Below are 122,569 nucleotides of genomic sequence, written 5' to 3'. Positions count from 1 at the left end.
CTGAAAAATCTGCTACCTTCAGGCAAAAGAGAGACTGATTTTGCATTGTGTTTGCTTTTTATTTAATCAGTTTTCAGTTTCTGAGCCTTTTGTTTTGAGGTGAGAGGAGGGTTTTAAAAAAGGGCTGTTTATTTTTCTTCCCCTAATATAGACTTCTCTTAGTGCCTCATGCTTTTTTAACTCAGCAAGCAGGGCCTCATTAGGTTTCTACTTTCTGAACAAATGTAGATTTCTTAATTGAAAAAGCAGTATTAGAAAGTTCTGGGACTTTTTTAGGCAACTAAAGCGATGACAGGGTGAGCATGGCATGACCAGCTAAGTCTTCACAGTTGAGAAAAAATTACTTCATGAGCACATCGTTCAGTCCTTGCTCATTCAAAGTCTGGAGCAAGGACGAGGGCTGCTTGTACAAAAATTTTGTTGTTATGTGCTCTGTTTTCATTTTTGTTCTTTGGCCCCTCCTCCTCCAAACTGAGGACTGGTCATCAAATGTCACAGATGGCCAGGCCTTGCCATCTGGTTGGCTTCCTGCTGTTTGCTGAATGCCCTCCCTGGCCCCATCATGGTCTCCCGCCCTGTCCATGGCCACGTTTGAGAGTTCTCACAACGGGAGTGCAGCAGCCCCTTTGCCATCGTACACTACCCCTCCATATGTGGGACACGTGGTTCTAATTCGTGAAGCCTTGATGTGAGCTGGGAACTTGGTTTTGACTCTTCCCCCTCCCCCCCCCAGCTCTGTGGCAGCTTTTTAAAGACTTGATGATGTCAGTGTTATGAACTTGAGGTGGGGGAAAGTGGAGTTGTTGAGAGTTCAAGTTAAGCTTTTCATTACTTTGTGTAAATTGCGTGAACTTTTGAACTGAATTAATACACAAACTCATCTCTTACTCATGCCAAGCCATTCCCTCAAATAGTCATTAGAACAAGCAGTAACTCAGTAAATTACAAGCTCTGTATGCTTTTATGGGAAAAGATGAGACATCTACAATTTGGACAAGTTTTAAAGCATTTCTGCTGAAATGTTAGGAGATGTTTTTTTCAGAATCTCATTTGAAAAACCAGAATCTATTTCCCAGAGAATCTTCACCATAATTACTATGCAGTGTTTCTGGTAACCAGCTCCCAACACAGATTTAATGTATGCTGTTGCTATTCTGCAGTGCCAGCCTGTGTCACAGCATATTGACTCGAGGCATATCAGGAAACCCTGTTTTGTAAAAAAAATTGTCAGAGAGGTTTTCCTGGATGTGAAAAGTCTACCAGCCTAGATTTTAGCATGCTTGCCTTTGATTTGTGCTGGCATAGACGCCTTTATTTATACTGACATTCAATATTCCTGCTCAAGAGTAGAGCCCCCTCCTTCTGAAATGTTAAATAGGTGTGTAATTCATAGTATAGCCAATAAAAAGAAGGCGTTTGTGGTAGGCATATGATAAATTGGGTGTTTAAAAGAAATTTTAAGGAACATTATATGTTAATAACAAAAAAGAAAGGGAAAATAACCAAAAAACAGTCATTGAGTTTGCTGTTACCAAGGAACAATTAAAAGCAATAAAGACATTTCAAGGAAACTTATTGATTGCTTTCTGTGTGTCTTCAGGACAAATATATTGAGCTACCATGATGTTTGAGCTGGAAAATTTTGTTAGAATAAGGTACAGTAATACTTGGGTAAAATCTCTGTCTATGCTCTTCTAATGTAAACACCTAATTGTGGAGTTATTTTTTGCTTTTGCTGTTGCAGAATGGATATTGGTGGATGCCCTGTGCATGTTGGCTTTTCTGGATGAACTGCATTTCCCAAATAATCAACAGCAATAGAAATGTGTTTTATTTAGGGCTTTGATGGCATCATGTTGATAGCACCAAAGTGGCATTGTTAAAATCGCTTTCTTCTAGAAAGAAACATTGAGATGAAATATTGATATATTTCTGTCCAAAAGGAAAGGGTGTTTTCCACATAAAAGAAAATTTTAAATGCTCCAGAAGACTTCAAGAGTCCAGGACGAATTGAGCCTGGGGACCTGTTTTGTTTCTGAAATGTAAATTTGTTGTTATTGTTGTCCAGCCAATTACAAATCACATGTTGATTTAAGAGTCATATAGAATTAAAAATCAGAATCTGGGAAAACTTTCTGTGCATGCGTCCTCAACTCCTGCCACCCCCTTGCATACAGTGCATTTAGTTTCTAATTGCATAATTACCTAATTTTCAAATAAAACACATGCATGTGATTTCCCGTCCTTATCAATTGCCTGCAGTGGTTTATATGGTGGGGGCAAAAAACCCCAACAAGTTATGCAGTGTCTTTCAGACAACAACTTCAGGTTTTTCTCATGTGCTTACAAACAAAGATGGTGTCTTTTTACCTGAGGAACACAATTGTGGCTCCCTGTTGTTATGCACCTCTGAAATGCATCTTCCTGATGCTTCCAGCTCTGGTAGGTGAATGGGAAGTGGTGACCGTCAACAGTATCTCACACAAATGTGGCATTTCTGTTCTTTTCAAACATGACATGAAGGCTGAGGCATTACCCATGCAGAGCTGATTTCTTCATAGCAGCCACCTCTGGATCCTCCCAAAGCTGCTGTCACTGCAACAGCCACTGGTTCTGTTCATCTGTTTTCTTACATGGGTCTTTAAACCAGTAATAACTCCCATTGCTCTTTGAAATTACACCCATTTTGAATCAGCATGGAAATCAAGCTTTAGTTTTAAAAAACAAGGTCTTTCTTTCAGAGTGGGAATTTAAGGTCTCTAGGAGACAGCAGCACAAACTGTCACTTCAGCAGGAGCAGATGCAACTGTGGCTTCTTCCAAATAATTATTCCAAATATAAATATTCAAAAACAATTCTCATACAGAGATTTAGAGGAAGGGGGGGAAAAAGAAGTGACTGACCCAGGCTCTCAGCTGCTTAACATTGCAACCACATGCTTCACTTCATAGGGCTGTAGCCACTTGTCCTTGCACGTGTAACACCTGGCCAGGAGTTTGACAATTTGGGGCAAATTACATCTTCTCTCTGCCCTTACCTGACTGTCTCTCTCAGAGAGCCTTGCTGCTGGTAGCTGGACATGCAGGGCCCCAGCTCGCGGCCCTGCTGCAGCTGCACCACTCAGCCCTCTTCTTCTGCTGGCCGGCCAGTCCAGCACACCACATTGTCTGTGCTCACACACCCACTCAGACCAGAAAGAACACCCTGGTTTAAACCAGATAAAAATAGGTTTTAATGAGAATACAGAACAGATTGGAGTGATCAAGTACAGGCAGGGCTCAGGCAAGCACACTGACCTACCCTTTTTATACTCTTTTTCCCACACTTTCTCCTTTCCAATCCACCTCAATTCCTTCCTTTCTCCACTTTTAATCCATCCCCCAACATCCTGAACTAAGTCTTGTATGTTCCCACAGCCCTTGGAAAACATCCCAGAACAAGTTGTAGACAACTCCAAAAATGCTTTGTCCACCACATCCCTCAATGAGCTTTATTCCCATCATCTTGTTGTAAGTACCTCTCGGTGTTTCTCCATGACCCACAAGAAGGTCACATGCCTACTCTGCAGGGCCTCACACACCATTGACACTGAGGCCATGGAAGCCTAATGATCCTTTCCACTGCTTGGAGTTCGCTTTTTTCTGTTCAGCTGCTTTGTATCTCTTCTGTCAGGGCAATGAAGGGTTGGCCTGACCTAGAGGGACATCTGAGCTGTGTGAAAGCAAGCAAGCCAAGCTCCTACTGCTGCTTCCCAGTGCAGCACCACTTCCCATCTGATGCCCCAGAGCACCAGGTGATGGTAAATCAAAGTGGTCAGTTCCCATCCAGGGAGAAAAGGCATGATGGAAAAACAGCAACTTGAGGAAAAGGAGACCAGCTCGCTGCTGGAGTGTACAAAGCCTGTAGCCAGGGGGAAGCTGTCTAGAAGCCATCAAGGTGTTCCCATGGTTTCCAAGGTAACTTCCATCTTCTGCCATCCAGGCAAGGCTCAGCCTCTATCATCATGTGAGCAGAATACAAATAATGGGTCTGATGTGGAAAATAAAATGCACACAAAATGCCATGTGTTACCCCAGCTGCTCTGCTAGTGGTTTCTCACCTTCCACCCTTCCACATCAGCCCATTGAGGAAAAGTGCCAGGAACAAGGAATTCACCCAGTGCAGCTGAACCTTCATGACTCAATGCCAGATGGAAGTCAGCTAATTCAAAATTACCATAGGTGGCTTTTCAACCAGAGTCACGACACAAGAGCCCAGGAACCTCATCAATGCTCAGCTCTTTGGCACCCACACCACATGGATCTGACCTTCCCTGCGTGCTCACCTGGGAGGATCCATGAGTTCTCCAGCTGGCATCGGCACCAGCTAGGCTTGGCTGTTGCCTCAAAGCCATCCTGGGATCTTCTAGAGAAATAAAGGACTGAAGGCTTTCCAGACTTCATCTCTGTGGCAACCACAAGAAAACTGGGCTGCTGTCACAGAACCAGGTAGCACTTCTCGTATGGAGTCATACAGGTCAAGTGCTCTTCATTTCCACACCACCTGTGACAGAAGTCACTGGGTTTTATTTGCCTGTTCAAAACCAGCATGACAGAGGAAAAGAGGAGTGGGAGGATGTGCCCACAGTTACGTACTGAGTGCGATGCTTATGTCCTTTATGGATTATTGTCCACAAAGGGAGTTTCCAAGATCAGAGAAACTTCGGGTCATCACTGAAGACTGTGCAGTTCTTCCTGTCATTATCATTCTGTCCAATGGCAGGGAGCCCACAAACACCCACTTTCCACAGAGCTCATGGACACACTTGCAGGTTGTGACCCTGCTGCTCCCCCTGGTCCAGCATCTTCTCTCCAACACCTTTTGACAACAGAGACCTCGGCAGGGAGAGGGACACGAGTGCCAGGCTGAGCTGTTAGAGCAGAATCTAGCACAAGACCAGCACCACAGTGCTGAGGGTTAATGGGGGGATACTCTTGAGGAGGTTTGTGCTCAGTATTGATACTCTAGCAGGAACAAGTGCATGGCCAGGAACCAGAAGGGGATCTGCAATGATACTGAATGAAAACACTGCCTGAAAACCTCAGCAGCAGGAGGCCCTCCTTTCCAGGTATTTGCTGCTTTCCTTGAAGCTGACATTATCTTCTCCAGGTGTCAGCTCTGATTCACCCACAAGACTCTGTGTCACAAAATGTCACATTAATGTGACTTCTTTAAAGTATTTCAAAGCACAAACCCCAGCACTGCCAATATTGAAGAGTTCCTAGCACTGTGTGCTAAAAAGCTCTGGTTTGGAATATGGACTTAAATTTGGGAGAGGCAAATTTGGGACTCTTGCTAGCATAAGAAGTATTTTTTATTTTTTACCAAATATATGCCCAACTACAAGCCTTCAACTCTCTCAGGTCACAAATGCTAAGAAACGTGTTGGTGCCTGAGAAGCAGCTCCCTGAGACCTGCTCTGGCAATGCTGTACCCCAAAGCAAGGAGGCTGGCTGACGTCTGCTTCCCCACACAGGGGGTGCAGCAATGCCAGGGTGAATGGATCTGTGAGCAGGGAGTCTGTCCACAGGACCAGACTTCTCTATCTGTGTGGCTGAGCTGACCTGTAGGAGTCTTGTGGCCTGCTCTCTCAAAGGATGTGGAGAGATCCACTTTGCCTTGTCCCCTTCTGGGATGAAATTATGTCTCACCACCATCAGCTGAGGCAACCAGTGAAATTTCTGTTCCATACCTATTTGTCAAATCTTGCTCATCAGGGTCCTGGAAAACTGAGTGTGGAACGAGCTGCCTGGTCACCCACCAGTCAGTGGTGATTTTCTCTAGCACTCAGACATGGGCACAGCCCAACAAATTGATATTTCCTGGGACAGGGACAAGTGAACTTGTAACTTCTCATCTGGGTTTAAGCACACAGAAAAAGCAGGAATCCCTACTAACATCCAAATATCAATAGCAAGTGAGACGATACAGGCAGCCAAGGCACCATCTTATTTTGACTGCTGTACCCCCTCAATCAGCAATTGAGTCGTCTTGGTTACAAAGTCATATTAAAAACTCTTCACCAGGAGGGATTCTTGGTTTAGCAGCTAATATGAGACAGTGAAATCTGCCAAATGGTTGGGAATTTGAAATGCACTAGGCACAACTTTGCAAAGGCAAAAGAAATCTTCTTTCTCAGCCTGTCAAAAGATACAATCTTCAACTCTTCAAAAGAGTGTGCTGGGATGAAGTGCTTCCAACAAGCAATATATCTTACAGTGTAGTTGTTCCATTTCTGATCTTCCAGCCATGATTCTCAAAGAAAATCCTACAATATCTTTGTGAGGTAAATCTGGGAACTGCATCTCATTACTTTCCTGAATACTAATGTTTTAAAACACATTACCATCCTCCTCTCTGCACCTTTCCCAATTATCAACCTCTCAGTGCTCTACATCATGCTACTATTATTCTACAAATTACCTGCATCGTTTTTCCCCTTAGGATATAACCACCAGTATAGCAGTTATGTTTTTCAATATAACCACTATATTATATTTTCCACGGTGCTGTCAGATGTCTAGCTCTGACACAGGACTAATTAAACCCAGAGCAATTGTTCCTGAGATGCAGTTAGGTTTGAAATTCACCTCATCTTTCCTGAGGAGCGTACATGCCCCAAAACTCATCTTCTTTCTTCAGATATACTAGCTGGCTTCAGAAAAGCTATTACACCTACATAAAAATCTTTATCTTTAAACCTTTGGCTCTTACAATACTGGCATGCCAAAAGGCTTCACAGACTGCAAATAGGAGGCGCAGCATGTGACTGGGTCTGGTTTCTAAAAAATAGAGGTGTGACACTATGACATGTGTCAGAGGTGATCTTAAATTGTGTTTCACAGGCCACAGTGGGGTTTGTGCACTAGTTTAAAATAGGTGTTCGCCTTTGAGTAGCAACAATGATCCATGGCTACAAACTCCTGCAAAGCTCAGACTCCCCTTCACTCCTTCAGCCCCCGCCCGGAAGAAACACCTCTCTGCTCCTTCAGGAGGCTCCTCTCCATAAGGGAAGCAGCATCTGAGCTGCCCTTTCACCGAGCCCCAGTTTCCCATCTGTAGAACAAGGAGGTAATGGTCTTCCTCAGCTCTGGGAAGACAGGTTCAGGCTTAGCCACTCCAGGCTGTTGTCTCCCCCACTGCTTATCCATCGCTGCTTGTGTTTGCTCCTGACCATGGCCAGTGTCTCTCCAGACAGCCACCTGCACTGCTCTCCCCCAGGGGTTTGTACATTCACTGTCAACATACTGCATGAGAGCGACAGTGTCCTCCCAATGCCTTCCAGGGCAGCTGTATAATAACTCTCTATTGTACGTTTCCACAGTGGGAGAGGACTTGAATCTCTTCTCCTTGAAGCCAGGCATCCTGACTGGCAGCTTCAGAGATGGCTTACCATATGTTCGCAGAGCCCTGAGGCTACAGCAGCAGCTGGCGCAGAAGATCCCATTGAGAAGGAGCACTGCTCGTGGAAGGCAGCAAGCAGGGCAGAGGATGAGGGACTCCCCACAGTGTGGGCCAAGCCAACGCTGCAGCAATGCCCCCATGGGAAGTGCTGACAGTGTGGGATTGAGCTGTGCAGAAGAGCACAGGTGCCAGCAGGTACCCAGCCGGCAGGATGACCTTTTGAAAGGGAATCACCACAATATGTATTTATCCCATTTAGAGAACAGAGGAGGTAAACTTTGACTGTGGCCAAGGTTTTAATAAAGCATGAGACCAGCTGAGGCTTTTCTCATACCTGTAGCATTTTAAGCATTCTCCTCCCTCAGGTTGCTCCATTAGCTTCTAAGGGCTGGGTTTACACTGCTCTTGCTCTCTCTCACTGGATCTCTTGCAGGCACTTTTTCCTCAACTGGACCTCTAATTTCCATATACTTATGGCAGTATAATATCTTTAGACTTTGGTTGAAACTGGTGGATGGTTTCAAAAGCTAGGGAGGGAGACACTGCCAAGCAGACACCTACAGAGACAACATGACCCCAAAGGCCTCCTTCCCACAGAAAAACAAGCTAAATACTATGTAGTCATGACATTCAAGGCTCTACTATAATGCAGAAACATAGAAGTACAGAAATAATGGGGTGTGAGCAGCCTAAACTTTGTCCTCCTTTAATGTTTGGCTATTTGACTTTGCAATTTTAATGACTCTTTCAAGGAAGCATTTTTGTATTCAATGCAGTACTTTGTACAATGGCATGTTAACTTTGATGGACTCTGCTTAGGTGGGGGAAGATACCTTGTAATTTTTTCTGTTGATTTTCACCTTTTTTGCATTTTTCCCTTGCACACTCTCGCCCACTGAGAGTAGATTCCAAACACGTGCACAAATATACAGAGGATCAGCAATGCGAAAGCCATCCACATCCTTGTCCCCATGCCATGGATGATGGGAAGCCGATGAGTCTGATCCTCCAGCCTTGCACAGACAGGCTTATTGAACTTGACAGCACCACTTCTGTGCAGGGAGATGAATCACTTGAGCAGTGACTGTGGGATCTGCCCCTACTTGTTGAGCCACTTTCTTCATAGCAAATACTGGCTGTTCAAACAACAGTCACGTTTCTATTTTGGGTCACTGTTTACAAGTACACGCTAACAACAGTGGGAGAGTGGAAATCTGCTACCAGCCAGCACTCTCCTGGCACTCTCAAAAGCAGTTTACAGAAACTACATTACTGGAGAAGATCAGAACGGACAATTGCTCTAAATACCTCAAGAAGATGGTATTAGCTGCCAGAGACTTCACATCTCCTAAGAGGAAGGTGAATATATGGCACTTTCTCTAGCAGGTTAGAGGAGTAATTACTAGTGTGGAGACTTAAGACATTGACTCTTATCTTTGACAGGTTGTCAAGGATTTCTGAGACTAGTGAAGTATCACAATGTTTTCAAAATATCAGCAAGTTTTCTAATGAAGAGTTACATGGTTATGGGTGCTTGACTGAAGCACCTCTTAATGGCTGTCAGAGTAATTTGCACTGTCACTCAGCAGATGGTTTAATATCCAGGCCTTTTGTTCTGCACAGGCATCTCAGCTAAGTACATATCATACTCAAAGGAAATTGCTACCCATTCTTTGTACATTCGTTTCTCTTGGTGTGAAATCGCCTGCTACTCCAACAGGCCAGTTCAAAGTCGCTCATCAAAACCATAATTGTGGTTCCATCAATAGTGTTTTACAAGAGGGAAGATGACTTGACCACAAGTGCTCAAAACAGATGCCATGCCAAACTTACAAGTCATCAAGGTGCAAGGACACTCTGCATGACCTGCCTTGATTTTCAAGAGCTGAGTTTTATTGAGCAGTCATCTCAATGATTACGTGTTGTTCTCCTTTCTAATATAGCAGTGGGCTCCTTTCTATAAAGGATTCTCTATGCCTTGAACGTCCACAATGAGCTGGCAGGCACAAGTGACTTCTTATGTCTGGGATTTCTTCAGCAGAAGCATGATTGATATGTCACTGAGATCAGAAAAAAAGGGCAAGGAAAGCAAAACAAAGAAATTTAATCTCAGGTCTGCTACTCATCTCTCCACATGGTGAGAAAAGCCTTACATATTTCCCTTTTTTGGTTTCAACCCTCTACATGTTGAAAAGTATTATACAGCTGTTAACATTGTGTTAATACTTAAGATTAATGATGAGGGAAAAACCTATCTTAGCCAAAGTAAGGACTCAAAGTCAGTCAAATGAGATTCAAGTAGAAGAGAAATTAGACTTTGTTATTCCTAGCATTGTCAGAAAGATACCTTCTCTTTCACGCCCGAAGTTCTCCATGTGAACAAAGAAAGTCTGGGTGATTTAACCATCAGGCTGTTAGGGAGTTGTTATTGCCTAGATTAACATGCCAGCAAATCAGGACAAAGCCTATGGCTTCCTTCAAGTCATTGCTGTCTTCACTCCTGATCGAAAGGGTTAGGATCTTCAGTGGTAGTCAGTGCCATCAGAGGTGCTGGTGAGGAACACAGGAGTAGCAAGATAAGTGAGAAGCTCAGCTGTGGCCAGAGTTGTTCTTTGGTGGTTTTTTGTGAGATGGCTGAGTCAGAGTCAGCAATGATAGCAAATCTACAACAGAAAATCAGTAAATTAGAGGCAGAGATATTGAAGGTAGGAAAACATGTTGCGGCTCATATTGGGGTGTTCTTGAAAGGATTATGTTCCTTTTGCTCTCTAAGAAGTAACTAGGTAATATGTTGTGCAGGCCTGAACCAAATCCACAGGGCAAGGCAAGGCAGGCAGAGGGGGAATATACTTTCTTGAAGAGCTGTGCAGAAGAGCAAGACACTGCTGAGGGGCTCTGAGTCCCAGACTAGTGAAGGGCAGATTAGGCAAATGCTCCGATAATAGGAAACTGAAAGGATAACATTACATATGTTTAGGGTAGCACTGATGGTGCACAACAGAAAAGAAGAAGGGGTATGCATAAGAATAAGAACATGATGGTAAGGCCTTGAAAAAGCTGTAACAACCAGAAAGTGAAGTGAGGACAACTATGCACGGTAAAAAGGAGGGCAACTAAGTTCATGATAAAATGAAGCCCAACAGCTTGAATTCACAGAACAGCAACAAAAGCCACTGTAAGCCAGAGGGTAAAAGAAGGAAAGATCCTGTGAGCCGTAAGGGCAGGGAGAAGTAACAAGATGATGTTGACAATGCCTGAAAATATTGCAGGCTCTGAAAGGAAATCTCAGTGCAGTCAGAAATTTCCTATTATTTAAGTTTTTTTCTTCTGGTAACTGTAAGAAAGAGGTTAGCATTCAGCTTTGTTAGAAAAAGCTTCAGTGACTCATCCTCAAGAGTATGTGAAATGAAGAGTTGACCTGATCACATGGGAACTCTAGAAATGACAAGTGCGTGTGAAATGGGGGGTGAGCGATAAGTCTGCAGATTTCAGCAAGAAGCAGGCTATCAAGAAATGGCCTCTGATAATAAATAATCCTAGAATAATTGTATTTCTTTCCCCTAGCCCCATGTGTCATCTGCCAGAAGATAAAATGAAGCAACATGAGGCCATCAGGGCTGTGGTCTCTGCCCCTCTCACGACCATTTGGCCCCCTTGTTCTCACTGGATCTTCTTAATCTCACTGGCTTTATTTTCTGTTTCCCTTGGTTCCTTTTCTGCTTATTTTCCTCCCAGTGACTGAAATGTCATTTCTGTTCTTTTTTTTTTTTTCATGTTTAAGCCACAACGATTAGCTAGAAGGCAAAATCTCAGACCTTATTTTATCTCATCCCTCAATAGAAGTCCAGTAAAATGTGATCCAGTTGTAGGTCTGTAACACTATCTACTCATTCCAGTTTATTCATCTCAATTCAGTGGGAAAGCTGTTCTTTTTAGCAAAGAGAATGTATTTTGCTCTGGTCTGTAATAGTGTTGTTAGCTTATGCTGCAAGGAGACAAACCAACCTTGCATAATCATATTTATTATATCATTAGCACTGTGTTAGAGAAGTGCCAACAATCAGCACATAGGAAAAAAAGAGGACTGTCAGCAAAGGCCACTAGGTGGAAAAACTTTGGTGGGAACCTGCAGGCAGCACACAGCAGTAATGAAGCAGCCACGTCTGATGTTTCCAGTTAATTATCTCAGTGAGAGTTTGTTGTGAGGTGCTGCTGCAGCTGAGCTGCAGCTAGGTACGAGCGTGGGACACGAGGCTGGATGTAAATGCAGGTGGTTTGTTTCCTTTAATGATAGCACTCACACACCTGGCATTGAAGGGTCCCAGAGTGACCAGTTCTGAAGCAGTGACACCCACAAACTAGAGGTCTTTGTAGCACTTATATGTACATACAATCTCAAAATTATATACACCTGCCTATGCTTTCAGGCTGGCAGCCTTCCCAACAGATGTGTCCTGTTTTTCTTTAGGAGCCACGTAGATTTGTTCTTCTGGTCACTAATGTTGTTTTTGCTCCATTTAGTCACACAGCCTTCTCCTAGTCTCATTGGGAAGCTCCCTCTGCAAAACAATAGTTCATTAGGAGATAATTTATGCATCAATAACATACCTTGGTGACTGTGCATTGTCTATACCTACAAAGTAACGGGAATATCAGTGGCATAGAATCAAGTTTGTTTAATTATAACACAAGGGAAATAAATCCATTGAAACCAACTTTTTTGATAGCTGAACAGAAAATGCCTTGCTCTTCACCAACTCATTAGTGGAAAGCCCAGGAGATGAGTGACTGTAGATGCTGCTGACCTTTTGTGCTGAGGTAGTACATCACCAGAGAAGAGGATCAGAAAAAATGTCAAGGACTGCAGGAGAACAGGTAACACTCAGCTCTATGTAGCATTTTCCATACATCTACAATGAAAAGGCACTTTAGAAAGCAACAAGTTGCTGAGACCTTACACATTAGCTTTGTACTATTACTAGGTTGAAAAAGTTGCATGCTTAAAGCTCCTTCTTGAGAGACACTGATGAAAAATGCTAGATAATACTTTTTTTATGCTTGAGAGGCACAAAAAGTACCTTGAGTTAAAGAGATGATGCCAATTTTATGGTCATTTTAAAAGAAATTATTTTAAATTAGGTTCAAACCAGGTATCTGAAATTCTCTGACAAATGTTTTCTTCCTTTGAAAAAAAAATTTGCAGTTGCATCTTTCAATTCTCTCTTCCTCCTCTCCCACTCCTTCCTTGATGTGATGAAAATCCTAACAAGCAAGAGTCCAAGCTACCTACAGTCAAATTTGCTGCACACTGTTAATGTGGTGGAGGACATAGTATAGGTTGGAACTATAAGCAGAGATACAGTGCCACCACCCTGAAAACTAAGTGTTCTCCAACACATAGCATACATAAAAATGTGTGGCTGTAAATATATAGGAAGAATTAAAAGCAATTAATTAATGAATGAAGGCTGCCCTCTGTTCAGAACTGCTTTATTGTGTTGTGCTTTATGGCAGAAGTGCCATGTTGAAGATTTCATACTGCCTAGGATTGTACTGAAATAGGAGCTCAGCCCTGAGCTTGATGTTTTCCCACTCTCTGCAACAGAACAGCTTGGAGTAAACAAGTCTGTTATTAACATGTTGCTCAAAAGCAGTTTGAAAACACAAAGGCTCCAACATATATTTTTGCCTTAAAAAGACACACTGAGACTTCTTTGTTGCTTCAGGAAATAGATATGCAGCTTGATTGTCCACGGTCTGTTTTGGGAATAAGTTACACAGAATTTATTTTGTCTTATTCCAAATTAAATGATCATGATCAACCCAGATGTTCTTTCTGTCTTTGCAGAATACTTCTCTTCTTTCCATCTTACACAGACCAACTGCACCGCAAGCAAGAGAATGATGCATCACAGTTGAAGATGGCAAAAGTTTGCCTTCCTCTTACTCAAGCAGTCCAAGCATTAATGGTAGTTTTGAGATTTAACTCTTGCACCCTTGTGAGTCCATGAGGTCTTTGCTGGCTGAAAATTCAGGTATTCAGAATATAGAGAATATAGAGAATATATAGAATATAGAGATCCTTGCTGGCCGGCAGAGCTCTGATGATGCTGTGTTGAGTAGGACAAGCAACTCTGTAACAATCTCTCCATTAATTTTCCTCTTCCAACCTGAGTTCCCTGCTCACCTTACTTTGTTAGTGAGGAGGTTGACAGACAGAAATGAGTGAAGTTAGCACATCAGCTGTTGGTGGAATAGTCTTCCTGGCTCGATGCTCCCAAATCAAAATCAGGTTTTGCAGGAGTTTCCCTCTGTGCCTCGCACTGCTGCTCTCAGCTCTGGCTCTAGACCCAAATATTTTGACCCCAGGGAGGCCTAGCACAGCTCCAGTGTACACAGCTGAACTCAGGGACAGTCCAGATGTGGGCAGCACTCAGCTCCTCCAGCATGTGGAAACCTCTCTGATGGTGTCCATCACTTACGTCTTGTGGGACCACCAGCTCCCAGGAGCACACCTGCCCTGGTTCTTGTTGGCCTTTGAGGAAGGCACATGGGTTCCCAATGGCAAAACTCCCATCAGCTTCAACAAGGCAGCATCAGGCCTTTTGCATCTTCTGCTGCACTGGTTTTCACCCAGCACCTTCAGGCTGTATCGATTAGCCTGGTCCTAAAACGGGTGAAGAAAAACTTTGTGCGGCTCCTGATGACACTGACGACTCTTCATCTCACCTAGCTGGACAAGGGAAAAATAAAGAGAGAAAGGCTGTGCAAGTCTGAATTTGGCCATCTCTCTTCTCAGACACATCTGTTTCCATGCAAGCAAGAAGAAAACGGGTGACTAACACACAGCTCTGTGGCTCAGCAGCTGGCCCCTGGATCCTCCTCCATGGCATTAAATGTGTCCCTGGCAAACACAAGGCTGAGATTTTAAATGAGGAATTAATGAAAATGCACTCCTATTCCTGCTTGTTGTCCATTTAATTCAGTTTCCATGGAAACAGGTATGGAAAGGCTGCTTGGAGAAAGCCAGGAGAGATCTCTGCCTGGCCGCCTTCCCCTCTGGGTTGCCAGCTGAGCCACCCCAATTGTCAGGCTTTTACAGAGGTTTTTGCTATTGTCACTTACGCCTGGAATAAGAGCGATGACTCCTCGTGGATTCCCTCTCTAAGGAGTCCTGAGGTGGTCAGCCATGCTCCTGTTGCCTGCTGCTGGGCTGTTTGCAAGTGGAACTCCTCTCCTTCCATGGCCCATCCACTGGAGCACAGGCTCATCTGAGCCCCCATGATGCTGCTTTGCTGTAAATGTCACCCCTGTTAGAAACATCCATTCCACTGCTTTTTTCTTTTTGAAACATGGCGGTGATGTGATCTGAGTACACAGACGGAACTGGGAGTGGTGACAGAGAGAAGACTTTTTTGTTAATTCAATGTTTATCCTAGGGGAACATTTGAGATCCCTCCTGGAGTAATGCATCCAGCCCTGGAGTTCCCAGTGCAAGGCAGACACTGACCTGTTGGAGCAGATCCAGAGGAAAGAGACTGAAATGGTTAGAGGGCTGGAGCACCTCTCCTATGAAGACAGGCTGAGAGATTTGGGGATGTTCAGCCTGGAGAAGCAGAAGCCTCAGGGAGACCTTATTGTGGCCTGTCAGTACATTAAAGGGGCTTACAAGAAAGTTGGAGAGACACGTTTTATCCAGGACCTGTAGTGAAAGGACAAGGTGCAATGGTTTTAAACTTCAGGAAGGTGTGTTTAGATTGGACATCAGAAAGAAATGTTTCTAAATGAGGGTAGTGAAACATCGGACTTGTCCAGAGAAGTTCTGGAGGCCTTATCCCTGGAAGTGTTCAAGGCCATGTTGGATGGAACCCTCAGCACCCTAATCTAGTGGAAAGTGTTCGGAACTAAATGGTCTTTAAGGTTCCTTGCAACCCAAACTGTTCTATGATTCTACGAGCAGGATCCAAAGCAGATTGTAAGGTGATGACATTTGTCTGTGTAGATCCACCCTTTTTCCAGGTAAACAAAATCAAAGGGTCTTAGACCTACAATATTTGGGGCTGGCACAGTCCCAGAAAATGGGCTGGTCTTACAATTGTTGAAATGCATCCGTTTCCATTTTTATTAGCATTTGAGGAGCCTCTAGTGTGTCTGTGTAAGATTGTCTTAAAGAAAACTGAATTTTCAGTGGAAGTTGACTAACAATATAAGATCGATCCATCCTTCCAGCTGAGTTCTGCAGACAAATACTGTTCCAATATAAAAACAAAAGTAATTTTAAAATGTAATTTATTTTAAACTTAATTAATCCTAATCATCCTAATAGTTCAGTGTTAGCTGTTATTGCTTCAGATATGCATAAAAGCACTCCTTGGTTACCTAGATGCTTGCCTGTAACTAGAAGGACAGACTATCATCTCTGAGATGTAATACTGAGATCATTTTTTGCAAGTCAGATGAAGAATTTCTTGTATATTGTACCAGAAAAAACCCTCTGCTTGCTGCTGGTACAGTCTCAGATGGAGTATAACCTTCACTGTTGAGCAACCAGACTTCAAAGAGGATGTTAACTTGTACTGGGGGAAATTCAGAGAGCAATGGACATAACCAGAGGTCTAAAAAATAGACCTGTAAGACAGAATTGAACAAACTGAAGCTATTTAGTATAAGAGGAGGCAAATCAAAGGGCTATATCTCAGTAAAAGGATAAAGTAAAGAAGAGAGGAAGATTATAAAATGCTTTCCATGCCACAGAATCATAGAGTGGTTTGGACTGGAAAGGACTTTAAAGATCACCTAGTTCCAACCCCTCTGCCATGGGCAGGGACACCTTCCACTAGACCAGGTTGCTCAGAGCCCCATCCAGCCTGGCCTTGAGCACTGCCAGGGATGGGGCATCCACAACTTCTCTGGGCAACCTGTTCCAGTGTATCCAGCATGTCCATGTCTTTCTTGTGTCCACAATGGATAGAAGAGAAATAACAAGGCTAAACTGCAAAGGGGGAAAATTTCCCCAGGAATAGGGACAGTCATAAAATATGGACTTAGGTTTTTCTAAGACAAATACCCCCATCTCAAAGCAGGCGCTTTCTCTCTCCTGACATATGACATTTTCAGTGTCTGAGATGCAATCCTATCTTCGGACTAGCGTGTTCCAACACTTCCTCGTGAGATCCCTTTCTGGAAAGCTAAGCTTAATTCTGTACGTTTTATTCCCAGTAAATGATTCACCAGCTGTGTTTTCCTCACTTTTGTGGCCTTTGTGCATACTGTGATGCTCCGACCCCTTTCCCGGGAGCTGCTCCTCTACCCACTATTTCCCTCCCACACAGAAGAGCACTGTCATGGTAGTGTCGCCTCTCTCCAGGTTGCTCCTCCAGTTCCCCTGGATCATTTGCATGCTGCTGTCTTTCTTCAGCATGCCGGGATAACTCTTCTGGTACAGGGAGGGAATAACTTCCTGCTCTGGTCTGTGCTGGTGCTGCCTCACCTTGAGTCCTGTGTGCAGTTTTGGGTGCCACAATATAGAAAAGACATTAAGCTGTTAGAGAATGTTCTAAGGAGGGCAATGACGATGGTGAAGGGCCTTGAGGAGAAAGCGTATGAGGAGCAGCTGCGGCCACCTGGTCTGTTCAGCCTGGAGGGGACTGAAGAGGCCTCACTGCAGTTACAATTTCTTCTTGCGGGGAAGAGGAGGGGCAGTCACTGATCTCCTCTCTGTGGTGACCAGTGACAGGACCCGAGGAAATGGCCTGAAGTTGTGTCAGGGGAGGTTTAGGTTGGATATCAGGAAAAGCTTCTTCATCCAGAGGGTGGCTGGGTACTGGAACAGGCTCCCCAGGGAAGTGGTCACAGCACCAAGCCTGACAGAGACCAAGGAGCATTTGGACAATACTCTCAGGCACATAGTGTGACTCTTGGGGATGTCCTGTGCAGGGCCGGGAGCTGGACTCGACGATCCTTATGAGTGCCTTCGAACCCCGGATATTCTGTGATACCAGAACTTTTTGCGGCCGCCATCAACCCCCACCCCTTCCCACGGCCCCGCCGGGGCGGGGACCCGAACTTGCGGCGCCGACGCAGCGAAGGCCCGCCCCGCCGTGCAATGCGAGCGGAGGAGGTTTGTCCCTCACGGGCCGCCGTGTGCCGGGTGTGCTCCTCTGCCGCGCTCGCTGCTTGTTCGTCTCGTCCGTCGCCCGGCCCGGCCCGGCCGCTGCCCCGCCATGAGCGACAAGGGCGAGCTGGACCTCACCGGCGCCAAGCAGAACACGGGCATGTGGCTGGTGAAGGTGAGGAGCCGCAGCCGCGCCCCCGGGCCCGGCCCAGCGCGGCCTGTGGCAGCCGGGCCCCTCCGCACAAATGGGCACCGTGAGGCCGGGGGTGCCCGCGTCAGGCTCGCCCTGTGGCCCGGGACAGCTGCTGTGCCTGTTCCCCTTCTCGGGGACAGCGCGGGGCTAGGCCCGGATGCCTCCTGAGTAAAGGAGACAGCGCGGGGAAAGTTGGGCTACCGGGAGGTATCACAGAATCAGTGTTGAGGGGTTGGAACGAACCTTAAAGATCTTTCAGTCCCAACCCCCTTGCGGTGGGCAGGGACATCTCCCACTAGACCAGGTTGCTCAAGGCCTCATCCAGCCTGGCTTTGAACATTTCCAGGGATGAGGCATCGACAACCTCCCTGGGCAGCCTGTGCCAATGTCTCACCACCCTCACAGTAAAACATCTCCTTGTCCTCGCTAGTGGTTTGTGACAAGCAACAAACATGGCAGTATAACTTTTATTTCCCCAAAACTTTGAGAGCTGGGAAATGTTTTGAGTGTGCCCAGATTCACATCCTGATTAAAAAACCGTCCACATCCAACAAGGAAAGTGAACGCCAATGTCTTTACATTTACATTACAGCTCCCTTTGGTGCTAGTGAAATACAGCTGTAGTGGAGGGGCTGTGAAAAGGTAGCAAAGGTGTCAAATCAAACCTGTTTGGAGCAGGGCCACACTCCAGTCTGGTACCACCACTAACATGCTGGCGCTGCTCTGTTCCCTGGAGTGAGTGTCTTGCTGTCAAGACATTTTGCTGCCAACACCACACATTGTTTCAGAAGGAGGAGACTTGAAGCCGATGGGGGAGCATGTCCCCTCTGGGTGTGCTCCTCTTTTTCTAGACCTGTATTTATTCTGTCATGGGAGAAACAGTTGCTTCCTCCCCTTCCTCCTTTAGGAATAGGTTCAGACTATCGACTTGAAAAAACCTGTGGGGACAGGGCTTTACCCAAATACCAGTCCTGGGTGGTGAGAGGGTTGTAACACCATCATACTTCAACTACCAAAACTTACTGAGGCCCTTATAAATAACTGGGGATTCAGACTTGCTTTGCTGTGCAGAATTTTTGGTGGGCAGGTTGGTGCATCTGGCTTCCTCTTCTGTGCAGACACCTGAGTGTCTGGTGTGACGAAACCAGAATGAACACTGTGCAGTGCTCTAATTGTAGTAGCTTATCCAGGGCACTGTCAATGAATGCTGGCAGCAGAAAGCTGCAGAAGTAGATCATGACACACTGGGTGACAGGATGATAAAATGGCGGCTGAAATTAAGAGTTGAAAGGTCTAATCTGGCATGCATAGAGAAAAACTATCCTAATTATATGTACACAGCAGCTGGGTTTCTGCTGGTTGTTGTCATTCAGGAGGGGTTTTTTCAGTACATGGGGATAACCCTATAAGAACGTCATGTCAAGTGAGCAGAGTCAACATTGGACACGATTACAAAAGATACAGAAAACAAAAGAGAAAGTATTATTGTACCATCGTGTTGCCTCTGTCTGAAATGCTCTGTATAGCCGTGGTCTTGTCCCCCCTGCTGTGGAAAGCGTACAGTGGACCTGGGAGCAGTGCAGAGGAGAGCACCAGGTCTGGTCTTGGCAACAAGGAATGATGGCTGTGGAGGGAACTCCTAAATACATTATTGCCTCTTAGACTGGCAGAGATCTAAAGCAATGAGTAATGTCATGGGTGGGTAAGGAAGAAGTGGGTAGGCAAAGGTGAATAGGAAAGAGTCAGTTCAAACACAAGAGTTAAGAATGTGTCAGATTAATTCATTGATGGGGCTCAGTGCAAGCAAAGCAGGTACCATTTTGCACAATATGTAGTTAAATTTTGGAACTTCTTGCAATAAGAAGTTGTGAATGTCAAAACTTCACAGAAGCTCAAACACCTTTAGTCAAAGTCAGCAAGAAAATTGAACTGAGAGATTAAAAATCAATATGCTGCCGTGCCCCATGTCTGCTAAAACATCCTACAAATTAGAAGAGCATGCTGGGGAAATACATTTTCTTCCTACATTCTTCCTGAAGTAACTGCCATTGGCTGCATTTGGAGACAGGACACTGAACTTGCTTGTCCTTTAGTCTGATACAGTTTTCTGTTTCCTGAAGCAAGGAATTTTCAAGCACATGTGTGCTGACATTTGGTGCCACTCAGTTTAATGAGAAAACAGGACTGAAAGGAAAGTTTAAGTATTACACTTCCAAGTAAATGTTGATGTCATCCTTCATCACATGTTCAGAACTTATGTCTGTCTTCTTGTATATTAATGATAGTAAGTAAATATTGAAAAGATGCTAACACTGGTAGGCCATAACATGGGATATGCAGGATTTTATCCTTTGATTTCCTTCAGACTTGAACTTGGAAACAACCACCCCTGTTAGCAGGACTGCCAGCACACTCAGAGGCAAGACAGTGCATAGTACCTGTACTTTTTATCTTCACTAGCTAGGACAATGAGGCTGAATTTATCCTTCCTTTGAGGGAGAGAGTGTTAAGTTCTGATGGAATAAAAAACCTGGCTTATTTGATTTCCTTTTAGCATGCATTGTGCTAGCACAGGAAGTATTCCAGAGAGACTACTTAACAGGCAATAAGAAAATGTAGTGATGAGTATTTCAGAAGCATGAGCAGTAAAAGGAGGTACCATAAAGAGAGAGAGTTGCTCTAGTACAAATCCAGAAAGCAACTGGATTTTTATTTCTGTGTTTTCAGTGAAAGCTAAGGTAGAGAAATAATAAGAACATTTGGTTTTGTACTTGTGGTAAAGTGAAGCCCATTTGGTGTTAGCCATTAGAATTGTTAATTACTTGTTCCCTCTGTGTGTCGGTCAGGTTTTTTTATTTAATCTGCTGCATTGTTCTATATCTAGGAAGATATCTTTATTTGATTATTTTTTGTATGTTCAAAGAAGAGTTAAAACATAGAACCTGACATCAGCCTTAACTTCTATTGTGTGCACTGCATATGGATTCCTGTGTAGGGAAAGAGTTAATTTAATTTCTTACAGAAAAGTGGAAGTAGTTTGTTACACATAGGGGCTGCTCGTGTGTTCCCTTCTAAAGGTGGGTAGGAAGCTGTGCCTGAGCTGAAAGATGAGCGGAGCAAGGGCCCTCGTGTCCTGCACTGCCTGCAGGGTGCCTGTGTACTGCAGCCTGGGCGGTTGTGTGATGTGAGTAGCAAGAGGAGAACAGCAGTGGGAAGAGGTCTTAAAGTGATGCTCTGTAGTGCATCAGATTTGTTCTAGTGATTAAATTGTGTTTTTTCTCTTTTGGAGAGAAGAATGTTCTTACCTACAAATCCCAGAATAAAGGCCACTTGTCCTGAAAGGCTGTGTTCAGTAGCCTTTCAGTTGGGCAGGCACTCTGTCCGCAGGTCACTCTTTCTGTGGGTATGTATTTTTCAAAATCCTGCTGTGGGATCTTTGAAAATTCTGCCCTGTAAAGACACATTGCTCCTGTTTTCTGTGTGTTCTTTCAAGGAGTGTTGAGACTTTGCAAACTGACTGTTTTCCCTATGTTAATATTTTCTAATGCTAAAGTTAAAAGAAAGGTGCAAAATAGGATGTCTACAGCATTTAAGACTTTATTTAATCTTTCCTGATTGTTTATGTCATTAGCATGTGGGTTTGTGAATAGCACCTGGTTTTATCTGAAGTACCTGTGGATAGCTGGAAGTAATCCTTTGATCACAGCCCTTCATAACCCTTTGTCTTTCTTTGCATAGCTCTTGACTGCAGGTAGGCCAGCAGAAAGATGATTGAATGCACTCTTTGAGACTTTCCCATGCAACTGAAAAGAGTGTGATTGATCTGCAACCTCTTAATCTGACTGAATTCCCAGTCTGAATGTATTATATAGCTAGTCAGCGATTTTAACACCATGAGAGCCCTTCACTCCTTGTCCACTCACACTGAATGTGCATCTACCTTATTAGCTGGCAGTATAAATACAGATTTGGTGCAAGCACATAATAATACTTCTGTTGAGTCAGTGGAAGCATGTCATAGCATTTATCATGACTTTAAAAGAAAACTATATCTGATCTGGCATGGAATCTGCTGTAGAAAGTTGTCACTTTGAAAACTGAAAAAATATATATCAATAGACAGTGCCAATTCATGGCTTTCTGTGGTGCTTTTGTGGTATTTTTGACCAAAACTGAACTTTATGGAAACTTGGACTGCTATTTAGTTTGTCTGAGCAGTTGGAGGACATCTGGATTTTGCAGTTATCCCACATGTACTATGTGGGATGCTGTGAGTCTAAAGGTAAGTGCTAATAACTAAGCACCAGTTCCAAGAGATCTTCTGGAATTCTTGAAGAATAGATAAATGCAAAGTTAGTGTTAATTTAATTTGAGCTTTAGGAAGTTAGAGGGTTGCTCTTTGTCAGCAAGTTCTTGGAACAGGCCTAGCTCAGTGCATTTCTCTTTCTTACTGGCTGGGCCTCACACAGTTTTTCTACGTGGGCACAGATGTTTTCAGTAGCTGTGGGAATGTGTGAGCCAGGACAAAATTTGCTGTGCCAGTAAAGAACTGCAAAGTTCTGAAGAGTGCGCTGCTTCCCAGAGGCCTTTATTGTCCATTTTGAGCCCAGGTCACCCAGTGCTGCAGATACCCCAACCTTTGGAACTGAAGGAATTAGTGTGTAGGTGAGTTAACATCACTGCAGAACTTTTAATCCTCACATTATGCAGGTCTTGTTCCTGTCCCTGGACTAACCACTGCTTCATGCAGCTGTTCGGGAAAATGGGCTGGGGAGCTGCTTTGGTTTTTCCACCTGCTAAACACAAAATCAGCACAGCTAAAATGTAGAAGTCACCCATTCCTCCTAGCTAGATCAGTCTGCTCTTTATATATACTGAGCAGCTGCACAAAGACTTTCCCCAGTGCAGTGAAGAGCTGGGAATGAGTGATGGGAGGCAGATCTGCCTAGGGTGGTTCTGCTGTTGGAGGAGTGAACATCTGGTGGCAGTAGGCTGTGGTCTGCTGCTCAACATGTCTGAGGTTCCCAGGCTCTAAGCTTTCCCTTCACAGCACTTTTTGGTCTCTGATTTGAAATCACCTAACTTCTCATCACTGTGATTGGTTTGTTGATGTGGGTTTTTTTCCCAGAGAAATGATAATTTCTAATAAATACTTAAAAGTACAGTTTTACCTGTAAAATAGTGAGACTCCTTAGTTCAAGAATATGATGCTGATCTTTTTCTCCCTTTTATGATTGGATTAGTAGTATTTGAAATTGAAGTTATTTGAGACTCTATGTTGGTTTTATTTTTGTGCTACATTATTCTCTTTGCTCTCCCTAACAGAATGTATATGTATATGTATATGTATATGTATATGTATATGTATATGTATATGTATATAACAGCTCAAGAAGTGGACTCACATTAACTTCATGAAGTTCAACAAGGCCAAGCACAAGGTGCTGCACCTGGGTTGGGGTATCCCCCAGTATCAGTGCAAGGTGAGGGAGGAAAGGACTGAGAGCAGCTCTGAGGACAAGGACTTGCGAGCACAGATAGATGAGAGGCTGGACATGACCTGGCAATGTGCACTTGCAGCCCAGAAAGCCAATTCTGTCCAGGGCTGCAACAGTGTGGGCGTTATGTCAAGGGTGGGGATTCTGTCCCTCTGCTCTGCTTCTCTGGAGAGACCCTCCCTGGATTGCTGTGTCCTACTCTGGGGCCCCCAGCATAAGAAGGACATGGACCTGCTGCAGCAGGTGCAGAGGAGGCCATGAAGATCATTAGAGAGCTGGAGCACCTCTTCTCTGAAGCCAGATCAAGAGAGCTGGGTCTGCTCAGCCTGGAGAGGAAAAGGCTCCAGGGAGACCTTATAGATGCCTTCCAGTGCCTTAAGGGGGCTGATAAGAAAGATGGGGACAGACTTTTTAGCAGGGCCTATAGCAGTTGGACAAGGAGTAATGGTTTTAAGTGAAGGGAGGATGGATTTAGACTAGATGTAAGGAAGAAGTGTTTTATGGTGAGGGTGGTGAGGCACTGGCACAGATTGCCCAGACAAGTTGTGGATGTGGCATCCTTGGAAACATTCCAGGTCAGGTTGGATGGGGCTCTGAGCAGCCTGATCTAGTTGCAGATGTCCTTCGTCATTGCAGGGGGCTTGGACTAGATGACTTAAGGCTCCTTCCAACCAAAACCATCTATGGCTCTTTATTGTCTACTATATTTAGCTCATACTTTATTCTGAAGTGATCAGGGTAAAAGCATTTAAAGTATTTACACATGCACAATTTGTATAGAATTTTTAAATCTGCTTTTCTTGAAATCTGTTGTCTCTTCTTAGGTCCCCAAATACTTGTCACAACAGTGGAGTAAAGCTTCAGGAAGAGGTGAAGTGGGAAAACTAAGGATTGTCAAGTAAGCCTTTACTCTACATTTACTGGTTGCATTTCTTAGATGTTACCTGCAGTAAAATAAGAATATGTTGCACCTGTTACAAGACATAATCCTGTTTCTTCCCAACGGTGTGCCTATTTCTCTGGTATATGAACAGTATTTGCTTGTGTAGTGATTAGGAATATAAATTGTACAAAATTATACTGGGGAGTTGCTCTGTCCCATTACATGATGCTTGATTTTGTAGGTTTACGGAAACCTAACTGCAGAATTTTGTGTTATTTACATGTGTTGTTTTGCTGCTTCTGTTCTCACATGCTGACTTTTCCCATTTATTCTTGGGCATCAGCATGACAAAAAATTGAGCAGCTCAGGAGTGAAGATGAATAACAAAACTAGAATTTGAATTTGCTTTTTTTATCTGGAAAGCTAAACTGGAGGAATTACGTTATGGAAACTCTGTGAAATATTTTAAAATATTTATATATTTATTAAATATTAAATATTTTCTTTTTCAGAAATCAAGGAAGAACAGAAGTAAGTAATTGCTAAAGTTTATGTTTTGAATTCTAAAAATTGTTTAGAATGTGCTGGTTTCTAATGTCACATATTTTTTGTTATACTTCTAGTGAAACGTTGTACCACAGAATGAGGAGGAGAGAATTCTGTTAGTAGCTCTGCCCATAGATGCCTGTGGGACTTGCATCAGGTCTCTCTGTTCCCTCACTTTGTTTACCCATCTGAAAGCAGTAGTGACCTTCTCTTCAAACATTTTGAGATGTGTTAGTACAAAAGGCTAAGGAGGATGCACAGGAAAAGCACACAGTGCTGGTGTGAAGTATCCCTCTCCAAGTTCCTCGCTGTGGCCTGTGTATAGGGATTCTGGTTATCCAGTCCCCCCTTCCTTAGCTTCTGTATTGAGCATACAATATGAACATGGCAAAGGAGCTGTGTTTAAGCCTCTTCTGGGCTGTATGCAATTCGTGAGTCCCAGGCTAGTAACACTTGTTGTGGTACTTCAACTCTTTTTCTGGAACTCAGCTGGATGTGTAAAACAGTTTTAAGTGCTCATACTGAGCAATGGCTGAAAACCTATTATGCCTTATATTTTAATAAGTAAAATCAAATTGTTCTCTGACTTCAAGAGGAAGTAATTTACAACTTTTTAGAAGTCGAGTAAATTTTATTACATACATGAAAGCTTTGAATTCTGTATTTCAATGAGAGATCAGTGTGGAAGGACTCTTATATCATTCTTTATTTTTGAAATAGAAATGTTCTATGCTACTTGTGTTTTCTCTCTTTTTGTTTCCCCACAACTTGTGAAACAGTGTAATTGAGTCTGTTTAGTAACACTGTGGCAATTATGACTGTTAGGTGTCATTTACTTTGAATGAAGAGCTTGCAAACATCAATGATATTGGAGGAAAGCCTGCTTCAGTCAGTGCACCAAGGGAACATCCATTTCTTCTGCAAAGTGTGGGAGGACAGACCTTAACAGTGTTCACAGAAACTTCAGTAGGTAAGAATTAAAGTTGTTACAATTCCAGTATGTCTGGTTTCAATAAACTCAATGCTGTAAAAGACAGAAGACTCGGAAGTCAGGTTTTGGCTGTTTTGTTGTTTTCTGCATAGATAACGCTGCTGTAATTTTTTTGTGTCTGCCTGTTTATTTGGTGTGATTGAGCAGCTGATTTGAGTTCTTCAGGGTTATAATGGATGTTTCAGCTCTGTGTCTGCTGGGGAGAACAGAGGGAACATGGACTACAATACAGAGCGCAGTACATGATATATATTCTCCTTTAGGGTTTTCACTGAATAAGAGAGGGGTTTTGTTCCCATGCATTTTTTGTATGAACTAGTATTTGGTTTTTTCTCCTTGAATTGGTCTCTGCTGTGAATATAGTTTTATAAGAATGCTGATTTTTCCTCTGTCCATTTTTTTATTTAATCAATTAAAAATGTTGCATTTTTTAGCAACTAGAAAAAGTTATTTGAGGACCATGGATCTACTGAGTAGAAGTTATTATATTAACTGTGAGGAAAGGGTAGTTAGTGACATGAGAAATGATTGGAATTAAGCACTGAATGAGCATAGACCCTGTCAAAATTGTTTTTGCTTGAGATTAGCAAGCATAACATGCAGTCAATGAGTTTTCCTGAAACTGATTTAAATGCAAAATGGCTAAAATCTTTTGCAGTTGTGTTTAGTTGGTGTTGACAGTACAATCAAAAATGTACTTTATTGCGCTTTTCTTGCCTGACTTTTTTTATTGCTTTTAAAAATGAACGTGACACAAATATGCCAAATTCCAGTCAGATTCCTTACAGGCACCATGTTTCTGAGGTGACACTTGTGTGCTTAAATGTGTAGATATGTTTTGAGCTCTTTGTCCAATTTCAACAAATTTCAAAGTGAATTATGGCTAGTGTGAAAACTGGTGTCTGAAGAGTGGACTGTAGAGATGTCCCAGCTGAAAGAAAGGCTGCTACTCTGTTTGATGCCAGAAGATCCCCAAGGAAAAAGCACTGTATTTACCATGGAAAAACACTCAATAAAAACTTAATCTTTGCACATCAGTCAATCCCCAGTAAGGCAGTCATAGGACACTGAAATTCACTCATTCTTAGGTTCACAGACCAGTATTTGTCTTCATATTATAATTAGGATTTTTTTTCTGAAAAGCATCTTGTTCCTTTTCCTTTTTTTAAACTGCACCACGTAACACAAGCAGTATGTCAGTTTGAACCGTGGGGCAAAAATTAAGCTGGTATGGAACTGCAGGTGTCATGCATCTAGAAGGGTGCAACTGAGGAATTAGGCAAATGAAATATGGATAAAAAAGTGCTTCATGCACTATTGCTCTGAGTCAATACCCTTCTTGAAGATTGACTTAAATAAAATGGAACAAATGGCATAAAGCAGTTGGGTTTGTTTTGTACAGGGTGGGGTTTTTTTGATTGTGGGTTTGTGATTTGTTCCCTCTCTTCCCTTTTTTTTGAGCACATTGAATTCCCCAAGATCTATTCTCTGCGTAGTCCTTAACTCTGGGATCCTTATGCTGTAGTGACTGTCTTTTTGATGGCCTTTCTGAAATATGCTGTGGTCTTGGAAGATGCTGTAGGGAGTTTACATATTCTGGATAATTCAGCACTGCACATTGATTCATCAGGTCATTTAGAGCAAGAAAAAAGATGAAATTTGACAAGTAATTTAATATTTTCTCCATTATGTAATTTCTGGTCTTCTGAATGGATTCTCTGTGGGTTTTATTTTGCTTTGTCTTAACTGAACTTGCTTCTCCTACTTGTAGTATTGGAAGAAATCCTTTAGTTCTTTCATTGTAAACGTCTGCATCTCTGGTGGTCCCATATTAGTTAATGGACAGCAGTAGGCTCTTCTAAGGTGCAATTTATTGTGTCCAAAGTCTAATGAATTGCAGTTTCTTGCTCTTCTGCAGTGTGTATCTGAGCTAGTACAAAGCTGGGTAAAGTGGCTCACATCCCAGTACTGTTAAAAATCTGGCTTATGCTGGCTTTCACACATGCTGTATCTTTTGTTTGGATTACCTCTGGGATTTCTCCCATTTATTTTTTCTTTTCCTTTTTCTGTGTTTTGAAATAGCCCCAGTAAATAATACCAAGTACTCTGAAAGTAGTAGTTGCAAAGTATCTTCCTGCTTCCTTTGCAAGGCTGTTGCACGTGTGGACTTTGCGTTGTCTTCATTGCTGGGCAAATCACTGAGGCCTGTGGTGGCGCTCCTGAACAAAAGTGTAGCAAAGCATGGCTTCTGTCGTCTCTGCAGAGGGATCCAAAGCACACTTGTCTCTTGCTGTCTAGGTCTTGCTGTCTAGGCTGGTTTTGGTATTATTTCTGCATTAAATATGAACTACATTCTGTTCCATAAACATCACCATATGTACATCAACAGTTGCTATGCAACAATGCTATTTGTGCTTCCAGTCATTTTATCTTATCTTTGTCATCAGCTATCATAGCTGTAATTTTTTTGGCGGGTGAAAAGCAGAGGATTTTGCATATATTTTAATATGTCTTATAGAACAAAATGAATTTTTCTTACATGCATATAGCTAGAAACTATCTAGGGGCAATTCATGGGCCTGATACATAGGATATATTTGGTTAAAATTGTTTTCTGAGCTTCCCACCGGCAGACACTCTGATATAAGATAATGCTGTAATATAAGTTTCTTTCGTGGTTGAAGCAATGGGAAGACACTTTTGTTGAACATTTAACAGCAAACTTTTCTGATTGTTTCCCTTATTATTATTTCCCTTACTGCTGTAATTGCCCAATATTTAATTTTTCTGCCAGCAGGTAGTTTAGGTGTGCTGGATCTCAATATAAATAAAATTGCAGCTTTGTTAGAGATAATGATAGAAGTTTCTTACTGAACTGGTTTTTGGAAAAATATGCTACTAATATGACTTGTGAAAATGCAGACCTTGGCAGGCAATTGCATCCCAGACTGTAAAGAACTGATGGGTGGAGGAGAAGATGTTACACTGTAGAAACTAATAAAGTATAAGATATTCCTGTAAAGTTGGATGAGATGATTCATTTTATTTAAATTTTGAATATATCTTCACAACTCCCCCTTCACAAGTGGGATTGCCGTAACGTCTGTTTTTGCGTCTTTAAATTCTTTCATGCTCTTTCCATCTTACTGAAAGTAAAAAGTGTTCAGAGAATTCCATTGACAGAATACATACCAGAGCTTTGCTTCTGAGCAGCATTCATGCATGGATTGTCTCACCATTTCATGCTTCACAGAACATTGCTGGCTTTTAATACTTTGTTTTTCTTCAGTTTCCTGAGCCTTCTCTCCTTCAGAAATTCAATTAATAATACTCAATTTTTTTTTGTGTTCTCGTTCAATAATACATGTAACTCTGCCTATATACCCAAGAACAGCTCCTTTATTCCTACATTGCTTGAAAATTCTCCCATTGTTTTGAATTGTTGTTTTTTTTTACTTTATACAGCTTCTCATATATGAAAGGACCTTTTCTGAGTTTGTACATGAATCACACCTGCCATATAACATACGATGTGCAATTGTAGTGCAGTGAAAATGAATATTCAGAGGTTTTTATTCTGTATTTCATTCTGTATTGTATACATATATTCTTAAATATCATCTATATCCAGCCATTAAAGAAGTGTGAAGGGAACAAACCCTAATAAAAATCTTTCATTAAAGCAGTTACTTCTTTAATTACACTTAATTATTTTCAGTAAAATACAGTGTGCTCAGAATCTTGATGCCTTGTAATACTGTTTCCAATTCTCTTAGATAAATGTTTGAATTCTGAAATTGCTCATCAAATTGTTATTTAGGAAATAAACACCCTCACTGTTCCGCTGTCTTAGTGCAGCCTGCTGAGGAATATTGCCGTATACCTGCCTGCTTTAGCAGTAGTTTCCAGTTGTCTCTGTTTGGGCTGTCACTTACCCGCATATTCCAGTCTCCAGAAGGTTTTGAGATCTAACCTAATGCTTTTTTGTTCTGTTATGTGCTTCAGTCTCTTCTGGACTGTTAGCAGAAGCAGATAACCTATCAGCAGCCTCATGATCAAAAGAACTGAAAGCAACAGCAGCCATTCAAATCTATGGCATTTATGCAAATTTCCAAATATTTTTGAGTATCATAAAGATGAAACCCTTGATCAGAAAAGGATAATGTGTGACTCAAGCTAGTTTAATTACAGATACCATTTTGATGGCTCAAAATTGTGTGTGTATTATTGTGACATACAGTCCATTTAGAAAACAATTGCAGTTGCTTGTATCATACCCCTTCTCCATCTCAAATTAAATGGAAATTGTATTTATTTAATTACTACATATGCTTGTTGGTGGATTAAAAAAATACCAGGTTCAGCTGGCTGGCGGGGATAAGCTAATTTTATTTTCATTTCTGTTATTTGAACTACAGACTGTTAATTCCTGTACAAATTTTAAAAATTGAGGATATAACACACAGAATATATGGTCTGTTAGAATGGGCTTAGTGTGATGGAAATAGTCTTTTTGCATACTTCATGGATTTAAAATACCTTTTTTTACTGATCTCACTGATGTATGTGTAAAAAACCACCACCCCACCACGACCCCACTACCACAACAACAGCAAAAAACCCACTAACTACAAAAACCCCAACTAACCAACCCCAGTCTGTTGACGTTTATCAGACGTTTATCAATTCTTGCATGTTGTAGAGGAGGCTGAGCAGTCTGCATTAATGAAATATATTAAGTAGACATAGTACAACTTCCTTTACCTTCTTCATGATATTAGTACTGAGAAGATTTTTAAAGCAGAGACTTGTGACCCAATCATAACAAAACTGAGTTGTCTAACAGTGAGGAAGAAAAATGCCACTTTTTTGCAAGATGTAATTTTGTCTGGTTTTTTGTCTCCACTGTTGAGGGCAGATACAAACACACACACTTTCCTTGTAGACATGAGGTACATTTATTGCTTCTGGATTCAGAGATGCTCTTAGCAATGTTCAAGTGTGATGTCTTTGGCAATAGTTTCGGCGAGGTAGCTCTGGTGTTCCATTGAACTGAGTTGAAAATTGAACAGCTTTAAATCCAGTTGCATCTCACTTCTCAGTCCAGACAGGCATTTATATCTTTGTATGTTTGTATGTTCTTCATTACATCCTCTCTGCTTCTTGTGTGTTTCCGTCATTAAGTTACAGTTGAGTTAGGGTATTGGTTGGGCACTTATTTTACATTATGCTGTAAATGTGCCAAATATGCCCAAAAATAATGTCAACAAGAAAGTACTTGGTTTTCTGCAAACAGGCTATCCTGGATGTATGTCTGAAAGTTGGCAGGGGTCTTTACCCACTTTGCAAATACTCATAGCTGGGAAAGGGCCATATAATGATTGTTCTCATAGAGAAAGCAGGTGCATTCAGCTGCTAAGACTAATGACAGTCACCTGGTGTAAAGAAAGAAGTAATTCTAAGATACTGGTTTTTATGTTTGCATTTAGTCCTCAGGGTCTCAAGCCATCTCAATGAGAAAAGAGGGACAGAAGCCTTCAGAGCCAGCAAGAATCAGTGTCAAGAAAAGGGTTTTCTAAAATATTTCATGTTTTCAGTTCTATTAGTACCCAGCCTGTAAATGGCAGAAATTATCAACCTAACTGAAGTCGAAAATTACTCTCTGACTTAGAGCAGTAATTCACTCTTGCCTGTAAGTAAATAGCCTGTAATGACAGCTGTAACTTGCCTGAGTTGAAAGCAAAGGACAAGTATGTTTTACCATTTCTAACTGTGTTTCAGGGAAGTGAAAATGTTTTTTTTATTTTTTGCAGCAGAGGATGCATAAAAAGGAGAAATATAAGAGGAACAGTCAAATATAATACTGACAAATTAATGTAGGGGTTTCATTTTATAGGACTTGGTAAAGGTTACAACTCAAATTACCACAATGCATCTACTGGCAGCCATTTCTGGAAAAGTGGGATCGGAATTTCTTGCAGAAAGCTGTTTCTGAATCTGACTCTGTCATTCACTGGAGTGCTAATTTTTTTTGCAAGTCACTTTGCAACACTGTGTCTGTTCCTTTTCCATACATACTTAGGATTCTCTGCTACATGGAAGAGGAGATGTTTCTGATTCTATGTATTTGTTGTATTTGACAAGTACAAATACTTGACAAAAAAATACCAATGGACTATAGTACCATTTGAGGACAAATAATCAGACAGGAAAAAGCTTGAAGAAATAAATTCTTCCATGGCCTATATTAAGGGTAGAGAAGAGGTTGGTCAAAGCCAAAAATTTACCTAATGCCAATTAAGAACATTCTTTTGCAGAACCTTGATTATTTTTGTAATATAGAAAAATATTTGTTTGTCTAGACTGACCAGTGAGATAAATGAATAATGTATATTGCTTGAGCATAATCCTACTGATTTTGTATAAACATGTAGTTTGTTCTTGCAGAGCTCAGTCAGAGACGTAATAGAGTTCTCTCATTTAAGTTGTGAGTTTGGGGGCTAATGGAGTTTTTTTTTTGTTGCTCCTGGTAGGAAGTTATTCCTCAGAAGGTAAATTTATAAACATTAATCAAATCCATTGATTGTGATTTTAACATAATTTATCATTCTTTACTTTGCGACCCAAATTTTAGATGTAATTTCAAATAATCAACACAGAAACATTGTGATTCCTTTTCTGTTTTTTTTTTTTTCCAGAAAACCAATCAGAAGAAAAATCAGAAAGCGGCAGTGCTGGTGAGTACAGCCACTTTCCTTGAAGCACTTAAGAAGTTACTTATACTGCAGATTTTCAGTTTTGCTTCTTAAGAAATTGGTAGATTAAAAAAAAAGTGTCTTTTTTGTTATATTTAATAGAATATCATAACATTAAAAAATAACTTCATAAACTGTTTATCTGCTGTGACCAAAAGTTTAAATTATTAAATTTTTTTTATTTAAAAGGAGGGGAATAAAATTATGACGGAGAAGTTTAGAAATGTAATATTCTTTGGAATGTTGTTTTAGATTTTTTTATTTATTTCTTAAATTTTTTTTTCGTTTTGGTTCATTTTTTGTCTACTTTTAGTTTGAATTCTTTTCTTTTTGGTGGGAAAGTTTGTAACACATTTCCAGATCTTTTGGTATTTGATTCTCATTGCATAAACGAAGCAGTCATAAAAATAGCCCGTAAAAAGTAGGTTTATCCCTGATGCACACAGATAGTACTGCGACTGGAGTGGTACTTGTAAGTGGTAAAGGCACAGATAGGAGATGGCTCATGTGAAAGATGTGAAAGAGTTTCAAACTCCTACTTTTTTTTAAAGTGTTTCCTAAACGTAAGTCTAATGCTAGTGGGTGTTCAAAATGTCTTCTTGAAAGTACTTTTTGGATGCTTAAACATGGAGATGTCTGCTTTTTCTAATATCTGACTTCTTTGAATTGCATTTCAGCATCAAATATTGTCAAAAGTGTATAGTTTGTGTCTGGCTAGAAGTAGGGTTTGGGTTTTGTTTTATGTATACAGTATATGTATATGTATATAGTAGGGAATTCTTTTTAAAATGGAGATTCCTTCTATTACAGTGGCCTAAGCATGTCAGAAGACTGGTGTTAGGAATGTTATAGTCTGCAGACTTGTACTGAATCCATGGTGTGTTTTATAGCTTGCAATTCTTCTCAGTTAATTGGTAAAGCCTGTCTGCTCTGATTCTGTGTGATTCGTGGTGAAGTCTTAAAAGAAGGGCTGCTTCCTAGAGATCAGTGTTTTATACTTGAAAACTGAAACTCATTGCTGTGCAATGCCTCGTGGAAATTAGATGTTGAGATTTTAACTGCTAAATGAATCAGAATTTTGATACTTCCATTTAGTTGTTTTTTTGGTTGTAAGGGTTGGTTTTGCCTGGCTTTTGTGGTTTATTTTGTTTTGGTTTGTGTTTGAAGGGTTGAATTGTCTGCTCTTCATTCTTGGTGCCTCCTGCTTGTTCTGTGAATGTTGTGTAAGATGGTCACGTGTTTAGTTGTTTGTATTTTCGCTTTGGCCAGAAGAATGAATTACTGTATTCTGTGGGCTGCTTAAATATGCTGACCAGACTGAGTGCGTTTTAAACCCATTTGTTGGATAAAACTGGTTATGGATTCACCCTCTGAGTGATGGTAGTTGGTTACTCTGGGGCATATAAAGGAGGACTGTCAGCCATCAGTTACACTATTTGCTTATTCACTTTTTTCTCAAAATCACTGTGGAACTCAGGTGACTTTTTCCAAACTACCTCTCCAGTAATTCAGGTTATTTAGTCCTCAATTTTTCTGTTAATCTACTGTTTCTTGGCCTACAGCAAGTACTTTTGCAGCAAAGATGATGTCTTTTATGTATTTATTTAGCTTGTTAGTGTAGCAAGATCCTTTTGGGTATTACTTTTTTTATTACTCGGGTATTATTTATTTTAATGAAAATATGTAAGGTTTATTCATAGTTAGTAATTAAAGAAATTAAATGAGATACGACATTCAGAAACAGTTTGATTTACATCCTTTAAAAATTTTTACATTGGTAAGATGCTGTCAAACTTTAGAATTTGTTATATTGTAAATCATTAGTGTTATGTATGACCTTTTCAATCACATTTATTGTTGGGATAGTTGCAAACCACTTGGAAAAGCCATGATAGTACCGGTGTTGCTATTGTATGTGATGCTGTTTGAGAGAAACTGTGAGTGATGCTGGATCAGACCGAAGGTCATCTGGCTGGTGTCCTGTCCTCAGTGGTGCTCAATAGCAGATGCCTTGAGATGAGTGTAAGAACAGTGTAAGAGCACAATGGTATCTCTCCAAGATCCTTCTCACAGAATTATAGAACAGTTTGGTTTGAAAGGGGCCTTTAAAGTTTACCTAGTCCAACATCCCTGCAATGAGCAGGGCTGTCTTCAACCAAAACAGGTTGCTCAGACCCCTGTCCAACCTAACCTTGAGCATCTGCCTCCTCTCTGGGCAAGCTGTTCCAGCTTCTTCCAGCCTTTAATGATTCACAGCTCAGAGAGTTCCAGAACCAGAAGTGATGTTTTACTTAACAGCACCTCATGGATTTTCCTTCTATAAAGTGTCCCTGTTGGTTGAGACCATGTAAAATCTTTAGTATCCATAATATCTCAAATGATGGTTACAGTCAAAATATTCAGGAATCAAGACATATGTGTGACAAGTTTACTTAAACTAAATTTGAGTTCCTTTTGCATTTTATCATTTTAGATCAGTTTTTCCATACAGAAATCCTGTTTGTTTAGAGCTTGTGATAAACAGTGCTTGGTGATTCAACCAGTGTTGTTTAGTGCCTGAAGGCTGGTTTATGCTAAAAGTGAAAGGTGCATGGCAAATAACACACTCAGCTAAAGGAAAAGAGAAATGAGGATTGGCTTTGCTAGGTCCTATATGAGGATGAGCAAGCGATTTAAATCCAAATATGTGTATGTAGCTCTTGTTTGTTTATGGCGTTGCTTTCACCTACCTGTAAGTGCTGTCAGTGGTGACAGAAGCTGTGAAAACCAAGCATTTGTGCCAATATAAAGTGTGACCTGCTCCCCCCCAATAAAAATACTCAGAAGCTGCTGCTCTGAGCCTGTTGAGAGCCTGTAGTCTGCTGAGAGTGATGCAGTAAAGAAATGCATTCTCATGTAAGAGCAAATGCAATTAGGTGCTGTCCTTGTGAAAGTGCATTATATGGAAGTTGCATGAGCAGCAACTGAGTACATAATGTTGCTTAAGCTTTGAGCATGTAGACAGACAATGTAGGGTGAACTTGGTATTAAAATTTTACCAATTGTGAATGTATGTGTGTGACTGCAGGCACAAATATACAACATTTGAACTGTTTGTAGATACCACTTCCTTAATTTCTTGATACTACAGTAAAAAAAAAAGGATTCACATGTTGATTATACACGTGTTAGAGTATTTGAAATTTATTGTAAGCGTGATGATAACCACTGAACTCCATGTGATAAAATCAGCAATTTTTTGTTAAAGACTATTACAGCTGGTGGTGGGGTCCGTGGCTGTGACCCAGGAAGAGATGACCGGTCCAGGGAGATGGTCCCGAAAGGAATCGCCTGCCCGAGGTCCGGTGTCTTCCTCTCAGCTGCTGGCAGAGGAGCCCTTGCAGAATCTGTCAGCTCTTTAGTGATATCAGCTCGTGATTCCAGCTCAGCTCTGCAGGGCAGCCTCCAGGCCAAGCCAGACCGGAGAGAGAGACGAGAAGGCCCGTGTGGCTGGTTCCGCATGAAGGGAGCTTTATTGGGGGTTCCCTCCAGAGAAGGGAAGAGCCACGGATGAGCTCTCTCTTCTACAGAGGCGAACTGGTCTTTTATAGGGATACAGGGGATCAGCAAGGGGACCAATGGATTACAGAGGGTCTGGGATAGACCAATGGGTTACAGAATGATCTGCATAGGGTCTCCCAAAGGATTGTGGGTCTACTTTTCCTCACCATGACTCAAAAGTCCTTTCCAGGGAGTCCTGCTGGGCGATTGCGAAATCTTTTATCTCAGCAGACATCCCTCCAGGGCAGTGGCTGGGCATATCCCACAAAAGACAGAGAGTTCTTACAGTATAACATGGGACAGTATAAAGCTGCTAAATGTACATTTGATTTTATCCTCTTTCAAGCAGTTAACATATATTAATTACACTTCAAAAGCGAAACTCTAACTGAAAAATGATTGTCAGCAGGAATAAAAGAGTAATTTTTAATTTAAATACTAGCTTGCAACTTAGTGTAGAAGATAATTTAGATGCAGATTCTGCCATTTTCAAGCCACAGAAACAGGTTTTGTCTTGGAAATATAACTGGGTTTGTTGGCAGATAAATACAGCAGATAAATACAGCACAACTTAAAATACAAGCTTCCCAGTAGCTTCCCAGGTGCCGTAATCAGTGTGAGACTCCATTTGTAGCTGTTGAAACACACAAAGAAGCAATGATTCCTGCTTTAAGGTATATGTGGTCAAGGCCTATGGTACTGGTTATAATAAATATTGTGGAAGAACAGGGAAGGTGCAGTGGTAGCTTAGCAAAAGGATACAGACTTAATGTAGGTCAGCACTAACTGGAGTGAATTTTTTTTGAGAATTTGCATAAATGTCCTTGGTGTCCTTAGAATCTGGCTATTTATTTTAGTATATTGTATGAATAGTGGCATTTATGTCTGAGCAAACTAATGTATTTCTTGTCATACAGTTTCTCTCCTGAGAACAGAACCTGATACAAAACAGTGGGAGTTAATCCCATGACAATGTTTTGTCCTTCTGCGATGTCCATGTCCAGCTTGTTGAAGTACTGAACTAAGCAGAAGTGTGCTTTTGGCTTGTACCAGAGCTCTTGGTTTTCCTTATGACTCTTGAGGAATCCCAGGAATCTTAACCATGCCGGGCATTGCAGATCATGACTTCACAAATTGTGCTTGTCTTCTATGAGGTATTTTGCTGATTTTTGCAGTTCACCCACGTACCAGTATGATCACATTTGATGGGCTCAGACTTTCGGAGTATTGCAGATTCAGAGCCTTGAATGATGGATCAAAGGGGCAGAGGAAAATCAAATGTGTGCTGTCTTGACCAGTACAAGACTAACATGTAGCAGATGTAAGGCTTGCAGGAGTCAGTTTCAAAGTAAATAAAATGAGGTAGTTCTGCGCTCAGAATGTAATTGAATTCCTTGACAGAAGATGTGGATGTGAAGGTGGTATTTGCTAAAGGCTGACACAACCTTAGAGGAGACCAAAGGGATATGAAGGATCATAGAACGATAGAATAATTCGGGTTGCCTTAAAGGTTTTAAAGACTATCTGGCTCCAACCCCCCTGCCATGTGCAGGGACACCTTCCATTAGACCGTGCTGCTCAGGGCCCCATCCAGTCTGGCCTGGAACACTTCCAGGGATGGGGTATCCACAGCTTTTCTGTGCAGCTTGTTTCAGTGTCTCACCATCCTCACAGTAAAGAATTTCTTCCTAATATATAATCTAAATCTGCCCTTTTTCTCTTTAAAGCCTTTGTCCCTTGTCCTATCATTACATGCTCTTGTCTCTCCTGTAGCCCCCTTTAGGTACTGGAAGGTGCTCTAAGATCTCCCTGGAGCCTTCTCTGGGCTGAACAACCCCAACTCTCTCAGCCTGTCTGTGTAGGAGAGGTGCTCCAGCCCTCTGATCACCTTTGTGGCCCTTCTCTGGACCTATCCGACAGGTCTATGTCCTTCTTATGCTGGAGACCCCAGAGCTGGAAACAATATTCCACATGGGGTTTCAAGAGAGTGGAGAGGGGCAGAATCACCATCATTGATCTGCTGATCACTCCTCTTTTTATGCAGCTCAGGATACGATTAACTTTCTGGGCTGTGAGTTCATGTTTCTGGGTTATGTTGAGCTTCTCATCAACCAAAATCCACTTAAGGGGACTAAGACTGAGAGGACATCTGATTTGAGAGGCCTCAAACCACAAAAGCCATGTGGATGAGATGCATACCCAGTAGGAAAATCCAGTAGGAGAATCATACATGGCTGCGCTGTCCTTACGTTTCTTCTTAGATGTCCACTTGTGACCACTTTACTGGAGTCATGATGCTGAGCAAAGCAGACCTTTAGTCTGATCCAGTACTGTTACACTTAGGCCCTATCTGCCCCTTTCTCCTCCTTGCCTTTTTTTTTTTTTTCACCAGTTCTGTACTGTTGTTACACAGCTTCCACCAGGGATAGTTAGTTAAAGTTTCTTCTTTTTAACTACGGAGGTAACTTTTTGGGGGGGAAAGCAATTATAGCAAAGGCAAGAACAGCTCTTCCAAGGTTTGTGTGTAGTCCTTTATCTTTGCCTTTGATAACTGCAGCTACCAGAACACTGGAGGCAGTAGTGCAGTAGGAGGACCTGAGCTTTCTGTATGCTTGAGTCTGGAAACAGTCTAGCAAAGCTCATTTTGTGCTATTCCTGAGTTATCAGGCTTTTCCAGCCCCAGCATCTTGCCAATAGCAGTGGTGATACAGGAGCAGGAGCACTGTGTAGCTGTGCTACAGCATATTGTCCTACTCATGCAAGTTGTCTTAGGGATTTCTGTGCTGTACTCTGTGGGCAAACCCAGGAATTTTAATCTTAGTGTGGCAGAAAGGTTATGGAAGTGGACTTTTATCATCATATGGGAAGGCATAAGATAGCCTACATGTTAGATTTCTGCCCTGATGGGAAGGAACTTTTATTTGCTGTTCATTTTAGAAGATGTGTTGGAAATGTCACAAGACCTGGCAGTGCTGCAGGCCTTAGATAATGTTAGTATTGATAAGACTTCTAACCTGAGTACCTTTTCCTCTCTTTGGCTGATTCTTATCAACCTGGCTGGCAGGACCTTTAATTTGTCTCCTCTGAGAGTACCAGTTTCAGCCTTGAGAAAATGTACTGCTTTATCCCTAGTACTTGCCAAGGTAGTCGAGAGGCAATAAATGACTGGGTTTGGTGTTACAGTTGCTTGTTCTGTTTACATTTTTTCATGCTTAGCCTGTTCGCTGCTAGCTTGTTTGCTTATTTTTTCTTCCTAATTGAGAGAGTCTGTACCCACCTCTGACCTGTTCTTTTCTTTTTTTCACTTCACCTGTTCACTATGGTACAAAATCAAGAACCTCCTAGGAGCTAACAAATAGCTTTCTGTGGAGCTGCAGCAGATTTGTAGCTTGAAGTTTGCTATTAACAATTTTTTAAAAAGTTAATTCCTCTGACTTCTGCTACAATAGTTTCAGGATTATTAGACATTACTTGTAGAACCTCAGTGTAGCACTGTGTGGGCATCTGTCTTCACCACAAACCCAAGACCCTCAGCTGACACTGAGTGACACTGAGTCCCTTTCTTTTCGTCTCATAGTGCTCATAGCCTCTCTCACCACACTTCTCCCTCCCCATCCTCACAGCTGGGGGAGTCCAGCACTGCAAACTTCCCTAAGCATCAGACTCTAGACTCTAGCAAGCCCCTTGGAACTTCATTTTCCTGAGGCATTTCCCCAGCAAGCAGCCTTGGGTGTTTAAATCTGAATTCTCATCTCCTTCATGTGCTTCTGTGGCTGGTAAAGTGCCACCCCCTTTACACAGGATGCCAAATCTCTCTTCAGGAGCTGTGAGCAAGAAAACCTTGTGCTTCATTTTGAGCAAGATTTCCATACCTGGAACAAAGCTGCTGCTTAAAGTTTGGTAGTGTCAAAGGCAAAAAAAAAAAAAATGTATCCTGGAAAAGCATAGAGATCTAGCTTTTCACAAAACTGAAATAATTCTTAGGGTAGAACTAGTGGAATCCCCCTTTAATGCCCAGAAAGATGATGGCTTTCATGAACTGTCTGTAAATCAAGGTTATGTCCCCCAAAATTACACCACCAATGAACAAGGCAATATTGTGGTAATTTTTAGCATTATCAGAAGCTTACAGACATTCAGAATGACTCAATTTATAGGAGTCATCTTCTAACGACTTGATTTTGAAATCTTAGCATGTTGAGCTTGCATATCATCATGTCGTAATAGTGTTTTAAATGAGTAGCTGCTGTTTACAGCTATAATTATTGTACCAGCTTTTGAACAGCACAGATAGAAACAGCTTCTTGGGAGACTGTTGCATTTGCTCTGTGTGGTACTCCTACTACACATATTTTTGGGAAAAGAAATCAACTGTCTAGTTCTACAGAATATTACACAATTTCAGAAAGAAAGGCAACTGCAGTTTCTTTTTCCAAGTGCTTGCTCATCCATGTTCCTCAGGTGTCATACATCTTCCTCCTACCTTGCCCAGTCCTTGCCATGCTGCTTGTTTTCTGGCATTTTTTTGGGAATGATGATGATTTACAGAGCCAGTGTTTTGAGACAATATTTCTGTGATACACCAGTCCATTGGAGTTACAGAATGTCTATTCCAAAGTAAATAAAACCCATTTTTTCTGATCCTAAATTTCTTGTGCCTTACCTAGTGATTTTGTTTCAACCCACTATATATTATGCAAGCCTCTCTCTTCGTATAAAGATTCCTTCATTTCTTTAACTAGTTCTCACTTTCCTGTCAATCTGCCCTGTGTTGTAGGGCAGCAGACAAAGTTAGGTTTATGTAATAGTTATTTAGCAAAGATGATCTAGCCTAGGAAAATAGTAAATATGTTGTCATAGACCCAAGTTAACTTGTCCTCTTCATCCCCAATCCTGATTCATCAGTCAGCAGCATTAGGGCAACATGACCCTTCTACACAAATAAATGAATGGATTAGACACTGCTCTTATTAAATTGTATTATTTGTTGCCTGCCCTTATTCTGCTTGTATACTAATGAGGAGTGGAGGAAGAAAATAATTTTCTTAACCTGTTCTCATCTTACTGAGGGGAAACCTTGTAATGCTTTTAAAGGATGAAAATAACGATGCCACTGATTTTCTGCAAATGTTGATGTAATTTTTACCTACTGTAGAAAAGAAGCGACCTGTTGTCACTTGAACAGTTGTAATAGGTACAAATGCAAAAAATAAAAAATAAGACAGGAGTGTTTGAAAATATCAATAGTGCAATTATAATGCTGTGAAACACTGGTCAGTGGGTGAGTCAGTACTGAAGGTACAGAGCTGGAGCTGCAATTTGACTTTATTGTGCAGCCTATGTATTTCACGCCATCAAGACTACCTCCAGAAACCATATCTGACTCCAGAAGTCATTGGGCAGTAGGTGGTTAGAGGCTGAAAAAATACTTCGAGGGAGCATTGTGTATGTTGTTCCCAGTTATATGTTCTTTCCTAGGCATCCCTGACAAAGCCCCACAACTGGCTTGTGAAAGGAAGGAGTACAGTGAAACAAAAATGGAAAGTAGTTGTATGATGGGAGGAGAGAACAAGATAAGGGAAAGGATGTGAGGGTAAAAGGATTGAAAATGGGGATTCTCCCAGACATGCAAAGTCTCTGGGTTTAGAAACAGTTTGCAGTCACCGGGGAAAACTGGGCTGAAACAGGCCTTAGTCTGACATGGTGCAGCCACTTTTAAGTTTTGTTCTCGTATAGAAATCCGTATAGTTGGTACCTATGCCAGTGTACTTCCAAGTGTGCTAAAGAGTCCTTGGCTTCTCCCACCAAAGGGAAAAAGTGGGCATCCAAGTGTCAGTATTTCAGTCAATTTGGCAGCTATTTATATTTTTCCATGGGCAGTCATTCAAGAAATTAATAGGGGCAAGCATATTTTTTTGTAGTCTATGGAAGTTAGTCCTGCCTTCAGTTGCCTCTGTCATTTCTGCTTGGTGACCCCTTTTTTCACCTGAGAAAACAGGCAGGGAGGCAAGTGGAGCTGACCAAGCCTGGGAGCAGGTTAAGTGCCTCCTTGGGGAAAGGGGAGGAAGATCCTTCTTACTCCTACTGGAGCAGTTGAAGATCATCAGAGAAATTATGGTAATTGTAATTATTTCCTGATACTTGTAGGGCAGTTCTGATAAGTTTGTTGTGATCCAATTCTTAATGAGAGAAAGAAGAATAGAAATATTTTGCATGCACATTGTATACTAAGTAAGGTTGTTAGAACAACTGTGGGTATTTCTGACTCAAGCACTTGATTCTGCAGCTTTTGTATTGTCATAGTAGTTATTGAAAATGAAATTTCCAACCTTAAAGAAAAGACAAAAAAGGCAGCTGACATATAACTGGGTACTTTTTCTGGCGCATCCTACTGTGGTGGAACACAAGTATCTGACTGACTGAACACATGCAAAACATATTTACGTTATATTTAGTGGGTTTATGGAGTACAAAGGAAACATCATTCACAGTATTGAGGTTTTATGTGGTCTTTTTGTTCATATACCAAAGCAAGACACTCCCGCCCTGAAAAATTGCTCAAGTGTGCAACTAGTTTGAATGTCTAATTGTAGCTGATATGGCATGATTCAAGACAGTTGTGGATTTTAGTGTGAACAAGGAAGGGAATTAATTTTTTTACCTCTATGTTCTTTCTGCTGTGTAATTCAAAGAGCTGAGTGAGGTGCCTTCGATCAGAGGCAGCATGTAAAAATTTCAAACCCTGACACTTGCAGAAATGCATTACTGCTCATGAAAAAGGGAAAAGAAACAAGATTGAACTTAGTATTCCAGCAGATGACTTTACATGTATGCCATAGATGTCAGTGTTACTTACACAGAAATACATAAAAAAATCCAGTTAAAAATATGTAAGGTAATGAATCATTGAACTTTAAATGAACAAGCAAACCAACCCGCAATAAACCAACCAAACAACACAGATATTTATTTTAACAATGATTAGAGAGGTACATTTTTCACTTCAAAAAAGAAGATTTCAAGTTCTCTTTCATAGGTTGAGAGGGCAGTAGATACTCTGAACCAAAAGCCTGGCAAATAAATCTCTCATGAATAGCTATAGAATATTCTTAGAAGATGCTTCAGATGGTTTCTGTGTTACCTGTGATTATCAACTTATGAATAACTTATATTTTGAAATGATTTTTTACATTAAATGCAGACCCATCAAATTCTCTACTGATTTTTCATGAGTAAAAGTAATGCTCTGATAAAAAACTGGTGCTGCTTTCTGATAGGGAAGTGCTAACAATTGATTCCTTAGTGTTCGGCATCCTAAGAGCCCAACTGAAAGGTGACCAACCACAACATATTTTAATTAACAAATATTAATTGTTTGAAATAAAAATTGATTTTCGCTTTCCTTCTTTCCACCTGCAATGACATTTTAAATCTTAGTCAAAGATCCAGGGCAAATGAAGGTTATAACCAAAAGCATTTAAGTGCAAATGGATGATTTGACATCCTAGGAGCAACAGCCTCCTCCATACTTTGTGCTGATGCAGGCTGTGTATTTGACAGCACTGTGGGCATGCTGCTTTAAAACTTGTGCATTTGTTACGGAGCTTTTTTAGATTGTCTTGTCACTTTTTCTTGCTCATGTAGAGAATTGTGTCTACAAAGGGCTTTTCATGTAATTGTTCTGTGTGATTGAGTTTCAATTCTTGTCCTAGAAGATCAACAGGATTTTGTATTTCTTTTAGGGAAGCTTTCACATTTGCTTTTCACAGAAGTCCTACAGATTCTTATAAGCATCAGATTAGTGGTTAATGAGGATTTTTTTTAATACATCAATTTGAAAATAGCTTGGAGGGGGAGGATTAAAAATGACAAGTGCTGGTGGCATATGTAAATAATAGTATTTTACTATGTGTCTTTTGTATGTAGATAGTTAATGCATTTGGACAAATTCAGAGAAGTTTTGGGATATATGGGCAATTCTTCAGCTTGTATGCCTGCAATGTAAAGTGATCTGATTTTTAAACATTAGAGTCTGGAAAAGCTTGACTTAAAACCACATCTTTTATAGAACCACAAGTTTTATCAACTGTAAGTCTGCAACATGGGGACTAGATAGAAAACTTCATCATTTATAGACAGTGGATTCATTCTGATGGAGTATTCTGGAGAGGTTAAATTTCCCCACTTGATAAAATGGTACTGGAATATGTTTCAGTCACTTCTGCCTGGTCTGGATATGTAGCATCCCTGTATTAAGTCATCTCTAGCAAGGGACCTAGTTAACAACACCTGTTGTATGTTAAAACTGAAAAAGAGTTTAATGTTGAGGGATAAGTGGACCTTGCATTTGTATTCCCAGCCTTTGTTACTAAGGATTGATTTGTTCCCTCTAAAATCCAAACCACAACTATTCTCAGACTGTCTTGTGTTAGCTGTTTTCCTTGGTTATCACTTCTAGTATGGATTGTACTGCATTTTGTTGACATTATTTTTTTTCGTGTACAAAATCAATGTTTTGGGAGAACTACTTAGTTGGTTTTTTTTTCTTTTTTTATAAGCATTTTACTTGAATTTCGGGTTCATATCAGCTGTGAATGATGATTGATTTCAATGACAAACAAAGCTTAAACTTAGAGTTAGTGCAGCTTCTTTTTGCCTTTTATGATTATTTTTTAGTTCACTTTTGTGAAGTGACTGGTTTGTAATGCTTGTGGTTAAATTAGTTACAGTTGTTCTATAGAAACTATTCATTTAAAATGTAAATTAAAAGGTTTGGTAAATAGTGGAGATGAGGAGAATGAAGGTATAATTTATTCCATTATGTAGAGTGAATTGTCTTTAATGCCAGCAGGTGGTCTGTTCAGAACTGGTAGTAGTCATTGCATTTAGAAGCCACTGTGCAAAGCAAGGGCTGTGTTCACTCCCTGTCCTTATGAGCACAAATGATTGCTAGGAAATACTGACTGTAGCATTGTAGGATGCCATTACTGGAAACCTGTTACACTAAACTTTATGTCAAATACTTTTATTAGCTATTTGATATGTACGTACTATTAGGAAATTTAACATTCTGTGCATATTGAACTCGTTTCCTGTAATAAAACGCATCTCCCCCAGCATTATTTTGTTGGTTTACATGTTTCTGGCAATTGCTATTAGTGTAGCAACATGGTATAAATTTGGGGTTAAGTGAGTTGAGAAGTCAATTATCGTAAAAATCAAGTTGGTTAGTTTTAAACTCTCTTGCAATCTTGGTTTTTGCAAATTCAGTACAATAGATTACCATAAACACTAATGAACAGTCAAAATCATTTATTCCAGTTAAAATTCATTCTGAATTTGTTATAAGCAAAACATATTTTAAGCCTGCTTATTATGTGAAAATACTCTCATTGCTGTTCAGCAGAGCAGTTAGGTATATGCACGTTCATCACACAGGTACACAAAAATTCATCTAGACTCTCTGGTTGAAAGAAAGCATTGAGAAAACATATTACAAAGAGCATAAAGCATTCCATCTGTGTTTACAATGTTAGTAGATAGTTTTTGTTAAATTCAGGCATAAAATTTTCATTCAGCTTAGGTAAGCCAGAGATAGATGTCATTATGAGATTTACATACCATTAGCTCACATCAGTTGATTAGCAGCTGAGCTCTGTGGTACAGGGCTAGTTAGATGCATTATTTGTGATGCCAGGAGGCTGCAGCTCAAGGAGGTTTACTGGCTGCGTGCTCGTTTCCTTTGCCTTTGTGATTACTTGATAAAATGCAGTGCATCACTGTGAACAATCGACCCTCTTGAACAATCCAGACTGGTCAGCAGTCTAAACCCACATTTTAAAGCCGTCATTATAGCCTCAAATTTAAGAGTTTCCAGGGTGCAGACAAAGGTGTTGTCCTCCTTCAGTACCAATCGTGTACCATTTTCAGACTTTATGAAGTACTTGAATTGAATAATATTTGAAGATACTGAAAATTCCTCTGGAAATCCGTCCAGCCTGCTTTTGGACACCAGTACAATTCTGGATTTTATTTTTGCAATGAATTCAGGAGCATTACAAAAGATTCTAAGTCCTTGTGAACGGTCGTGGCTGTCAGTTATTTCCAGGAAAGTAGTCTCTCGAGATGCTAGCTGTTCCTTCTCCCACCTTGATTTCACTGCCTCTGAGAGTACTTTAAGCTGGAAAAATTCGGCTTCTTGTGCCAAAAGTTGATTTTCTCGAAACCCCTCTGGTAGAAGAAGTTCTCCGTTCCGTAGGAAGTTGAGGATGTGTCTGAAAAGGAGTCCATCTCTGTCTATGAAGTAATGACCATCTGCATCATATGGGCACATTATTCTTCCATTTATGATCCCCTCCAGAAAAGAATCTGGATACTTGGTTAGTGTCTGTTTTTGTGTGATATATAGATAACCACCGACATTCAGAGTAATCAGAGATGTTTTATAGTCCTTGTCTAGCTCGGAGCTTTCAGAGTTGCTGGTTTTTTCTTCGCATTCGTTTTCTCTTCTGCTTGCTTTTCTCTCCATTATTGATGCTGGGACAGAAAGCCAGCTATCCTGCTTTGCTCTTGTCAGCTTGCAAAGAGGATGTTTCTTATTAAAAAGCACCTTTATTCAGCTCCAGCTCGATGTTGGAATGGAAATGCTGCTCGCATTGCTCCGACTGTCAGTTGGGTTTGCAGTAGGTGGCGTATCAGCTGTGTGTGCAGGGAGATAGCAGGAATATGACTGTAAGGGAGAATTTGCATTTAACTGTGTAAGGGAAGAAGCGTCTAACAACTGTTTGTGTTGTTTCTTTCCTGTAAGTCTAAGTAGTTTGCATAGCTTAGGTGGTTCTGCACAGAAATACATACTGCTATACTAAATGGCAACTTATTTTTAATATGTGCAGATGTATTTGTAGTGTCAGCTGGCCAAATCATATTTAGCGCTTATGGTGTTAAACAGCTTCATTTATGTTTCAAGGATTTTTATTTTCACAAAGCCTGTTTTTTCACATTGTTTTTAGTACTGATTACAGTACCTGATGCATACAGCAGGACATCACAGGAAGGAAAGGTGTCCCTGTGTGTACAAGGGGGTTGTCATATGTGGAATGTGTGCACATGCATGTCACTCATTTATTGGGCACATGTGCAGCACTAAGATGTTTCCACAGAAGATACCCTGGAAGTGGTGCTAAGGACTTGTTGGTCTGACTGTTTTAAGTTTATGGCAAAAGCTTTTATTTGCAGTCAAAGGGAGTATCCTCACCAACACAAGAGCAGCAGCGTGATTAGGTTTCGCTTTTTGCCTTTCTGTGTGCCATAGACAAAAGACATAGACATAGCTGTTTTAGAGGGAGGATTTACCGTTTATATTGGTGATGGTTTTTCAGTCACCAAGACTGTCTAGCATCAGTTTGTTCTTTCTCGATAGAAAAACTCAGCTGTCCTGTGGAACAAAGGGCTTGTGTGCCTACAGATAGCTTTGAACATCACATAACACCATAGCTTAGCAACACTGGGGTACAGGGAGGCGGAAACATCGGCACAGCACACTGGAATCAAATGGCTGTCTTCTCTCCTGTGGTTTGGGCCTCCCAAAAAGATTTCTTCTTTAAACATTTGCAATTTGAAGCAGGAAAGGAAAAGCTCTCCACACATCTCTATGGGCATTTCCTTGGGGAGTGGACAGATGGGAGCCACTGCATGCATTCCCCAGCCCAGGTGGGAGCAAAGGCCTTCCTTGGGCTAGACCTGGAGAGGAGGAGGTTCTATCTTTTTCAAGATGTATTTTTCACTTTACAGGTAGATGTGTCCTGCTTTGCCTGACTAGCAGTGGAAAGGCAGATTATTTTCTGTAAATTCTTCTGCTCTGTTTCTAAATATCTTATTCCTGCTGCTCCCACTGTCTCTAAGGTTGTTTATTGATACCATGGAGTAATTGCTATAATATTTTATTATTTGATAACTGACTCCAGTGGAAATAAATGTTTTTCTCTCTCTCTTCTCCTTGCCAAGGTATCCTATCCCTAGCACTGATATGCTAAATTTTTCTGCTGCTGTATGCGATATATTAAGCAGGTATTATTAATTAGGTTTGATTTACCAGGAATTAGTAAGAGTTTTATTTTTAACTCCTTGATGCCATGGATGTGTCTAACATAACTTCAGTCAAAGAGATTTCAATCAGTTTCTAATTTTTAAACATTTGGACTTTTTTTCAAGATTAACTCATTTCATTAATTACTAAGTTATTCAAGTTCAAGCTATTGAATTAGTAATTGAGAAAATGAAAAAGCTAATTAGTTTCAAGTAAGATTTTTGTTTCCATTATAGGAGACATCCATTCACATTTAGTTTATTGTCAAGTGATGGAAAATTCACATAATGTGTTTAGATCGTGCATAGCTAAAATACTGAACCATTTTATTGTCTGTTAAACCTTAAGAGAATGATTGGTGGTGCTTCTGTCTCACACAGTGAACATGAAATACTTTGAAGCTGAACCAGAAGCATCCTGGTACAAGTGAGTAGGGATTTCCAAGGAGAGAAGGGATTTGTAAAAGATAAGAAATTTTCCATGTCCAGTTAAGCTGTCTGCATTTTAATAGACAGGATTTACAGAACAGTATGTGTTCACTTAAGTTTTCATCATCTCCTCAACATTCTAACACTTGCAGTTGCTATTTTCCACTTTTGTGAACAAGTAAGTATTCTTTGAAAGATCATGCAGAATCATTTTAGTGGTTTGTATGATAAAATATTCAAGATGGATTTGGTGTGGAAAATATACTCTGTGGAGTTCATGAATATTTACACTTAAACCTTTGAGACTTGAAAAATTTAGAGCTGCTGTAAAATTTTCATCCGCACAAAGCCATGTAGCTTTATTTCACTGCAGCTGACAGTCATTTGTAGCACAAAATTAAAGCCTGGCATTTCTTGGTGAAAGTTTTCCACTTTCTGTGCCATACTGCAAGTCTTTCCCAAAAAGCCCTCATTCTTCATGTGCACTTGATGATACATATGGTATTGTAGTGCATGTAATTTTAGTGGGGTGATTTCATTTAAAACACTGTTTTTTGAAGTTATAGGTATGCTGGATTTCCTTTTTTCTGTCCTTTTGTCCATGTACTGGAAGATCATCCAGAAGTTCATTTTGGCAAAGATACGGAAGTATTTCTTGCAGTCAAGTTAGAGACTTTGACCATTTTTGTGCTCTCAGAGTCTTTTGTGTTGTGTACCAATGTGTGATAGCTGAGATGTGCCAAGTGCTTCCCCGATCTTCGTGCTTCCCACTTGGATTGAGACAGAGTAACTTGCTGCTGGGTGCTTTCCTGTGTTGTAAGTGAACTGTTTCTGGCTTATCCAGCTGAATTGTTGTGCTTTCCAATGTGGGTAGGTAGCAATCCTGAAGTGACTGCTGCTTCACAAATTATTAGTGTCACCCTGTATGCTGGGGTTGCCATTGAAGTAAGGAATACTGCTGGAATCCAGCAATTGAAAGGATATTGTTTTGGTTTCAGATTAAGTCAGAAAATACACTGAGCATCCTTGTGCACGCTTAAGAGAGTGGCTATAGTAGTAGTACTCCCTTTCCAAGTTACTCACCCTTTGGGTTGCAACAGAAGGGCAATCCACAGAGGTTCTTGCTCAGAGAAGCTGTCCTGGAGACAGTGAAAATGCAGTCCTGGTGTCTGTCAGCTACACAGGAAAACAAAACTGAGGAGGAGGGGGCTAGGCATCTGCCCCTCATCCTGCCCTACATGTTTCCTTTTGGAAAATAACCTCACTCCCACGCAACTTCCACCCTCTTCCTGAATCTCCTGGTCTGGAAGCTTGAGCATGCCACAGAGCTGAGGATTCAGGACCAGAAAACACCATGGAAAAGTGCTTTACCACTGGTTCAGCTTACTTGCCTATCCAGAGAACATCAGCTTCACTGACAGTCTGCAATCAGTGAAAATAACCTGGGTTACAGAAACCAGCTACATTTTTTATTAGAGTACAAAACAATATGAGGAAAATTCTCAGCTATAAGAGGGAGAGAAATTTAGAAGTGTATTAGGAAGCCATGCTAATGTCATCTGTTAGCGTTATCGAGGCAGTTTGCTAGTCATTTAGTGTCATAACAGAAAATTGGCCAGGTTGTTGGACAGTTAGACCATTCAGTAGCTCCTGTCTCAGTGTTGGTAGCATAGAAATTCTCATTTCAATAATACCTCCAGATGTTGATTAACAGCTGTTGAAGACAAGCTTTCCATAGTAATTAAAATTAAAGATTTTCAGATCAGCAAGTCTGAACAATTTGCATTCAGGAATTTCTAAAGGGCTGTCTAAGAAACTATCAAAGTTGCTGTTGATATTTTTAATAATTTTTGAGCACTGCAATTCTGCAAGACTGGAAAAGCAAATGCTGTGCCAATATTTGAAGGATGAATTTGGATGAGCCAGGTATTTAAATATGAAAAACGATAAAATATATGACTTGGAAATCAATCGGTTAAAAATTAAGGGAGAGCAATATAATACTAATCAATGTGGGTGGAGAATAAATGGGTGTTGCCAACTATTTCTCCTTTTTTTAAAATTAGGATTTGTTCAGCAAAGCAGGTGTTGCTTTTTTCTGTTAAATCCTTCAGTAAGTTTCATTTGTCATTTAGTAGTACGATATTTACCATATTGGTTTCTCTGTCATTTAGCTATACAGAACTTATCTGCAGGCTTCAAACTGGCAAATGTTAAGCAGAGAATTGTCATTCAGATGTTGCTGTGATTTGGTTATTGGTGCTGTTTTTTCTAGTGAGGTTTTGGAGATGATACAGATAAGAGTACAGTCAGTAGGGCGATACATTGCTGATGCAGAACCATTTGGACAGTTGGTTAAGATAACATTTTATTATCACCAAATACAAAGTTTACATGCCCAGGAATACACTGTAGAGAGCTTGCAATACTTATGTTTGCAGGAGAGTTATTGCAGAGGCTCTGATCTATGTATAATACATCACTGACAGCTGAGCATGAGGTCATCGTTCTCTGCAGTGGGCAGTAAAACGAAGTTGGCTGTATCACTGGACGCCTAAATAAGGGAATGCCAAGTGAAGACCTGGTGATCCTGTTCTTAGCTGCACAGCTACCGGGGAAGAGTGGTCTGAGAAGGGTACCAGCTTTGAGGCAAGAGAGGTGCCAGAAAATGCCTTTGGTCTGTAAGAGTAGAGCTGAGGTCTAGTGAAGGAGGGGGCTGTACCTTGGCCAGCCAACACATGCAAAAAACTGGGAAGCTGCACAGCGGTTTGAATGAGCAGTGTGAGCTACCAGGGCTTCTGACTTGGATGCTGGTGTGCTGATTTTGACTGGGGTAGAGTTAACTTTCTTCACAGTGGCTGGTATGGGGCTGTGTTTTGGATTTGTGCTGAACACAGGGTTGATAATACAGAGATGATTTTGTTATTGCTGAGCAGAGATTACACAAAGCCAAGGCCTTTTCTTCTTTTTGTACTGCCACACTGGTGAGGAGGCTCAGGGTGCATGGGAGGTTGGGAAGAGACACAGACAGGACAGGTGACCCAAACTGACCAAAGGGACATTCCAGACCATGTGACAGCATGCTCAGTATGTAAAGTGGGGGAAAAAGGAGGAAGAGAGGGGACATTTGGAGTTGATGGCATTTGTCTTCCCAAGTGATTGGTATATGTGGTGGGGCCCTGTCTTTATCCCAACCCAAGAGTTTTCCAGTTTTTACCCTTCGATTCACTCCCTGATCCTGCTGGTGGGGCAGTGAGTGAGTGGCTGTGTGGGGCTTGTTCGCTGGCTGGTGTTAAACCATGACAGCTGGGAAGCAACAGCTCATCTTCTGACAGCTGAGGAGCTGGAGATATATGTGCCCACAGCCTGTCCTTACTGCACTTTCATCTTACTGCACTTTTCCCATCTGCTTGGGAACCATACATCCTGAGTGTGGTCTTCATCTCCTTTTTTCCTTGGCACCGCTTACAAGGTGGAGGAGTTGGTAAGCACGTGCTGTCAAGTCTGACTGTGAGAGACAATGTCTCAGGAGAGATATTCATGAGCTGGACTTTCTCAGGCCAATAAGAACGATTAAGAAGCTGAAAAATTGGCATAATGGAAGGCTCAAGAAAACATGGTTTATTTTTATTAGGCTTGATAAAGGTGGAGACCACCTAAGTGCTGGGATGGGCAGAAATGCTTTCCTAGCAGGCTCTTCAGCTTAGCAGTCAGTGGTCCAACAAGACAGTGGCTGGAAATTGAAGCTGCGTGCAGTCAGACTAGAAGATTAATCCATTAAAATCTCCAAGCCAGTCAATCTCTCTCTCTGAAAACTACAACAATCCAACCCCTATCAGACCATCTACTGCACAATTCCAGTAAATTTCTCTCCTGCCTGTTTATCAACATTGGCTTAAATGTTTCTGCCATATTCTATTCTTTGATAATGATTGTCAGCAGGATTCTAAGCCGTGTCTCCCCACCATATCTATTATCTCACTGAGAGAACAATTGAAATTACTTTATGAATTGGCACCAGGGCATTCAGGCAGGGAGGTCCGGGTGAGCATGCATTTGACAGCTAATGATGAAGCTATGGATTATGTAGATGAGCCTGTCCAGAGCTGCACTAAGAGGGTACTTTGTACCTGCCAACACATGTTGGCCAACTGAGTGTAAGACACTTGGGAAAATGTCTTATTTTCCCTTCTCATCACTGATCTTAGTTAGTCTTTCAGACCTATTTATTTATTTTTTACTATCTCTTTTGAGTAGGTGTTTTTAACAGGAAACTACCACTTTCATGCCTTATTCATCCATTACCTTCTAGGCCAATGGAAATACCAAGGCAGATATGTAACATTTTGGGTATCTTCTCATTGCATCTCTGGTCCTGCAACAAAGGCAGACCCAAATCTCTGAATTTGAGTTTGGTCAATGAGGTCTAATTAGGCTGCAAAGGGAATAAAAACTGTGTTCCCTCACTACAGTCTTGCATCCGGAGGTTTGCATATATCTTTGTGTATTCTGCTAGACTCTCAGGTTGTGTTAAAATCTTTAGGAGAGTCCAGGGGAAGTGGGGCATAAACCTTGGGTTTTGGACAGTGGATGTTCTTAGACAGCAAACAAGCTTAGCTGCAAGGCCGTGTTTGGGAGACTGTGCACAGCCTTGTACTGTGAAGCGATTGGAACATTTTGTCTGGATTTGACTGCAGAAGTCAAATCTGGATCAGTGGTAATTAAAAGAGGGTATTTAACCAAGGCATCAAAGATGAGATACCAGAGAAGCTGTGGATTCCCTAACCCTTACAGTGTTAAAGGCCAGGTTGGATGGGGCTTTGAGCAACCTGGTCTAATGGAAGGTGTTCCTGACCATGATGGGGGAGTTGGAACTGTGTGATTTTTAAGGTCCCTTCCAACCCAAACCATTGTGTGATTCTGTGGTGATATTAAGGATAAACATGTTTAATTGGCATGTTCATTTCCTAAATAGCTGGTGGGTGGGAACTCTATGCTTTACTGACCCTGATCCTTAAAAATAGTTTGAAAATTGTGCAAGGTGCAGGGAGATTGATAGTGACATTTCAGTGTTCAGGCAGCTGGGTTGGATGGTTCAGATAAATATAGGTTAGCTAGCCTTGAAACCTGTACCATAGAGGTGAGCAGAAAAATTGTTATGGAATTCAAGAGGTAGATAAGATTGGAAATGTAATGGTTGCTAGCAAACATGGCTTTATGTAAAGGTTTTCTGGTCAAACAAACTTAATTTTGAAGATTGTGAGTTTAAAGTAACAGCACATTTGCAACCTTCTTAGCGTTTCATATAGCACGTAGTCTAGATCCTTGTGATTTCTGATTTATGTCTAAGAAAAAAAGCAAGCACACAACAAGATTAAAAACTGACTGACAGTTGTATCAGAAACGAATTAGTAGTAGGAAGCCACTTGAGTTGTAGTTTGAAGGGCTGCCTCCAGGATTAGCAAGAAGGACAGTGGTGAGAATAACTGCTTATAAAATGTGTTGTGATTGACACAAATGCTGGTCAGACAGTGAATAACTATGACAGGACTGTCATGGTGTGACTGGGATTGCTTAATTCACAGAATCTGTTTTAAAGACAATGCATTTTCACCAAGCCAAAGGCAATTATACACCTAGGAACAGGCAATGCAGAGCACATAGATAAAATGTGAGGCTTAGAAAAGACTCAAAATAGTTGTGTTAGTAATACAATAGCCAGCCAACTCCACAAACCTCCAGAACTCGGTTTTTAGAGACAAATTGATCTTAACCCAGTTTTAGCCATCTAAACGTGAAGCAGTCATGGGACACAGACACCGTATGCCCCCTCCCCCAAAATAAACCCCACGACCAAAAACCACCAGAAAATCATTGAATTCTAAAGGAGATGGGACCATTTCTTTTTCGGACAGTCTCCCTTCCTCCCTCTCTCAGCTGAATTCAGAGATTCTGCTGAATAACCTTGAAATGGCTTAAGTGAGGTGAGAGAAATTCCAGCTCCTGTATCTGTTATTTTACCTCCATGTATGGTTTTCATAAAATCAGTACAATAATATTATGTCTGGTTTCTGGTCTCTGTAATCTTAAAACACCATTTCAAGATTGAACAGGATGCAAATAAGAAACCCCAAACTGATTTAAGTATGGCATAAATGTCTTGTGATGAGATAATGCATGAGCTTAAATTGGTTCATTTATTGCAAAGATGATTGAGAGCAACTTGATTACAATGTATAAGTACTTTCAAAGGGAGAAAACACGAGGTACTGAAAGGCTCTTTACTATAGTATAGAAAGTCATAAGAAGAACCAGCTGCTAGAAGCTGAAGCCAAATTCTTATTAGAAATTAAGCAGCAATATTAGTACCACTTCAGCCACAAATAAGTTACTAGGTTCTGTAAAGAAGAAAGACAATAAAATTTTTCTGTCTGTGATACACAGGACATTAAGCAAATTTGCCAAGTTGTCTCTTTTGACCTTTAGCGTGGGAATCTACAAAATCAGAAGTGTTTTAATACAAATTTTCTGTTTCATTCAAACCTATCTGAAAAAATAATGGCATTCTTACTGCTTTCAAGGATTTTGAATCAATCCAAGAAATTTTAGATTAAATAATTTTAAAATACATGATGTCAAAGTCATTGTTCCTGCCATTATTCAGAGCGAGCAGACTTAGATGTGCAGGTGTAGTAATATTTCAGTCTGTAAGGTGATAGGAAAACCAGAGGTGTCTCAGAGGGCCTTGGGTTGCTTGGACATCAGTATTTCTAAGCATTTCTGTCATCTTCTGTGACATTGCCAGCAGAAGGTGACAATGACAGTGTAGTGCCCTTGGAAGGACATTTTAACAGTGAGAGCTAATCAAGCCTTTAAAACTCATCCTTTCTTGTAATGCAAGGCTGTTCCAGAGGTGTTTGTTTAACACATAGTGCACTGGTTATGTCCAAAAGAGATGGATAAATTAACATGCACTCCTCCCAAATCCACACATTATGCACTAGAATATTGTAGTGGAACTGCAGGTGTTGGCCCACCATCACTTCTCTCTTCATTTCTGCATCAAGTTGCATTTAATTTTTTGGGTTTTACCTACCTTTATGGTGTAGGCTGATGCTGCTCTGTTAGTCATCATTGCTTTAGGCAAAAGGTGGTCACGTAGGGTAACAAAGTGGCTGCATCACAGGGGTGAATGTACAGAGAGGAGTATTACCCAAATACTTGTATGTAGTGTCCTAGATTACTAACTGAAAGCTTTTACTTCTTTTCCCTGAGTGCTACCATATGTTGTATTACTATTTTTTTGCATTGCGTTCCTTTAGTGAACTTTTTTTTAAATTGTAGCAAGAGGAAAATGTCGTACTCTTTTCCTGAGAATAAGAATAGAATTAGCTTTTGTTTTATCTTCCACTAATTTTGGATACTTTGGTTACTGGGTTCTCTCTGTAGATTTTTTTTCATAGTCACTGACTGTATTAATTACCCATTTAGAGAAAACGGTTCCTAGATAATCTTGAGTGTGACATCTAGAGAAAGGAGTTGCAATCTCTTATTTAAACTTTGATCTCTGTGTTTCATTCTTAATATGTAAAACATCTGAAGGCAAAACAAGGAAGTCTAGGGTATACCAGCTATGCAAACATGTTTTTCCTGCTTATTTCTTGGGTGTCTAAAGAGCAGAGATTTTAGAACTCGATTTGAGAACTTAGAATTATGTTATATTTAGTAAATTCTTGATTAGTGAAAAATAATTCAAATGTTGACCATCTTGGTGGATCTTACTTTAATGCCCAGTTTTGCTTTGTTTTCTTTTCATTCTAGATAAACTTGCCTTGGAAGGAATAGTGGTGCAACGTGCTGAATGCAGACCTGCAGCTAGTGAAAATTATATGAAACTGAAAAGGTAGGAGTATTTCATGACAAATTATATGTGATATCTGACTTCAATGCTTTTATTATTGCCTTATTAGGGAAGGATGATTTTAGTATTATCATGGTCTTACACCAGGTTGACACAGAATCAGAACTGATCTTGCTTTTGGGGTGGATTTACTGTAGGGAGGGAATGAAGGCTGCTGTGGGAGTTGGATCTCCCTCTGGTTTTGTCTGGTGGGATGATGCAGACTTCTGCATCCCATCATATGCAAAGCTCTTACTTGAGCACATGTACCTTTTCATATCTGAATATATGACTGTATTCAAATGCGATTGAAGCTGAATTTCCCAAGGACTTAAGGGATTACATTGGACTGCTCAGGACACACATCTTGAGTACGAGTTTCTGTGGATCGCCCAAGTTTAATTCCACTTAACACTGTAGCGTGTTAGACAAAAAGGAACTCTGAAAAGACATTTAAAATGTCCAAAATAGGAAAGAGTGTTTGGAGAAGTGCTGGACCTGAACTGGCATGCTTCTTAGAAAAGGTAGTGACTGAAAATACCATAAGTGGCATGGAAACCACAACACACACATTTAACAGGATCATTTAATGACTTCTGAAAATTTAAGTGAATACATCTAGAATTTACCATGTGATTCATGTATCTTATGGATAATTAACTTGATGATGTTCTCTAGTAATCAGATTTGGGATTGAATTGTGCCTTATATTGAGTGCATATTTTATATATATTTTAAGCATGTGTGTTTTCATTAAATCACCCTTTTGTACTGTGAGTTTGTTGTAAATAAAGAAATTCAAAGCAGGAAATGTCATGAAGAGAATCGTCCGTGACTGGTTTTAGAATTATCAAAAGAAACACAGAAAATGCAAAGTGACGTTTTTCTCCATTGCCTGATCTGGTTTCTATGTATGATATACATTTTCACTATCTTATATTTTATTAACCATCTCTTGTCATCTAAATTGCTCCAGTATTTCCTTACTGAGTTCATTCAGTTTTGACATTTTATGTTCTAGATGTTGGCAAATCAGTACCATAAGTTTGTTCCTGTACAGTGAACTGCTTCAGTTCAGATGGAGTTCTGTGATTGCTGTCATGGTTTTTGTCATCAGTGGGAAATGGAGTACGAGGCAAATGTAATGTTAGAGAAAAGGACTCATTTCAATCTGGCAATTTTAAATATACATGAATGTAAGATGTATTTGCTTCATAACTGGTCTAATCACAGGTTTCCTGATCCCAGTGCTTTTTTGCATTTTGTACATAGTTGATCAGATAAGCTTCTTCTGGTAAGGCCACAGCAGGAGACTGAAACAGAACTGATAGCTTTAATTAAGTACTACCCAAACTTTGAATTTTTCAGCATTCTACTTTCTGTCACGCATGCATGGATGTAGCCCCTCCTGGTCTTCAATTTTGTCATGTTCTACTCCTATAGGAGCAACTGAAGTACAAACACAAAAGCAGATTTTGTCTCTTAAAAACACTGACAGGTGAAAACAATGGTACCATTGCTTTTTCCTTCCCCTAGAAAAATTGTCAGGCTGTGTATTCCTACTTTCTAACTTTAAATGTTGTTAGAAATTTTTTGCCTTCTACCAAGAAGTCAAAAAAAATAGTCTGATCTGTTGGGAATCAGCATGAGATTTAACACATCTAGCAGTCACAGTCTTAGAAAAAATTGGTTTATGTCCAGATACTGTAGCTGGTATTTGAGTAGTAGGATCTAACTTTTCACTCCCCTTACGCTCTCCCACCCTCAAAGTGCTCCAGTCTGTATTTGTGCATAAAAAAAGGTGACAGCATTCAAGAGAAAACACATACATTATAGAGTTGTGTTATATTAAAACATTTTGTTCATTTTTCTATTTACTGTTGTGCTTTATATGAGAGAGACTCTTCGAAGTGGGAATTTATAACATTGATAAAACAGCAAGTCTATTGTGTAGGCTTTAAGAGCTATAGTGCTAAGTTGAGTTGGGAAGGAAGTAAAAGATAAATGCAGTTGCTTCAAACGTTTAAGATCTAGAAAATGAAGCTGCACACTCTGAAAAGTTGTAATCACTTTTTTCTGAGAGCTGTTAGTAACCAAAAGGGATTTTATACTTCCTGGCATTAAATGCAGATACGGATCCTGTCTATTTTACCATCTGCATCTGGGTCAAGGAGATTGGCTGATGGGTGCATGGCGTGGCATTGATTTCCCTGCTGCTCTGTAGAGTTTCAGTGTGAGGACAAAGCGATGGTCTTGTGATGTGCTTCCCAGCAGTTAAGTGGGAGATAAGCCTGACATACGGGTTTAAGGATGGATGGTGAAAGTACAGAAACTGGTGGCATGTGTGAGTGAAAGTGTTAACAAATGTAGTAGTCCTGAGGGTTTTTTCCCCAAGGAGAAGCTTTTGATTTGATTACAGAAAGGGTGGAGATGGCTGATGTTCACATGTTGAATACAAGGTACAAATGTGTGTCTAGGGATAACTACTCAGGTAAAACAGAGGTTGTATGACTTTCGCTTGGTATATTCTGTTTTGCAAGTTTTGTTGTTGGGAGATTTATTTAAATTTTTTCAGTTTTCCTGAACTTCACATCCTAGGAGGGAGACAACTACCATGAAACTCCTGCTATCCTGCACTAGTAAAGCTTTTTGCTATTGAACTTCCTACAATTTCTTATTAGCAGTGTATTTCTTCTTTGTAGCACCTTAATGATTGGCTGTACATTTGCAGTTATTGCAGCTAGCTGGAAAATAATATGTGGTTTCCAAGCACCTGTCATGATTTCTGTCTTGTGGGAGTGGATCTCATGATCCCATTTAAAAATATTTGGTCTGTGTGGGGGAAAAAAGTAGGCAGACCATTCCTAACTGCAGTCAGCTTTGCTGTGCAGTGGTCACAGAAAATACTGTGCCTACACTACTCTATGATAGTTCTCTTCCTGCCCCATGGAGCCTGTCAGACAATGGGAGCACATGTGAACTGTTGTAGCAGTGTGTGTGTCACAGGTGGGGTCACACACATGGCTCATTGTGCAGCACACTATTTGCACCAGGCTTGTGGCCCCACCATCCATGTCATCCAGGTAGGCTGCCTTCTGTCAGACTGCCTTATGCAGGCTCCACATCCTCCCTAGCCAGTCCCACACGAACTAGACTATTTTTGTACTGGAGTTAACTTTCCACCATGAAGATACATTATCTGTGCCTTAATTTTGTCTTTCTGAGGCTTAAGAGATTTTAATTTCATTATCCCAGTGTTTAACCACCTTGGGATTAATGACCCTGCCAAAGAGAGAGATCTTCCAAGGGGCTTGTCTGCAAACATGGGAAACATGGGGCACGGGAAGAGAGGAGTTCCCCAGACATTCAGGATCCCTTCAGGCTCCAGATGACTTGAAAAGAGATGAGAATAACATTTTGATACTCCTAATTTTCCTAAGGGAAAATGGAGGACTGGCATGCACCCCATCTCAGATTCTTTCTGCCAAATTACCTGTTTCCATCCTTGCACTGGTCCTCACGTGCATTCTCTTCATTCCTCTGATCATAGCAAACTCTCTTCCCCAATTCTTTCTCAGGCCCCCTTTCCCATTTCTGCTTCTCCATTTCCTCACAGAAAAAAAATATTTTCAAAATTATTTGGAACACATCATTATCTTATACATTTCATTTTAAGGTAACGTTAAGAAGAAAAAAAAATCTCTGAGAGCGACTTCTGCAAAGCTCTGATTCAGACTGACCTTGTCAAGTTGAGTGGCTACAGAAAGGTCTCCAGGACTGCTCAGGTCCTCTGCACTGGGCTGGCTGGGCACCAGTCTCGCAGTTCTCAGAGGGGGTTTTGAAGGTGCATGTGAAGGGCAGCTCAAGCAATTGATGAACTGTGTAAAGTGTTGGTAGCACTTCTACAACAGTGGAGAATGGCAGGCAAAAAGGGATAAATTCAGAGCCCTTGTTTCATTTTCAAATGTGATGCTGAAATGCTGATCGCTTTTCAAAATGGATTTTGGAAGACTCTGGTTTGGCTATACCTAATCTGAATTACTGAAGTCTCATAAACTGTATGCCAAGTGAAGAAAATAAAGGAGTCCTAGGATTACCAAAAGCCTAGGAGAGCCAACATTTAACAATGCAGCAAGGCTGGTAATCCCTATAGCTCTCTTAAGTAATTTAAAAATATGTCTTGAAGTATCATTAGTGAAAATTGTGATTGCCAGTATGACAGCTTGTAACAAGGCTGCAAGAATTTTGTGTATCTTCTTGTATTTTCTTATAAGAGTTTCCTACAGAGTATAATGAAAGTCCTTAGAAAAAGCTGCTGGAAGAAATGTGCATAATAGGCTTTCAGGAGTAATGGGTTGTAAAACATTCTAGAATAATTAATGAATTTCCACATTTGAAAAGTCACATTTCTTTACAACCATATTACGGAGGCCTTTAGAAGTCCTGAAGGTTGGTGGTCTGGGTCAAGCAAGTGAAATTAAATTAGTGCAGATGAATTGCTCACCTTTTCTAAAGTACTGAGAGAGTATTGACTGACTGACAGTTCAGTATATTGCTGAAAATGAGCATAATGCCAGGGGTTTGGGTTGGTTTTTTTTTGGTTGGTTGGGGTTTTTTTTTGGGTTTTTTTGGTTTTTTTTTTGGGGGGGGGGTTGTTGGGTTTTTTTTGCCCCCCTACAAATACTCCTTACTAGCAGAAGAAAATGAGTAATTTTGCCACCATGCCACTTCATATGTATTCTTGTAGATATGCTTAGTTGGCTAAGAATTCCTTTCCAAAATAAATACGTATGCATACATTTGTGCATTTTCCACAAAGGCTGACATGCTGCACAAATGCTGCTCAGTCTGTTTGAGGTGGGAAGCCAATTTTATGCAGTGCTGAGATTGCATCTGTGTGTCAGTCAATGCGACCTTGATTTTTCAAGTATTGAAGATCAATTTCTCTGGCTTGAAGTAAGATTCATCATAGTACAAAAATACATTCCCAAGATGTTTTGAGTTATTCATCAAGTACAAAAAAAATATTTTTTTTTCATATGCTAAAGTATTTCCAATCACAAGTTTTCCTGAGGAGTTATATAGTTTGTAGAAAATTAATGTTAATCATGTTCATATAGGTTAAGCTGTACTGTTCAGATATGTATTTATATTATTCTTGTGTTCCTGGACACCCACCAGTTTTTACAAATCAAGCAAGTAACACTCTAATTGTGAACAATTGGACTGCAAAGTAACAGGCACACTAGTACTTCAATATCTTTGTCCATTTTTGATCAATTTTTCACATTTTTTTAATGGAGTAGTGGAGAGAAGCAAGTAAGAAAAACAAGGTTTAAGTGAGATGAGCTCAGCAGCACAGAGGAGTTGTTATTCCTCATTGCAGAGGTTGGGATGTTGCTTTTGTTTGTTTGCTATATATTTTTTTGTGATCTTAGGATCTTTTCTCTGTCTCTTGTCCTTTTCATTTTGTCTGTCATTTTTTGTTGTTCTTACAAGTGCTGTTCTGAGACTGGATTTTAATAGGTCTTTTATATTACCATGCTTTTATGTTCAATGATATGAAAAAGGTTGCAATTTTGGTCGCTGTTTCCAGCCATTATAATAATGCTAATAAATAAGGCATAGCCTACTGTTGATAATGCAGCAGGTATTTTATTGTGTTTCTCTTAAATCTGAAGCTGGATGCAGAAGGTTAATATGTTCTTGTTACGCCATTGCTGTCTTCAGCTTCTAGCAGCCAAGTGTATATGGGCTAATCTGAGAGGGTTGTGTAGGGGGGGGGAAAGAGGCATAAAACATTCCTTTCTTCTTTTTTTTTAATACACTTTCTAGCATATGAATTATATTGGTTATGGAAACTGATACTTTCTTAAATTTGGGGAGACACCATTGATCTGGTCACTGGATCTCAGTTTCCTTTTTTTTGTAAATGCCTGGAGACAGAGGATAAAAAAAGTAGGCTTTGCTGGCTAACTTACGATTCTCTTTTTGTTTTACCTTAAAATGGCTTCATTACAGCATGACGTGAAATTTGCCTTATTTCTGTTTTTTTATTTTTATTATTTTTATTTTTTATTTCTGTTTTTATCATCATTTCCTGGTGAGAGTCACAGTATGGTTGAGGTGGGAAGGGACCTCTGGGTTCATCTGGTCCAAACACCCCTGCTCAATCAGGGCCACCTAGAGCTGGTTGCCCAAGATTGTGTCCAGATTCCCCTGCATTTCTCTGGAACTGAAATAGTTTCTGAATAGAGAGCACAATGAATGTATTCTGTGCCTTTTTAGAAAGGTATGTTGTTGATAGAAGCCTAGAATTTTCAGAAAGAAGAGAAATGCTTTGTGATTAATATTTAAGAAAAGTTTATGGCAAATACTCCGTGAATTTTTCCTTATACCTTGTGGAAGGCAATCAATAGTTGTAATTGTAGAGTTGTCATTCTCCTGGGTTTTTTTGACGCAAAGTTCATGAAACAGAAGCATTGCATTTAAGAACATACCTAGTTTGCCTTTATGGTAATTAGCAAAATAGCATCCATTTCCTTTCTATCTGCTGAAAGCAGTGAGGCTAAAAATAGTCATCCTGGAGTATGTTCAGGCTTCAGTCGTAGCCAGCTTCTTCAAGGCTGGAAAAAAGCCTCACTCAGTACCAGTGCTCAGCACCAGAAGTTCTGGATATTTATAATTCTAGTCCTTAATGTCAGCAGCACAGATTCCTTCTCTTGAAACCAGAGTCCTTGGTGTCGTACAATGCTGGAGGTCTTTTAACCTTACTGTTGACCAGGGCAACAATAATTACAAAGATTATAATTACAGCAGATTCTGCTGCGAAGGTGCTTTCCAGATTTCAGTGAGGGACTCGTTTAATACATAGGAACATCCTTCCTCTTCCCAGGGTAGGACATTCCTTTTCATCTTCTTTTCCATCTGTAATATGAAAGTCACACTATAGTGGGTGAAAAGCTGAGAGCTCAGTTTTAACTGCCATGACTGATCTGGTGTTACTGATGTAAGTAAAAAAGGTCATTTCCACATCAGTGTCATGATTTTCTCTACTACAGAGCAGAACTCACTGAAGTTCATGGATCTCTTCCTGACCACCATTCCAAATGCTGTAGTCATGTTGAGCGCTGCCGGTGTTCTGGGTTCTGCAAAACTGCTTTGGCAATACCAGGCTGACAAGCTCAAATTTTCACAATATGTAGAATGTCAGCACCATACCACATCTTCTATTTTTAAGCCACTTTGTTCACATACTACTGATGATATTTTGAGTTTGTAACAGATCAGTAGACTGGTATCATCCAACAGTTCCCTGCTGCCAAGGAGCTCCAAAAATTCTATGATATCATTGAGTGCTAAAAGTTACCTGGTGCAGAATCAAAGATTAGAATCATCAGGTGGCAAGTTCTGTTGCTGATGTATTGATTTCCTGGCTTATCAAAACATTCCTGAAATTCATGAAGCTACAAGAAGGCACTGAAACAACGGTCTGAAAGGAGGCAGGGTACATATGAGTCCCTCCAAATAGCACCTGTTACTTGGGATGTCACCAAGTTCAAGGAAATTCATAGATGACAAACCATCCATCCTCTGTTTCTGGTTCTTTTTTGAAGGAATGTCTGTCTGTAGGACTCCAGTGCTTCTCAAGTTGGGTTTCCCTGTGATCAGTGGGTGATTTAATTCCTGAAGACATGGCACTATTCCAGTGGGAGCTTAACTCCTAGAGTGCCATAGGACCAGCTACACCATGAGGGAAGGCAGTGAAGGTATCTCCTGTGCTTCTCAAAGCCTCTGTGGGTGGAAAAGATGCCAGCTTTAGAAATTAATCACAGCATTGCATTTTATGGAAGACTCATTCTCTAAATGCCTCAGATATTAATACAAGATACTGTAGCACTAAAACAATCAGTTAGTACTCAGGCACAATCCTGAAATGTTTTCCAAAAGAGAGGATATTTTGCAGCCACCTGCTAATGCTTGAGTCAGGGATGTTTTTAAAAGGCTAGGAGTTGAATTCAAATTAATGCCATAAAATGGAAAAGAATAGTAAATCACTTTCTTTTGCTTTAAATGAGAGATATAATGTAAAATTCTTTGAAATTCATTAATCTAGTCTATGTAAACTCATTTTTTTTTCTCTTGAAACATCTGGAGAGAAAAAAATGGGATTGCCAGTATTAGAAGCCAACAAATTATACTGAAGTTGCAAATAGAGTGAAGGAACTTTAAAATCATAGGGGGCTTACTTACATTTCAAATCAAGTGTGAATCATTTTCAGTAATATTTTTTACAAAAGCTCTTCTACAGACTGTTACTTCCCACAGCTTGAAAGAAGGAGAAATTAATACAAAGGACCACTGCCTGAAATATTTCTTAAATACATTTATGTGCATGCACAAATTTAACAATTTCATATAAAAACAATGGCTCTCAAATTCTTTGTTCTTTCCATGCCTTCATTTAAATAAAGATATATCTGTTTATGGCCTTAAGAAAAATATATGCTGCTTTTTTAATTCTGTTACCGTTGCAAGACTGACATGATTGTGAGAGAATGAGGTGGTTTCTCCTTTGAAATGGTGTTTTATCTACAGAATATGGCTTAAATGTCAGTTCTAGTGATGTGTAAATTGTGAAAATATTCCTTCCTTTCAAGTCTGTATTGAGTTTGAAATTTGCAAGCTGCTTTGTGCTTCTTCATGGAATACACATTTTAACTGAACCTTGTATACAATAATTGCACAATTCCTGAAGTCTGTTGTGATGTTTTTGCTAGACTGTTGCCTCCTTTGTTTGCCGTCAGTAGATTTGGCTGGGATTTAATCATTGTCATTTTGGTATCTGTGATACTTCACTGAAAATTTTGCACTGTACACTAAGCCAGTACCACCATTAGGACTCAACACAAATGCCTCTGCACTAGTAGAAAGAGTATTACAAATCAAATCTTGCTGTATGTTTGTTGAATAGTACAGTGAAACTGTTGTATGACTGATGTGTTTTATCCATACCTGAGATTGAAATGAGAAGTTTTTTCTGAGCTAACCTTGTACCTTGAATGCTGTGATGTACCCCAATAGGAAAACGTGAAGAGTGCTTATGGACTCTGCTGCTCAGTTCCTCCCCTGCTGGCCCTGGCAGAAAGCTGAAACTGAGGCAGCCTTGTGACAAATGCCTGTGACCATTAGGGTTTAGGATCATTATTACTTTAATTGATAATTTTGTAAAAGTTTGTTCTGTAGTATGTCTTACGTAGAACACATAGATGTATGATAATATGCAGGGTCCTGCACCTGGGGCAGGGCAATTCGTGGTATCAATGCAAAGTAGGTGATTGAGAGCAGTCTGGTAGAGAAGGACTTGAGAACATTGGTAGGTGAAAAACTGGACATGAGCTGGCAATGTGGGCTCACAGCCCAGAGAGCCTTTTACACAGGAGTTGTAAAGATCTGTTTTCCCTTGGAGTGCTATGTTCCAGGTGACTGCTCTGTGCTTTTCCAATGCCTCACAAGAAGCCTGAAATGTCCAAACACAAAATCAAAATAGATAGTGCCTCATCTGAGAGTTGGCAGCTTCTCCTGTTTCAGGTGCTTGCAAGCCACAAGTTTGAAAGCAAGGTAGTGAGATTTAGAGAGATTATGTGCTGGTATTTGAAATTAAAGTTTCCAACAGAGTGTAATTAATATAGCAAAACCACTAAATGGAAATGATTTAAAAAATGTGCCCATCTTCACCCAAGTTTCTGGCACACCACAAGGCTGATAATGTTCTGCACTAAAAGTGACTCTGCATGCCTGAATTAATATCCTACTGATATCCAAGTGTATTGTATATATGTCACCTGCTCTATCAAAATTCTTTAATTTTCTTCTCTTTGGGATCCATTGTCTCTGCTAGGGTGTTTTAACATAAGCTATCAAAAGCCATTTATAGTTGAGCCATCTCTGAACAGTTTAGAAACCAATGTGTGCAAAGACCAGAAGTTAGGTTTAGAAGGTGGAGGAGGGCAGTAGTGAAACCTGCAGCAGCAGACTGACTGAATTTGGGGTGTTTTGGAGGACAGACTGACTTTTTTTTCAGTTGATCACTGTGTATGTCTTCTTCCATCCCCTACCTTTCCTTCCCTTCTCTCATCCAGGGTACCTTTCTCCCTCAAACTTTAAGCGTGCTGGATGCTTCTGGTGTTGTCAAGCACTGTCAAATATTTGCTGGTAGAGGTTTAGGGTGGCCCTTTCTGACTCAGGTGAAGTTGAAAGTTTATCCAGGAGTTGTCTTCAGCAGCAGCTTAAAAATATAAAGAAATTTAAATCTGTGCTCAACTCATACAGTGTATTCTATTGATAATTTATGTTTGATTTTCCAAATGCCAAAGATAGCAAACCTCATGCTTTATTAATGTATTAGTCCATCCTGACAGACAGTTCACAGAATTAATTCTGCAAGTCCAAAAAGACCTGCTAGAAGTTAACTGGTACAGTACCATCCTGCAGGTCTTGGACACACTGAAACAGTAACTGAGAAAAGTGTGAACACACTGGGTCCTAACCAAAGTTAATGCCAATGACGTCTCTATGTTGGGTCTTTGAACAGGTCTGTATTTTTGCAGGAATATCTGACTAACCCTTTTCTTAATGATAGTGGCAGAATCAGGAGGAACTGTACCCTGCGACTTGTAACACAAGTGTGAATTACTGCCCTGCTGTTCCCTCAGACTGTGTGTGTGTGCTTGAGTGCTGACTGAGACCTTGCCAAGAAGGAAGATAAAGAAGTAGTAGTAATGAATTAGACAAAGAAACAGCTCACCAAAGAGCTTTCCTCTGTTCCTTCTGCTCTTGGATTGTATTCAGTTCTGAAGTTTTGTGCTGCATTCCCAATAATAGGCAGGGGGAAAGTGGGGATTTTACATTTCTGTTTATAACATAAGGTTCTGACTTCATTATTCCGGTCTGCAGAGTGTGGAGACACACAGGCTTCTGTTCTTCTTCAGAATTGGTTGAACAGTGTTAACTCAGGTTGACTCTAGTCAGTCAGGAGCGTGACAACACCTTTAAGGTGAAGCATCTAAATGTAAAAAAATAGCCTAGCACGAGTCCTTATCTTCCCAGGAACTCAGGCACTTGTTAATCCTTAGACAGTCATGACTATGACAATGCAAACACTTAAGATCTAAAACCAGAAGGAGGTGAAAAAATCACTTTCAAAATGGCTCAGATTTAAGAAAAAAGATGTTTAATTGGGCCTAGAAGTAATGAGACACACGTTCTGCCTGCTAAGCTAATTTTGAAAAGTTCCCGTGTCATATGTGAAAAGATCCTAGCTCTCCAGCAGTGTTAACTACAGCTGTTTCTGAGGTTAAAGAAAGCCCTGTGTTCAAAACGTGTTACAAGGTTGAACATTATCTGTATCACAGTTCATTCCATTTTTTTTCTAACTGGAAAACAGACAGGAGAAACAGGAGCACAAAAATATCCATGGCCAGATTTCTTTACGTAAAAAAAAGAGAAGAAAATCCCGGCATTCTGGGATATATTCTGAATTGTGAAGTCATCTTGAAAGAGAAATTTCACTGTGAGTGTAGGTGGGAGTATAAAAATATGTGATAAAAATAGCAGACTACGTGGAAATCAGCACTGTTATGTGGATGCATACCTGAGGATGTTAAATGATAATATCTGAGAGTTATGCTTTAGATCTGTATTTATATAATACATTTCAAACTAAAATTTAAAAAACCCTAACCAAACCACCCGTACATAATTTTCAAATTAGATTTCAAATAATTTCTTTATTTTGAATTCTAATTTCAACTCAGACACTGGCTTCTGTTTTGTCTTTGGGAACTGCTTAGAAAAATCAAGATTGTTTTAACTATTCTGCAGTTGGTGGCTCATGTTGACAAAGAACTTTTCAACAAAGTCCGTGAAAAGTACTCTTTTTCTGAAGTAAAATTCAGGGAATAAGTACTGCATACTGAAAGTATGAAACTATGATCAAAATGCTTAGAGCATTAAGAAATCACTGTATTGCAGAAAAGACTCAGTTATTAAGAGGTTAATTGATCAAAATGATGATTTTCAGAACAAGAGAATATTTTGTAGGCTCATATGAAGCACAGCTATGGGTACAGCAAATAGAATTTTTTCATATGCTTTGTTTATGGTATTGGAAGCAAAAGATATATTTTGTAGATTGACAAAACATAGAACTTCATGTGGTTAATTTGTGCTGTATAAAATAAACTGCCTTCTAAGTCAGTATGGTAAGGCAACGGAGAAAACCACTGACACTTATATTGAGCACTGTTTTTATATTCTCTTACTGTACCTAGAGTCATCAGAAAACCACACTTCAGATGTGCTCTTAAGTGTCAGTTGGTCTTTGTTACTATCAGCAGGAAGCAGGAGGAGCATATGTCTATGGGGATGCAATTTATGATAAAATACACCTAATTAAATCTCCTGAGGATTTATATTCACGCATGCTGTGAAACTGAATCATATTAATATTTCCCAATAAATTGTAGCAGAATTAAAGCATCTGTTTTAAATTTCTAACTGTGCACCTAAACTTCATTTCCCTGTCTTCATACCACAAATTTAAACTAACATGAAAGGCACTTTATTACAGCAATATCAACCATGAGAGGTACTCAGGACAACTTGGAAAGAAACACCTACAGCGTAGTTACGCTGCCACATATTGGAGTAGGAGTAATGGTGTAGGTTTTATAAATTGATGCTTAAATCACCCAACTGGAATAGATTATTAAAGCTGTTTTTATTGCTATTTCTTCTTTTAACTCTTTTTAGCCCATTTTCATACTAGAAGACAAATATCCAATGTAGTATCCACTCTGGGGGTAAAAAGTGCTTTCCACAATTTGTGGTATCCTAGCAAGGACAAAGCTAGCAAATAGATATGCCAGATTTAAGACATTTCATTGAAGTCTTACACAGTATTTTTTCCCTCTTCTCTGTCCTGAAGTCTTAGATTTGCGTGGTCTGGTACAGAAAGAATTATCAATTAATACATCCTTTTGATGCTTTAAAAAATAAAAAAACTAACTTTGAGTTGTCACTTGGATATTAGTTTGTACTCTGTGGAGGTAGTTTATTATATAGCCTTTAGATTTTTTTATTATTTCATTAAGCTGTATGTAAGTGAAGTGCTAGGTGAGTAAATGATACGTTAGCTACAGTGAGCATATAGACTTTTGTTCCTGACATGCCTAAGAGCCAATGCTTATGGAAAGTGAGCTATTGTTTTGTGTATTCAGTGAAATATATTAGCTGCCGTGTAGTCTGTACTTACATTATGCAACTTGGCAGAACATAGATTGGAATATGGCAGTTATTTGGTTTAATTGCCTTACAGGCTCTTAAAAATCTAAGAAGTTGTTTTTTGTTACACTCTACTTCACGTTTATAAGTGTGCATAGTACAGCTGAAAGAAATATTTCACATGCTTCAATTACTTAAGCACAGCATTTGTGGAAGTCTAGAAACTGGCTAAACAGAGGACAATAAATAGTATTGTACTTTTGTCTTCTGTGTATATCATGAGACTTCAGCTGTATGAAGGAAAGTAAGACTTTTGAAAGCTGCTTGAAAAGCAGCTGCTTGGTCTAAACAGGCACAGTCATTCATCTAAATTGATGAGAAATGAGCAAACAAATCATAAACTGATCTATTGTTACTATTTTCCAACAAAGATTTCAAACTGTCATTTCTTCTAATATAATTAAAAAAAAAAAACTTTAAAAGGAATCAGGTAAAGCATTACCAGCTTCAGTGAATCCAAGCTGTCATATTTTAGCTGTAGATACACAAGTTAGGAAGTAAAATGGCAAACATGCTTTATTAGTGGCTTTATTTCTCTGAAAAGGTCAGTAAATTGAAATGAGTTTATACACCTCAGGGACTTTCTGGTCCCTGAACATCTGGGTGATGAGCCTGGAACATGGCCTTTGAAAACCAAAACCTCACTTGTAGAGGAATAGAACCAAATGAAACGTATGTAATTAGTGATGTGTTCCAATCTGTACATGGGCAGCTGTATGGTTGGTGCTGTGTAAATACTGCAGCGATAAACATGAGTAATGAAAATCAGGAATTGCCTAATTATGCATGAAGTAATTTGAAGATTATGGGCAGATTCATTTCAGAAGCTAATGAGTGAAGCACAAGTATCCTATGTATCATCCAGAGAAGATGAAGAGGAGTTATAAGCGTATTTGCCCACATGTCACATGTGCCATGATTTTAATAAAAGAATAAACACAGAATTCAAGTCTAGGATTTAGGAAATATGGTGAGTGCAAAATAGAAGTAATACTTGGTACAGATATCTGAAACTTGCTAAAGCAAGTGCCAAGCTCTTACTAAGTTCAGAAAGACCAGTGTCCTTTTTGGAAGCAATGGAAGCATCGTGTTACATGGTCAGCTTTGATGTTGACAGGGGCCTTTGGATGTATTTTTGTGTCTGTATAAGAAGTGACTGATGCACAAGGCGTTTATTTAGCAAAATTTAAAAGGTAGAAATCAAACAATGTTGTGAATTCATGTCATGATACGCCAACCAAGTAGTTACTAGGAGCTTTTAGGGCCTGATCCCTAAATCCTGTCAAATTGAGGAAGACTTCCACCAGGTGCAGCAGTTATTAAATCACCCCATGAATGGTGGTGCAGAATCCCATGTGTTAGCTGTATTTTGTGATCATTTAGTACTTGGTTTGCTTTTGCAGTTCTTTTTTCCTCTTCTCACGGGACTGCTTCTACTGTGTAAGCAAAAGACGATACTGCCTTAATAGTGAGGGGTTTTTCCCTGAAATAAAATGAAAGGTGGAGGTCACCCATTCTGCAGTGCTGCCTTCAGAATGATTAAGTGTTGTTCTGTCTCCCAAGTGCTCTTCAGATAACCTGGCTTCTCACACTGGCTTGACAGTTACATCTCTTCTCTTTATTAATTACTATGAACACAAGCAAGTGCCCTGGACTAAGTTAATGTCAGAATAAAATAAATTGAACCTGGCTTTCACTTCAGTTTCGTGTGTGAATTGAAAGTCCCCTGTGAAAAGTGAAAGGAATTGAGGCTAAAAAGAGTCATCTGCTCTGAGCTCTCAGGGACCAGGCATTTAGTGCACCCTGCTTTTTTGCTTTCTGATAAGATAAATCAGAGTATAGGCATCTTCCTTTACTTTTTAAAACATAATGTTTTGTTTTGGTTTTGTTCAAAATTTTTCTAAAGTTAAAGAAAAAAGTTGTTGAAGTTTTGGCAAAATGTAGAAGTACTTTTAGGTCATTGCAATATTAATAAAGAACAGAAAGAAAAATCAGTTTTAGAGGATTTAAAAGCTAGATGACAAAATAATTCTTGTTCAGATACAGCTTCTTGCTGAAGCAAATAGGAGCTTTTTAGAAGCAACTCTGTCAAAGTAAGTGACTCAAACCAAGCAGCTAGTAGCCCATCTTCAAGGAATATGATGCTCTAGACATTATAAAAAATCTACAAAAAACCACAAAACACCCCTCAAGATTACAAGAAAGAAATACTTGAATCCATCCAGTTTCTATTCCTCATTGAAATATCCTTAAGGATGCCCTATTTTGACTTCTGGATGGAGATTAGATGCAATAGTAGTTTCACTGTGTCCACCTACAAATGAATGTATTTATCTAAGAACCCCAAGTAGATAAAACCCCAAGATCTGATGTCCCTCTCCCCTAAGTAGAGAAAATTAATATCTTAGGAAGGCTGTTCATGGGCCTCTCCTTTTTATTTGTTGGTTATTTTTTTTCCTCACTGTTGTGCCTTTATTTCTTTTTGAAGAAATCCTTTTTTATTTGTATAATTGTGACTTCTCAATAACTCAAAAAACTCTTCCAAAACCCTTCCAATTATCTGTCATGTGTTTCTGTCTATATTTTCATTCTTCATTTTCTCTAGCTTTAGGAGGTGGGCCTATCTGAATGTCTGTATGGATGCATAGGTTCCCTGCTTGAGACTGTCCTCAAGTCATGACTATGTTACTTCATTCTAAATAATACATTAATGCACAATTTTATTTTTTTTTTTACTCTCTTTTTATTCTTGTAGTTCTTTTCTGTCATGGGTGTAAATATCCATCTTTGTCATGTATGTCCATCTTGAAGAAGTAATTCGATTTCTCTGCAGTTTCATTGGCCAGCAGGAATAAATGTTTCACTTTTTTCCTCTTCTGTCTGGTTTTGGCTTAACTGTTTAGCTTATATGTGAATATGTGAATAAACACAGCACCTCTGTGTTTATTCACATGGTCATGGCACAGCCTACTGGGGTTTTTTAACACTCTGTGTAATATGCCTGTATCCAAGGGTCATAAAAGCCTTTGCATTTTGGGTGGTCGATTCTATGCTGTGACTTAGAGTGGGGAAATAGATGTATGAAAGAGCTGACTAGTCCTGCTTTTGCAAGTGAACTGATGGTGCTCTTCTGCATGTCCTGACAGAAATTCTGTAGCATGGTCACTTACCAGTTTCAGGCAAAGACCAGGTTCATCTTATTTTCCTTTGTCTGTATAGGTCATATGAGATGCTTCTTCCCCTGCAGGACTCTGAAGTCAAAAGTCTTGGTTTTGAAATAATACTTTGTCAACCCAGAAAGTCTCCCTTTCAGTTTTCTTCTGTATCTTAGACTTACTTCCACCAATGGGATTGCAGCAATATATGTCTTTGTGTCCTTGTATTGGATCCCATCCTTCTCTTAAGAGGTAGCTTGGAGCAGAAGCTAATTAAATCTACACACATTTAGCATGACATTAAAATTATTTTTTTTCTTATCTGCAGTAGCTGTTTATGAAACATTATTACTGTCCCAGTAATTAATATTTCTCAGACTGTCATTTCAAGTGAGTGAGAAAAAATCACAACAGTGTCTGATGTGTTTTTCTTCCTGGAGTCTCAATTTTATTGAGCTGGAGTGAGTGCTTGGCACATCCAAATCTTCAGACCTGCATAGAGCTGTGCTTAGTGACACAGTGGAGATTGCGACTGCTCTCTTTGGATACTGGCAGGAGGGCACGGCTCGGCCTCGCTCTGCTCAAGGGAAGGAGGGAATGCTTGTCTCCTCAGTTTTCCTGCTAAATCCAGCACACTCTGCTTGTCCTGTGATGCACATAATGTTATATTTGATGCATATAACATGTTTAATGTCTGAAATTAAGATTGTGTGTCAGGACAGGACAAAAATGGTCTTGCTAATTGTTACAAAGTGTTACCAGTAATGGCTTAGAGAAGGCTTTTGGAACAGGGCAGGTGAAACATAGATTTGGAAGAAACATAATGATTTTAGTTATAGGCTAGTTGTGTTGAAATTAGTTAGAATAGGAAGGAATTTGGGCCCAGCTAGAGTTAATTAAAATAGTTAAGAGAGCTGGACCTGAAATGGATTTTAAGATGTTAGTAACTGATTACCAAATAACCGATGATCGGTCATTTGTATGTTTGCTTAGCTGTGCTTAGAACGAGGAATAGAAACATTGATAAGTTGGTGTAGGGAACAAGGACAATTACCAATTTCCTCCCTTGGTGGGAACCCATTCAAAAGTCTTGCAAGAGGAAACTTAGAGGTCATTAAAGTAATTAAGATTGTTAAAGTTCAGAAAGGCAAAAAGGTCAAAATGAGGAAGATGAGTATACTTCATCTTTTTAAGACCACTGGCCCAATTCAAGACCACTGACTCAATTCAGAACACACACTGCGCATGCTTAATGACATTTAAGCTCATTTCCATATCAAGTGGAGAATGGGAGGTGTTAATGTTATGAATATGCATTTGTATTTTGGATATTCATAGTTTTTGTAAATAAAAGCTTTTTGTTTGCTTGGATCGGGCCCTGCGTCTTAGGGAGCTATCCCACGCAGTGCCTGGCACCAAATAAAACATGCTCTTTCTAACTCTAAACTGTTAGAGAGTTTTTGTCTGTCTCAGTTGGATATCGATATTAGATCGATATTCATATTTTGGTAAATCACAGACACCTGATGACACTTGTTCAGCACAATCCCCAAGTCTCCAGCAGGTCATATCTCAAGGACTGCTGGGTTGTCCTGGTGTTAAGCACTCATCAATAAAGTTACTTTTTGGGAACCCATATGCACTTTTAACATTCATAATACTCTGCATCAAAAAGTTCCACCATTTATTTACAAGATGTGTGAAGAACTGCTTTCCTCAGTTTGCTGTGGATTTTTCTATAATTTAATGCCTGCTTCTTCTGGTATTCACATCATACAGTTGTTCCCTACTTGTTGTCTTGCTGGACCAAATGAATTCATACACCTCAGTCATATCTTCTTATCTCATTTTTTTCAGTTTTGGCCCTGAAGAGTTGTACTCTTTTTTTTTTTTTTTGTCTTAGAATGTAATTTGCTCCATACCTCTCTGCTTTTTTACTGGGGAAAATTAATGCCCCAATAATTCTTATTTCTTTTACTGTCCTTTCAAAGAGAACACCACAATTTATAATGAAATACTGTTTCATTAATTGCAATTGGTATCTTACTCTTCTAGAAATAGTCATCCTTGCTACTGAGGATACATTGAATAATAATGGTGAAATCTCACCCTGGCTTCTCAAGGATTTTCCTCAGATTCATTTTTGCGATGCCATTATATCGGTGTGCTACAAAATGTCACACCAATGTGTCAGCCTGACTTTTCAGGTGCTTATAAGAAGGGGTCTTGTGTGCGAGATGTCAGTGGCTCTAAAATCACGTGGCTGGCTGTACTGACCATGGGTGATGTGGGGAGCTGGCTGGCCTGGGAGTGCAGAGCTCTGGCATTCTGAGCAGCTCACCTGGCTGCACTGTCAGAGAGAAGGTCCTGCAGATGCTTTGGCAGCCCCTGAGCTGGAGTCTAAGGTAGATTTTGTCATTTTTGTCACCACAGCAAGCCATAAAAATGGCAGTCGTGAAATGAAAGGAATTGCATGAATTTCAGTCAACAGCTGCTGAGGAAAGCGTATTTTGTGTTGGGAACTTCATGTTTGGATTTCCAAAACAAATTTTGAAGGATTTCTGTTCCATGAAAACTTCAAATCTTGGCTTACCTCCTAATTCAATTTGGGTGTCTTTCTTGAAAGCACAAAAAATCATGTAATAAAAATTCAGATTTCCAGACAGCCGTACTTAGGTTTCAGTTGAAAGATAATTTCTTTTTTTTTCTACATGTTATTAGTAAGAAACTTTATTACATCTACGCTTTTTGCATTTGTATTTCTCTCATCACTGCAATGACTGTTAGTGTCCCAGTGTGCTGCTTAAATTTTCTTTTGCCTAATTTTGTTTCCTTACTTCATTGCACAGCCTTCAATACCCTAAGTGCTTTTTTGTTTACGCCCTTGACATTCACAAATGATGATGCTTTTCAGCCATTCTGTAACTAAGCTATACCTATTTGTCTCATAGCCTTCTGATTACAGAGTAAATATGCAGCTATGGAAAATACACATTCTTTAATGTATATTAGTAGAAGCAGATGGCGCAATCTGTTCTTTGATGGAATTCAGTTTCTAGAACTGATTTAATCTGGTTTGCAGCAAATACCATTCCAGTACCGTCTGTCATGGAACATGTGCAAAGGGAGATGTCCCATTTCAGGTTGTTTGTATTTCATGGCAATAAAGCGTTTATTTCATGTGTTACATGGGGTGTGTCATAACAGAACACCTCTTATACAGGCACATTGTTTCAATGCACAATACTATGTTGTTTGTTATTTGGTATTTTTATATATTATTGTTTTTCATTACCCCTTTAGCACTACAAAGCAGTGTGCTGCCAGTGTCCTTTGTAAACCCAGTTTTCATGCAGCCATTAATAGAATTTGCACTTGAGGAGAAACGATGGAGAATTATTTTCTTCATTTGTCAAGTGGAGAGGAATTTTAAATTAATTATAACAGCATTTTGTGTAATTTGACATTTTTCCCATTGTGAAAAAGAAGTTTCCTTGTTTCTTCAGAATGGAGGATTTTCCAAAATTATGGAGACCAGATAAACTGTTTGTGCTCTGCTTCTGCTAAGCCAAATGCAGAAGAGAATACAGTGTGTAGTACCTGTCTTCTTTAGCTCAGAGATTCTGTAGTCCCTAAAGCAGGAAGTAGTTGACCTGAAGTGCTGAATTGTTATAGAAGTCTTGAGGCTCTGTATAGCTGGAGAAACAGGCTTGCAGAGGCAGTTTTCTTCTCCCCACTTACCACAAAATATTTGCAGCTCTAGCAATAAAGACAGGAAAGTGGTAGGTAATTTATGTTTCATTTTGTGCTGCAGTGAAGGATGTGTGAATCCTCCAAAATGTTGTGGAGTTATTAAATTAAAGGATTTAGTGGGCTAGAGCAAGTAGTCCAAAAATTATTGCAGAAATAATGTGATTTAAAAGCATCTGTTTGGAAAAAAACCTGTTAGGCTTCTTACCTTTCTGAGTAATTGCTTGACTGTTCTCTACATTTTAAAAATTAAATATTTGCTACAGCTGGTTTTTTGGGGGCTTTTTAAGTGATTCTGTTTTCCAGTTCTTTTCTCTGGAGTGTCTTCATGTCCTCTAGACTTACAGCTAGAATGTAAAAATTTATCTCCCATGGAATTTAAACCAGCTCCAAAGCTGTCAAATGTCACAACTTTCACAAAAGATGGTTTGTTTTTCTCTTCCCCTAGAGATGCTTATAACTTTATTTTTGTACAAAGTCAGTAAATAATAACAAAAATTAATTTTCAAGATGCCTTTCAAGGTGATTACATTATGTAAACGAAAAGGAACGTATTATGTCAGTGGGGAAAAGAATACTTCCTTTCTCATCTGATCAAAGAATGGCTTGGGTTGGAAGGGACCTTAAGGATCATGTGGTTCCAAACCCCTGCCATAAGCAGGGACACGTTCCACTAGAAGGTGTAGCAAAATATGAAGTATATGTGATATCTCATGATTGTTCCTAGAAGAATACCATGTATGCCACTGAAGAAGGAGCAGGTACCCAGCAGTTCACGTCATTCTGAGCTGGCCTGCATTGACTGATGTGTATTCTCTGCCAACAGCAGTGTGTGTATTGTTGAGTCCAGACAAGTTCTCCCATTGATGTTAAGTGTTTTTTAAACATTTACAGCTCTAAATATCTCTAATACTAAAGGTAACTTTTTATAAAGTTACAAATTTTTTAGCATTTTTAAGTGTGGTGGGTTAACCTTGGTTGGGTGCCAGATGCCCACCCAACTGCTTTCACACTCTCCCTCCTCATCAGAGCAGTGGAAAAAAATAATGTGGAAAACATCATGGGTCGAGTTATAGGCAGTTTAATGAAAGAAAGCAAAGGTTGTGTGTGGAAGCAAAGCAAAAATATAGATTTAATTTCTACTTCCCATCAGCAGGAGATGTCCGGCCACTTTATGGGAAGCTGGGCCCCAGTACACATAGCAGCTGCTTCAGAAGAGAACTCCTTAGTAAGAAATGTCATTTTCCTTTCTCTTCAACTTTTATTGCTGAATATGAGACCTTATGGTACAGGATATCCCTTTGGTCAGCTGGGGTCAGCTGTCCTGGCTGTGTCCCTTCCCAGCCTCTTGCTCACTCTCAGCCTCCTGGCCCCTGCGGGTGTTGGAGAGTCAGCCTTGGTGCTGTGGGGGTGCTGCTCAGGCACTTCAGGAGCTGCTGTGGGGAAGGCTCAGCCCATCCCAGTCACATCCAGTGCACTGATACACACTGGTTTACACTGCCAGTTGAGAAATATATGCACAATGAATTAAAGGCTATAGAAGTTCTTATAGTTCTTATAATATATATTAAAGGCTATAGAAGTTCCCAGTAATAATGGTTTCACACTAACAAATTCAGTTCATGACAAACCAGTGAAATTTGTGTGGAGCATTTCTTCTTATATATATGTATTTTTTTAAATTGCAGCCTTAAGTGTAATTAAGAAAAACTAAAAAGCAAGCTTTAAAATACAATGGTCCTGAAACTTCTTTCAAGACCTTTTTTTTTTTTTTTTTTTTCTTCCCTGTGGAAGACAACTAAATTACACATGAATGGAGTCTGCTTTCACACATATCTTATGGAAAACCCAGTTATCCAGCTTCCTGTTGGGGAAGCTAGACAATGTTTGTGCTTCAGCCACTAACTGTTTTTGCAATTTGTCATGCCAGACAAATCTATAATTAAATCTTTGGGGCTTTTTATTTAATAACAGAATAGGTATGGCTTCACAAAGTCTGGGTGAGTTTCTTTGTGTTCACAAATAAGAGGCAGTCTTCTGAAAATCTCTAATTAAGAAAATACTAATGTAGCAGAGCTCAAAGTGCATGGAGCTAAGTTTATTTCTTAGCAAGTAAGCTCTCTAGGGAATGTTCTGAAGATGATGTTCTGAACTGCTAAGCTTATGTTGGTTTTTTCTTCCAAACAAAGGCAGAGTTATTTTTTAAGTTATATTTTTCAAATGCAAAATGAAATCTTACATTTTCTGGACTCAGTTGCCTTAAAACCTAGCCATGTCCTTGTTGTGCCTTGTGGTTATTAGTGTGCTTTTTAAAGAAATCATGTTGAAATAATGTTGAAATAACTTTGAGAATTGTTGGTTTAAAGCTATAGCAGAGCTTGCAGCTGAGTTTTGAGTCACAGTCTCCTGATCCTGAAGGTATTTTCACTTTACCGAGAGCTTTTATCGGGGCTAATGGTGATAACAGCTGTGGCTTTGATAAGCACCACCCTCAAGATGATGCACGGAAGCCAAGTTCAGGCTTTCTAAGGAAAGAACACTCAGGTTTGCCCTCTGCATCAATATTTCAAAGACCAGATCTTGAGGAAGGTGACTCGAACCAAATTGAATGGTGCAGGGCTGCTATAAAACCTTCCTTTACAACCTGGCGAGCGGGAGTAGAGTCCTGTGGCAGGTGGCCCTTTGGTGGCTCTTTTTGCCATTGCCATCACCTCCCAGCTGCAGAGCAGCCTGGCAGCTCCCAGCCCTATTCCTGCTTGCTGGGCTCCTGCTGCACAACTTGTTTCTGCCTCTGGCTTTGCTGCAGCTGCGTATCCTCTTGTTCTGCTTGTGGGAGCACAGTTCCCACTTGAACAGGTGGGGGACATCCAGCAGTGATTTTCCAGTGCAGGTGGGCAGGTATGTAATGTATTTGGAGAGGGAGCTGGAGGAGCACTTGTTGTGCAAAATAGGAGGAGGTAAAATGTAGTTAAAACTATCGAGCAAATACAGCAGAGCAGTAGTTCTGTGCAACTGGCAAAGGAAATACAATTGGCTGAAAGAATGATGATAAAAGTTTTTAAAAATCACCAGTTTTGTGGTTTAACTGATATATCTTTCAGTCTGCTCTGTGTAACCTTTTTTTTCCTGTGGCTTGCAGGAGAAACTGCTAAATTTTCCACTTGGGGGATGAGCAAGACTGCTTTTTTGCATGGACTGAGGAGAAAGACAGGTTTCTTTCCTGCATTTGCTTTGGGTTTTATAGCAATACTAGGGTTTCTAGGATTGCTGAACCTGCACAGCTCTTCTTTTTAACTTAATGCTGATTTTGTTTGGATTAAGCGTGATTTCAGAGTTCAGTTAAAACTAATTTCGTTCTCTTTGCTTGCAGGAAAGAGTGTTGGGAGGGTCAATTCAGCAGTTCAGTGTGAGCTAATTCTGCAGTTTAGTGCAACCATATGTTTAAACTATTGAACAGCAGCTGAACTGTGCACGATTCCCCTCTAAGCCAAAGGCAGTATATAGTCATTAACACATGGGCATGTGCAGTACATCCTCACAGCAGCTGCCTTTCAGTGCCCTTTGCAGCAGTTCCTTGATGGTTGTTTCCAAGCGTATTTGAACTGAAGGGAGGGGCAGGTCCTCTGAAAGGTGTTCTGCTATCTGGCATTTTCGGGTTTGCGCACTAAGGAAGGAAGAGACAGAGAAAAACGTTGAGGATTTGAGCCAGCTAGGTTTTCTAGGGAAGCAGTCCAAATGTTTTCCAGATTGCCACAAACTGTTAAATTGTTTACAGTAAATTTTAACTGGAAGATCCCCAATTGAGCCAGATGCCGTGGCTGTTTGTAGAGCAATCAGCAGAGTGGTGAAGTATCTGGGAATTGGAGTTTTAGAGATGGCAACATGTATTTGGAGGCAGAGTGCTGGCAGCTGTAACTTGATAAAGACATTTTGCAGGAGAAGGGGAGGAGAGGTTCATATTGAAGAGATGTAGCTGAGGTGCTGTAGGGTTTTTTGGTTGGGTGTTTTTTTTTTTTTTTTTTTTGAGGACTTGTAACGAAGAGTCTGCCTCTTTCTTTCTACCTCCTTAGCCGTGAGCAGTTTCATTGTGGAGTGAATTGACTGAGCTTGTAAATCATCCTTGCTTTTACCAGTAATTCAAGACCTAGGCCTTTCAGGGCATGGTAAAGATGTACCTTTTCTGTCTAACAAACTACTTTTTAAAATCCTCTTTTCTTGTCCCCATTAGCAAAGTGTGCATGATTTCTGCATCTTCAGATTGACAAGAACTATTTGGCTTTGTGTTGCCTGGACCTAAAAATCCCTATTACTTCTACTGTTCATTTCAAAACAGCTACAAGCATACCAGATTAGTTTTGTCAGGAAAATGAAGATTATGTAATTTTGAGACAGGTCTACTTGTTTTACTTTGAAAAATAATAGTTCAGAATTTAGAATTCCTCTTCTAAAATCTAAATTGAAATAGTGTCTAGCAAATAAATCCTTTTGTTGTGGAGAAATTTGAGGACTGAGGGAAATAAGAGCAGGAAAGGAAATTGCATTTTTGAAAATGGAAGTGAAAAAGGAGACTTTATCTGGCTTTAATTCAGGAGATAATACTCATGTTAAAATTAAAGGGCTGGGCTTTTTCTGTCTTGCTTAGTTTGCTGATGAGTCACTTTTCCTAGATCGCCTTCTCTAGTATTAGTAATGGACTTGTGAGGCGGCTGGTGCTTCCCCCGGAGCCCGGAACCGCTCTGTGGTTACTCATCCCTACCTCTATTTCAGATGCTGCCATCTCTCTGTGCTGTATCGACTGCAGTGTCAAAGGGTTGGCTCAGAGGCAGAGGCCTGTGGGTTGTCACCTGTGTGTCTTAGCTGAACTGACCCAAAGACTTTTCAGCCTATGTTTTTTCCCCTTGCTTGCTGTTTTTCAGGAGTATGTCCACCAGACTGCTGCCTATCCAGCCATTCCTATTGTTTAGTGCTTCTCTTGCAGACTCTGTGTTGCCTCCCTCTCTTTTTCCATGTGGGACTGATGTGTGTCACGTACATTTGCATGGTTCTTTACAGCTCTCTCTCCAAAATCTCACCTGCATCCCCATTTCTCCTGGCACGTTGCCTGATTTTTTGTTGATGTACCTTATCACTCTCCCAGTCTCAAACCTTGTCTCATGCCTGTGGTCGAGGTACCCTTACGTGCTCCGGACAACATGAAAGGACATCCAGGTTTTACTTCAGCCTAGTTTTAGACCTTTCTGTCACTGGAATAAGGCACAAGTATAAGCACCCTGGTATAAAAATCTTATGTGTTTTATCCACTTAGAAATTAAGATAAAGTGTCCCATATTGAGCTACAGCATGTAACTGAGCATGCATGGATGCACTTTTACCTGGACTTGGTCCTCAGGGAAGACCGTCCTCTTTAGTTCGGCTATTGCTTGTTCTCAAACTTGATGTTATCACTTGTGTTGGGCAGGAAACTGGGCAGATCAGAGATGTTCATGGTATGTGTATTAATAAGAAAATATTGAAAGTATGGTAGGAACCAATAATGGAGGGTTTTTTCTGTTCTGGGCACTAATTGATTGCATATGATGACCGTAGGTTGGAAAGGACTGCAAAATCTTGACATTTTTAACAACTGCAAAGCTGCAAACTTCTCTGCTCTTCCAGAATACATGAATTGTAATAAGGAAGTGTTCATTTCTTTGCAATAAATGGTAGGACAAGAGGAAACAACCTCAAGCTATACCTGGGGAGGTTTAGATTGGATTTTAGGAAACATTTTCTCACTGAAGTGGATGTCAAGCATTGGAACAGGCTGCCAAGGGTAATGACTGAGTCACCATCCCTGGAGGCATTTAAAACATGTGTAGGGACGCTCTGGGACATGGTTTAGTTGTGGCTTTGGCAATGATGGGTTAATGTTTGAAATTGATGACCTTTTCCAACTGAAATGATTCTGTGATTCTGTGGTTGGTTGTATGACTTTCTATCAATCAACCGCCTAAGGAGTACTGAGAGGGCCGTTTTACATGGCAAGGGGGTGGTGCTGTGACCCAAGTCCTGACCCACGTCCTCCTGAAAGGACAAGGATGGTGCAGAGGCTGCCTTGCTCACAAGGGTGAATGGGAATCTGCATTTAAGGATATTTGGTCGTGGGCCCTTTTCACTGCAAAAGGGGATGCTGAGTAAAAGGGGCAAGCAACAAACAACATACAGAGACCCAGACCTGGACAGACAAACCTCATGGAGGCAGGGACAAGAAACAAACTTTGTCAGCCACATTAATGGATAGGCTACTTATAACCTCATTTAACAGTCATAGACGATACCTCTATGGTATGAAGGTACGATTCCTTTTTGAGCTTAGCCTCAGATAAAACTCTTCCACCTTGTCCCCAGTGTGGACCAGGCACTGCCAGAGCCTGACTTTATCAGTGTCAGAATGCTTCCAGCAGAAATATCTGTAAACACATGTGAGCTTCATTAAAAATATCTGTGATGTCAAGCAGATGTTAAAATTTTTTACATGCTAATTGCATTAGGGCTTCACTTAACATGTTTAAAGTTGTGCATCAAATAAATAGAGAAAATAATTCGATTATATCACTCCTAGAATGCTAAAATTGGTCCTATTTTATCTTTACATTATTTGTTCTCACAAGCTTAGCCCAGAAGGTTTTAGTCATTTGCAATACTAAACTCAGAGAGGAAAACCTGGATTGGTTTTAATAAATTATTCACTTTTTGTCAATACAGAAAATAAAATGCATAGGAAATTGTTACTTATTGTTGAACTGCCATTTGTATCATCTGATGTTCTGTACTGGAGGAAGATATGTAGAATTGGAGTCTTCAGTTGTGGCTGGGGTGCCTGTCTGAGTATTAGACATGAAATTATCATATATTCATATGATTCATTGCTTATCCTTCAACATATATAGTTGAAGATGTCAACTTCAGAAAAATCTAATATCTGAACACATAATAATTGCAGCACTTTTCTTGAAATGCCAGGGTTTCAGGACTTAAAAATAGTTATAAATCATATTCTGTATTAATAATCTGAAACATTTCGTTATTTAACGCCAGCAAATGCACTTCTTAATGCCATTTCCATTCAGCTCATGCTCTTCTCTGTCTGCCTGTCTAGTCTTTATAAATGGGGACAGACTCACTTTGCTTTGACTGTGCTGGAGTAACACTGAGTGAAGAACAGTGGATTCATACGTGCAATGGAGGCTGTCATCCGCCTCCATGGAACGTGAGACAGTAGGGCTCCTTGCAATGAAACAAAACGTGCAGAATTTGCATGTTGTTCTTATCTTTGAGAATATATGACAGATTGTTTTGTGTAGCAACAGATTGTCATTTTTATTATTAGATAGTGTGTGTTTTTACTGGTGTGGACATTCTGGTAATATCCTATGTTGTTTGTGCTTGAGCACTGCCATCGAGTTGTTTTAGCAGGATGTGCACCACAGGGTGCTGAATTCCCTTAGTTCTCACAGAATTACAAAAACTTTTTAAATTTCAGTAGCTTGTAAGAATGTTAATCTCTTTTTGATCATCTGCTTGCTTCTTATATTACTGATATTCTTGCTTGGAAGAAAAGTCAAAAGAAATGCTACCTGAACCTCAGCAAGGTGCAGAAGTCCAAATGAGCACAAGAGGAGTAGGTGGGAGGCTATATTGTTACATTTATTAGTTTGTTTTGGATGAGATTTTTTCAGGATGTACTTACTTCTGTCATGTTTGGGATACTTAGCAAAATAAGGAAGCAAAGAAAAAACTTTGTGACCCATACCAGGTATCATGAAACTGGTTCTAGTACAGAATTACTGAGTAAGGAACTATGAGACCATTAGTCCTTGGCTTTCAGTTCCCTAGTATTTGACTGGGAACTTCTCTGACCAGTCAGAAAAAAGCTACAAAACTGTGCAGAGATGGAGAATTTGTGTTTCTTCCCTGCCAAAGCTTTGGGCAGTGGGCCTGCTCTCTTCCAGTGCCTCTCTGCTGGATGATACTGCAGAGAGAGAAGCAACCCAACTTTTCCTTTTTTGCAACAGCAAGGCTGACTCTTTACTTACTGGTCCCCTGTGTACATATAGCCAGGCACAAAAAGGAATTGAAACTTCCTCTCTCATCTGTAAAATAATTTCTTTAGAAATGCAAAGAATTCAAGCCCTAGCAGTGTTTCTGATTAATACTTGCTTCAAATCTTTGAAACATTTGTTTTGTGACAAAAGATTAATCACAGTAGATTATCAGTTCTAAAGGTCTTTGGTTTATTTTTTATTGCTGAAAATTGCATGTGTTTAAAAAACAATGAACATCTCTTCCTAGGAATGTACATACTGTCTTTATCTGTCTCCCTGTATCAGCTTGCTACATGTTGACAAGTCCTATGGAATTATTTCCAGTCTGTTTGAATGTTTTTTTCCCCCTTATTCAACTGTTAAGCACAATGTCAAATCAAAGCTGTGGTATGAAATGTGTTTTGCTGGGAAACGACCATGATGAATTTGATGCCGTGCTGGTTGCTTGCTGTATTTCAAGGCGGAAGAGCTATATTTGATCTTGGGGGTGGAAGAGAAAACCACAGTGTGCAGGCTGGTGGCTGCTCTGTTGCTAATTCACTGGCAGTTTTGGGGAAAAAATATCTGCATTCTCTCTTTATTTTTTTAGGCCAGATATTAGCATGAATTGTGGCTCTAGCTATTTCAACAAGAGTTCAGTGGAAAATTTAATTTTTGGAGAGTTGTGTATGGTTCTGAGCCATAACTTAAGTATTTTAATTCCTGGAAATCATAATAAAGAGTAGTAGGTAAAAACCACTTCTCCTTTAAATCAGTATCACCAGTGGCTCAGAATATCTATTGATTTTTTTCTTTATTCCTACCAGCAGTTTCAATTAAGATTCAGCAGGTCCACTCTGATAAAACTCTGCATAAAACACTGCCTGACATTCTTGGTTAATACCGCTTTTTAAATTCTGTTTAAGAAATGAACACTTAAAAGTAATTATATCTGTAACATGTTAAAACATCAATCTAAAAGGCTAGTTTAATAATGCCCAGTTTATTACTTTTGTTATGTGTTTTTGAGTGTATAATTACTGGAATGTATAAATTTATATATTTAATCAAATTTTTTCAGACACCAGCCCTGCAAAATTAAAAAGTCAATTATATTCCCCCAGACATACTGCTTTCTGAATATGACAGACGTTGAAAAAAAACCCAAATGCTGTATTTTCACTGCAAATACCAACAAATCATCTGGACAAAATGATTATGGGCTGTTTGTCTTTACCCTTTGTAATGCACTAAGCAAACTTCAGTGCTTCATACCCACGTGAACCATTTGCTAATTTGGTGTTTATGCCGTGTTTGTCAGTCTCTTTATTCATGTGGTTTTGGGAGGCCAACTCCAGATGTGCAGCAGCTGTTGTTCCACATAGGATTTTGTGACAATATTCCACATGGAAGCCCGGTGGAAGGAAGGTAACCTGAGGCTCTGTCATTCCCTGTGAAATCATGAAAGCTGCAGAAAAATAAATGAGAAGGGCAGCCATTAGGGAGAAGAGCAAGATGCATGTGTAGAATAAATGCTATTAATAAAAAGGTTTGCCTCCTGAGTCACCGTGCTTCCCATATAAATTTCCATATTGGCATGTGGCCATTGCTGTAATTATTTGCACTAAAAAGTAGTATCAGGGATGTAGTGTATTTTTAGCTCTCACTACAGCAGTAGAAACAAAAAAAAAAGTTAACATTTTACTGTAAAGCCAGTTTTCTAAAGACCATCTGAGATCTGTGAGATCTGTGGTTGTAATTTGGAAACCTTTGGCAAGAGATCTCAAAGTACAACACAAATACCTCTGAAATTTCAGAGAGATACATTTGTAGCTGATGGATTTGTTACTTGCTATGTATAGGTCTTTCTGAAGTCTTCTGCCATTTCACAAACAAACTTAGATAGTCCCTTTCCAATTCACTTGGTAGGCTTCCATTCTGTTTCCTAAGCAGGCAGTAAGTTTTTCTTTGCTTTCAAGATTTTGTGCTGGAGGACTTTACTTGTTAAATGTAACTTCACTGCCATCAACCTTTGGAGGGAGGCCTCTGAGAAGTGTATTAGCTGTCTTACACATTTGGTTTTTTACTGGTTTGGAAATTGGCAGGTTAACATAAAAGAGCTGAAATGCATATCCTGCATGGTGAGTGAAAAATGTTAAGAAATAAATTGCTGGTGTACTTTTGTCCAAAGAAGAATTAATTAAAGGAAGCTGCACTAAATGGGGTTGAAATTTCCTCTATTGTAATTTTAGAATGCTAGACCAGGCAGAGACCTTGAACATGAGTGGTGTCTGAAGTCCAAGACTGACAATTCATCGTTGAAGAGCTAATGTTCTTTGGCTGTTTACCTGAAGAAATGAAGGATATTGTAAATTTATGTTGTAAAGAGTAATGAATATAAAGCCCAGTGCAAGGAGGATTAATCATGAAGAAATGCCAGTGCTGAATGCCTGGCACTCCCTGAAAACATGACACCATCTGATGTATTTAAGTATTGTTAGGACTCTGTGCTGTAGCTGTAGTGAGAAGGACTCTGGAACAGCATTGCAAATCAAGTAACTGAATCTGGTGTACATGAAGTTGGTGCAGTGGCCTTGGAGGGGAAGAGAGTGACAAGAATTCCCAGGTTGTCTCGAGGAGCCCCTGTCTCATGAGCAGGAGCAGTATCAGTAAACAGGTTGAGCAGGAAATCTCCTTTATGTAAAGGAAAAATGGGGGGAGAAGTGAGATGAAAAATAGCTAGAATACAGGAGAGGGAGGACTGGAAAATTCCCCAGATCAAACCAATAGGAAACACGATGAACTGGAAAAAAAAAATAATTAAAGCCAAACTATTTAAAAATTTTTAAAGTTATTGAGACCAAAAAGAAAAATATTAAGCAATGGAGAAGTAGAGAAAAAGACAGATTTGTAGAAAAGATAGTGATTTAGTTTTGGCCTATGCCTCTTTGTGAAATGTGAGTTTAGAAGACCTTTGGTAACCAGATCAAGAAAATCTTTAAAGTCATTTAATTAGGTTGAAGGCCAAAAGATAAACTCCTGTGATAAGCAAAAAATGTTCACTGTTCATTTCCCTTCCAATTGATTTTCCTTCAAGCTAAGAAAGAAACATGCTACATTTGGACAGAAGGCAGCATTGATATAAAAATGTAGAATATGAGGCAGTGCTTGCTTAAGAGTGGTTAAAACTGCAGAACAAATGACAAGTCTGCAAAGATTCAAGACGAAACAAGTTTATGTCTGTGTATGAGAAAAAACTGCCCCCACCTACTGTCCAGCAATACCAGCTATGAAGGATGATTTGCTTTCCTTCCGGTTGCTACAACTAGAGAATTTATTTCTTAATTTAATACTTCCTTCAAATGTAATTTATTTAGGTTGTTCAGGTGTTAAATCAGAAACATGCTGAATTTAAACTTTTATCTTTTTGGTCATACATGATATCTTTACAAAAATAAATCAGTGATCTCAAACATTTACAGTTGTTTTTAAAGAACTGCCAGTTTTACCATTTTTATGTTTTACAGTAGTAAACATGCAGTTACTATTTGCATTAATGTCACCATGTTAATTTTTGTTTGGAAAGATGCAAGCATCACTGTACATTTATTGAGCTGTGTTGTACTGTGTTTAGTGGAAATTGACTCCTCTGCCTATGAGATACCCCTTTGGAAACAAAACAGCTTCACTGATAATTAAGACATTTAACAACGTAATTAATTCTATGTGCCATAAAACCATTTTGTCTGAAGGGTCATTGTCCTGTGCTTTTCTAGAGCTTGGTTTCTTGCATCTTCATTTCAAGTAGAAATTCTTGAGTGCTAAATCTGAAGTAAATGGAACACTCTCTCTACGTCATCATACAGAAGCTTTAAATTACATAGGGATGAGCGTGACAAGATGTCCTCAACCTCTGACCTTCTCAGAGTCTTTCCCAAAGAGAACTGAAGGTCACTTGTTGTCTGTGTGACAAGAGTCTTGATGGCACATGGATTTGAAGCTGGGTGGATTTTTCTGTCTTCACATCTTTAAAAGTGCTCTTAAAACTGTTATTTGTAATCTCTTACTGTACTGTAATGCCAAAAGAAAGGTCATGGAATTTTATGTTTTTACATTTGAATATCTAAGAGGAGGTCATGGGGTCAGCAGAGGTGGACAAAAAGCTTTTTCATCCCTCAGCTGAGTAAACTCTGAGATTCTGGGTTCGTTTGGGTGGGGCTTGATCTTTTTTTAAGCAAGGGCTATTTTTCAACCTGAGCATTAGGCTTTTGCAGTGAAATTTGTGTTCAGGCTTTGTTTTTAGTATCTTCTCTTCACAGTAGCTTGATTTTCAGCATTTCAGTATCTTCTGTAGCATATAGCACCCTAATAGTTTAGTGTCCTTAAGCAAAAATGAGTAGGAAGAACTTAATCCGGAAGAGTGCATCTGTTCTGCCTTGTGGATTGTTTGCAGCTGACCTTTGGTAACAGCTGGTTCATACTTGCAGATTTTTGGAATTCACTTCAAGTGTGTTTGAACTTTTTATTCTTGTTTTCTTTTTTATAGATTACAGATAGAAGAATCTTCTAAACCTGTAAGGTTATCGCAGCAGCTGGACAAAGCTGTAACCACGAACTATAAACCAGTGGCTAATCATCAATATAATGTAAGTAGCTTTTAGTATTTTCCCTCCTTTTCTTCAGGAGGAATTTTGCTTAGGACTCCAGGACTGCTCTGCTGCTGTCCAGCAGCTCTTTCACTCACAGTTGTCCACTGTCTTTGGAAATGCTCTATGTCATCTGCTTTCTCCTTGATTTTATCTTCTGGGGATCTTCTTTCTGTCTCAAGACCAGTATCACCCTTGGGGCTAAGGTCTGCCAATTGTTAAGTGTCTTGTGTTATCTGATGGAGTGCAGACCACCTTCACCCAACCCTTTTTAGTGGCTTTTTTACATTCTTCCTCTAATATTTTTTTTTTATTTAATTTTGACATTTGTGGATGAAAGGCAGTTCTGACTTTGTGCTATGAGATGTGGAAGCAGTCTTTTGAGCCAAATAACTTACCATCTGCAGGAGGGTAAAGGATTTGAAAAGAATCATTAGTTTCCAGTCCTTTGGAGGAACTGGCAACAAGTGGAAAAAAATAACAGCTGACAATTTTTCTCAGTTTCATACCTTCACAGTACATGTTATTGGCATCATTGGCACTGTCAATATTACACCCACACTGCTGTTCCAGATCAGTTGATGTACATGTAAACTATAATGTCCTTTTCCTTAAAGATCCTCTTTGAGTAGTTTGTACATATGCATATAGAATTGCTATTACTGCTGAATGTGAGGAACATTAAGTCATACTGAAAATGAATCACTGTGTTAGTCATTTAAACTTTCACACTTTTTATTAAGATTTTATTTACATAAAACAAGTGACAATATACTGGATGATATTTAAGCATTATTATGAAAGTCAGTCTATTGCCACAGAACCAGAAATAATAGTTTCTCTCTCATGGGACTGTTTTGTAGTAGTTACTGTTCAAAATCTGCTCTATACATCAATGGTCATACCAATATAACTATTGCAGCTGAGGGAATGATGTTTAACCAAAACAATCACACTGATGTATCCTGCTATGCCGATGCAATTTTGTATGAGTATATTGTTTTATGATGCTGCTGGTATTCTCCTTCTGTAGTTCTGGAATAAATATTTTATTATGGTTCAGGTTAGATGGCTGAAAGGATATATTACTGGGAGAAAAAGTCCATGTTGAATTTTTTTGCTGTTTTCAAGCAGAAACTGGTTTCTTAGAACCTGCTGCATTGCATGTAATCGTATGGCTGCTGTGTTGGAGACAGGATTTTCACAAGAAAGAAATAATAGTGTACAAGCTATCATATATGCTAATACATTTGGTCATCATGTGGGCAGTTTCTGAGAGAAGAATGAGTATCTACTAAATAAGACAGAAAGGCTTAACATTTCTTGAAGGAAAGAATATAAAATGGGGCTTAAGTGTGGCTTCTCCATGTACTTATAAATGAACATACAACAGGAAGGAGGAGGGAAATAAATTACATGTGGATGGGAAATAGCAATAGCTTGTTTGAACTCAAGGACTGGGAAACTGATGAGGTTATTTTTGCAAGAAATTATATTAAGCCTACATTTTTATTAGAAGAAATTGCAATTCCATTACAATGTATGCTAAGATTGTAACTTAAGCTTTTCTTCTCTGGGAAAGGGACCTCCATTATATCTATAAATATTAAATGTGTTTACAAAGTTGCAAGATTAATATTCTTGCAGCTAGAACCTTTCTGTGACTTAATTATTTTTCATAATACAGCAGAAAAGTATTTCAGTGGTTCTGGTTCCAGTTCAGCCCCTTCAGAGGCTTCTTTCAGTGGTTTCTTTGTGGTCCTCTCTTCCCACTGTCCTGTACTGTAGAGGTTGGTACCCATGCTCCAGGAGACAAGAAGACCTTTAAGAGTACTTTCAAGCATCTTCAGATGACCCTTTGGATTTATTCTCACTTCTCTATCACTTCTGTGCTAGCTGTCTACCAAAGCAGTTATATCAGCTTCAGTACTAATGATACCTTCAAGAAGGCATTTTTGGCAGCTTTTCAGCAAGCTTAGCAGCATCCCGGGAAGGTAAACAAAGAGAAACTGATATCAGTATAAAGTCTTCTGGTGATAAACTCACAACTTCTGTGCTAAACAGCTTGTTCTAAAATGGTCCTTCCTTGAAATCGAGGAGTATTTGAATGCTTTTTAAATTTAAAAACCACACAACTTTAAAGAAATCCAATTAGTTTACAGTGTAGGTGCATTCTATTACATGACTATTAAAAAGTGCTTTAAGCCTACTACATAAAAGATCCTGTTTGCAAAGAAAACAGGAAGGAAAAAAAGTGAAAGGCTGCATTGTAACTTGCTATGAGCAGTGTATTCACAAGACCAAAGAGAAGAAATCAACAACAGAAGACACCAGGCTTTTTCTTGTTTTTAGCACTTCACAATGTGCTCTGTTTTTAGACAACACTGGAAGCTGTTGCTGAAGTTAGAGGGAAATTCTGGAGTGTTGTTAATTAGAGAGCGGGCAACTGGGTTACCAGCTGCAAATAACTTTTCAATAAAGGGTGGGTTTGATATTCAGTTTTCTATGTGAATTGATTTTATACATTAATTAATTAAGAATATTAGAATATTCACATGGAATTTTTATAATAATTGTCTGTTGGACTTGCAGAAGAAGCAGATGTTTTGGACATGCTGTTGTTTATAGGAAGGCCAGTGTCATATGTTCCTACTCTCATGTCTGTGGTGTAGCAGTTTTGCTGTAGATCATGGCAACCAAGATGATGTACTGTCAAGCTGGTTTGCTTGATGTTACAGTTTGCTATGTTGCAAAGCTATTACTGTTTCAAAGATTTGTTCTTCTTTAAATGCAGTGGCTAAAGAGCTAAATAATTACACTAAACTGTGTTAGTGGATAAAAATCAATTGTGTGATGGCTTTGTGTGGTGAGATTGTAGCTTTTATAACACTACATGGAGTTAGAAAAGCAGGCAAGTATTTGGTTGCGCACACCCATTGTAGCTTTAAAGCAGAAGCAAGAGACTTCAAGCTACAGGTTGGGAACAATTGCTCTGCATCCAGTTTAATGATGTACATCATTTTCAGAATTTGAAAGAAGTAGTTGGCTGGCTGGAGACCTGGGAGCTATGGCAAAGGTGGTAATAGTCTTTAGCCACTTTGGGACAGCTACCAAGAGACAGGATATTTTCACTCCAAGAGTAGGAGGCAGCTAGCTGGCAAGGATAGATAGGAAGAAATAAATTATGCTATAAAACCAATCTTTCTTCTTAAAAATAAGATCTTTAGTATCCAGTAGAACTCTGCATTTTCATTTCTAGGCTTTTTAACTGCAGGTCTTCCTTTTGAGGGCCAGGTTTGAGCCATCAGAAGCAGAACAGTTCCCATACAGAATTATCCCACTTACAGCCAGGCACATGTCCCTTATTGATCACATGCATCTTTCCTGCTGTACATTGTGCCGCTGTGGATTCACCCACGCAGTTTGCCTGAAAGCACTTGGTGATTACATGACTTATATTACCTTCTGGATCACTTTTGTTGGTTCCAAGGAGCTGGATGGTCTTCTGCTCGAGGGTGGTATTGGGGGTGGATGGGGTGATATGCTGGCAGGTGTTGTGGTTGGTGCTCTGTGGGAATTGGGGTTTGTTTGGGGTGTGCTGGTCTGTGCAAATTTTGCTTCTGATGATGAATCAGAGGAAGTATTTTTGGAGGTGATAAAAGTTTCTGCAAAAATATATAGTCATCGGGTGCAGATTGTAGTGGTTAAGTAATTTTTAATGTACAGTTTGAAGTAGGATGATGTGTGGCAACAAGAAGCCTCTGCCTGCTTAGAAGGTTTGGGCTTTTGGGACTAGTGTAACTTCATGTATGCTACTTTGGTTTCTCCTGAAGAGAAACCATCCACATCCTCAAAGTGTGTCTTTGAAGATTGGTTGTATCTTTATGGAGTTGATGCCTTGAGTGCTGTTTCTGAGAAAATGAGGCAGTGTTCAAGGGCCATTGGGAGCATCCTTTGGGCAGGTGCTAGTTATGATTGTGGATGTAGCCATGTTGGCCTGTGGATTTTCCTGAGCATGGCAATTTGGAGGTTGTTAGACATTTGTCATTGTACCTCAGAAGCTGGTATCAACAGAGGTAGAGTGAGAATACCATCTCAGTTTGGGTTCCTGTACTATTATTAATTCTCCTTTCAGGTTTGGGTACCTGCAGGCTCTGTTTCTGCTTTTTTTTTTTTCTGCTTAAAGCAGACACACACATCTGAGAAGGTTATTGTGCTGAGGACAAAGTGCTTAGTTTATGTTCATAAAAGAACATTTGAATGTTCAAAAGAAAATTTTCCAGATGAAAAAGCACTGAGTCATTGAACAGTGTTTTATTAAATAGAAGAGGTTTTTTTTGTGGCTTAATATTCAGCACTGAGAATTATACAGCATTACATATGAATGTCTTTATAACGTGTTTTGTGACAGATTGAATATGAGAAGAAGAAGAAGGAAGATGGGAAACGAGCTCGAGCTGATAAACAGCAAGTGTTGGACATGCTTTTTTCAGCCTTTGAGAAACATCAGTATTACAACATTAAAGACCTGGTGGACATAACCAAACAGCCTGTGGTATGTACTGGAAGTCTTGTAAATACAACCATTTTCAGTAGTTACTACTGTGTGTATTTTACATATCCAAAAAATAGTTTAGTATATATTATATGCCTTAGAAACTCCTCTCTGAATATGTTTTACAACAAACTGAAATCACCATGTTTTAAGTTCAGCACTGTGTGACAGGGTAGGATACCAAACATTGCAATGAGTGTGCTTTTTCCTGACAGAGATGGTTTAAATAACCAAATGGTCTCTTTTTTATTTAGGTTTGCTTTAATACTAGGAACCAAATTCTGTAATGCTCTCCTGTCTCCCCTGCTACTTCTGTCCTCACTGAAGCCTAGTTCTCTTGGCAGTAGAGAGCTTGTGTGTGTGTGTGGTTGGCCTTTCTCTCAGCTTCTGAACTTTATTTTGGCACAGCAACAGGGGTTACTCTTTTCCTATATTTCGTGTAATTAGTATTAAATACAGGGATTATCCATGTTAGGAGTTCAGGCATTGTGTCAATGCCTTCAAAATCACTGAATTTCCTTTGTAAATAGGATAATTTTTAGGTTAAGAGTTTAGGTGGTTGATATTTAGGATTTATTTGGGGTTTTCTTTTAAACAGTGTTTTGATACACAAACAAAAAAAGCACCAAGACATCTGCATATGTGATGGTTTTGTTATCTTGCAGTGGCTGTCAGCCTCCTCATGTATGAACCATAACTTCCCAGTTCTTTCCCTTCTTCCCCTGTTGAAGCTTTCCTTGAGCAGACCAGGCAAGAGTGGGAGGGAGGCAGTGACATGTGAAGGACCTTTGGTGTTTTTGATGTTTTTCACTGCCAACTTCAATATCTATCCTCAACCCAGCTGCAGATTTCAGAAGACTTAAGGGGACTTAATTATGTTTGAGTCTAAATGGAGCAACAAGTCATAAATTGTTAGAGCTAAGGCAGAAGAAAGAACAGTAACAGCTGGATTATGGAAAAAAAAACTCTAAAAAAGGGGGGGAAATGAAGATGCTTACTAGTTTTGCTCACTTCACATTTAGAATTAAGTGTATCAGTGTCAGAGCATTTGTATAAGTGAACAGTCTGTTTGGTTAGGAGCTGCACAAAGATGTTACCCAATTCAAATCCATGTAGGTTCACTGGGTTCTAGTGCCTTGAAAGAAACTTGAAAGTTGAGTAACATATTTGTGTCTTCCATTCATTTATCTCATGAGTCAGCTCCTTATCTCTGTGGCAGAGAAGGTGTGTGGGTCATGGGAGCTGAGAAGGAGGAAGGAATAGGGGGAAGATACGGAGGAAGTGGCAAGAAAATTTTAGGTGGTTTTTTTTTTAGTAAGAGAAGTGTGGCAGTCACTACCTCGATTACTTTGAGTGCAAGTCTGTACAGATTTATCTCATCTAGCATGACATCAGCTTGCAGTAGTCACCCACAACTCCCACTTAAGCCACTGGAGAACTTGAAGTTACAAATAAATAAAGGTATTTTTCTTACATAATGGTAAATGTAAACAGTAAATTAAACCCTTGCTACAGAATATGTTGCATGTTACACAAGAAATTGCTGCCATCTTTATTTGTGTCATGAAATAATGAAACAAGTCTTTTCTGAATGTAAATTACTGCTGTACTAGGGAAACCTGGGTTTATTTGTTTTTCATTCTAATGCAAAATAACAATTTGCAGTAGTAGGTAAATCTTTTGCCACCTACCCAGATGAAAGTATTGAATGCTCCCTGGAAATATTGGAGTAATTCTAGACTTGGGCTTCATGGCTGTGAACATAATACAACTCTCTGTGAGCAACCAAATATTCGTGAAGAATGGAACCAGTATGGAACCAGTGGTCTAAGATGAACTGTATTTTTAAAAAATGGAGTAGATTGTTTGCATTTTTTCTTCTATTTTAGTTTTAAGTAATGGTTATCCTAAATACAGTTGAGGGGTTTATTTCCCCCTCAAAGTTTCAGAAGGATTTTCAGAGCTGGTAAGTTAACTTCTCAGAAATTTTTATCCTATAATTCCATAACACTTCATTTTTTATGGAAAACATCATGAGGGAAGGTGGAACAGAGCAGAGGATGCTTTAAATATACAAACACATCACCTACAGATGAGCTTCTGTGCTAGAATTATATGTACATAAACATACTGGATCCCTTTCTGAGAAAAAATTGTGGCCCCCTGATTAGCAATCGCCAGACTCTAAAATTCAGTATGTGGCATCACTGGGAGTAGTGTGGTGTTCCTCTCCATGGTATGCTATCAGAGCACTATGCTTCATGATATATAGGCCAGCCTGGTGCAGGTGAGAAGTCCTGGTTTCTAGAAGGAGAATTGATCCTGCAGGAAAAATCATAACGTCCCCTGAACTGATCTCTTCAAGCCACTTGCTCTCAGGTACAGTACAGCACAGCAGGATTATCCATGATTCATAACTGTCTAAAAACTCCAGCAGCTCGGTGTAGTCTGTGCACACAGTGTTGTTTTGGGGTTAATGGTCTCAGCTGCCCTCCCTAACACCCCTGCTGCCTGGTTGCCCCCCACAGCAGAGAGGGGGGAAAAAGGGATATGTTGCAAATCCTCAGCTGCTGCAGTTCATGGTTCCAGCTTGAAGTGCCCTTACCTGTGGCACAGACCTTGCCTTGCTCTTCCATTTGGGTTGGTTTTGTTCCATTTCATTATGCTCTTGGAAGCTTTGCCCTGAGAGAAGCAGAACTGCCTGGGTAATTAGGTCTGACAAGTAATTGAAATTTAAAATAGCCATCGTATAGCTGGGTGGGTGGGTTTGGGTGGGTGCTGTGGAAAGTTCAGCCACAGTGGTTCCACTCTGCCTGAGCTCAGCAGCAGCGTCACACCTTGTGACCCAGATTCCCAGGTACAGACTAGATCTGCCAGCCCAGGAGCTGCACATGAATATACCTCGTGGCACCGAGTGCAGTTATGGGGGATTTTTTCCATTTCTCTGTCCATGTGGTCTAGAGCAGATTTCAACCTTGCAGCCAGGTGTTTCTCCCACCCACTCTGCCATGCTTTGAAGTGTCTGTCGGTGGCACTGCCTCGTGTGCAAACCAGGCAGTGGATATGCAGGTGTACACATCTACACACAGCCATGCAGAAATGGCTTTCTCACCTGCTCCCAGCACCTTTTACACCGTGCGTGGTGCATCGCTGTGGTGGCGGGCGTGTGTCCCGGGTACCTGACGGAAATGATGACGGCATCTCTGCAACAGACGAGGTTTGCGAGAGGATGTCGGTGATCTGCTGCTGCCACCTGCTGGGCTTTGCATCCAGCGCCCCCCAAGGCTGAGGAGCCCCCCCTGCGCAGGGAACTCCGTGCTCCTGTGCCCAGCTGCTCAGCTGAAAGGAAACACGCTAAGGAACTGGTTCAGATACACATCTGTGACGGTCACCTTTCATACCTGGTAGACTGCTTTGTATATTTTTGATGTGTAGCTGAGATGGAGAGTAAGGATAAATTTCTCTAAAAGAGACTTCTTTTACTGACTGAGAGCATACTTTTTGTTTATGCATTTCCTAGCTTTCCATTTAGCAAAGGGGGGACGAGTGTAGGGAACAGACCTTAGGCAATCAACCTTTCTTATTTTCCTGTGTCTTCAACACTTATTTGCTGCTTTTAATGGCCTGGAGTATGTTGATATTTGCACTTAGTGGAACTGTAGATGAAGAAAATACAAGCTTTCCAACAACTCCAGTTCAATGTAAGCACTCCAATAGGATTAAATTGCTCAAACTAAAGCAATTATGAATTTAATGTGGGGATTCTGAAACTGTGGTCGGTGGTTGCCATGACAATCCACTCATATCAGTCACAATTAATAATTAAACAAAAAAGCAGGCTCTTGTGACTCTTAAGAAAATTACTGGTGTTTATTATAAAGAGTGAAGGAGGGGAATATCAGTGAGTTGTGTTTTGTCAAAGATTATACTACTGGTATAATAGCTGTACTTGTTTTGGTTTTTTTCTTTCTCTTCCAAGCCTTAATATTTTAATGTATTAGAAAATTCTCAGACACATACTCAACGCTCCTCTAAAAATGAGGCTGTAATAAAATGCTTAAAGCTTTGGAAAATGGCAGGAAAATCAACAGCTTGAGGCTTTGGCAAAGTCTGAATAAGACAAGGAGTTTCAAGATAATCCCAGTCCAAGCAAGAAGAAAGGTCAAGAGCTTTTAGCTCAATTGTAGGAATTCCAGCAGGAGGAAGATGTGTGAGATAATACTTCCCAAGAGGTGCTGGTAACTTCATTTCAGCAGTCCCTGGAGCATCCATCTCACCATACTTGCTTCTCAGAGGGACTGCCTGGGAGCCATCACCCCTGGGGCTCGGGTGCTCCCTGCTGCATCCCTGGGGCTTGCCCTAATCCCTGCTGGTGCCTGAGGGTTGAAGTCTATCCCAGAGTCCTTCCCACACCAGTTAGTGCCCATCAGCCAGCAGGGCTGTCTGCCCCCTAGGAACTGAGTCCATGTGATTGAGCAGGTGTGTAGGAACTGTAGCATTTGGCTGCCTGTTTAATTTGAATTTTGTTTCCTTTCAGATATACTTGAAGGAAATTTTGAGAGAAATAGGCATCTACAATGTGAAGGGGACCCACAAAAACACATGGGAGCTGAAGCCAGAATACAGACATTACCAAGGAGAAGAAAAAAGTGATTAATAAAAACATTGATGGAATAAGAGTAATTGCACTGAGGGAACTGTGGTGTTTACAGACAGGACTGAGCACAGTGCAATTCTGCAAGGATAAAGAAAAATTAAAGCAGCTGATACTTTGTAATTTTCTGTAGCTTTTTTCCCCAAGGAATATTTCTTGTATGTTTCTAAATATGCTTTGTCTTTTGACTGGAAAAGTTTATAGAATAAACTTGTATTAGATTTATCTTTATTAGAAATCTTTTGAGTTCTCCTCTCACTTTTTCTTGGTAGCTTTGTGGCTTTTCCAAGCCATGGTAACTTTGATGGAAAATGTGTCTTAGAGGAACCCATAACTTTGTGGGTTTGCATTCCAGTATAACCAGGTTTATACCCTCAGTTCTGTTGGGATCTGTCAGGTCTTCATCTGGAAGTCTGCAAAGGTGCACAACCCTTTGTGCAGTGTTTGGGTGGAATGGACATGATGCTCCTCCTGGGATCAGGCTTTAGGAAAATTAGCCACAACCATGGTGATCATCATGATCTTTAGACTCCCTGGGAACAAACCAATGCATTTAAAAACCCATAAAGTAAGTGGGAAGATGTCAGTCCCCTCCATGTGATTACTGAGAAAAAAATGAAATGTCTGTTAGGTACAGCAAGGAATAGTTTTATCTTTTGTTTGGTTTGTATGCTGATACCTAAGTTTTGTTTAAGCATATCAATAAAAGCATTATGTTAATTTGTACCACACAGTGTTCTACATTATTGACTGAACATGTTGTGATTTAGGTGGCATTGGTCTGAAGTGTTTTTTCAAAGCATGTTTTTATTGCTGCTTTGCCACTGGGTTCCTCTGCAGTTTGGGAAAGATTGCTAAATGTATCTGTGTCTCTGTTCCCCCATTTTTGAAATGCACACATGCAAGGGTTGTCCCTTCAACATCCTTTTTAGGATGGAGCAGGAAGGCGACTATTTAACTGTATTCTCAAGTTTAATTATATTCATTTTATGTTAAAGAAACAGCAAAGAACACAGAGTGGGAAAACCTCATTAGTGTACCTGTACCTGAAGCAAAAGCTGAGGTTTGATAGTTCAGCTTTCACATTTCCTTATGTCCTTCAGGTGTGTGCATCATATCTGCTCACCCTAATGAAACAGGAGGTCTGCTGTGAGAAGCAAACATTCCATTATTGGTCCACTTGGAAGCAATTTACAGCTTGGGGAGCGGTCAAATTGCTTCCAGAGGTTTGTGAAACAACTCTTACACATAAGTCACACAATTTTGCTCAATTTTTTTTCTAGAGCTACAGCTACATTTCGGGCTGCTGCTCGGCGTCCTGTGGCATGAAGTGTCCAGTTCCCAGGAGATGGCCTGCTGAGAGTTTTGAAGAGCAGATCCCATTCTGGGGGCAGGGTGGTGTGTGTGCTTTCATAAATACTGCCGCTGACTCGTGTCTCCTCAGGCTCTACGAGCAGACCCAGCTTGCAGATGGCTGCAGGAGCCCTCTGAGGGTGCTGAGAGGAATGCAGGAAGTCAGCCTTTGTGTCTTGCTGTGGAACACGATGTGCTCCCAGGCAGTAGCCAGGGCCTGCTCACCCTGCTGTCCTCGTGCTGCTCGAGTCCTCTGTGCACTTGTGTTCAGAACCGTGTAGGATGAGAGCTCTTGCCTTTCATGAGCTGGGCTCTTCTGTGGGATCCGTGTCCTGTTTCAGCAGCTGAAGGACCCTGCAAGTGTGGGTCAGTTTCTCCCTTGTGTTGGTCCTTACATGGTCTTCTAAAACCATGCAGGGGGATGCCATGCAATCCTGATTGAGTAGTGGTGTAATTCCTTACCACAGGTAAAAATGACTGTGCCATTTCAGAGGGAAATGGTTCCTTTGAGTGGGATCCCCAGCAGGATTAGTTTAGCAGGAAAGTTTTGGATCTCCTTGTATTTCTGGTTTAATGTGAGCTGCTTCACAGTTTGTCTTCAGTTGAGAGGGACATAATCAGTCAGCATGAAATGCCTGAACATCTAAGTAAAGGAGGAGTTTTATTGATCTGCAGAGTGCCTTTGGACAGGGTACATAACCTCTACTCAGGAGTAAAGGAAAATGTGCAGAGCACTCCATTTTTTATGGGGTTTATGGTCTTTACAAAGGGCTGCTTTTTTTATGGGTATCATTAAAAATGTGTAGAGTGATAGAAGTAATCAAGCAATGGAGTTTTCAACCAGCAAGCAAGCAGGAAGGTTGAAGAATGCCAAGGTGTACTGGTTTGCTTGCAATCTTCTGTGGAATAACACCAGTTAAGAAAAAATGAGGAGCAGGACAGTGAGGAAATACCATTTCGAAAATGGAACTAGGAAATGCTGTACCAGAGTAAACTAAGAAAAAGTAACCAGTGGAGAGTCCAGAAGCCAGGCAGCTCATGAAGTACTTTTTTACCTGCTTCCTACATGATTTTGGAGGCTTTCTAGCATGTTAGAGTGCAATTGGAATTCTAGCCTCAAAAGCTGCCACAAAATCCAAGTGGTATGAGAGCAGGGAACAATGAGCCCACAGAGATGCTGATCTAGAGCATGAAAGATGCTCTCCTGTGCTGGCAGCAGGACCTGTGCTGTGCATTCAAGCGCTCTGCTGGCTCCTGCCTCGTGGGAGCACATGGTAAAGACAGAAGTTTTTAGGTGCCCTTGGCAGGTCATCATCCGGCCTGCAGCCAAGCCATGGGATCTTGCAGTACAAACCATCCTAGAGACAGAAGCAGCAGGATAAACACACTGCTATGGGGCCCGTATTCTCCCTTCTGCAGTAACCCAGGGCACTGCAGGACTAGGCTAAATTCATGCAAGGCTGTAATTACTGAGCATTTGGAAGAACCTCTTTTGGATCTATCACTTAATAACCAGCAAAACCTCTCCAGCTCTGCTGTGCTTGTTCTGCACGAGGCCCTTACGCAAGTGCTGTTGGCAGGATTGCCATCTGCCAGGAGAGAGGAAGAAGGAGGCTGGCCCCCACATTTGGATTAATTTAAACTCTGGACTCACAGCAGTGATGAACAATGATTCCCTGCCGGTCTTCCCATGTGCTGCTGTCTCTGCTCACTGCTGAACTCTGCTCAGGCAAATGTTCTTGAATATTAGTGGTCAAAGCACTGCTTGGTGAGTGGGTCCCACAGGCATCAGAGGAAGTTTCTGTGTGCTAAATGCCATGAAATGAGATTAAAAGCGCATCCACTCTCCAGCATTGCTTCTCCCAAATGACCAGTTTGAATCATTGGAAATCTCATACTCAGGAAGCTCAGGCAGTACCAGCATGGACCTGAGCAGACACGAGGTGAGTCACCCCTTTAGAGATCCCCCCACACTCACTCAACCTTCTTCTCTTTTCCCCCCACCCCAGGGAAATGGGGAGGAGAATCAAAGTAAAACTTGTATGTTGAGAAAGAACAGTTTAATAACTGAAAATTAGTAAAATATAGTAGTTATGGTAAAAAAATATAAAAACTCTAATAAAAACAGAAAAACAAGTGGTGGCCAATACCACCACCCTCACCATCCTCTGACTGATGCCAGACCCCCCCTTCCTGAACCCAGGTCGGCCACCCTTATGGGTAAGTCCCTCCCTGTTTATATACTGGGCATGGCATTCTGTGGTGTGGAATAACCCTGGTAATCCCAGGTCACCTGTCCCAGCTGTGCTCCCTCCCAGTTTCTTTTGCATCCCTCTTCCCTGGCAGAGCATGAGACAATGGAAAAACGTCCTTGACCTAGGGTAAACACGACTTAGCAGAAAACCAAAACATCAGTGTGTTATCAACACCGCTCGGATTCCGAAATCAAGACACAGCACTGTAACAGCGACCGAGAAGAAATTAACTCAGAAACGAGCACGGCTGAAAACCAGGACACAGCCGGACCAGGACAGCACGCGTTGCCGGGGGTGGCTGGCGGGCTGGGGCACCCTGGTGGGTGAAGGGCAGAGCTGACTCCCTGAAACACCTTTTTGTGGGCAGCGCCAGGAAGCACCGGCAGCTGCAGCCAGTTCTATGGCCGCAGCAACCACACAGCTGCAGGGGCAGCGAAATCATCCCTCCCTGCTGCCACGGGAGGGGCCGAGGGCGCAGACACAGCTGTAGCTATAGCAGATAAAGCTCAGCCCTTGAACCAGGCTATTCCAGTAGCAATAGTGGAGTTTTGTTAGCTGAACATCCATTGTGAGGAGGGCGGGAGTAGCCAGCTTTACATGGCCATTTCTCGACTACTCTGTTACAAAGAATGGGGGAAGCTAATCTTTGAAATCTTTCTGGGCATCTACGTTCATGGACATTCCCTATTATAAAAACAACAGCTGGACTGCTTTGTGCCAGCACACCAGCACCTTGCTGAGGATAGGAAAAAAGAGGTTTACTCTCTGAAATGCCAGCCGTGTTTCCTTCCTGCTGCTGCTGGTCACACAGATGGGGAGGTGAATCCCAGCTGTTAGCTCCCAGGATAAAGGGTGGGCTGCAGAGAAACAATGGTTCAGCATTTTTATCGCTGTGCCCAGCTGCTGCCACACTGGCATCACACAACCAAAATGGTCTTTAAAAGGTCTCCAAGGGTGTTTGGCTCCTTTCTGCCTAAAGTGGAAGGTGATGAATGCAGCTCTAGTGGATCGAAATGCCCAGCAGCCACGTGCATGCTCAGCAACATCCCACCCACTCCTGCAGAACACACTTGCAGAGTTGCCAGCATTTGCTGGCACCCAAAAAAATGCTCCCTCAAGCCACCACCCCCGGCCACAGGAACTTGGCTGTGATCTTTACACAACAGCTTCCAGCTGCAGTTTCAACCAAAAGGCAGCCAAGGCACAGGGACTGTGGACAAGCAAGACTGTGCTCTTGGAAGTGGATTTTGTACTGTTTAGGGCAAAAACTTCCAGGCTTGGCTAGGGTTTTTTCCTCCTACCAAGACGTTTATCCCTGAGCTAATGAACACGGTGTTTAACTGCTGCTCTCGCACTGCAGGCTGCAGTGACACATAGGTTTTCTGGTCCGGAGCAAAACATCCCAGCTTGCAGTGGCAGCAACACCCCAGGGAAGTGGCTATGGAGAAGCACAGATGGAGGCTCACAGGAGCAGAGGGGGGGCATCCTATCTGCTCCAAGCGAGCAGCAGAGTGTGAGAAAGCAGAGGGTATCTTGAGGCAGATACTATTGCTCTTTAATGAAAGCATCCTCCCTGAACAGCTGTCACTGAGAACACTGCCAGGATTGCAGTGGGCTGGCCTGTGCCAGCTCAACAGCCAGAGACTTGCTTAGGGAAGAAAGTAAATTGCAGCTTTTAAATTTTTTTCCACATTTAACAAAAAAATTAGTCTCATTTTACTTGCTGGACAACAACCATGTCCTAAGCTTACTGTAATTGGCTCCTGGCCGTGAACTAAACTGAGTTAAAAAATAAATTCACAAGAAAAGCCCCCAACACCAATCAAACCCAACTGTGTTTCCTACAGACTTTCATTTAGAATTTTCCCTTTGCGGGTTCTCCCTCCTTGTGCCAAAGCTGAGGGCTGCACACGGCTCCAGGACCATCATCCACTTGGGTTCTGGCATCCACCCCCAGCCCATGCTCAGTGGGCAAAGCTAAGTGGGCTTTGCCCCCAGAGGGGCAGTGGGGACACCAGTGTCTCTTGCAGCACACCAGATGTTCCCTCCACATGAACACCCCCAGGTCTGCACCCTTTCTCATCAAAGCAGATGGCAAAGGAGCAAAACACTGCTGCAGCAGCATTCAGACATTAACATCAGTCACTGGCCCATGGAAAGTGTTCGGGGTTTTTTTGTGGATTTGTAGATGGGGTAGCAAAACTGTAAGACAAAAAGCAGACATTGAGGGAGAGCAGTGGGGTGGGAGGGCAAAAGGTCAAGGGGACCATGGAACACGTGCCCAGCACAGCAGCTGCTTCCTTCAGCCTCAAGGCATCACTCCTTTAGCCACAGAGATATGAAACTAAAAAGGCAGGTTCTTCTCTTTGTAAGCAAATCAGCCTTCCTTCCCCAGCAAGGAAGTATGTGGGGGCCACCCACAAATCAGCATCCAGCTCCTAGCGGGTGCAGGAGCAGCCTGAGACCCGAGCCAGCAGAAGAAAGGTTTCCACCCAGCTGCTTAACCTGCTCCATGAGGCTCAGGGAAAATGCTATTTGGATCCTTCCCAAATCCACTGAAAGTATCTTTCCAGGAATGCGAGATGCAGGCCTGATAAGCCTATGTTTTAAAACAAGGCAGGGCTAAGTTTTAAAGCTGTCCTTCAGTTCGGGCTGTATTTGAAGCAGCACCAGGGTAATTTGTTACCATGGGGGATTTTATCAATTTAATAATGCCAAAGCTGTTGTCTGATGTATGAAGTTTCCTTTCCAAATCACTTCAGCTTTTCAGGCCCAGGAAGGAAACAGCTGCTTTAGATGAAGATGGGTCAGAAGAGGAGGAATTACATAATGAGGAAATACACTGACTTCCTTCCCAACACAGAGCTGTGCCATGGACTGTGGACAAGTGCATTTACCAGCCACTCCACAGCAGGCAGCTACCAACGCAGCGCAGCTGCGACAACCACTTGTCACTGCCGCAGTCCTTCCCTGCCACACCCTCCCTGGTGCATCTGACAGACTTGATGCTGCAGAGCAGCAAGAATTGTCCTCTTCCCTGAGAAACTGAAGGCAGCAATGCATTTTTGGGAAGTGCAGTGAGTACAGAAAGAACATTTCTCTTGCAGCTCACTGAAGAAACAAACAAAATCCCACAACTCCAGAGCCTTTGAACTAACACTTCCTCACAGCAGGCTGAATGGAGCCTTCCCACCAGAGGCTCTGCCATGCAGAAAAGAACACCTGCTTGGAGCACAGAACCCCCTAGTTAGGAATGTCTGCACACCAATTAAATATCCCAATGAGCCTGGAGTACAGACAGCATGACACACAATCTGCCATTCAACCAAGCAGCAAGGCTGTGCTCACGGTGCTTTGAAGCACCTGCTTTTCACAGCAGCACCTCATCTGTACACAGGTGCCACGTAGCAATTTGCTCCAGGCTGGTGCCCAGGGCTCCCAGCCTCGGCAGAAGCAGGCAGGCAGGGGGAGGAGCCATTTTCACTCCCACATATCAGCTCCAGTTTTAAACTTTGACTCACAGGAAGTGGGAGCCAGGGCTATGAGGGGCAGCACAGCCATACCAGCACTGCCCTGCCCACACTAACTTTACTCAACTGAGAAGCAAAAGCCTCAACTGTTTCCTCTCCCTCTCCTTTAATGCTCTCATTTTTAATGAAGATGCAACAGAAAAGAGAAGATAACATCCTCACCTGGCCCCATTTACATCCTCTACAAGGAAAGCAAGAGTTGCCTCAATGACTTTATCCAGGCTTTGAACCTGCCTCCCTTTCAGCCCCATTGAGTGAAACAGGTTACACCAAAATTGTACCTCATCCAGAAGCTCAGCTGACCCAAAATTCTTACTTGGAAAAGCTTAAAAAAAATTATATATTTATATAAATGAAATTCCCACAGAACTAAAAGAAGGTGTATTTAACCAGACCGGAACCTCAGAGATAACTAGGGCATACTCCACTCCCTCCTCCACAGTCTCTCACTCCTCCCAGCCTGCTGCCACATCTATCTCACCCCTGCAGACCCCCACCTCCACCCTCCAGCACCAGGGGCCAAAAACTGACACAGAACAGCAAAGACGAAGAAACTCTGTAGGAGATAAACAGTTGGCACGTGGGCCATGCCCTCCCCTTTCAGGCACCTTAACCTCCTATGCCTCTGCCATCACTGCAGCAGGAAGAAAGTTAATGATTACCAGTCCAAGGCAACATCCCTGGTCAGGCACACAGCAGCAACAAACACCCACTTACTTGCTCCAGGTGGGGCTCTGAGGAAATTTGTGTTCCTTTATTCAATCCAAACTGCCACCAGGCCAGACAGGCAGAAAGCGCAAGGAACCTGTTACTGTTGCATCTCAGAGAGAACCAGAGAAGCAACAGTGTTTGCTCCAGGTCTGTCAAACAGATGCATTCCCTAACAAGGAACACGGCAGGAACAGCAAGTAACACTTCTCAAGCACAGACATTCAGCCAGTTTGCAGGAAGTCTAGGGCACAGCTAGGCCATTCCAACATCTCTCTCCAAGAGGCCAAGCACAGAAAAATCCTGCTACTTGACTAAATTCTAGTTAATATGCTCCCTCAACAGCTCTCAAATACAAAGTACCACAGCCAGGCTGTGTTGGAAAACAGTCATTTCACCTTCTCTCCAGTGTCCCTATTCAGCCTTCTCCCTTGATCTTGGAGACATACTACAACTCAGGAGAGACTCAAGTACACTTGTCTGACAAAGCAGCTCAGCCAGCCCCCAGCTTGAGTGGCACATATTCCATTTTGGGATGTTTTCATTATTCATTTCTTATCTCTTCCAGAGGTAAGTCTCTGCACAATCACGAACAATGAAGGTGGTCCACTCCATTATGACATTTTTTGGACTTTGCCTTACTGACCTCAACCTGCTTTTGCACTCCAGTGCCACAGGCAAACAGTGAAATCTGTCTGGAAACAGTCCAGTTGTAGGGCACTGGCACCAGCTCTGCTACTGACAGCACCCAATCCTTGGTGCAACCTCTCCTTCAAGTCACCTTGAGAGACACATCAACAGACATCACCTAGAATGGGTTTAAATGAGTTTTATTTTAGACAACCTACATGATAGATGTTTTTTTCGTTTTTTTTTTTAAACAATGCCTCCACTCCAAATCAGGGTCAAAATAAGTGAATAAAGCTCAAGATGACATCAGTCCAGTTGTTAGACATTGCCGATTCCTGGTGTTGTGCCGATGAAGAAGAAACAGCAGCCAGCTATGAAGACAAGTGATCCAAAACCATACTGTTTGATTTGTTACTGAAACAAGAGTGGCAAGTGTTAGCTGAAGGTCATGACAGTCACAGTAAGTTTCTGTAACTTATTCATGTATTCCCTAATTCAATCTGGGCTGCCACAGTCAGGCAGGCAGAAAGCGCAAGGAAGTTATTTTTGCATCTTAGTGCAAACCAGGGAGCAACAGGAAAAGTGCCCATGGTCTATCAGAGGATGCTGATCATTTTTACAATTGTACAGAGCAACTGGCACCCACCAGCTGCTGAGCAAGCCAGGTGGAACACTCATTCACACCCTTCCTGCTTGACACGCCAAGGTTCAGATTTCCTCTCAAGTAAGAGCACATCCAAAACAAGTACCAGAGCTTACAATGTACATGCTGTCTCTGAAAACAGCTGCACCAAGAAGCTGAAGCAGGTTTTACTGCACATGGGAACACCCTGCTACTGTTCTTTCACTCCACCTTGAAGTAGATGGAGTTACCCAAACAACACATCCAAAAGGTGTGCCCCTGTAGAGGAGATGCACAGAAGCTTCTGCTCCCAGGAGGTACCTTCCAGGTGATCACCTCTTCCAGGGCCAGGACAGACATCACCCCTCCATCAGGCTGTGGGAGGTGCTGTGTCTGTCTGCCAATTAAAGTATTCATTTAGTTGGGCTACTGCTCCACACCAGAATCTGGCTCATCTTTAGATGATTTGCATACCAGAAAGCCTGTAAGAGCCTTTACAGATAAATTTAGCAGTCTGTAAACAGACTTCACAAGTCCACAATGACTGGGCAAAGCAACTGGTGATCCCACACTGCAGTGAATTCCACAGGTCTCCAAACAAGCCAAAAACCCACAAGTGTTGGGACCCAAATACCGTCTTGTGGCAACCATATTCCAATACAGAGTAGTTAAAGCAAACCACAGGAGCTGTCCTGAGTTCAGGTAGTAGTTGGAGATTCCAGAGAGAGTAAGGTTAAGTACTTGGTCACATATTACTGTGTTCCCAAATTTAGAGCAATATTTAAACTGACAGTTCTTGTAGCAGACCATCCGATTAAGTGAAAGAAGATGGGACATGACCATGCAAGGTACTTCACAATTAACCCCCACAAAGGGGATCCAAAGTAGAAGTGCTCCATTTTAGAGGACCGTCTCTTTAAGGTAATAGTTTAAACCCATTCCCAATTACACACATCTCACCAGGGCAATCCCTTCTGCATTTCTTAGCCATTAAATCACCATGAGTCATTGCAGTGACACTACATCCCCCTTCAGTACAACTGAATAGTACTCATAAGTTTCAGGCCCTTTATATAATATGAAGCACTCATCATGCTGTGCTTACACTGTTTTTTAACTGGCAGCTACTGTTCACTTTAACAGGGGTACAGGAGAACAAGTGATGAAGGAGCTCACCATGTACTTGGGCACATTCACCCAGGTCAGGTCAGTACTTACACATTTCTCAATTTCTAAGCCGTCCTTAAAGAAAATCATATATGGGGTCACACCGTCCTCACGGAAATCCAGGAGAGCCACCATTCCATCTGGATTCATGTTCTCTCCTACAAAGAACTTCAGAGGAATGTGTTACTGAGACATTTAATCAGCTATTATCAGGAGAAAATGCCTTTTTACACATGAACAATTCACCACCAAGCTCAGTTTAAAAGTCTTCCTTTTAAAAAAGTCTTTGACCAGCCACAAGCAGTTTCCTTCTCTGCAGCTTGTCCATCTCCATACCACCATGGATGATACACCAGAAGAAAGGGATGCCACCCAGAGGGACCTAGACAGGCTGGAGAGGTGGGTCCAAGGGAACCTTGTGAAGTTCAAAAGGCCAAGTGCAAGATCCTACACCTGGGTGATGGCAATCCGACACACAAATACAGGCTGGGCTTGAGAACAGATTCAGAGCAGCTCTCAGGAGAAAGACTTGGGGTGTTGGCTGACAACAACTCAGCGTAACCCAGCCCTGTGAGCTTGCACCCCAGAAACCCAAATGTATCAGGAGAGGAGTGACCAGCAGGCCAAGGGAGGTGATATCTGTTCTGCTCTGCTGAGACCTCACCTGGAGTGCTGCATCTAGCTCTGGAGCTGGGAACCCAACATAAGATGTGCTGGACCAAGCCCAGATGGGCCACTAAGATGGTCAGAGGCCTGGAGCACATCCCCTATGAGGAGAGGCTGAGAGAGTTGGGACTGTTCACCCCTGGAGACTCCAGGGAGATCTTACGGCAGCTTCCAGTGCCTAAAAAGGGCTACAAAAAAAATCTGGAGAGGGACTTTTGACAGAGGCATGTTGCAATAGGACAACAGGGATTGGCTTTGAACTCAAAAGAGGGCAGATTTAGATTACATATTAGGAAGAAATAATTTACTGTGAGGGTGGTGAGACATTGGCACAGGCTGACCAGAGAAGCTGTGGATGCCCCATCTCTGGAAGTGCTCATGGGCCAGGTTGGATGGGGCTTTGAGCAACCTGATCTAGTGGAAGGTGTCCCTGCACATGGCAAGGGATTGCCACTCAATGCTGCTTTTCAACCCAAAGCATTCTGTGATTCTCTAATTTTACCATGCTGCTGTGAAAAGAGTAAGACACAGCAAGGGCCAAAGTATCCACCTTTCCAGTCTAACTCCACAGTCCCTAAATTGCCCTAACAACAAATGCAGATAACTACAAGCATTACCAGCCGAAATGAGATCCCCAAACACCTAAAAGTCTTTGGCTGTTTCTCTTCCCTGACTCTCAGGGCCCCTAATACGCTCAGAAAAGGTCAGGTTAGCATCCTCACAACAGGAGCCCCCAAAATTATCCAAATCAGTACAGCAAATGAACCAATTACAGCTTATCAATACTGCTGTTAAGGAAACATAAGTTACCTGGTAGTTTTTGAAGTTGGCAAGGATGTGTTTTATTTGTTCTGCAGCCCCTGTCATGAAAGGCTTTACTCTCTCTGGCTTGTGCTCCTCAAGTCTGGCTTTGATTCTGGAAGGGGGAAAAAAAAAAAGCTCTGAAAACATGTTTAGTTAAATAACTTCACTGTCTGGTGGGGTGTCATAGCAGAAAGAGTTGCTACCTATCAAATTTTGATTTTGCTGCCTTTCCCCCCACTCCTTCTCAAAGCCCCCAGATTTTAATTAAATTTTGCAAGTGAAATCACAAAACAGTGCCTGCCACTCCTACCAAGCTCATTATACTACTAGGTTAATAAAAAAGGCAAAAATCAGCAAAAAACAGCAAGCCTCTTCCACAGCACCAAGAGTGTCACCCATCTGTGTCACAAAGCATTTTCACCATCAGTATTAACCCCACTGAACAGCAAGCAACAGAAATTACACCTTGAACTAGCAAAAAGTCCCATTTGCACATTGTCATGCTAGAAAAGCTTCAGGAAGCTTTTTTTTACCACCTCAGTCCCTTCCACATGAAGGTTTGGCATGGAGAAATACGAAAGAAAACAGCAAGGTTACAAATAAGATCCAAAGCACATAACTAAGTCCTCTACCTCAGCCAAGATAAATATAGATATTCCAGCACCCATTCTTCAGGGCTCCAGTTCTGCCAAGCATTAAGACATTACTGAAATTCACAGCCAGTTTCACACCTGTATCAGAACTAACACCTACTATGAATAAACCCAATGCTGTTTTTATAATCTCAAGCATGTAAAACCACTGCCATCCCACTGAAAGGAAAGCCTTCCAACACTTACGCTTTCATGTAATCCTTGATGTACTTCTTGTAGGATTCTTTTGTGAAGCTGGTCTCCTGAAGGTGGTGGTTAATTACTATGTCAACACCAGTTATGACCGTGGCTTCTGTTCCATCTCCCTCAGGACCTTCAGCAGAGGCATTGCCACCAATTAGAGAGTCATCAATTTGACCCTCTGTCCTGGTGACCATCTAGATTTAGAGACATCAAAAAACTTAACGGCTCTGCAAAAAACCTTAACGCTACTGCTCTTACACACCTATGACCTGACAGCAGGGCACAACTCCAGAGACACTGTTCAGTGCAAGGAACCTGGCTGCAGCTTGAGTACTGATTTTCCCAGGGACAGGAGAAGGGGGAATGGCTTCAAATTGAAAGAGAGCAGGTTTAGATTAGCTATCAGGAAGAAATTCTTTACATGGGAGGCACTGGCAGAGGTTGCCCAAAGAAGCTGTGGATGCCCCACCTCTAGAAGTGTTCAAGGCCAGGTTGGATGGGGCTTTGAGCAACCCGATCTAGTAGAAGGTATCCCTGCCCATGGCAGGGAGGTTGGAACTGGATGATCTTCAAGGTCCATTCCAACCCAAACCATTCCATGATTCTATGGCTCCCAAGCATGACTCCCCCTCCCGTGCCTAACCCAAACTCCATCACCCTCTACCCTAGCTGACCCGGGCTCTCTTAGGCACCACCCGCGGCAGCAACAGGCACTGGTCTTCCCTTCTCCCTCTCCCTCCCTCCTCGGGCCCTTCGCAGGGATGCCACCCCCACTCCCCACCGGCCGTGAGTCACCGCGGCGTCCCTTCCTCCCTCCCTCGGGGCGGGCGGGCACTCACCTTCCCCTCCACTTCCAGGCACAGGCCGTCCGCCACCTCCCGGATCTTGTAGATGTCCGAGAACATCTCATCCTCTGCGGGGGACAGACATACACACACACACACGCACACGTCAGCCTCCACCTCCCGGCACCCACCACCTTCCCCCCGCCGCTCCCGCCCCCGGGCCCCGCGCCCCCCCCGCCTCGGCCCAGCCCCGCACATGCGCGGCGGCACCGCCGGGCCCAGCGCCCGGGCCCGGGCCGCGCTTCCCCCCCCGCTCCGAGCGGCAGCCCGGCCGCCCCTCCCGGCCGCGCCGCGCCCCCCCCCCCGCCCTTACGGCTGATGCAGTCCCGGTAGATGATCATGGCGGCGGCGGGGGGCGGCGGGGGCGCGGGGTCTCAGCGCAGCGACCCGGGCGCGGGGCGGGAGCGGGGCGGAAAGGGCCGAGTCAGCGCCTGCCGGGGCTCATATAGCGGGCACGGCCCCGCGCGTCACCGCGCACGCGCACTGCGCACCGCCCCGCCCCGCCGCCAGCGGCGCCCCCGCGCGGCCGCGCCCGGAACCGCCGCGCGAGGGGAGCGCGAGCGTGGGGCTCTCGGAGCGAGGGCTGGGGCGGCACCGACACCGACACCGGCACTGACACCGACAGCGACACCGGCACCGACACCGGCACCGACACCGACACTGACACCGACAGCGACAGCGACACCGGCACCGACACCGGCACCGACACCGGCACCGACACCGACAGCGACAGCGACACCGGCACCGACACCGGCACTGACACCGACAGCGACACCGGCACCGACACCGACACCGACACCGGCACTGACACCGGCAGCGACAGCGACACCGGCACTGACACCGGCAGCGACAGCGACACCGGCAGCGACACCGGCACTGACACCGGCAGCGACACCGGCAGCGACACCGACAGCGACACCGGCAGCGACACCGACAGCGACACCGGCACCGACAGCGACAGCGGCACCGACACCGGCACCGACAGCGACAGCGGCAGCGACACCGGCACTGACACCGACAGCGACACCGACAGCGGCACCGACAGCGGCACCGACACCGACAGCGACACCGGCACCGACACCGACACCGACAGCGACACCGACAGCGACACCGGCAGCGACACCGGCACTGACACCGGCAGCGACACCGACACCGACAGCGGCAGCGACACCGGCACTGACACCGACAGCGACAGCGACAGCAGCACCGACACCGACACCGGCAGCGGCAGCGGCACTGCCCCTCCCAGGGAGCTGTAACTGCACGGAGGCCTCCCCTCAGTCTCCTCCAGGCTGAACGGACCAAGTGACCTCAGCCGCTCCTCGTACGTCTTCCCCTCAGGGCTCTTCATGATCCTTGTGGCCCTCCTTTGGACAATCTAATAGCTCCTAAATGTCTTTCTTATATCGTGGTGCCAAAATTGCACATAGCACTGGAGGTGAGGCTGCCCAAGTGCAGAGCAGAGTGGGACAATCCCCTCCCTTGCCTGGCTGGTGATGCTGTGCCTGATGCACCCCAGGACAAGGTTGGCCCTCCTGGCTGCCAGGGCACTGCTGACTCAGATTCAACTTGCAAAATGGGGAGCAGGGTTTCATCTTTCCCAAGTCAGAGGGAGTCAGGGCTGGCAGGGACCTCTGGAGAGCAACCAGTCCTGCCCCGTGCCAGTGCAGAGCTGGTGCCTCTCCCTCATTGCCTGTGGTTGCATTTCATGGGTTTCAACACCAATTTTCCTCTTTCTTCTAATCTTTTAAGCTCTCAGTAACACTTTTCTTTTTGTCTAACTTCTTATGAGGTGTCTGGGATGTGTCATCACTAGCCCATTTCTCATTACTCAGAGTCACTGAGCTGGGATGATCACACTTTCACTTTCTTTTTGCCAGTTGGTGCAAGATGGTACAGCTTTTGGGCATGATGCCTTAGGTCCTAAGGCATCAGGCACATCTATGCACCCCTTCTTTCTCCTCAGTAGTTTTTTCTAGGGAGGCAATTATGTATATCCACTCTCTTTTCCTTGTGTTGTATTACAAAGCATCTTTGCACCCACATTTTCCAAACTAGCTTGCCATTTAACACAGGCAGCCTCGTAAATCCACACACTGACCTTCCAAGGAGAAGCGCTCCCAGCTTTTCCCAAGTGCCCCATGGAAGCACTGCTGCCGGGCTCTGCACCTTGCAAGGGCCGTGACACGGGGACACAGACCGTCATTCGCCCTACTGAGTGTACATGGACATGCATTTGCTCTACTGGGTGCTGCACCTCCTCCAAATAAGTGATGTTTTCAAAATAGGGAAATAATTAGGAAGCTGTTAGACTCCTGCTGTTATTACTCCCTCAGGGAAATTGAGTTGGGTATGTTCAGAGACACCGCCTCTGCACTTGTGAAAGGGCTGGCTGGGGCAGGTATATTTTTCTTATTTTTCCAAGGATAAGTGAGATTTAGCCCAGCAGTGAGGGTCGAGATGAAAGACAGAAGGATAGTAATGCCTAGACCTCTTTTTCCCCCTTTGGACATACTTTTCTGCAGCAGCCTGTCACAGCTGAAACAAATCTAGACCTCACTTGAACTCTGATTCTTAAGAGACATTGATAAAATACCTTCAAAAGACACCATGGGACCTGAAGCTCGTAGTGCTGCTAATGATCCTGGACTTGGCAGAGACATCAGGGCACAGGACACAATTCCCTGTCCCTCACTTTCCTGAGGCAGTAAACTGCTCATTGCTTTCTTTGTGCCAGCGGAGCTCCCTTTTTATCTCCTCCTCCCCTGCTCTTTCTTCCTTTGCTCCAGATATCAGTGCCCTTTTTTTTGTCAGATGGTCTAGCTGCTTACATAATCTAATTAAATTTATAAGTCGTTTTCTGCTGGTTTTCACCTTCAAGACTACTGCTGCTCTTTCAGGCCCGAAGAAGGGGCTTCTGCCCAAAAGCTTATCTGTTTCTTTTTCTCAGTGGCAGCTGGCCTGATAAAAGATATCCCCTCTTTTTACAAACCACAGTAGAAACAGAGCAACTTACATGTTCAGCAGTGTGTTAAGTGACAGGGGAACATTTGGCTCCTTCTACGTAGTGTAATATGCAGCTAAAAACATCCAGTTAGTAGGTGTGCTTCAATTTGGTTTTATTTTTGAGAGACTGTTCTAGAAAAATGGATATTTGTGCAGTAGTCCAGAAACCTCTTATAAATTCATCAGTTCACTCAATTCACTGAAGTCAGGGTAGAAACCCTTTAGCACAGTGTGAAGGCAGGTGGACCTTCAGGTTGCTTTGCCTTGCCTGTAGGTCTGTGTTAAGAGTTGCAGGTGTAAAATGTGAGATGTCATTTAAAAATGCATCTTTTAAATGGGTCAAGGCTCCTGTGTGAACACCAGTTTGATGTGGAGTTAAGTTAAATCAGTATCAAGCTGAAGTTAGCACTGTTTTAATTGGCATAGGCTTCACTGAGGTACCAACGCTGAAATTTTCCTGTGATCCCATATAAACAGAGAATTATGTCATGTGCTGATACTTTGTGATGAATTAATTTGAAAATGCTTTTTTTTTCTTTTTTTTTTTTCAGAAACCGGTAACATTTGAGAAAACCTTAGTGTTCCTCACCTTCTTTCTGTCCAGGTAGCCTCTTCAAGCACTTCTCATATCCAGCCAGAGTTGGATCCACATTTCAGAGTGATAGGTTAAAAATGTGGCGCTTCCCTCTCTCCCTCCACCTTTTTAGTTGCCAGTTGACACCCAAGATGATGTGACAGGTTTTCCTGATAGTGCACCTCACCTTTGGTGTTGTGTAAATCCCAAAGGACTGATGGGAATCCCGTGGTTTTATTGATGAGTCTTCTAATACTATTTGAGGAGGATTTTCTGGGCAGGTGTCTGCAGAGTCTCACAAGAAGCCTTTCTCATGGAAGCCACACCTCAGATAGTTGTGAATTACTGCAGTGTTACTTCCATCAAGTGTTAGCATCTGGATATGGCTGTGCTCAACTAATTGTGTCTTGGATTAAAGTGCCAGGTGACAGCTGATACTACACCGTTCTTTCCCTAAATAAACAGTATATTTTCAGCCCATTGTGGCAACTCCCATTGAGCTGTAAGAAAAGTGAGGAGATCCTGCTTTCAGCTAAGTCTCCTGCAAGGTGCAATCAGTGGAAATAAAGCAGAGGTGAGGCTGGAGGAAGAGAGGTGATACTGGGCTATGACATAAGGGATGGCACCAGTTCTAACCTTTGTAAAAGGCTGTGAAAGTCACATCATAGTGGTGATGTTTTACATCATTTGCTGGGTGTGGGGGAGAGCATCCTAAGTACATATATATATACACACATATATATCTCCTGGTAGAAAGAAACTGGAAAAATGAAGATTAAAGGACTGAGCAAGCCCTGGCACTGCAGAGAGGCTGGCAGGACAGTCTGTGCTCAGTGCCCAGTGCCCCCTTCCCCAGTACCTCTCCCAGCACAAAGGCTTTGGGAGAGAAAATGCATGATATGCCTGTGATCAGCTCAAATTTTTCTTCACAAATCTGTCTGGAATTTAGGACTGAAACAAAGAGCTGTGACTTTGTAGCCCCTCGTTCAACAAATGTTCAACAAACAGGTGGAAATTGTAGCTTTTAACTGGTTTCCTTCAAGTCCTTTCCCTGGGGCATTTCCAGGCAATAAAGATTTGATCATTATTTGCTACTCCTTCTTATTAATTGGGAATTGATCTCACAAAACCAGACCGTCAGTTTGATTCTTTCAGGTGAATTCATTCAAGTGAATTCTTCCAGTGCTTGGCAATCCTTCGACTGGTTTGGATCTCGAGCCAAAATTCATAATTTAGATTTGCATTGGCAGTGTACTAAGCCAGAATCCCAGATCCCAAGATTAGTATTTGAAAGAGTTGAGCTTTGATCATCAGTGTAGCTTATCAGGTCAGATCTATTCACAAGTGATAGACCATGTTAGACTGGGCTAGATAGATGAAGATAGCCCGGACAAAGGCATCACTTTTAGAATGCAAGGAAGGTCTTCAGCAACAACCCCTCTTGCACTCAGAACAAATGCAGGTGTTCTTACCTTGGCATTTTCAGTATTTACAGTTCCTCTCCCTGCAGCTGGGACCCTGAGAGCTCTGTTTCTCTCGCTGGCCGCTGCACTTCTCCGAACAGACACAGAGGTCACTGCGCAGCCACAAACCCCTTTTAGCTGTGGCACTGCTTGCACCAGGTCAGCTCACCCAAACCCTGCCCTGGGGGTGTTAGCTGTCAGCCGGCACTGCAACTGATACATTTCTAGGAAAAACAGGACTGCGATTCCTAGGTTAAGAGCTATGAAGCAAGGTGCTGTCCACCTCCGATTTTATACTTGCTAACCTTATAAACATCCATGTGACTGAAAGGGCTGTGTAGAAAGGCCTGTGCCTGACCCTCGTGTCTGCTGCCAGTGTGTCCCACTGATGTGCTGAATGATGGAATAGAGGGTGCATTCATTAAAGTGGCAGCAACATTAGGTTGGGAAGGACCACAAGGATACTGGAGATTAAGACTGGAATTAAAAAGTGATCTTGACACATTCGACAAGTGGCCTGAATTGTTAGAAGGCATTTGGATGAGGTCAGCAGGTCAATGAGCAGTCAAACATTTACTAAAGGAAAATCTACCAAAAAGATGCAGCATAACATTCAAACAAGCCCTGAGCCACACACTGCTAGCAACTGAAATAGTGCATTGGGGAAGTGCTGCCTTATCCTGGTTCTGGTCCTCTGCTCTGTTGTAGGCTTCTGCTGCTGGCAAATGCCAGGGAACGCTGAGATGATGATGTGCTCCATATGGGTGGTCTGATGTCATGCTTGTGAATGCAGAGCAGAAATGATCAGCCACAGACACAGGACAGAGAACTGGGCAGCAGTTCTGCAGAAAAGATCTGGGATACTGGTGGATCCAAAGCTGAACAAGAATCACAGAGTCATAGAAATATTTAATTTGAAAAAGGCCTCTAAGATCATTGAGTCCAATCATTAACCCAGCACTGCCAAGTCCACCACTAAACCATGTCCCTGAGTGCCACATCTACATGTCTTTTAAATACTTCCAGGGATGGTGACTCAACTACATCTCTGGGCAGTCTGTTCTGGTGCTTGACCAGCCATTAGTGAAAAAAGAATTCCTAATGTCTGTTTCACCTGTTCTAAGAAAAGCCCACACCATATTGGAGTAGATAAGGGGTGATGTTATGTGTAAGAATCTTGTGCTGTTGCAGATATGAGGGGCTGAGCTCTGTTTTGTGGTGCTGGTACTTCCTGGAGCACTGACTCTCGCTTTAGCAACACACTTTGAAAAAGGTATGGGCTGATCAGCAAGGGTTCACAAGAGCAGAGGGAATGAGTAGAAGGAATATGAGTTAATTTAGTTTGCTGTGAGGAAGTTGTAGATTAGGCATTGGAAATGCCTTCCAGTACAGGCAATAAAGAAGCAAGGAATAGGCCGTCTACCTAGTTCTCTGTCCCTGCAGGTTTTTGAGAATAATTTAGAAACCTGCCCATGGAGATCAGAAAGCATGTTAGATCTGTCATTAATGACACAGATAATGGCTGATTCTGCCCCACAACAAAGAGACAGGCTGCCTCTAGATCCTTTTTAACCCTATTCATCACCAAGTGATTCTTAGATGAACTATGTGCTGTCATTTATAACTGTTTAGAGTGGTCACACAGTTAGGATAAAAATAATATCCTCATATCCCCATTCAGAATGAACAAGAGGGTTTGGAAAAGGGATGTTATGAGAGAGGAATGTTGTCCTGCATGGCAAGATGGGTCTGTGTGGAAATCACATGTACACAGAGGGAGAAGTATTCAGGTTCTGCAGTGCCCAGAGCTTTAATCTTAGTGAGTCCCTATTTTAGTTCTATTTAATATAATGTGGTAGAGTCTTTTGACTCAGATTAGAGGTGTGCTGCAGAAAGGGCTTCTTCCATGCCAAACCTCAGGCAAAGATGAGCAGGGATCTAATTTCTTGTGCTTGCTGGGACTCTGCTTAATCTGTGGGCAGTAAACATGGATGTCTCTCTGCAGAGATCCACTTTTACAGCAGAGTGGAAGTTTTATAAAGTCATCCACAAAAAAAAAAAAAATTATCAGTACATGCCTGGCTGGTTCAATTATTTTGCAAAGAATGGGAGTGGAATTTATGCTATTTAACCTCCACAGCAGAGATAGATCATCAGTAAATCCCTTTGTTAAGTGAGCTCAAATGAACTTCTCATGGAGCAGGCGGGCCAGCTACATAAGGGAAAGGGAGCTGGAACCTGCAGGCAGGGGAAGTGTCCTGCCCAGCAAGGGTTCAGCCTCATGGGGCCCCAGCCGGCCCGGCGGTGTGGGACCAATGTCTAAAGCCACACCAGGGCTGGGATGAGCCAGACGTGGGGCCGGACACAGCGTGGCTGCAGCACAGCACAGGCAGGGAGCGAGGGACAGGCCTGGGCACAAACAGCTGCTGAGCCCTGGGAAGAGGGTCCCAGCAGGGCAGCTCATGGCTCCATCCCACACTGCAGCTGGTTTTACTGCAATGTGAGGCAAGGTTACAACTTCTATACACAGGCACCACCTCAAAGTTAGCCAGTATGTCTAAGGCCAACCTCTGCCCAGTTCTTCACCCCGAAGACATCTTCAGTTAACATAGCGATCCCTGTCGAGAAGACTCAAAGAAGACATCATCCAACGAGCTCTCTGTTTTCGTGCCAGACTTAAGGCTTTCTCAACGCCTGTGCCAAGTAAGAGACACCCCACTAGATGGCGGGACAGGAGCCGGTGGATGGCAAGCAGGGCTCTGCTCACCTTGGTAGGAGGCCAGAGCTTTTTCCATTGCTGTTGGCATCGTTCCCATGTCACCTGAAATGCCCCAGGACCAGCGCAAGTAAAATTCGATCTTGGGCCTGTAACTGATACAGCTGCTCTGGGCTCCTGGCCAGCTGGATGCTGCACACAGATACCATTCACTTCAAATAATTAGCATCCACATGTGATGAGCTGGAGTCTGTTGAGTTCTTAACCATTACAGGGGCTAATGCTGCCATGCTAAACTCACTCAGTTGCCATTTTTCAAAATGGCATTTGCTTCAGAAATGTTATGAAGCCTGAAATTGAATTCTGCCATTTTAATCCATCTCTATGTGCTTTTTGGGTCATTGTTACACAGTGTGAACTCTCAGTCTTGTCAATAGCGAAATAATCATCGGAGCACTCAGCATGTTAATGGTGTTATCCCTAGGATTTTGACACTACCAGCAGGTAACACAGTTACGTTTAGACAGCAATCTTTGCTGCAGATGCTCCAGGAAAATGGCAGGATTTAATACCCATTATAAGGAAATGGTAGATGAACCTTTTGGTCTCTCAGTTGTGCAAAGCTTCACTTTAAAATACTGTAGGGGACAGCAGGCAACAGGACTAAAAGATTCCATTTTGGAAAACAGCTTCTTAAATGGCAATCCAGTAACTTGAGATCATAACACATGTCAGCTGGAAATACAAAGCTGCTTCATTTTCAAAGATCTCAAGACCGATATTTATTATTTTCTGATAAGAATTTTGTGTCCACTGCATTCCTTCCTGCCGTGAAAATCAAGAAGGGACTTGAGTGACACAGGATATGTTGGACACTTAGGAGGTATCTCTCAGCTTCTGAGTGATTTTGAATTGCTCTGGTTTCTATTGTTTTAGAAAGGTAGAGCAGCACTATAGGAGCCATTCCAAAATAGGGAATTTTAACAGAAGGATGAGAGAAGCAGCTGTTTGCCGATTCTCCCCACAAATATGCTCCAAGGAAATAGGGAATGATCTGTTTATCTATCTGTGAGATGGCTGATAATCTGAGGCACTTCAAGATAAGGGTAGAAAAGGACCTTGAGAGTTCAGTCAACCAGTCTTCTTTCATCAGGGGGATTAGTTAGACATGCACTTCTCTGGGGAGATGTTTGCTTACCTTGTTTTTCAGATCTCCTGGTGCTGGAGATTTCCATCATCCTCTGCAGAACAAACGTTTACTGAAAAGGGAGCTGGGTCCTACCATTCCCCTGTGAGTGTTGCAAATATAGGATGGATCATAACCTGTATTAGTGTGGATTTAGAGGTTTGTCTGATGCTCAGATCCTTACGGAACTCATTCTACATGGACACTTGGCTACACAATTTCTGTATTTATTAAAAAACCCCAACTATATTATTTGTCAGTACTTTCACACAGGATGAGCTGGGATGTTCCTCACTGTTTGGTTCCTTCACTGGGTCAGTGGGCACATGCAAGTCTCTCTCCATGGCTGTGATACTGTAGGTAGAGAGAAAAAATGGAAGAACCAGCTCATCTCATGTATTTCTTCAGGAACTTTACATTTAAAAAAGCAATTTAGCTAATGAATACAATTCAGGGCAGAGTTGCCTGAAGTGATAATAGATATTTCTGTGAAAACATAAGAGCAGCTCTTAGTGCTGATCACATGACTAAACTGTTAATGAAATTTTAAGAAGGAAATGGAGAATAAAACCAGAAACATCCCCACCATATGTCTGTATACACACACAGAGTAAATGTGTGTATATATATATATATATATATATATATATATGCACATACACGCACACATACATTTTGTATATAATTGCTGTATGCCCAAATGTCAAAAGCCATGTGCAGGCCTGGCCTCCCAGAGTCAAAAAGGGATGATGAAAGTAGGACCAGTACCAAGAAGAGAGGCAAGGAGCAAAATATTAATCTGGAAAAGGACACAGCAACTTTAAAAAGAGATATCTTGGGTGGTGGGTGTGACAGCAAGCTTTGAAATCAGCAGCAGAGCTGAGAAAAAAGAGACTGACTATTCACTGTCTATCAGCAGACAGGAAATATGGGTACATCAAGAAAATGATGGGGCGACAGTTCAGAAGAGTCAAAAGAAGGCTCCTTTTAACACCCTGTGTGTAGTTACCCTGTGAAACTTATTGCTTGAGGGTGGATGCCAAAAGTTTAGATTATTGCAAAAGCAATTTAAAAAAATTGCAGAAGGGGCTACTAAGCCCTCCTGGCTCAGGAAGAAGCCCTACAGCCAAGGACTGCTGGAGCTCAGGAAATTTAACACTGAGATGTTGCTGTCCTCTGCATAGATTTGTATGTTTTTCAGGAAGGAGTTTGGAAGAGATCTCTGTATCCTTGAATGCCCTTTATTAATTGTCAGTCATATGCAGCCTTAGGGGAGAACATTTCTAGAAACATTGAGGGGGAAGGAAAGTCCTAAGGAGGCTAGGGAATCATCTCTGGCTCTTTCTCTGCCCTGAAATAGCCCCTGACAAACTGTGGGGCATGCTGAGGTGAGGGAGGACTGCTGCCCATTCTTCCTCACTAGCTCCCAGCTATGCCAATTACATTAACTGCTGCCCTGAGGATTTCTCCTCATCTGATTCTGCTGTCTTACGGTTCTGACCTGGTTTTGACATTTGAAAGAGCAAGTAAAACCCTCCTCACATGTGACAGGTGGTTTAGCTGCCACCAGCTTCCTTACTGTTTAATGACTGTGCTCAAATACCCAGCCAAGGCAGTGTTGGATATCCCTGAGTAAGCGAAGGATTGCAGAGGTGCTGTGAGGTC

The 122,569-nt window shown here is 41.4% G+C and overlaps 3 protein-coding genes across 4 annotated transcripts; 1 reads left to right on the top strand and 2 right to left on the bottom strand.

Annotated features, from left to right (window-relative positions):
• Window positions 1-17,596: 17,596 nt before the first annotated feature.
• Window positions 17,597-98,562, top strand: GTF2F2 (general transcription factor IIF subunit 2). Of its 2 annotated transcripts, XM_082278393.1 has the most exons (9): window positions 17,597-17,732; window positions 24,073-24,146; window positions 24,644-24,662; window positions 25,503-25,647; window positions 32,367-32,405; window positions 56,298-56,379; window positions 89,235-89,334; window positions 93,746-93,889; window positions 98,427-98,562. In XM_082278393.1, exons 1-9 carry the CDS (start codon window positions 17,667-17,669, stop codon window positions 98,544-98,546), a joined length of 789 nt encoding a protein of 262 aa, XP_082134519.1. In that variant the 5' UTR covers window positions 17,597-17,666; the 3' UTR covers window positions 98,547-98,562. The 2 variants fall into 2 exon arrangements, with proteins under 2 accessions (XP_082134519.1, XP_082134518.1); XM_082278392.1 differs by lacking the exon at window positions 98,427-98,562 and having other exon boundaries at window positions 93,746-96,641.
• KCTD4 (potassium channel tetramerization domain containing 4) lies at window positions 45,718-46,491 on the bottom strand (the record flags this gene model as incomplete). Its single annotated transcript, XM_082278394.1, has 1 exon — window positions 45,718-46,491. The coding sequence occupies one exon, from the start codon at window positions 46,489-46,491 to the stop codon at window positions 45,718-45,720; it is 774 nt and encodes a 257-aa protein (XP_082134520.1).
• An 8,641-nt stretch (window positions 98,563-107,203) lies between the features above and the next one.
• TPT1 (tumor protein, translationally-controlled 1) lies at window positions 107,204-112,430 on the bottom strand. Its single transcript, XM_082279459.1, has 6 exons — window positions 112,273-112,430; window positions 111,954-112,027; window positions 111,118-111,308; window positions 110,285-110,390; window positions 108,860-108,976; window positions 107,204-107,433 (listed from the first exon to the last, which is right to left on the bottom strand). The coding sequence occupies exons 1-6, from the start codon at window positions 112,298-112,300 to the stop codon at window positions 107,431-107,433; spliced, it is 519 nt and encodes a 172-aa protein (XP_082135585.1). The 5' UTR covers window positions 112,301-112,430; the 3' UTR covers window positions 107,204-107,430.
• Window positions 112,431-122,569: the final 10,139 nt, after the last annotated feature.

The sequence above is a fragment of the Coloeus monedula genome, assembly GCF_965178545.1.
Source record: "Coloeus monedula genome assembly, chromosome: 3".
Taxonomy (NCBI): domain Eukaryota; kingdom Metazoa; phylum Chordata; class Aves; order Passeriformes; family Corvidae; genus Coloeus; species Coloeus monedula.
This window is presented reverse-complemented; position numbering and strand designations above follow the sequence as displayed.

Coding starts and splice junctions, on each gene's coding strand:
- GTF2F2 (XM_082278392.1), top strand. CDS start 17,667: ATGAGCGACAAGGGCGAGCTGGACCTCACCGGCGCCAAGCAGAACACG. Junction 17,733..24,072: donor CGGGCATGTGGCTGGTGAAG/GTGAGGAGCCGC, acceptor GTCTCTTCTTAG/GTCCCCAAATACTTGTCACA. Junction 25,648..32,366: donor GTTCACAGAAACTTCAGTAG/GTAAGAATTAAA, acceptor TTTTTTTTCCAG/AAAACCAATCAGAAGAAAAA.
- TPT1 (XM_082279459.1), bottom strand. CDS start 112,300: ATGATCATCTACCGGGACTGCATCAGCC. Junction 110,391..111,117: donor ATCAAGGATTACATGAAAGC/GTAAGTGTTGGA, acceptor TCCCCCTTCCAG/AATCAAAGCCAGACTTGAGG. Junction 108,977..110,284: donor CCAACTTCAAAAACTACCAG/GTAACTTATGTT, acceptor ATTCCTCTGAAG/TTCTTTGTAGGAGAGAACAT.